Source organism: Stenella coeruleoalba (assembly GCF_951394435.1).
Source record: "Stenella coeruleoalba genome assembly, chromosome: 7".
NCBI classification, from domain to species: Eukaryota; Metazoa; Chordata; class Mammalia; order Artiodactyla; family Delphinidae; genus Stenella; species Stenella coeruleoalba.
The window spans coordinates 39866768-40002646 of record NC_137153.1 but is presented as its reverse complement, the minus strand read 5'-3'; the positions used below and the strand labels follow the sequence as shown (position 1 = coordinate 40002646).

Sequence of the window (135879 nt, the reverse complement as noted above, 5' to 3'; positions counted from 1 at the left end):
AGGGTCCAAGTAAGTACCGTAAACGGGTGCAACAGTGAGCGGAGATCACAGGTGAGTCTTACACAGGGACAGATGCTGCTGATCTCCAGTTGTGTTGCTGCTGAGGATTTGGCCCCAGCTTATCCAGATCTTCTCATTTTTCAAGAAAAGACAGATCTGTATTTTATATTAAACCTGATTTATTTTCTGGCAACCAGTATTTTTTTATTATATGAAAGTTACATTTACAGATCAAAAACAGTCAAATAATAATTTCATAGGGTGCGGTAGGCTGAATACAACCCCCAAGATATCCCTCGGATCTGTGAATACTACCTTATATGGAAAAGGGGTCTTTGCAAATGTGATTAAGTTAAGGATCTTGGGATGGGAGATTATCCTGAATTATGTAGGTGGGCCCTAAATGCCACCATGAGTGTCTTTATGAGAGGTAGGAGAGGGTGATTTCACATAGAAGAGGAGAAGGCAATGTGAGTGCTGAGATTAGATGATGAAGCCACAGGTCAAGGAATGCTGGCAGCCACCAGAAACTGGAAGATTCAAGGAACATATCTTCAGCTAACGCCTCTAGAGGGCGCATGGTCCTGCCTACATCTTGATTTCAGCCCAGCGAAATTGATTTTGGACTTTCAGCCTCCAGAACTGTAAGAACCAAGTTTGTGGCAATAATACACATGGGTAAAATTTTAAATATACATATATGTGTATATATATATATATATGTGTGTGTGTGTGTGTGTGTGTGTGTGTGTGTGTGTATGAAAGCAATATGTAGGTCAAATAAAGCACATCTGCAATGTAGATCCGTTCCTCAGACAACAGATTTTGGTCTGTTTTAAACTGTTTTATTTTAAGCTCTGCTTCTTATTCACCCTTTCCTTATCTATGGCAACTGGCATTATGATCTACGCCTTCATCAAAAACTTTTTTATATCACTGCCGATGGAAAGAAAAGGCTTTTTCAAATACATTGCTTAAGCCCCAGTATTTTCTAGAAACCGCAGAGGCTTAATAACTCCAGTTTCCTTTACCTTTAATGGAATTCACTGAGAGAAGAGTGACCTCAAATTGAATTAGATTCATTAAGTGCTAGATACTAAGAGATACCCAGTCAGGAGGGAGTGGAAACTGTAAGTAAAAACAAAGGAGTGAAATGTCTCCAAAACCTGTTAATTGAACAGCATAAGTATGTGGGTCCACACTTTTGCTGCTGCTCCTGTTAGAGAACTTTTGTTCTGGAGCTGGCCTCTGGCACTAGCTTCTGGGAGTTTCAACTCTGTGATCTCAGATCTTGGATTTCCATGAGGTTCCATGTTTGTATCCCTAAAATAAGTCCTTTTCTTGGGCTGGCTTGAGTGTATTGCTGTTACTTGCAACCAGAACTAGTTCAGTGGCTTCTTCAGGAGTCAGTTCAGGAGTTTTCCTTACACCATGGACAACCCAGTGCTACCCAAAGTGTCAGTCCAACAGAGACAAGTTTACCCCAGAATGTGAATCAAGACACTGCTTCCTTCATCAAGAAAGTCACCTTGTGAATTTCAGCGGGACCCAAAAGTCTGCTTAATGATGGAATGGATTTACATTCCCTTGCAAGTTATCTGTCTTGTTAACAGCAACCAACAGTGTGAGGACTGGCAGCCAGTCCTCACTTAAAGTAGCACTGGCCCAGAGCTTTCCCAGGGAGTGGACCTCACTTAAAGTAGCACTAGCCCAAAGCTTTCCCAGGGAGAGGAAATTCTAAGGGTATGATTAGTTTCTCTCTCTCTTCTGCTGCTTCCTCACAGAAGGCACAAACAGAACAGGAGAGAGGAGAGGAAAGTTTTTGCATCAGAATGATGCTTCCAGTCTGCACAAAATATACCATTTTCTTTTTAATCATAAGGGAGTAATTTTTCTCCACTTAACCATTAGTTTTGCCCTTTGAAGTCAGATCTTGTACTAAGTCCAATTTGCATGGAATGGTCCTCTAGGAAACTTTCTAATCACTCACAGGATTGGCCTGTTTCTAATGCAGAACTGCCTTGGTCCCTGAAGTGAATCACATGCACTTATTTGGTACATTTACCAGAGGAAAACTTTTAAAAAAATTGAAAATCAGATTAGCAAGAATTTAAGCAGAAACATGATATGGCTTCGCTGTGCTCCCTCTTCCCCTGGGGTAGGGGGCATGTATTTCTGGAAGTAGTTTTAAAATTGGGATATTTCTTTAAGGTTAAAGGAAGGCGCCTTCAGTCTGCTTGGCAAATTTGCTGAAGTCTTTCACAACAGTGCGCTGTCAGGTGCCTCAAGGCATCTGCTAGAGACAGGAGGACATTTTTTTTTTTTTGGTCCAAATGAAACCAGGGATGGAAGTGGTAGTGAGTTAATTAAAAAGTACTTAGTTGAGATCTTCCAGGGTTCATAACATTGTCTTGGGCATATACATGTGAAGGAGGAGATTAAATTCATTACAGGGATTAGAAATAAGGAGAAAAAATAAATACCAGGAAAAAAAAGTAAACCACCAAATGAGACAGAACTATATAAACGCCAAAAATATGTTTTCTTCAAACCCTGAAAATAGACGTGCCGACTTCTCTAGGAAACAAACATTTTAAACTGTTGGAAAACATAAAAGCAAACCTAAAGGTAATAAGTGGGCATGCATTAGAAATGAAGCCTTCTAATAGCAAGTGTTTTTGTGTTATTATTAAATATCTCTGTGCTTTCAAGTGTTTCATGAAAGTCTCCATTATTAATTAAAACTAAGTGTGTACCGTGAAGTAGGCCAAAGGGAAACATCCAAATTCTCAATATGCACCTGAAAAGATGGGAGGCCTCTGTGCTCCTTGCCAGTTCTTATTCATGCCACACCAGGGTTTTCTTGCTCCCAGCTTACCTATGTACATTTTTTTACATGGTATCTGCCTTCTTCATAAGATGATAAGTGATGAGCCTTATAGATCCATTTCTTCATTTGTTCAGTAAGTTTTTACAGAGGACTTGTTTATGCCACACCATATTTTAGATGCCACAGATACTTCAGTGAACAGATAAAGCAGGTCCCAGGTCCTGTGGAGCGTATATTGTGGTGTGATTCTGCACGTGCCAAAGGGACAAGAGGACAGGCCATTTTAAGGATGGCTGCTCACCTTCCACCTGCTCTGGGTTTTTCAGACTCTTGATTGCATTGTAATTGGGGACCACCTGGTTCAGATTTATCTACAAATGTCACTTACCATTATTGTATTTTTATTTTCAGACATAATGCCATCATTCACAATGAGGCAGACCAGGCAGCAGAGTATCTGCCCACATTGTGCTTAAAGTGTTCTGTCAAGAGCCTGATGTCACTCTGATACTCATTCCTTTGTCGGCAATTTGTTTTTCCACTGTTTTTTTCCCTCTATATGCCTTTATCCTTGTTGTTCTGAATTTTCACAATGATGTTCCTGAGTTTGAATCTTTTATCATTCATTGGGCCTTTCTAAGAAGGAGACATGTATCTTTGAGGTCATAGAATTTTTCTGGTATGACTTAGTTAATAAATACCTCCTGTGTGCGTGTGTGTGAATGTGTGTGTGTGTTTTAACTTCTATAATTCCTAATAGTCTGATGTTAGATTTTTTTCAGGTCTGATTCTCTAAATTTACATTTTCTTCTCTCATATTTTTAGTCATTGTCTTTGGATTTATCTCCCTGAAGATTGTCCAGACTTTATATTTCAAGCCTTTCACTAAATTTTTAATTTAATTTAATTTCATTTTGGAAATCACCTTGTTCTTTGTTCCATTCATTCTGCTAGTAAACTGTCTTGTTTTATTAGCAAACATGAGGGCAAGCTAGTTTGCCGGAATAAATGGACAACAGGCCAGGATTAAGGTCAAGTGATTGAGGCAGGGTACTCTCTCCTCCGGTGCCCAATTTAAGTTGACACCAAAAACTCAGGAATCAAAACAAATAATGTCCTAGTATAATATTTTATCAAAATCAGTATAAAAATGTAGGACTAACAAAATATCAACTTTTTAAATATAGTGCCAATAACAGTGATGTGCCAGGCCACATCGCAGCCAAAGTCAAAAGGAAACATCAGTAATACTGATCCTGTCTTTATTTAAAATGTTGAGATTTTGTTTATCATGTACTTTTTGCATTCATTTTGATTTTTAAAATATTGCCTTACTATTTTATCATGACTACTAAGTTTTTCAGCATCTTTTCCAATTTAGGGCTCAAAATAATTACCTCACTTCTTTCATTTACTTCACCCTAGCCACAGCCCTGAATGAACACACATGTATAATGACTTGATACTGTAGAAGCTTCCCATTCATATACCCGTTGATCTGGAATATAATTCAGCCATGAGAATGAATGGTGTACTGACACATCTTACTACATGAATGAACTTTGATAACATTATGATGAGTGAAAGAAACCAGATATAAAGGCCACGTGTTATGATTCCACTTATATAAAACATCTAGAACAAGCAAATCCATAGAAACGGAAAGTAGATTAGTGGTTGCCTGGGACTAGGGAGAGGAGGAATGGAGAGTAATTACTTATGGGTCCATGGTTTCCTTCGAAGATGATTAGAATGTGCAATATTACAACTAGACAGTGGTTATGGTTGCACAATATTGTGAATGTACTAAATATCACCAATGGCAAATTTTATGTTATTTGTATTTTGTAACGAGAGAGAGAGAGAAAGAAAGAGAGTAAAGAGAAGTAAATGGATACAAGGTTTCTATATTTCACTTGAAGTGGTTAAATGTCTGTAAGGTACATGTGTATATTGTAGCACATAGATAAACTACTAAGAAAACTGTATAAAATAATATACTCAAAAACAGTATAAATAATGTTCAGTATAAAGAAAATTTTAAAACAAATACTTCAGTATAAAGAAATGTTCAAATAACCGCACTGTGTTTTAATTACTCCATATCCCATTTGATAACCTGAAATAAATTCTAAATGTATCAAAAATGAAATGGAATAAATGTTTTGTCTTTGAGAGCTCAGTACACACCTTCTAGGCTGCTTTTCCCTTCCTGAGATTCTGGGATTCATGGTTTCATAACCAGGTCCCTCTATAAAACTGTGGGCCTTTTGGTTTATGCTGAAGAAGATAAATCTAAATGAAACCTATATCCATAAGTTCAATCATACCTTTGATTCTCTAGCACTATTGTGTGGACAGTTTCCTTTTTGCAATTAAACAAGTCCCACGTCACCCTTACATGGCTTTGATGGGACTAACTCCCGCGAATGTCCCTTAGAACCTTACCACTCTAAGTGCAGTCTGTGGATCAGCAAAATCACCATCCCCTGGGAGCTTGGTGGAAATGCAAAGTCTTGGGTCCCACCCCAGATTTAATGAATGAGAATCTGCATTTTAACAAGATCCCCAGGCCATTTGCATGTGTGTTACAGATTGAGAAGTCTGCCCTAAGGAGATAATTTGTATACAGAAGAGATACCATTGAGGGGAAAAGCAAGGTGGCTGGGGAAGGGAAGCCCATTCATGGATCTATTTCCATGAAATTCTTTTTACTTCTCAAAAACATGGGATGCCTTGACGCGCTTATGATAAAAGGTGAGCAGGCCGTGGGAAATCATCCACAGTAGTCCATATGGCTCATTCAAGAGAAAGCGTGACTCTGAGCTGATCCAAGGGAGACGGGCAGGAATTCAGCTTGTGAAAGCTCCAGACCAAATGGAGAGGGGGGCTGCCCATGAGGGCACAGCTGGAAGAAAACGTGTTTCCTTTAAGAAAGGAAACTTCCAGGTATCCAGGTAAATCCACAGGAGATGGAGACTCTGGGTTGCATAATGCTGTACCCACGAAAAGGACAAATTAGAAAAAATGTTCAGCATCCTTCCCCTAACAACCCCCTGGAGGAGGGTGAAGTTGATGGGCGTTTCTGGGAATAAGACACTATCAGGGCTGAAACTTATTCCTAGTGTTTGGGAGTAGACACAGAGAATCTGAACCAGAAATCTCTGTCAGAATGTATTAAAGTACAGGAATGGAAGGAAACAGAAGCCGCCCTCTAATGATAAGAGTGATTGAAAGAATGGCAAAGAAAATCATAGTGGTTCAAATACAGTGGTTTGTCATATCCCTTTTCTATGTGTTTAGAAAGGAAGGAGTAAAATGTATCACGCTGAAAAAATTTTTGTTTGTTTGTTTGTTTCTGTCCGTTTACAAAACAGTATATACTCATGGTAAAAATTTGGAAACAACAGCTCAAAAAAACTAAAAACTATCCATTACCCAGATTATATTTGAATATGTATCTATTTAGTCCTCTTATCTTTATTTTTCTCATTATTTTAAAGGTTTTTTGAGGTAATTCATTGCACAATAGAGGGGTGCAAACATGAAAAAGTTCAAACCAATGTAAAATGATATAGGATAAAAAAATAAGAGCCCTTCTTTACTCTGCTTCTCGACATCCCCATCTCCATCCCACTCCCCTAACCAGAGAGGGCTATTTTTAAAAAGTTCTTTCCCTATGTATTTGCATTCTTATAGACACATACACAAAAACATATTGTCTGCAGTAGTTTGTTACATATGTGGACTCATACTCTTTTCATATTGTTCTGCATCTTAGTTTCATCCTTTGAACCATATGTTTTGAAGAGTATTTCCATGCTGGCACACAGAGAGCTATCAAGCTCATTAAACTGCGGCACAGGCTGCCGTTGTATGAATACATCCATATAGTGAGTATTTAATCATTCCCTTATTGATGCATAGTTTAATTATTCCTTTTTCAATATTATCACTAATACGACGATTCCATGCATATGCATGCCTCTGCACACATGTGCCGATATTTGTGTAGGATAAGTCCCTAAAAGAAGAATTCCTGGTATAGCCTCTGCATTTAAATTTTGGATAATTCTTTGTAACTTGCCTTCAGTCTAGGACAATTAATAATCCCATCAACAGTGATTAAGAGTATTCATTTCCCACACTCTTTCCTACTCTTCCTAAAATACTGCCAATCTAGTTGGCCAAAGCCACTATTTTATTGGTTATATAATTTGCTTGTTCTCTGTTATGAATGAGATCGCCCGGACTTTTCTCATATGTGTGTGGTCATTTTTTAGTTCTCTGAATTGCTCGTTTGATCCAATGCCATTTTTCTGAGTTGTTGATCTTTTTTGTATGGATTTGTATCACCTTTTTATATATTATAAATCATCTTGTCCAGGTTTTTTTTACCTTAATATATAACATTTCTACAACCCGGAATAGTAGAACTTGATGGAATCACAGGCTATTGCAGGTTGGAAGGAAGCAGACTTGAAAGGCCATTTCTTTCACTGGAACTCAGTAAAGTGAGCTCCACATGAGGGTAACAGATGCAAAGAGGCATCTAGACTGGCCACAAGAACTCATTCTCCTGATGACCGCTGATGTTCCTGTGAGGTGTTTGTCACTTTGCTGCTGGGTACAGATTTCTCTCGATGAGATCAAATGCTTTTCCTGTCTAGCACACAGATTCCACCACAGGCTGTATTTTAAGGGCAGGAAGATAATGCCTTTTTACGAAAAATGCATTTGTTTTTACCCTATCTCCTTTTTCAAAGATTATCAAAAAGAGTTTACCAAAATGTTATAAGTAAAATAGAATTTAAAAAGAGACAAGGGGAAGAAATTAAAAGCCACTTTAACACTCTGAAATGAGTGTCCAGAGGTTCTGTACAAATGCTAGAAGTTGATTGCAAATTGACTCTAAAAGACCTCGAGCTAAAGTAAAGGGAAACACCATCAGAGCAAGATTCACATTATTTGCCCAATAAAAGGATACCATTTCCTCAAGTAAAGCATAGTTTCTCCTAACACCAAAGGCTCATAAGAAAATACTATGTGACAGGAAGTATACTGTCTTTAAAGTAAATTCTGAAGAAAGCTTTGTATTTCCCCTCCACACCAGATAAAGCTGAAACAACAGAAAAGTCGGGGAAAACATTTTTTTAAAGCAAAGAATATTCTTTTAAGAAATTGAAAAAAACAAAGGCATGTTTGAAATTTTCCACAATAAAACGTTAACAACAAAATAAGCAACAGGCAGATAAGTGCAAATTTACGTCTCACAGCAGACTGTACCCTTGAGGGTAGAAATATATAAAATGGATGATTTAAGGAGAAAAGACATAATTTACAAAAATGCTCCTTATAGGATTACTCTTAAGGATATTTTCTACAAACACATTTAGAATTGGAGTCTGTTTTCAAACATAATTGTGCGCTCTGCTGTTGAGACAGAGGCACACATGCAAAGAATATCCCTCGAACCAGTGGGCAAGAGATACACAGGAGTTATCGCTGTCTGGGGTTTATCAGAGGAAACTTACTAGTGGAGGAAAACATGGGGATACAATTTCTTTTTCTAAAACTAGTGTGGGCCCTTCTCTGCATGCCCTCCTTGATGTTGGATGTGCAAGGAGGGGGACTGAGGTGACTGGTCAGTTCCCGTCATACAGATGAGTGGGCCATGTTTGAAGGGCAGAGTTTCTCAATGTTGATGGGGAACAGTGGATGAGGGAGTGGCACTGTCTTCTTTCTTCTCTTCCACCCATGGGGCCCAGTAGTGAGTCTCTCTCATCCATCAGGCAGGCCTGGAGCTACTAAAATGCAATGCAATGCCCAGGGTACTGGGCTGGGGCCAGTTCAGTGCCAGGAACTCGGGGGGTTTTCCTGACATCACAGGGTAAGATCAAAAACGTGGGTGTGGACTTGAAGGGGCTATAGGCCAGTCGGACCCTGTGTTTTGCTTTATCTTGAGGTGATGAAAACCTAACTCAGTGGGTCTCAAAGTGAGAAATGCAAATTCTCAGGCCCCACCGCAGACTTACTACATCAGAAACTCTGGGGATGGGATCCAGTGATCTGCATTTTAACCAGGCTTCTAGGAGATTCTGATGCATGCTCAAATTTGAGCAACTTGGGTTTAACTTGTAGAAGGAAAATTTCCTTTCCTGTAATCCAGTATACCTCACTCAAGTTTTTCATGAGGATGGGGGTGAGCTAAAAATAATGCTACTTTATTTTGCATTTGCAGTTTATCACCTGTGGTTACATCTGCTTCTCAGGCATAATCCATGGAAGGGCGTGTACTCAAGAAGCATGATTTGGGGGCTTGTGTTCCCTTGGCCATAATATTATCTAATAGTGATCTTACCCTGGTTTTCCACGAAATTCATAAATCATCTGTCTCTAACATAGTCAAGCTGGAGTATTTATAGCCTAAAGAAGCTAGCCACAGCATAGTTCTAAAAAAATATCTGCAATTTGCATCAGTAAATGGTGTAAAAGCTCATATGTTGCTAAGAAAAAAAAGAAAAAGACAGAAAGAAAAGGGCAGAGAACTTTCAAAATGAGATGTTCGATTTATTCAAGCTTGTGAAATAGAGAAATCCAGACTGCTGGCTAAGCTCAAAATAGTAACGCTGCTCCTATCTAGCAAGGATTGAAGAAAGCATTTCAATCCATGTTTTACCTATGTAGATGAATCATGAGAACAGGTGTTTCCCCAGTACCTGAAATTAGAGAGAGTTGTGGCCAAGTTCTCAGTAGACCAGGGTCAATCAAACAATCAAAGACAAAACACTTGTCTTTGATGTTCAAGGGTTTGGCTCCATGGATAAATCTGCAATGTTAAAGCAAATGCTTCAGAAAGCAGCTACAAAAAGCTCCATCTTAGCGCTCCTACCAACGGAAAAAGTGACTGGTTGCCTAAGCATTTTTTAAAAAATTTCTTTATTTATTTTTGGCTGTGTTGGGTCTTCGTTGATGCACATGAGCTTTCTCTAGCTGCGGCGAGCAGGGGCTACTCTTCATTGCGGTGCACAGGCTTCTCATTGCGGTGGCTTCTCTTGTTGCAGAGCACGGACTTTAGGCGTGTGGACTTCAGTAGTTGTGGCACACAGGCTCAGTAGTTGTGGCGCATGGGCTCAGTAGTTGTGGCACACAGGCTCAGTAGTTGTGGTGCACGGGCTCTAGAGCGCAGGCTCAGTAGTTATGGCGCACAGGCTTCGTTGCTCCATGGCATGTGGGATCTTCCTGGACCAGGGCTCGAACCTGTGTCCCCTGCATTGGCAGGCGGATTCTTAACCACTGCGTCACCAGGGAAGTCTTGCCTAAGGATTTTTATAGCTAAAGACAAAGTGAGTGGTGGATTGAGTCAGGAAGTCACATGAAAGAAAATTCAGGCTGTGATTTATTTGTATCTATCATGCAGTTGCCAGTGCTATTAAAATAATGTCAAGGACATAATGATGAATTTAATAAGATATTGATGGTGGATCTGACAATGGTTTAGTGCCCGAAGTAATGAAACATCAGGGTAAAGTGCATTACGTGCTCCCTTGCATCGTTAACGTGACTCCAGGCGAACGGGGAAGCCACACTGCGACTTCCTTCAGATGCACTAAATGGCTACGCTTCAACTAAAAGCTCTCCAGCTCTTATCTTGGGATGATGAATCAGGACTGAAACGTGTGTATCTAAGGGAGAAAAGAGAGAGTACCCCAAGAGATCTAAACAAGATCAAGCTTGTTACCTCCAATGCTCACACATTTTTAACAAAGCCAGGCTAGCTATTAAACTGTGAAATATGCAACATGTGGATATTTCATGAAGGGCAGTCAAAGCTCCAAATTTACTTAATTCCTAACTAAATCTCCAAGTGAACTGGTTTCTCCATTTATTTCCAGGCTTTGCTCAATGCAGTCAACAGCTAATTCGATTTTTAAAAGTCACTTTTGTGATCTAAGTTACCTAGAAATACAGTTCAACTCTAAGGGATTTCTTTAAAATGTATTTCTATTATTTTTCATTCCTTTGCCCTGAGCTATGAGAAAAACAAATTGGGGTTTTAAAAGTTATCTCAAAACGCAGCTTCTTTCAAGTTGCCTTTTGATCTTTGCATTTTGAGAGTTCTCAGAGTGGATTTGATAGGCTGGTTCTCTGTAGTCATAAAATTAAATGAGTAATTATCAGGTCTCTGTTTTGCTTTGTGCTCTGTACACAAGAAAAGTGTAACAACATCAGAAAAGAGAAATGAGGGAGAGAAGGAGAAAGAGGGGGGCGTAAGAAAGGTAAAAGGGATGAAAATCCAGAGGAAAAAAGAGAGAAGAAAGAAAGGGAAAGAATGAAGGCAAGGAGAGAAGAAAGGCAAAAAGACGATTTACATAACTATTTCAAAAGGAAATAAGGAATCTAAATGTTCCATAATTTATTGTCCCATTAACCTAACCTACCAATCATTCAGCTTTTAGCTTACTTTGATTATGAAGTCAAAATGAATGAAATACATTTAGTTCTGACTTTAGAACCTAAGTCTTGAATTTAGGACGATGCCACAGCTCACATGGAGCCAGAAGTGATCGTGGCTGGGCCATATATTTCCAAAATTAGCTGATAATGTCAGTGGCATGTCAAGAATGCCCACCAAAACACAGAACTTTTCATTGGTTCCATCATTATACTTGAAGGGGGCTTGAAATGAAAGCAATCTTGTTAAAACTTCTGAATTATGATGAAGGGTTTGTACTTGGCAATGTACAGTTGATTTGTATTATTCACAGTTATTACTTTCTATGAAGTCACCTAAAACATACAAATTAGCTAATACTGAACGATTGCTTCTAAGGGAAACATAGAGTTAAGTTCCTGCAAGCCTATGGTCACAACATTTTGATCAAATGATCAATACATGATCTTGTTTTACGTTTTTCTATCTATTTAAAGCAACTTATAATGTGTGTGTGTGTGTGTGTATACACTATATATATATACCATATATATGTGTGTGTGTATACATACTGTGTGTGTGTGTGTGTGTGTGATTCATTAACATTGAACTTATGGTCAGCAGCAACATAACTCATGCCTGAATGAAATTATCTAACACACGTTCTTTCTCCATAAGGCACATCACACACATCTTGTGCTAGACAACATTGTTTGGGAGCCATTTTAGAGAGTGGAAACATCAACAAGAAGCACAAAAAGGGGGAAAAAATTGCAAAAAGACACATGTTTACAGTATGAAACCTGAAACAAGAAGGCAGTGTCACCTTTTTCAAACTCAGCTAGGAATGCGCGTTGTTGGGTGATTCATGTTTTTCACTGCTCTGCTCGTGTCTGCAAATGACTACAAAAGCTCCAGGAGTATTGATTCTAGAATTACAGATAAATGTTCACCAGTAGGCAAATTTGCAAATATAGAATCTTCAAATAACGAGAATCAGCTGTATTTGGTCTTTCATTCAATTTTGCCACAAACTTTCAACTTTTATTCTGCCTTGGCTGTTTGATAAGCCTACTTGTTGGTCAGTTTCTTTGACTGTAAAAGGAGAACATTTTTCTTGTCTCTTCTAGATATCTAGAGCTGTGCTTCAGCTCTTGCCTTCTTTTTCTTAAGTAAAATAAAATAAAGTAAAATGTAGAGGAGAATGCATCATGGAAAATTTAAAAGAAATGGAAAACAACGAAACTTAAAAGATAACTGGATTGGAAACTGAATTGGTGCTCTTGGTGTTGCAGTTTACAATGCCTTCACAAACTTTACCTCACTTAGTCCTCATGTCCACATTTTTTTGTTTTGTTTTGTTTTTTGTTTTTGGCTGTGCTGTGCGGCTTTCGGGATCTCAGTTCCCTGACCAGGGGTTGAACCTGGGTCATGGCAGTGAAAGCGTCAAGTCCTAACCACTGGACTGCCAGGGAATTCCCATGACCACCTTTGTACTGAATGTTTTATGAGGGTTCCAAGAGGCTAACAGATGCATCTATGGTCAGACAGCTAACAAGTCATAGGATCAACACTTCAACCTAGGTCTTTAGGTTGCTAATTCTATACACCTTCCATGAATAGAATTAAAAGAGGAGGCATGGCCATTCATAAAATTTTCATTAAAATGTACAGAATAATATTTCTTATATATACTTGCTGACAAAGCCCACACTAGATGTTTCCCACAATCTTTGAGTGACAAAATATCAACCCACAGGAATACAAGAAGGTTGTTCTCACAGGCAAAGTGTGAGGAAGTGTAGAGAGTCACTGAGGAAAATGTAAGGCAATGCATTTAGGGAGAAATGATTCTAGCTCTGGTTATAAAATGGATTGCCTTGGCGTGTCATGAGCAACTTAGAGCAAGCCTTCTGAAATCATTCAAAACTGTATTCTGACACTATTGGGCCCCAAAGGTGAGATGTTAAATGGTAAATAAGACACATTGGAAACCAATTTCTCTGACTAAAGGGGGCAGTTGAGGAGCTCCTGTGGATCTTGCCCAGTAGAGTTGAGCTGAGTTTGCTACATCTGATTTTCCAAGAAAAGTTGGAAGTTCTAGTTTTTATGTGAAATCTCTATAGCAGAGACAACCGATGCTCATCTCAAATCCACGAGCTCTGCTATACTTTCCAGCCTCCATTGCAGTCCAATTAGAGTCATGTGACCAGTTCTATCCAGTGGTCTGTGAATCGCTGGTGTCTTTACAGATATCTTTCTTCCTTTCCCGCTTGTCTCTCCCTCCAGGAATATGGCTTGCTTGTACCTCAGATTCCTATTATCCTTGATCAGTTCCCTCCAGGAAGTCCCAGATGCCTTTATACTAGAGGTATCACATTTTTTTTTCCTTCTGAAATTTAGATTGGCCATTAAAATATACAGCAAAGATGGAGAGGTGTGCCCCAATGTCCATTCTTGCCCTCTTCTTTGCTTCTTTGGTACTAGACTTTAGTCATCCATATAAATGTTCCCAAAAAGGCTAATTTTCATGCTATCCTTATTGCTATGTGTGAGTATATGACCAAGCCATTTTGGGGGTGTGCCTTGTCTTGCCCCACTTTTCTTCATCCTTCCAGTTGGAAGAAGACATCATGAAGAACCACACTGGACCATGTGGGTGAGCAGGGGCTGTAGTGCCTTCCTGGCATTGTGGAGCTACCACAACAGTCTTGGATTGCTTTTGTTCAGGCTGAGAAAAATTAAATTTCTAATCTGTATAAGCTACTCTTATCTTGGGTTTTCATTACAGCAGTCACACAGTATCCTAGATAATCTGGGCAGTTAGATGCTACGACTACAGATGTAAGCCTTATCAAAGCTCTTGGGAAGCAAGGTGGAAAGTGGCATGACAAAGCCATGAGGCATAATGGACTTTGAAGTCAGAGAGAAACAACACAGAATCTCATTTGGCCACTTCCTAGCTGTGTCTCCAAGGCCAAGATATTTAAACTCTCTGAGTCTCGTTTCCTTTGCTTCAAAGTTGAGTAAGAATCATACATCATTGGGTTCTTGCAAAGGTTAAGTGAGCCTATGTATGTACAATTCTTGGCACATAATAAATATTCAACAAATGGCTGTTGCTGTCGTTCAAGAGTCAGACACACTAAGGAAGTATGACGGTGGGAGAGAGGGTGGGCATGGCTTCCTCTGCCTGCCTTGCTTTGTAGCCTGGGTGAACTGTGCGTGCCACGAAGAGGCCACAGGCTGCCAGTCTGTTCTGTGAATCCCTAATCACATCCTGTCGTTCACTGCTGTCCTCTGGATGGAAAACACCGTCCCATGGCTGACAGACTTCCGGACCTGCTGCAATGTGCTCGTTCATCCAACTTAAACGTGACCTCATTCTCTTTGCCTGAGTGGAGGAGAGTCTCCTTCTCCGCCTTGGGCCGCAGGTGTTGATGAACAAGATGCTCCTTCTGAGGAAAGATGGGCTGTAACCCCTCCAAGCTCAGTCAGTGCTAACAGTCCCAAAACTCTGCCAAGTGCCAGAGTCCACTGCAAAGTTCTGAATCCAGCTGCACGTCCCAGATGTGCACACTGACTGGATGCCAAGCCATTCCAAGCTGAATGCTCAGCTCCAATGCCTGGTAGCCTGGGGTCAAGGCTTGGGATGCCATTCCAGGGAGCAAGCAGCTGGGGAAATGGGACATGCATTCCCATTGTAAAAAGAAACGCTCCTCCTCAGGGTTTCCCTCCTGGCCAATGGCATCTCCACCTTGCTAGTACAGCACCTGTCCTCCAGAGTATCTGACTTACCTCGGGCTAGTGTGGGCAGCCAGGTTGGCCTTCACGTATACAGCCAGCATCTACCTTGATGATGAGAGTCAGTGTACCCTGGGAAGGGCTCTCACTTCATAAGCTTCCCTTAGTTGCCACATTGCCTGAAACTGACCGGCAGAGGCTTATGCCTTCTTGTTTGAAGATCCCCCCACCGCTCCAAACATACACCTTTCCACTCACCTCCCTGGTAGGATATTCCCCATCTCTCTATAAAACCTCAACCATCGTCCTGCCTTAGCAAGTTGGAATTGGAGTGTTGGTTCACATACCAACACTCTCAGCCTCGGGGGTCAGGTTCTGTTATGACCACAGTGAACCTCAGACTCTGGGTGGAGGTTGGGACCCAACCTCCAAACACAACCATTCTAGGTTCTAACACAAACCAGAAAGGGACCTTAGGAACAGGGTCATGGCATGTGGGAGGCTGTCTGCTGGTGAAAATAGACAAACCTCTGAGTCAGGGTAGGAAAATACAGAGAGACGCACATAGAGGCAGAAGTGGGGAGAAGTTACCCATGTAAGGGACAGAGTCAGACTTCATTTTAAGTTTATTTCATCCCCAAAACAGTTCCTCCTCTGTCGAGTAAGGAAGGAAGATCTCAGCAGGGGGAGTGAAGGAAAGAGAAGCAGCTCAGAGCAGAGGAATTTTACCGACGTGTTCCTTCAGGAGCAAAGCTGATGTGTGCCTTTCCCAGACTCTGCCGTGCCCATGAAACCAGAGACAAGCCCATTTCATTATGAAAAAGAGAAGCAGGCGGTCGGCCTGGGTTACACAACCCATTTCATGTGGCCATTCAGTATTAAGGGACGAAAATCTAATTTTAAGTAAAAGCGATGTTTATTGTGTTTTCGATTAACAACCAACGAGGTCTCAAGTCCAGCTCTCTCCAAAGAAAAGCGCAAGGAAAATAAAATCTTCAGAGGAAAGAACTTGACAGAAACTACGGGCACAAGAGTCCCACGGTCAGTTCCTGTTTTCACAAGGCACATGTGGGCTCTCTGAGCTCACAGCATTTGGCCATCCATGGGTGTCCAGAATGGCTCTCTTTCTGACGTCTCCACTGCATGTAGGCAGATACACTCGTGCTTTCCCTGTTTCCTGACGCTCTTTTTGGGTAATGTCAAGGGTCTTGTGAAATCTCAGGGGGAGCTCTTTATACACAGGTGTGGTGTAAATAAATAGTGAAGTGAGCAAATGTTCCTACCAAGCTCTCAACCAGCACAGACCACTTTGGAGTAAGCTGGGGGTGAGGAAAGGTTAGGAGGGGACCTCACGGTCCCCGAGGAGTGAGGGGGTCCCTGCCGAGGTGGGGTCGTCTTGTTTACCGCTGGCCCCTCCCCTGTAAATTTCCAACCTCACAGCCACCCACATGAGCAGTACTTTGGCTGTGTGGAGCCCACAGGGTGCCTCATTCCTATCATTTCCAGCAGCCCTTCCCAGTTCGGCTTTCCCTAAATATATATGTAAGATGTATCCCCAAGATCACCAGCTGCCTATAATGCTGTGAACAGGAGGGAGGGAGGCTGGCTCACTGGAGTGATCACAAAGCCCAGCGAGCAAGAACTTCCGTCCAGCTGGTTCCACATCTGGAGTTAGCAAAGGGGCCAGACTGCACACATATGCTTCGTTTATAGGGTGTCATGTGCAAAAGCAAATACATTCACGATCGCACAGCGTGATGTGTGCATTTCTAAAATGTCCTTTCTGAGGACATCCATTAATAACTGAGATTTGATTGACATGCTGTTGACTGAGCTACCTGCCACGAACAAGACAAGAAAGCAGAGAGAAAGACCATTGCCTTCAAATGTTACTCTCTGAGAGATGATCTCAGTTTGGGCAGGGATCGACCTGCATATACTAGAGCCATCAGCCCCTGGAGAGCTCTTAAGTGCCCTTTATAAATAAAAGGGTTTAATATTCAAAGCCAAGTTTCAAAATAAACAATTGTTCTCCCAGGCTCCAGATGCCCGTCACAAATAAGGAAGTGGACCCTATAGAAAAGCAAGAGAGAGATGGTACATTTCTTGCTGTACTGAATGAAATGTCCATGACTGTCAGGTAATCTGGAGGAAATTTCAAGGCCAAGGCCACTGTGAAGTTCTGGAACAGTCAATCAAAAGACTTAAAATTGGAGTATTAGACTGAAATGTTTTTGAATCTTAATGCTTCCACTTATAAATGGCGTCACTCACTCAAGTCTCCTTTTCCTCATCTGTAAAGTGAGGCTAATAATACGCCTCTAACAGATATTATGGAAAAGATGCATTTTTGTAATGTTCTTAGTTCGGTGACTGTCAAGAGTTTGTGCTCAATGCATCTTAGTTCTCTGTCCTCTTTTGTCCCCATTCCTCCATCAACCACGGCCACTTAGTGTCCAGTTGTAGGTAGTCTCAGTGACAACCCATCACCTCTTGTTACAGAGACACTGTGTGACAGAATTTGAAAATTTTAAAAGTAGATTCTGCCCCTAATGTTTAAGAGCTTGTAATTTTATAAGGAAGATGAAGTACATACACTGACATACACTGATACAGAACACAGTTAGGTGATTTGTATTATGGGAAGTTAGTTCAGTTGAGTTCTGATCCCTTGGACATGTAGGCAGAGGCTTGCTGGTACATTAACATCAATAATGGAAGTTGAAATGTTTACTCAAAACACATGCAGATATAGTTGGTCACTTCTATGCAACATCCTCCTGTGAAACCTGATGCCTGAGAGAACAGATTTTGCTTTTCTTGTACAAGAACCGACACTCAGTTTTGGCACTTAAGAGAGAAAAAGAGAGGATTAAATTCAGGTACCTCAGCATGCAGTTAAATGGTAAGGCATAAATGAAGCATTGAAATGCTCACTGAGGGGTCTGTTGTTGTTGTTATTGTATATCATGACTTTCCAACAATTAGGGACAGTTACACATAGGCAGGCAGGAAGTGCTCAGTTTAAGAGAGTATCAAGAATCTCTCTCTCTCTCTCTCTCTCTCTCTCTCTCTCACACACACACACACACACACACACACACACACACATATGCTTTAGCTTTGGAACTATCCTACTTGTTTTGAACCACTGTCGACAACATTGGATTCATCCATTTGGAACAAGAACTTGCTGCTGCTTCAAGTCTACCTGTCCCAGAACTGATAAAGAGCAAAGCCTTCTGGTTCTGAGTTACTTCTCAGTGGATTGTGATGGGTGAAAAAACATTTAAGCTGGGGCAAAAGATAGCTCTGGAAGCAATTTAAATTACATTAAGATTTGTGATTCTAGTGGCTACTCTCCTCAAATAAACTTCTGATCCTGTAGCTTACATCCCCAAAAGGAGAGTTTGGCTATCCGTTGGCATTGCTTAAGTGCTGAAAGAAAGCCCAAGTAGAGGAAATGCAAACTTTAAACTTGTGTTGTCAGCTGTGTTCAGAATCTCAAAATATGATCTTGGAAAATAAAAATAACTTATAAATTATGCCTCTCTATACTTTGTTTTCTTATTATTATTATTTGCTTTGTCTTAAAATTTCAAATTAAAGAAATAATGTTAGTTATCAATACATATTTATTTTAGAATATTTGAAAAGTATAGAAATGAACAAATACTAGGTGGGAAAAACCATAAGTTAACTACACAAAGGAAACCACAGCTGACATTTTGCATACTTCCATTCTTTTTGCTATACATGTTTTTATGTAATGAAGACAATACTTTAGATTTACTTTTACATGCAGCTTTGAACACTTAGTAAGACAGCATAAGCATTTCTCCATGTTATTAAAACACTGTTACATATTTGAAAGCACAAAAGACTCTTGGTTAGAATAAAAGGGTGGACTTAGGAGGGGTTAATGACCCTTCCTGGTTTCAGTAGCAGAGATTTCCACAGGAAGTTTAAAGTGAACCTCTGGACAGGTCTGAAGCCCCAACTTCAATCATGGGAGTTGAAGAGAGAAGACTATTGACCCAAGCTGCCCTTTCTCAGAAAAAGAGTTGGACAGTATGAGTCGAAAGAAACCACACTGTACCTCATAAAACTGGACTTTTACAACCAGCTTCTAGAAGGAGAAGGACTTCAAATTAGCAAATCCAAGTTCAACTTCTTTATTTTATAAACAAAGATAAACTGAATCCATAAATGATAAAGTGTCTCATGCAAGCCCCATAGAATGGAAGTTTGTGGAAGACCAAAGTGTAGAAGACATTGGATCCAGTGTCCTTTACTCTGCATCTCCCTGCCTTTTACCTACCTTCTCCCATATCCCACATTAGTACAGAAGAGGCACTTGCCACGTATCCTACCTGCTTCCCAGGGTGGTGAGGCTCAGGTGGTTAACGGTTACAAAAATTCTTTGTAATCTGTCAAATGGCTGAAAAAAAGAGTAAGCCTTTATTAATGATGGTGATATGATGATGATGATGAATGTTTCCTACCTACTTAGGATGGGAATGGATGCAACCACTTTGCCTCACTGATTTGTTCATTCAACAATAGTACTGAGTATGTCAGGCACTGATTCTAGGAACCAGGGATACGGCAGAGAACAAACAGATAACACACTTAAGGAGTTTACATTCTAGGGGAGGGACTAGCAATGAACAGTAAAGAAGTAAATTATGGAGGATGATGGTTAATGATAAGCGATAAGGAGGGAAAAATAGACAAGAATAAGATATGTGATGTGCTGGGAGTGGGGTTAAACGTCAGATGGTGTGGCCAAGGAAGGAAACCGTGTGCACATCTGAGGCAAGGGCACTCTGGGCAGAGGAAACAAATGCCCTGAGGTAGGAATGTGCCTGTGGTTTTGAGAAACAGGGAGGACGCCAGTCTTGCTGGAGTCCAGAGAGCAAAGGAGGAGGAAATGGGGTGAGTGAAGGCATGATAGGGAACCAGATGACGTGGAGTCATAAGGTCGTGTTACCAAGGGAAGAGAGTGGAGAGTTCTGAGCAGAGTTTTAAACAGCACCTCTCTGACTTTAAACAGTCATCTCTGCAGAGAATAGACTCAAGGGAAGTGAGGGTTAACTCAGCAGACCTGGGATGCTCAAACTCTGCACATTCAACAGAAAAGGCCTAGCTTCAGGAGAGGCCTTTGTTGGGCTCCTGGGAGATAACTTTTGTGCTCTTGGAATCCTCTGCTTGAAAAGAGTTCTGTTGAACATGAGACCTTAGGCCAGGCTGTACCAGTTTTACCAGATAAGAGGGCTGCAGTCTGGGTAGCCAGGGTCGGTCAGGTAGATGCTGCATGCCTACACGACTGACCCACAATAGAAACCCTGGACACAAGCCTTCCCTGGCTGAAACAATTCACAAGCGTTGTCACACTTGAAAGAAATATGTGTGTCCTGTGCAACTCCACCAGGAGGGCACACCTGGAAGCTTGTGCCTGGTTTCTCCTGGACTCCACCCTATGTGCCTTTTCCCTGGGCTGACTTCCATCTGCATGCCTTTGCTATGATAAACTATACCATGAATATAACAACTTTTCTGAGTCCTGTCTGTCCTTCTAGCAAGTCACTGAGCCTGAGAGTGGTCTTGGGGCCCCCCAGCACACAGTGGGAACAGTTGAGAGCAGCTAGGAAGGGGAGACATTAATCCATGTGAGAGATGATGGTGGCTTGTCCACCATGATTTTGTCTCAGCATTGCCCTGGGGATTTCTGTTGAACATTTGGAAGCTTATTGGCAGGGAAAACATATCTTTCATTAATGGCAATTGATGTAATCCAGGATCACTTTATGAAAAAGCCAATTCTGGTCTAATCTGTCAGTGAATCCTTTCTTCCTTCCCTCCAGTGAAGAAGATCTTGAGAAACGTGGTAACTCTAAGTGCCAAGAAAAAATACCAAAATTTCTTTTTTCTCTCTGAGTTAGCAGGTCTGCATCTGTCAGCAGATACAATTGTAATTGGAAGATCTCAGGAACAAGGAGAGGCCTGTGCCATCAGAAACATCCCTGACCTCCACCTTCCCAACATGGCCATTAGTCACCCCGTCATTATCCCAAACGAGTGGACGAGACAATGACCTTGGGAGGGTCACTGTAGGAGATGGGAGAACATGAGAAAAGAGATTCTTAAACTTCCACTTGGGGGGGAAAATAAGAACATTTCTATATTCTAGGTCATTTTGTTTATTGTAATTCCTCACCTAGAATATTTATAACAACAATGTTAATAAATTGTGCCAGTAGGTGTTTGGGATAAAATACAGCAGGTGTTTGTGAATAAAATCTTAGCCTTTCTGCAAAGTAAATGTTCTGTAGCAGGGCTTTTGGGTGGGAGCGGGTGGGGAAGGGCATAGTGTTCTTCACACAGCTGTGAAGCTTTGGAGAACTTAAGGGTTTTTACAGGCAGGAGAGTGAACTTTTTCTCTAAGGAGTTCAGTGTATGTTTAGGAGACAGAAGGCAGGAGCTGAAGCTATTGGGAGTCATCTGCTTCCTACGTTCTTCAACTGCCTGAATGATGATCTTTGTCTACCCAAAAGGCAAGGGAGTAGGACCAGAGAAGCTATTCTAGGGAACTCACTCTTACGTGTGCAGGGAGAGGCAAGGACTGAGACATCAGCCAAGCCTTGGATCAAATCCCATCTCCACGACTTACCAGGAGTGTGACCTCGGGCAAGTTATTTAGCATCTTAGAGGCTCTGAGCCTCCCATTCTTTCCTTATTAAATGTGGACTATGTTACCTGCCTCCAAGCATCAGTGTATGAGATTTCAGTTATATACGTCTGGCACCCAGTCCACAGCAAGCACCTGATGAATGTTCATTTTCTCTGTCTAGATATTTCATGTACTAATAAATAATATCAATAATATCAGTGCCGTTGGAAGGAAAATTAAAAAACAAAGGACTTGCCCTGGCCAGTGAGAGCGTACATCTTTTTTTTTTTTTTTTAAGATTTTTTCCTTGTGAAGAGAATTTTTTTTTTTAATAAATTTATTTATTTATTTTTGGCTGTGTTGGGTCTTCGTTTCTGCACGAGGGCTTTCTCTAGTTGTGGCGAGCAGGGGTCACTCTTCATCGCGGTGCGCGGGCCTTTCACTGTCGCGACCTCTCTTGTTGCAGAGCACAGGCTCCAGACGCGCAGGCTCAGTAGTTGTGGCTCACGGGCCTAGTTGCTCCGCGGCATGTGGGATCTTCCCAGACCAGGACTCGAACCCGTGACCCCTGCATTGGCAGGCAGATTCTCAAGCACTGCACCACCAGGGAAGCCCGAGAACATACATCTTTAAACTACTCCACTTGTGCTTGCAGAGTTTGGTAAGGAGGGAACTTCTACCTAGGAAAACCATAATTTCATAGTTTCTGTTCATGCTTTTTGCCCCACAGTTGAATATTAATGGTGCACATGGTCTGGCCATGTGGCGCTTTATGGCTGGCACTCTGATTAATAAGGTCCATGCTATACCAGTTGTTAAATATTTTAATATGCCCCTGGATTTGTGCCAATAACATGTGGATAGCTGGATGGAGTAGATCATCCTTTGTTTTTCAGAAGACCTCAGTAAGTTTTTGCCTATGCAGATGTAGCCCTATAAATTAATGTGAGGTAGGAAGTCAAGAGCTTGTCTGACATGTAAGGAGTTTATGTTTTGAGACAGGAAGCAGGGAGGAAGAGGGGCCATCAAGGGAGGATGAGGCCCCAAAAGATGGTGACAAGATGGTACCCAAGAGAGCCTGGCTGCTGATAAACTGCCTATGGTGAGAACTGGCTGATGGAATCTCTGGACAGGGATTTCCAGTATCCAAGGTGAAGTTTTTGCTTGCAGTGATCTCCTTCTGTTAATTCAAACTCTCCATAAATTTCACTGGACACAAAAGACTTAGTAGTACTCTCAGGAAGGAAAGGTTTCGGAATGACTTCCTGTGTGGGGTGAAGGAAACCAGCAAGACAGAACCTAAAGCCTGTTGCCAAACTGGATGCTTGTGTGGACTTACCAGGAGACCAAGAGCTCCCCAGAAATCTCCTGGGATATTGGGAGGAGTCCCTCCTGGAGGGTGGGATGGGGGCTTGGGTTGTCTTATTGAGTCATACTAAGATCAAGGGCCACCCCAGGAGTTTGAGACATTTGGATGGTGAATTCTGGGGTCTTTTGAATAGAGTATTTTGTTTTCTTAAGCACACTTGGTAAAAATAATAAAATCACTTGCAAATGCTTTTACCTTGCATCTGCCTTTGTGAGTGAAACAGCTATACCGCTCCCAACTCTGAAGGGTATATTGTGATAACCCAGGGGTTTTACAGGTCAGAAGGCAGCCTGGATTAGTGCCCTGGGGTCCCTTTGGGGGTTCTGAAAATTGAAGTAAGGAAAGCATGTGTTTCAAGAACAGGCAAAAGGGCAGGTCTTCCCTGCTTATTTACGAACAGCTTGATGCGAGGTTTAAAAAGCAGTGATGGCAGAGTCCATTAGCAGGGTCTGCAGACTCTTGAAGCCCTCCCATGCCCAAGCCACTGAATTCTATTTCTGGATTTGCCTTCAACTCCAAGTAAAAATTTTTAACCCAGGTGTTTATATCCTGCCCCTGAGTCTCCCACAACAGAATCCAGGCAAGTGTTTCAAATAGAAACATCAATTAATCAGCGGGAAAGCATTCAAGGCAGAGAGTAAGGTTTGGTTGTTTTAGAATAAGTGAAAGAGACATTTTAAAGAACTTCCAGAGCTGATGCCGAGGCAGAATAGAGCTTCGCCCATGGCAGATTCCAAGTATAGGTGCTTTGTCTTCAGGAGTTTCATAAGATATACGCTGCTCAAATGAAGGAAGGCATGCACTCCTTAAAGGTGAAATAGGAAAAGATTCTTTACTTCGTGAATTCCCATTTGAAACTTTGCTGGCACATGTATGAGACATAGGTGTCAGGAATATTTCTGAATTTTACTTTGGCTTATTCTCATCACTAACATACAAATTGCTGTGAAGGAAGTACCATATTTTGCTCAAACGCCATAGCCTTCTGTTACAGGGAAAAAATTCAGGAGGATATAAACCAAGCAACAGTTTCTATTTGGGCCTTTTTGGCAGGGAAATAAAGGGGAAAGGAGCTGGGAAATATATTCGCTAGCCTGGACTGGGGCAGAGGAAGGATTCCTTAATAAAATGTATGTGCTACTAAATCCTGCCTGGAAACAAAGAACGGTGTAAACAAGTCATGACTTACAGTTTCAAAATCCTGTAAATTATATTTATCGTTGTGCATTTGTCAAGATAAGCAGCTAATGGTAATCCAATAAGCAGATAAGGGTAATAAAATGCACTGATGCAGGGCAGAAGTCAGTCTTAGTGCTGGGGATGCCCTTTCACATGTGAGGTCCTAAAAGACCTGATCAAATGTTTTTGGACAGAGATGACGGCCTGGTTGGGGGCAGGTGGCTGGCAGACAGTGGGGTAGAAGGGTCATTTTTGTTTGTAGCCTTTTAATAATGACAGAGCACTTAGCCAATTTTCTAGTTTTATCATAGATGAAGTGATACATTTTATAAGAAATAATCTACAGCAATACAAATAAGAGAAATGTTTCTGCCTTGAAAAGACTTTTAGAAAAGAAAAACTAGGGCAAGGACCAGCATTCTTTAGGAGAATTATGTACCTAGGTAGCAGAATAAGCACTAAAGACATTTTCAGACTCTAGACTAAAATAGAAATCCTAGCAATTGTCAACCTCCTAAAATTTGCCCGGGACTGATTCTAACAGACTCCTTTAGATCTACATCTGTTGTGTTGTGGCTGAGTAACAGGAATAGATTCAGCTCCAAACCCTGTTTCTGAGGTGCTCTGTTCTCCAGGTGGCCTCCTAATCTTTCTCTGGCAGACTCTTATGGATATAACAAGATGCTGGGGGAAGGGTCACTGTGAAATCAACTCTCAACAGTCAAGTCTTTTAGTCACTGAACAGATATGAACAAACAATCCCACTGTAGGTAATAAAGAACCTTCCATCAAGTTAAGTCTGATCTTTGTGCCGATGGGTAAGGAACATATTCATGTCTTCACACCTGGGCCTCAGGCTGAAACATGCAGTCCCATTGGGGAAAGAATCACAGCCCATATTTGACGTGAAGAGGCTGGCTTCACAGCAAGGCCAAGGCAGGGCTGACCACACTCCCTGCCTGAGCCCTTGTTGCCCGTCTGTGCGTGAGGGCTTAGAGCCTCAGGTTCTCAATGACCCAAACACACAGCTCAGATGAAGGGAGCATGTGCACGCGGGACACTTTCTCAAAGACCACCCAAAGTAACCAGTGAAATTCTCTAGTTTCTCAATTTTCTTTGGCATAGACTGAGTTATTCTTACAGAAAATTCTAAAAATATACAGGCTAAAAGTTTTCATTTGAGCTGATTTAGTTTAGTTGTCAGAGACCATTCCAGACAAGTAGAAACATGTAGGGTTTGCTGTCAACCTGACCTGTGTTCAAATTCTTGCTCAGTCACTGTGATCTTGCACAAGTTATCTAAGTTCTTTGAGCTGCAGGTTTTTCATCTGTGAAAAATGATACTTACAGTGCAAGGTGGTTGCAATGATTAGAAGTCATGTGTGACAAACACTTGGCATATAGAACACACTCACTTAACAGGAGCTATCCTTAAGCTTTATTGTAACCAGACTGCAATTGTTGAAGTAGACGACAATTATCCTACACCTAAAATTTTCCTGAAATAGTTCTTTAAAGCCCAGTTTCCTGGACTTTATCATAAGTAATATCTTAGAAATAGTTCACTAAGTTCACAAAGTGTTTTCAGTTATTATCTCATATAACTCTCACCTGTCAGAAGGTTTGGTTTTAGGATTATCTTCACTTTAGAGATAAGGAAACTGAGACGTAGAATAAATAAATTACTTATGGTCATTAAATGAGTAAATTGGCAAATCCAGGTATCAATGATACCAGGTTGACTAGAGTAGTGGTCAGGTTCATGAACACACTCATTCTTTTATTAAACAAACACTTATTGAATCCCTGAAGGCCCTGAGCTAGGTGCTGCGAATACAGCGGTAAGAAAAAAGTCACAGCCCTGGCCTTTAAGGGCTTTATGTTACTACCGGGAACACAGGCATTAAACAACTACATTGGAAAATGAATAACCTGATTTAAAGATGGGCAAAGAGCTGAAGAGACAGCTCACCAAAGAAGACAAACAGATGGAAAACAAGTATATGAAAAGATGTTAAAAATCATATGTCGGGCTTCCCTGGTGGCACAATGGTTGAGAGTCCGCCTGCCAACGCAGGGGACACGGGTTCGTGACCCGGTCCAGGAAGATCCCACATGCCGTGGAGTGGCTGGGCCCGTGAGCCATGGCCGCTGAGCCTCGGCGTCCGGAGCCTGTGCTCCGCAACGGGAGAGGCCACAGCAGGGAGAGGCCCGTGTACAAAAAAAAAAAAAAAAAAAATCATATGTCATCAGGGAATTACAAAACAATGAGACACTACTACACACCCATTAGAATGACCAAATCCAAAACACACACAACACCAATCACTGGCAAGGATGTGGAGCAACAGGAACTCCCATTCACTGCTGGTGGGAATGCAAAATAGTGCAGCCACTTTGGAAGACAGTGTGACAGTTTCCAAATAAATAAATAAACATATTCTTGCCATATGATCAAGAAATTGTGCTCCTTTGTCTTTACCCAAAATAACTGAAAACTTATGTCTACACAAAATCCTGCACACAGTTGTTTATAGTAGATTTATTCGTAATTGACAGAACTTGGAAGCAACCAAGATGCCCTTCAATAGGTGAATGGTTAAATAAACTGTGATACATACAGACAATGAAAAGTTAGTAAGTGCTTAAAACAATGAACTATCAAGCCATGAAAAGACATGGAGGAGCCTTAAATGCATATTAGTAAGTGAAATAAGCCAATATGAAAAGGTGTATTATTTCAACTATATGTCATTCTGGAAAAGGCAAAACTCTGGAGACAGTAAAAAGATCAGTACTTGTCATTAGGGACAAGGGAGGGATGAGTAGGCAGAACACAGAGGATTTTTAGGGCAGTGAAAGTACTCAATGATACTATAATGGTGGCTACATGTCATTATAAATTTATCACAACCCATTGAATGTACAACACCAAGAGTGAACCCTAATGTAAACTATGGACTTGGGGTAATAATGATGTGTTGATGTAGGTTCATCAATTGTAACGAATCTTCACTCTGGCACAGGATGTGTTAGTGGAGAGGTTGTGCATGTGTAGAGGTAGGGCGTGTCTGGAAACCCTCTATACCGCCTGCTCAATTTTTCTGTGAACCTGAAACTGCTCTAAAGCCTAGTTTTTGAAAAGGAAAACGTCACTGATTGTGGAAAGTGCAATGAAAGGGATAATGCAGGGACCTTAGCAGTCTAGTGTAGTCTTGCAGAGTCAAGAAAGACTTGAGGATATGGTGAGGGGTAAGGGTGAGCTGTGACAAAGCGCGAGAGAGGCATGGACATATATACACTACCAAACGTAAGGTAGATACATAGTGGGAAGCAGCCGCAGAGCACTGGGAGATCAGCTCAGTGCTTTGTGACCGCCTGGTGGGGTGGGATAGGGAGGGTGGGAGGGAGGGAGACGCAAGAGGAAAGAGATATGGGAACATATGTATATGTATAACTGATTCACTTTGTTATAAAGCAGAAACTAACACACCATTTGTAAAGCAATTATACTCCAATAAAGATGTAAAAAAAAGAAAGCAGTTCTTAGCAAGTGATCTTTGAGCTGAAATCTGAAACATAAATAATGAAAAAATCAATTGTGCTAAAAGTTATAACTTGACAAACTGAAGTCATCTTATGAACAGCATGATCCTGATAAAGGACAGTGAATGAAATCCACTTAAGATTATCATCATAGGCAGCAAATAATACTTGTTGTAACTTTTCCTGTGAAGTGAGGCACTGTGAAGTGTGCCTCAGATCTGGAAAAAGAAAACATGGGAAGGGACCAAATATTGTCATGGTAACCGAAACACAAAGAACCCATGCTAAAGGTTTTCCAATAAGCAAGAACAGACTGCATTCAGTGAGTAGCCTTCCATGAAAGTTGACATCTCTTATTCATTTGTTGATCCTAGGTTTGGAGAAAAGCAGAGTAATTGGAAATACTTCTACATTCTGGGAAAGTATTGAGTGGAAGAGCTCTTAGTGCTTCTTAGATATTGGTCCATTACTTTTAACATTTAGTACAAACTTGCTCTCTCCACTTACAGAATGGACAAGAGAGTTGGGCAATATCTAGATTCAATCATTTCAAAGCTATGGAAGATCAAAGACAGTGTCTTGCTTACGCTAAGAGAAAGGAGCTCTCCCATCATTGAAAGGACATCTTTTGGGTGCTTGGGAAGAAATAAGAGAAAATGTGTATTAAGGAGGAGGTGAAAGGTGAAGAATATTCAGGAGATAATTGTAACCATATAGCTTTGGGGAAAATAGCAAGGAAAAAATACCCATGAAGCTACCTATATAGCTATAGAGGATAATGGTCCAGAGCAAGGATATTGGTATCAAACAGTACTGGATTTGAGTCCCAGTTCTACCCGTTGACTACCACTAAGCTTTAAGCAAGTTTCTGAGTCACTCTACAACCCAGTCTCCTCATCTGTAAAATGGGAACATTACCAGACCTACATCATGGGTTTTTGGATGAATTAAATACTTCAGTGTACACACAGTTATTATCACAGTCTAGCACATAATAACCACTCAATGAATATTAGTTGTATTATTATTTTTTAATGGGCTGAGTAGCTCCACCTGCATAAATGTTTTGCTATACATCAATCCTGTTAATCTTTAAGTCCCATTGGACTGCAAAAGTTTTAAGAAAGTTCTAGAGGAAAGTAAGAATCCCTCGGTGAGTTGCCAGAGAGCTGATAGCACAAAGGCAAGTGTCAGACAGTGGTCGCTTCCTGTCTCTGAGGAGCTTCAGCTTTGCCTCTAGATGATCTTGGTATCTAGATGACCCTATAATTCTAAGATGTGCTGATGCCTTCACTCCCCTGTTTAATATCTCTTTGCAGCAGAACTGGTGACTGACCCACGGGAAGCATCAGAATTGCTGGCCAGCACACCGCCCTCCTCACCTGTTTTCATACACTCACCTGAGTTGTCATCCACCCCCTTTGAGAAAACGCGAGTCATAGCTGTGTATCCTGCAATATCTAATGATACTTGCTTTGTGTTCCTGAAGGATGGAGCACAATTTCACCAACTCCTCTTAATATGACCTCGGCCAAGGCCAAGTTACTTATGCAATCTGAATTTCCAGACCCTCATCTCTACATACAGGGCCCAGCAGGGAATGAGATGGCCCACTCAACCTGAGGTGTTGGGGAGATTTCAATAAAAGGATTATCTACAGGGTGTGTGCAGGGTTTGAAGAAATCTGTCCCACGCTCAATATTTCTATATATATATATATATATATATATATATATATATATATATATATATATATATATATATATATATATATATACTCACCTATGCACGTAATGTTAACTGTAATGTCAGGCTTTCTATTTTTGTTTTTGATTTTTAGGTTTTGGATTAAGTGTTTATTTACTCCACATTCCTTAGCAGAGTTTTTAGCAACCAAACTTCCATCTGCTCTTTCCCAAACTTTACCTAGTCCATGGGATATCGTCTACAGCTAATTACGTTGTTGGCTTAGAGGGGTACATGTGTCAGCATCAACTTTTCCACAATTACCAAAAGGGTGAAATATCCTTATAGAAAAAAAGAAGGGAAGGCTCAGGGGCCATAGTCTTCACAAGGATTTGAGCACCACATATAACGGAGCAAATTTCCAGAGAGCACCAATAGCTTGATCTTTGGAAGGAGGGCTTTCTGAGTTCACAAACAGGCAGACATTTGTTAGCTAGCCCAGCAACAAACCTCTGCTCTGGTCAGCGAGTTTCACTAAATTAGTCTTAAAAACAACCAGTAAAAGGTACCAATCATTCTACTTAACTATGTGGCTAAGCATCTATTATTAATCAGAGCACATACTTCTAGAAGAGTAAATGGGGTCTCAAAGAGCTGAGCTCGATAAGTCCCATACTGCAGTCAGTCACTCCTGTGCTTGGTACCACGAGATAAATGGAATGATTGATCGGAACCGCACACAAAAGATAGATGGTCTCTCTGCGCTCTCTCAGACCTCTTTTCCTTCTCCCATGGTAGCATGTCTGAAAATGCTAAGTGGAAATATATTTTTATATAAGAAGCAAATATACCTTTGTTTTAAGTGCTCATTTGTGAGAGGTTAAACCCTGGTAGCTTGCAAAAATCAAGAGAAGAAAACTTGCTGAGCATTTCTGCTGTCACTTTTCAGCTATATTTTCTTTAATAGGAAGAGATTTCTGGTAGGGCTAAGTGCTGCAATTAGATTGGAAATTTAGGGTGTCTTTACAATTATGTTCTGATGTGATTGGAAAAGCATCTTATGTGCCATGAGATGTTTTGGTCATAAATATATTTCAGAATGCAGGTAAAAAGGCAAAGTTCTGTTCTCCCAGCATTAGCTAAGTCTCTGCATATACATGATGAGACACATGGCAAGCTGAAGTAACAGCAGGGTGTGATCTGAGTGAACCCTTTAAGGAAACACTGTCTTGTCCTCATTTCTGCTCAATAGTAAACTCCAAATGCCACAGCTCTGTTAACATAATCTCTCGGTCACTTGATCCAGGAACCTCAACGTGCTTTACCAACGTTAGCCTGTTGATCCCAACAAGAGCCCGAGGAAGTCACCAGACTGCCCCTTCATGTCATTTTAGGTGAATTCACAGATAAATGCCAATTTAGTCACTGCTCAGGGCCTGAGAAAGTGAGTTCTCATTCCTCTTCCAACAGGGCGTAGGTATCAAGGTATTATCACTAGGGCATTGGTAATGCTCCTGGCAGGCATTCAGGGCCTCGACAAAATAGGTGGCTGAATGCCCAGTTGTCTCTGATCCCTGAGAAGGAAGAAGCAAGAGCTGGCATAGGGACAGGCACCCACGTGGCCCATTAGACCAGGGGTCACTGTCTCGACTGCACATTGGAGTCACTCGGAGGACTTCAGGAGTCAGTGGTGCCTGGATCTCACCTTCAGAAGTTTTGATTCAATTGGACTGAGGTGTGGCTTGGGTCTGGGGAGTTTTTAGAGCACAGGTGATTCTAATATGGATACAAAGTTGGGAACCACTACTGAGGTCAGGAGTTCCACCAACAACCATGCTTTTCAGGGGTTTTTGCTTTGGAAAGACCCTGTTTTGCTAGTGAACAGCAGACTCTGATGGAATTTTAAAGAAGTTATTTGATTCCAACTTTATGGTGGTCGCGCATATGCCTGATGACCGCGGGCCTTGCACTAAGGGTTGTGTGCTGGTGTTTTCCAGACTGTGGGCAGTGGCTTCCTAGTAGGTGATGAAACAGATTTAAATGGTTGCAACTGGCACTTTTTATTTAAAAATAAATGAAATAGAGTCAAAAACATCAGTCCACCACAAATAACAAGAGTATCATTTTGTAAAACGTTTTGTTTCTGTGCATGTGCATGTATGTAAAGTTGTATTGGGTCCCTGTGTAAAATGTTAAAAGTTTATCTTAATGAAGATCATGGTCAAAAAAGTGTATAGAACTTTAATGCTAATACTTTAATGCTAATACCCCAAATGTGAAATGTATCTCTTCTCTTTTACATGAGAAATCTGGGGCTCTGAAAGAGTTCATAACTTTCTCCAAGTTTACCCAGATACACCGAGGAATGGCGATTCAGAGTTCAAGTTCAGGCATGCGTGTCTGCAAGGCCTGAGTTCCCTCTGTTACGCTAGGATGCCTTACTACCATCCACCACCCAAGCTTACACCAATGTCATTGGCCTATCTTTAAGTTTCCTCTTGCCTTGATGCACAAATTAGACAGAGAGACAGCTAACAGAGGAAAGTAAAGTGAAACAATCTGAAGTCCTTTCCTTTTAAACTTCTACCAAGGGAAGGAGGCTCACCTGCTCTTATTCCAGGGCTTCTCAGCCTTGGACCAGGAGTGCTTTCTCTGCTCCAGCCTGGTTTCTCCTCCTCGCATCAACAGGGAGTTGAAGAGCACCTTATATTGTCCTGCCTGTGATAACCCCATATGCTCTTGCAGATGACACTTGGGGGGGTCCTCAAGAACAGATTCACAACATACTAAAATGGTAACAGCTCATTCCCTCTGAAGAAGCACAAGTTCCCTTAAAACCGATTCAAACCCAACTGGTTGTGAGCTCTGAGTGTACTAAGCAGTGCTGAAAATTTTTTTTTAAAGTAAACTCGTTACTGAAGCATAACATACATATAGAAAAAGGACTTAAACCATAAGGGCACAATGCAACGACTTATACACTGAACACGCCATGTAACCATCACCCACATCAAGAAAGAATGCAGTAGAGCACCCAGAAGCCCTTCAATGCCCCCTTCCTGTCACTAACCGCCACATGAGTAACCACAGCCCTGAATTTTTTTTTTTTTTTTTTTGCGGTACGCGGGCCTCTCACTGTCGTGGCCTCTCCCATTGCGGAGCACAGGCTCCGGACGCGCAGACTCAGCGGCCATGGCTCACGGGCCTAGCCGCTCGACAGCATGTGGGATCTTCCTGGACCTGGGCACGAACCCGTGTCCCCTGCATCGGCAGGCGGACTCTCAACCACTGCGCCACCAGGGAAGTCCAACCCTGACTTTTAATCATAACTTGTTGCCTATTTTGAATTTTTTAATAAATGGAATAATCATACTCTTCCATGCCTGTTTGCCTTCTTACATTCAACATGGTATTCATAAGCTTCACCCACATTGTGTGGTTATAGTTTGTCTATTCCCATTGCCATTTAATATTCCATTATATTAATATACAACAGCGGGTTAACCCATTCATCTATTATGGCCATTTGGATATTTTCCAATTTGAAGTTCTGAACATTTCAGTGCTGCTATGAATATTCTGCTACACATCTTTTGGTGAGCATATGTTTGCATTTCTGTTATTTATTAGGAATGGAATTGTTGGACAAAGGTATGCATATGTTCAGGTTCAGTAGTTCCTTCAAAAGGTTTTCCAACACTGTACGTTTTTCTTTCCCACCAACAGTGTTAGGAAAGTTCCAGTTGCTTCACATCTTCACCAAACTTGGTATTTTCTGTCTTTCTCATTTTAGCCATCCTGAGCTTGGGTTGAGTGTGTGTGTGGTGGGTGGTGTGCAAGCACGCACTTGTGTCTGTTTAGAGTTTACCATATTTTTTAAAAATCGATTTCACTGAGGTACAATTTATATACAAGGAATTACATCCATTTAGAATATAAAATTCAATGAGCTTTGACAGATGTTTACACCCATAAAACCACTGCCTCAATCAACACAGAATATTTCCGTTACCCCAAGTTTCTTCATGCCCCTTCTTCATTTTCTAGGAGAGAGACTGGAGCAAGGAAGAGCTTCTGTTCCTGGTTGTGGGGTAGCCTGCTCCCCAGTCCCCGGGAGAGCAGGCTCTTTTCTTCACTGCTGGAAGAATGCAGTTTCTACGGTGCTGGGTTCCTGCAGGGCACAACTTTCCCCAGCTCTTGACTCAGGCAGTATTGGCCAGAGACCCCAGAGAGTAGAGCATTAATTGCATTAATTGTATTTAATTTCAGTTGGAATAAACTTAAATGTAAATATTTGCATAGAATTAATGGCTACCATATTGTACAATGCAGGTTTTGATTTTACTAGAAGTTTATTTCAGAATTATTGCATGTTATACAAATATCTCTTTTGTACAAATGAGTTTCATGGACTATGAGTGTCTTAGGGACAGATTCTTGACTTATTCAGGACATTTCACTATTTTCTTTACTTAGGAAAGCAAAAACCAAACTCTGCATTCAAATAATCTTCTCCCTACCAATTTTTAGTAATAATACACCTGTGGCAAGTCCTTGACTCTCTCTGTGATTTGTGTTAAAACTTCAAGCTCTGGGAATCAAGCAGATCCTTTTTTAATTGAAGTATAGTTGACTTACAGTGTTGTGTTAGTTTCCAGTGTAAAGTGATTCAATTATACATATATAAGTATATATATATATATATATATATTCTTTTTCAGAGTCTTTTCTGTTAGTTGATTACAAGATAATGAATACAGTTCCTTGCGCTATATAGTAAGACCTCGTTGTTTATCTATTTTTTATATGGTAGTTTGTATCTGCTAATCCCAAACTCCTAATTTATCCTTCTCCCCTCTTTCCCCTTTGGTAACCATAAGTTTGTTTTCTGTGCAAACAGGCCCATTGTTGATTTTCATCTCTGGATCTTCCCATCTGTGTTATGGTGAGCAAGCCCATTGGTCTTCCTGCGTTTCATATTCGTCATCTGCATAACTGGGATATGAGATCTATTTCATGAGTGTCTGACACATCCTAGCCCCTCCATAAATGTGAGTTCTTGCCCACACTCCCTTGATCTGTTGAACCATGCTGATAAATACCCCTATTCCATAGGATTTTATTGTCATATGAACCCTCTGGAAAGTGCAAAGCATTACAAAAAGAAAAATGTGAAGTGTTATTCCCTGTGTTAGTACGAGTAGGAGAAGAAATAGTCATTCCATGAGCTGAGGTCCCTGAAATAAGGTATAATTCATATAGGGGAGAAGGGGTCTGAGAGCTGTGGCTACCGCGACAAGCAAGTCCTAACTGGGTGCAGGGGGAGGAGGCTGCTGGCAGGTCCCAAGGGGTGGGTGCGGAAAGAGAGGAAGGAGGTAGAAAACAGGTGCACTGAGCATCACCTATGGGCTGGGTGTTGGCTGTGTGTTTTATTGACAACACGGTTCACTGCTGTTTATTGATTGCTCAGTGGAACTCAGGCCAGAAACTGCTAAAACATTTAATGCTCACAAAAATAAATAGCACTGCTATCCCCATTTTACAAATAAATCTAAGGTCTAGAAAGGAAAAATAACTTCCCCAGGGCCACATAGCTAGCTGACGTATGTGCCCAGCTTAGTGTGGTTCCATATCGTACGCCCTTGACCACTATGTAATTTATCCCTGCTTCCATGTGCTTTCCTACATAATCCTCTCGAACTCCATAAAGTAGACTCTACCCCCTTTTATAGATGGGAAGCAGACTTCAGAGTTGAAATAACATTTCCCTCCCAAACTCGTAGATCTGGAATTCCACTAGGAGAACAAGGGTTTGGACCCAGCGATTTTGACTCCACATCCAGGACACTTTCCATCATAGTATGTAGTAATAATGAAGATATTAAGAACTCACATTATTAAGACCTACTATGTGCCAGGCACTATTTTACACATTCTACGTGTAGAATTTATTTTGTCCTCATAAAAAATTTAAATATTTTTGCAATATCATCCCCATTTACAGACAATGAAACAGAAGCACAGAATGGTTAAAAACTTTGCAGGGTGCATAGTAGATACAGAAGTTGGGATCTGAACTTGAGCAATGTGCCTCCAGAGTCTCTTTTCAATCACTGTGTTAGAAGCAACCCCAGTGTCAGGGTGTCTCTGCCACAGGTAGTCTAGTCTCTGGGACTACACAAAGGCATCTGGGCAGGGTTGAAAGCCATGCGGTGAAATGAATATCTGAAGAAAGGAATAATAAAATGGACAATTGCAGGTGACAGAGCTTCGAGAAATCAGCAAGCCCTTTAACTGAGAAGGACTGTCATGGTTTTTTATGGTCCACAGAATTGCTTTGCTTTAATTCTAACACACAAAACTGGCCTTGCTCTATCAACAGTGGAAATCACTCACATCTAGAACTGACGTGAGAAGCTGATTTATTTTCATTGTTCATTACAGCAATTCAGTGCAATTTATTTAGGACCACTGTCTCTCACTCAGAGGGAAACTCATAATGCAAACACATTAATCTTGGGAGACAGTATCTTGGATACCAGCAGTTTGGATAATTAGATTGTTACTCTCAGCATGCATGGTCTGTTATAAGCAAGAAAGAAGCTTATCAGATTCTAATAACCCTTAGTGAATATTATACAAACTACTATACACAAAGACATTCACAATTTGCAAAGAAAATTCCATAACTTAGACTCTTCTTTGCCTCCCTTCTTTGCCAAGTGGAGGGCCAATAGATATTTTTCTCTTATAACTGAAAGGCCATATTCTGTCATCAGCAGCCTGGCTGGAACATTTTTTATTGATTCTCTAAAGGTTCTTCATGAAAGAAAATTTGAAATTAAAACCAGGAGCAGTGTGACCTTGAAATCACTAGGGCTTAGGTTCAGAGACAAAATCCATCAAATATATTGGTAACGCTCTATTGATTTGTGTAAGCTGAACCCTCAGACACCTACTGACTTTCAGCCAATAGAGTCCCCCAACGAGGGTCTCAGAAAACAATGGTTCAGATGATGAAGAGGTCTTGGCACAAAACCTCAAGCTTAAACCACCCTCCTAGTTGGATATGAAGAAGCACGTGGGATTGATAACCCTCCTGCTATTTCCCCTGGCCAACCACAAGATGTGACTCTGTCTTCGATATGGACAGTACAATACATATTTGGATACAGATGATCAGAGAAAGTGACTAGGCCAGACGGTCAAGCTCTCAGGAGTATAAAAGTCACCAGAAGTCCACAAACAGCTGTTTTACCTCAAAGATACTGGAAGTTGTGCCTCCCTCTTACGTGCTTCCGCTCTCTGATCTACATTTTACACTACTGAGTTCCAGTCTACTACCATGATTTTGTGGATCTGACCCAGATTTTTTATTCTTGTGAGTTACCTCACTCCTCCCCACTGGCCTGAATCATTGCCCTCACCACTATTGACATCACCTACCTCTGACCTCAGACAGCTGCCCATTGGGTGTAGAATTCCACATTGCTTAGGTGGACTGTCACTTCTATCCAGCTCAGTTTTTCTGCACAGTGTTCCATGAACCAGGGAGCTATGGAAAATGTTGTGGCCCCAAAGATTTTCCTCAAGTTCTGTCTTTCGGCAAATGGGAGTAGAGAAGGCCAAGTGGGCAAGACTCTAAGCCCCCAACTAGCCTCAGTCTCAATCAGAGGTCCATTTTTAACTGAGTTATTTTAGGTTGTGTTTGAACAAAAGGATCCTGATGCTACAATGAAATGCTTGACAACACTGATCTAAGGGAAATGGCAAGGCTTGAAGGAGTTAAATCTATTCTACATGCTCCTGCTGAGAGCACCACTCTCAGCCTTCTTTCCTTCTCCTTGTGTGTTTTCTTCCAAACATAAAGATATTATTAGTCTTTCCTCTTGTCTTGTCATTGCTGCATGTGTTATTGTCATTGTTTATAGAACCTATCTCTCATTTCCCATTTCCCGTTTGCCTTTGTGTCTCCATCTAAGCTTTCCCAACCTGGAAGGCTCTCCCCCTGCCAAAACATTTCTCTTGATAGGGAAGGACTCCCCTTATGTGTTCTATCAGCACAATGCACGTATATTCCTGCTCTGAGCACAGGGCATATATATGGCAAACACTGATTCTCAACCCAAGATGAACCAGGATTTTAATCAACTCTGTGGGCCCCCTTTCCTAACCTTTAAGAAGGGTGTGATGATATTTAACTCACAAGTTTATTGTAAGAATTAGAGGAAATGATGTATATAAAAGTGTCAGGGAGGGCTTTCACTTTATAGGCATTTTAAGAAATCGGCTCCCCTTCCCTGTACACAGCTATCTTGCCTCCTGACTTTGTGCTATTACAGGGCAAGAAATGGAACTCAGTAACAGTTTAATGGACATAAGTATTATTTATTGTGAGTTTACTATATGCAACATGCTGCTTCCAGCACTTTCCCTTTCTTAGCTCACTTAATCCTCACGAGAAATTCATGGGATAGGTTTTATTTATTAGTCCCATTTTGAAAAAGAGAAAACTGAGGTGCGGAAGGGTTATGTAGCTTGCCCGACTTACTTTACACAGAGAGTAAAGTTGAGATTAGGTCCGGGTTGAGTGTCATCTGAACACACGCACTTATCTCAGTATATTACCTTTCGTGATTGATCATTAACTATTTGTTGTGTGTTGAAGGTTCAGCTCAAAATGCCACTTCCTTTCTCAGGTTGTTTCAACCCGCAGTGATTTCTCCTTCCTCTGGACTCCCTTTTGTGCTGTCAGTGTTTCTCATCCATATTCAGGTGTTTTTTGTTCCGCCCATCCAGCCCACCCCAACTAAATTGTAAGTTCCTGACCTGGCACCGGGTAGCTTCTAAATAAATACGTGTCAACTGGATAATGACTGACATGACTGACATTTATTATGGAATATATAAGTCTGAATACTCCTGACTAAAACAAAATACATTTTAAAAAACAATAGTATTCATTCATTCTTCCATTCAACCATCAAAGTACCTACAATATCTTAAACAAGCCAAGAAAAATTATGAACTTTAAAATGAGCAAAAAGTTTTGTTTACTATATCTCCTCTCTAGCACATCTTTCTGGGGGTTTTCCTCTGCCTTTTATTGATTTTGAGCTATTTCAAAACTTTGTAAATTGAAGAATACCGATAGTAATGCAAATGAGTCTTGCCCATAGAAATGCAAATACATTATGTCCTGTGGAACACAATTGATTATTGCCCTGTGGGTAGGCTAGTTTTATATTTATTTTAAGGTTTATTTCATTATCCCTTACTGCTCATCTATTTCTCATTCTTTGAATACTCCTTGAACCTGCTGTTATATCTTACTAATTTCCTCATTAATTAATAATTAAAGCCTCTGATATGGGTTCATTTTATATTTGCTTTATTTATATTTATTGATATTTGAAATTCATGATTTTACCTTTTCAAAAAAAGTATCTTTTTATAGACATTATAAAGTGCTCAAAATGAAACATGTCTATGCAAGGTCCCAAGTAAGCATGCGAACCTCCAAACACAAATCTAGATTCTGTCTCTTAGCTATAAGTTTCTAGAGTGTCTTTTCACTTTGGAGACTTTTTTTAATTCAGATATTTTTACATACCATGAAATTCACCTTTTAAACTACACAGCTCATTGGGTTTTAGTATATTTACGTTGTGCAACCATCACCACTATCTAATTCCAGATCAATTTTATCACCCCAAAAAGAAACCCCATATGCATTAGCAGTCACTCCCTATGGCCCCCACCCCAGTCCCAGGCAACCACTAATCTACTTTCTGTCTCTATCTGAACATTTCATTTAAATGGAACCATAATTTGCATCCAACTTCTCTATCACTTAGGATAATGTTTTCAAATTTCATCCATGTTGTAGAATATATCAGTACTGCGTTCCTTTTCACGGCTGAATAATATTCCATTATGTGGATATACCACATTTTGTTTATGCATTCATCTGTTGATGGACACGTGGGTTGTTTTCATTTTTTGGCTATTATGAATGATGGTGTTATGAGCCTTTGAATATAAGTTTTTTGTGGACATATGTTTTCAGTTCTCTTGTGTATATACCTAGGAGTGAAATTGCTGGGTCATAATGTAACTCTACGTTTAACTTTTTGAGGAACTGCCAGGCTTTTTTCCAAAGTGGCTGCCCTGCCTGCAACACTAGGAAGTTTCCAGTTTCTCCACATCCTCATGGAGGAGGTTTCTTTTTGCAAATAGTGAAAGAAAAACATCTGAGAAAGCAAAGCCCTGAAAAGTAGCTAAGGTAACTCCTGAGTAGTTACCATCATGCACATCTCACAGGCACCTAGGAAAATGCCATCCTGCACCAAAGATGCTGGGCTCCACTGGCTCTTTCTCAAGGGGAGCACTCTTTCCCCTACACTCTGCAGCCCCAACTGTGACAATTTCCAGATGAATATCAGCATTTGCTTTTCCTCATTGATATTTTTTCTTGGCTCATGGGACGAGGCTGGGTGATTTTATAACTGTACCAAGTCCAATTTAACATATCCACACCTGGAGACTCCTGAGAGCCACTGGGAGCTCTGAGATGTGGCAGAGGTCCTGTCCTTAAAGCCATAATCCTCCTGTGGCTGACCCGATTGGCTACCGTTATCCTCATTTTAACTCTTGGGAACCTTATGACTAAATTTTGCTTAAATAACATAGCTCTTTAAGCCAGCACAATAACATAGCTCTTTAAGCTAAAGCCCAGGCTGGGTACTGAGAAAATTGCTCTGAGAGCAAATATGAGTCCTAATAGAATAATAAATTCTCCAACCTATGTCCAGACCTTTCTCCGGGCAGTTTGCCAGTGCCTGTGCCGTGGCTGACAATGGTAAGTGTGGGAAGTGGAGAGAGAGAAATGTGCTGTAGGCTGGCCAGAACTTGTGTGAGCTCAGAGATTTTAGTTTTTGGCTTCCTCTTCCAAGGCTTATGCAGCGAGTGACATGAGTAACAGGGCATCCCAGGCTCCTCACATCCACCTTGTGGATCTTCCAGCTAAGAATGTGTTTCAGCCAGCCTATCTGGGACGGCAATCGAGTTTGCCGCTGGAAGCCTGGGCTTTGGTGTGGTTTCACACCAGGCCTCTCAGCTGTGCCCTTTAAAGTTTCATCACTCCCAACCAGCTGTTATTTCACGGCCTGTGGTTTTCTGTCTAACAGTCTCTAAGAAGATTAATAGTTCCACGGCTAATGGGATGGTGATTTGAACACAAATTGCAGCCAACTCCAAGCGAACGCCGACAGAATTCTCTTGCAGGCTGAGGGGTCCTTAGGATCTTGGAAAACTGAAACTGGCTTCCTCAGAATGAGAGTTCTATGTCTTTCTGAGTTGATAATAATAAGCATAGCCAGGTCCTCTGTGTAGATCTCCTGAGAACAACAATGACTTCACACTAGTTATGGCAGATCAGTTCCCCTCAAGCCTTTTGAGTCTGTGTCTTTTGAGCTGAAGAAATAAAAGAATTCATTTAGAGCAGTGGTTTTTCTGCATGGAGAGCAAAGGACAGCTGTTTGCATATTGGTCTTTTTAGCTACAGATATTCCAAAGTTATTCCGTGATTCTCAAACACACCAGCCCCTTTGCAGATGGGTCTAATAGGTCCAATAGTCACCACTATTGACTTCCCATCTCTGGGTGATGAATCCTCTGAGGCCAGAGGCTGTCCTCTCTTCCTGAGTTCTGTCCTGACATCCTCTCCACAGGACTCTACTGTCATTCCTGTGGACCTCCTTTCTGTCCTCGGAACTGCTATTTGGGGTCATCAGTTTCCTCGTTGTGTGTGTCCAGGCGCCTCAATTAACTTATAAAGAAAGGTGATAAAGTAATGAATATTCGTTGGACATCTACCTTTGTGTATTTGATTTCACTTAATCTTCAGAAATGAGCATTATAATTCCCATTTTACAGATGACAAACCTGAGACCCCACACAACTTAGGTCATTTGCCCAAAGTCACACAGCTCATGGTCAAGCTTAGATTCAAACCCCAGGTTGGGTGATTCCAAATCTCAGGCTTGATCCACCAACCTATATCTGGGGATAAACACTATAGACATGATCTGTCATGTGTCTTAGACCTCTCACACTATAGTGCAGTATCTTGTTCTGCTAAACACTCAAGGTTTCCGTTACTGATGTGGGCTGTCTGACAGATATATGGACATATCCTTGGACCCTAGAAGCCACGCATAATATATATCAGGTCATGTCAGGTCAATATGAGATCAGTACTACAAGATCATAAACAAAGACATATTTTTAAAGCCTAAACTAGCTTGTCATGAACACATCTTTCCATTTCCAACTGGATTCTAACCAAACCATATTAGGTTACATTAAGCCCTACATATATGGGAAAACCCATTTTCCGCTAAACCAATTAACGGGGTCATGTTTCACAATTATTGCTGTAATCAAGCTAATGTGTTATTAAGAAAACTGAAATAATTGGTTATGATCTGGTTACTTTGGTCAATAAATAATTGAACTGAGTGAACATTAAGGAAAATCTAATCCATTATTCTGCACTGAGTCAGTCCACAATATGGAACATGAAGTTGTATGTACTGAATTTTAGGGCTAATAGGAGTGTTCTGACATCATTTCCTTCAACTTTGCAAATAAGACTAAACCATGTGCTAACCCTCTCCACTTTCCTTTATGGCTTCCAATATGCTTTATCTTTGATGGCCTTTTTCCTTTCCCGGGGTGCCCCATGCTCCCTCCCAACTTTGCACATGCTAGTCCTTGTTAGCCCAGTTATGTCCTACTCATCCTTTGAATCTACACTCTTTTTTTTTTTTGGCTGCACCACACAGCTTGCAGGATCTCAGTTCCCTGACCAGGGATTGAATCCGGGCCCCGACAGTGAAAGCTCGGAATCCTAGAAACCAGGCCACCATGGGGCTTCCCTGGTGGCGCAGTGGTTGAGAGTCCGCCTGCCGATGCAGCGGACACGGGTTCGTGCCCCGGTCTGGGAAGATCCCACGTGCCACGGAGCGGCTGGGCCCGTGAGCCATGGCCGCTGAGCCTGCGCGTCCGGAGCCTGTGCTCCGCAACGGGAGAGGCCACAACAGTGAGAGGCCCGCTTACCGCAAAAACAAACAAGCAAACAAACAAAAAACCCCACCATGGAACTCCCAGATCTTTACTCAATTTTAATTTTCTCAGGGAAACCTTACCTAAAGCCCCATAATGTGTATTCTTAATAGCACCAAAATCTCCCCTTCGTATCAAGCATCCCAGTTATAGTCTGATGTCTAATGTCTTATTAATGTCTGTCTCCTCTACCAGTGTAATAGCCATAAAGGGTCAGAATCATGGGCTTTGGGCTTTTTTGGAGGGAGGGAGTTTTGTCCTCGTTATATCTCTAACACCCGCCAGAGTACAATCACACAGTAGGTGCTCAATAAATATCTGTAGATTGAATGACTCTACAGAGGCATGAATAAATGAAGGGGAAAGACAAATAACAGTTACTGAGTGCCTGTTGTGTGTGTTCCTCACAACAATTTTGTGAGAAAGTCATCCCACCCATATGTTTTTTCAAAAGAGGAAACACAGTGCAAGGGACTGACTTTTTTCTGGCAAAACCTTGAACTCGGACCTATCACTATATAAATCTATAAGAGTGTGAATCCACTGCTCTTTCCACCAAAGCCTTCCTTTTATTTTTAAATACTAGTGCATCCTGAATTCCACTTTCACTTTTTAAGGCTGACCTCAGGTTGGTGAGTTGCCTCTCGGGCATGTCCTGGATGCCTAGCTAGTGCCCCTGTGCATCTTCCCTCAGTCACCATCCCATTGTTAAAGAATCTCTGTTACCCGAAGTGCTGTCTTATTTTTCTGTGAATCCCACCTGCTGGCTCTTCTGCTTTTCCTCATCACCTCTTCTAACAGTAACCTGCAAGCAATAGAATGGCATGAGGATTTTGCTAAACCCTACACTCAAACCAGGAGAGAGCAACATGCTTCTTGGTGTAAAATTGAAACAAGGACAGAAAATGTAATGTTTTGAGAGGCCATTAGGAGAAGCATTATAGAAAGAAAGGAAAACCCTAGAGAACATTTCTATGAATGAAGTTTACCTTCTAACCAGGGAATATGTTAATGGAAGTGCTGCTGCTACTTAAGAAACACTAAAAATGCAACCCAGAGACTCCCAGATGCCCCCAGGGATGGGCAAGCCTCAGGTAGACAGATTACGCACTCCTCTGTGCTCAAACTCCTTCAAGGGAAGCATCTTCCGGGGCTCAACATTAGCTTTGTCTACAGTCAGCAAGAGCCACGAGTTACTTTTATGTAAACTGTGACTTTTAAAAAGTCTACAAAGTAATGAAAAAATTATACAAGTGTGTCGGCTGTCTACTTGCATCTTTCCTGCTGTTAGGCTATTGAGGCAGAGCTGAATGTCCATCTTTAGTGATCGGATTTCTTCTCCTGTTGGACCAGACAATTGCCAGAGTTCTACGTCTACCCGAAGACCATATAATTATCATGGATATTTTTCCTCTTTCTTTCATGATCTGTTTGTGTCAAAGATTGGTTCCTAAGTAAATTAGATCGCTTAGGAGAGCCCCGAGACATGCTCCATTTGACCAGGGCTGTCGGATTAAGCAAATAAAGATATGCAATACTCAGGTAAATGTTAATTATTTCAAATTGCCCATGCATTGTAGATTGATACAAAAGAAAAATACTGCATGACATATATGATACTAAAAAGATTACTCGTTGTCTCTCTGAAATAGCCGAAAAGTATCTAAATTACATACCTCTTTCTTTAATGATACTTCTCTGCTGATTTGGCTTTCCTGACAAGTTACTTATTTTGCAGAATTTGCTTATGAAATTTCTTACAGTTACAGTCTAGTTTCCCATCACATTGTAACATAGTTTATACATCCAACTTATTTTGGTTGGTCACATCCAACTTATTTTGTTCTGTTGTCCATTGAACATTCATTAATGAGACGCTACGGTCAAATTAGCATTATGAGCCATTTCACTGAACGTGTACTTGCATAAAATTAACAACTCTAAGACTTGCTCTTCAAATTTGATTTTTTGCAGCACATAATGCTATCTTTCATGGCATAGCTTCAGGATTACATTCTTCCGTTCTTCAGGATTACATTGAATCTCTTGATCAACAATTTTTTAAATGTTGTCCACTGACAAAAAAGAAAGAGCATGGGGCTTCCCTGGTGGCGCAGTGGTTGAGAGTCCGCCTGCAGATGCAGGGGACACGGGTTCGTGCCCCGGTCTGGGAAGATCCCACATGCTGCGGAGCGGCTGGGCCCGTGAGCCATGGCCGCTGAGCCTGCGTGTCCAGAGCCTGTGCTCCCCAACGGGAGAGGCCACAACAGTGAGAGGCCCGCGTACCGCAAAAACAAAAACAAAACAAAAAAGAAAGAGCATGATCATCAAATTTCAATCCCTTCTTCAACACTACACATACTACAAGAGTATTTAGTAACATCCATATAACATAATTGAATTCTTTAAGCGATGAAATCCATTTCAAAAGATAGTCGTGGCAAGTACTGTAATAATTATCCACTTCAAGTCAGATTTTCTTTTTCTGCTCATAAGTAAGTTTGTCCTTTTTTTTTTTTTTTTTTTGTGGTACGCGGGCCTCTCACCGCTGCGGCCCCTCCCGTTGCGGAGCACAGGCTCCAGACGCGCAGGCCCAGCGGCCATGGCTCACAGGCCCAGCCGCTCCGCGGCACGTGGGATCCTCCCGGACCGGGGCACGAACCCATGCCCCCCGCATCAGCAGGCGGACTCCCAACCACTGCGCCACCAGGGAAGCCCAAGTTTGTCCTTTTAAGAACAGCCTTGACACTTAAAAGGATAAATTTTTCTGTCATTTTTCTTTAACACACTTGATGAGTTTCTTTAAGCAATGGAGTCTTTAATAACACTGTTTGCTTTTATTTTAATTTGCATTATCCTATTGCTAAAGAGATATTGAAAACTGTGAGTGATAAGAAATTAGTAGACTTCCCTCAATAGATTACTTTAAAAGTCAGTAAGAATTTGGGAAGGGGGCTTCCCTTCAGAATAAAAATATGATTTCAATGCTTCAAATAAACTGAGGATTCTCTCAGTTGCATTTGTCAAAGAGAGACAATGGGTTTTTGGAATGTGAGAAGACTGAAAAATATTAAATACCAACAAAATCACAAAAATCCTTTAATTGCTCAATTCCGACAATACAAATGCCAAAGTACGAGAATTTCATGACAATTACCTCAATGCCAATAGAAAGGACATCAAATGCTGCTTGAGCAGCATGACACAGAGTATGGGCAGGTCAGCCAGCACTTCCCATAGAATCATCTATGCTTTGCTTCAACTCTGACTATATATTTTCTGTGCTTTTCTGCAAATATTTACTAAAATTTGTGTTTGTATTATCTCCCCAAAGGCAGTAAAAATTTTCTAAATTCTAACTCAACTTGAGAGTCTTCACAAAAATTTGGTATTATTTTGAACTCTCATTTAGAAGGGATTTTATTCACAATAGCCTTACAAGCAAGTCTTTTTAGGATAATACATGTATTATCCTATATGCATATATATTATATAATATATATACTATATATATATATATATACACACACACACAGTATTGCACAAAGGAAAATTTTCTGCGCTGTGATTACTTGCATCCATGGCTACGCCTTAAAAAAGATCTCTGATAATCTCTATAATTATAAATGGAGCTAGAACATTTTTAATAAATATTACTGTAGGTTTCTTCTTGGCACTTGAAAATTTGCTTGCAATTTTGGAATCTGAAACTATTCTGGCAGCAGTCTTTTCAAACACTCCTTTGAGCTGAAGGACTAATGATGATATATAGTGTGAAAGGAGCTGCTACAAGGCCATCTCTCACTTGCCTCCCTGTCTTCCTGGGAGGCTGTCACCAGATGGTTCTTCAGTGCCTCCTGGATTCTGACAAGGTCGGAGGCTTTCTGTCTCACTCCCACTTAGGGTAGATCTGCAGGCTGTAAAATGGCTTACCTGCAGCAAGGCATGGGCTTTTCAAGGCCAGGATGTTCCATTATTCATGCTGTAGTATCTATAACCCCTTTTGTTCTGGCGTTGTCCTGTGGAACAAGGAACACAGAAAACTAGCACATTTGCTACTCTTGATTTTGCTGTCTATATGAGTAATAAGCTAGTTGACTAAAATAAGAGATCATTGTTTCTTTACTAACCGAATCTGTCAGCCTTGCCTGACACAATTCACATGCTAAGTCTCTTTCCAACACAGAGTGCACATCCGGTCTATAGGAGACACTCAAGCATGTCTTTGGATGCACTGAGAGTGGGGGCTGATTCTAACGCAGCAAGCAGCAGATCTCTTTTTCTCTACCATCAAAGCAGTAAGACAAGATAGCAATCAGCTATGACTACAGGATGCTGCATAGCAAACAACTTCAAATCTCAGTGGCTTCAAGTAACAGTTGATTCTTGGATTGGTTGGACTGGTTGGAGCAGCAGGCCTGTTCCACGAATCTTTCATTCTCCTTCGACCAGGGGCTAGCCAGGCATGTTCTTCTCATGACAAAGGCAGAGGCACCAAGAGCCATGCCCAACCATGCAAGCATATTCTAAGCCCCTGCCTGAATCAGCTGTTAACATCCCATTGACAGATCAAGCCACATAGTACAGGGATGAGTCAAGGGGCAGGTGAGGTACCCTTTACTCATGGAGATGGAGAGGGAGAAACCATGTTTTAAAGATAAACTCATCTTCCACAACCAAGAACCACTGTGTCTTCCAAGTTCAAGGGACATAAGACAAGCTCTCAGAGTAGCTCTGTTGCCATCTCTCTCTAAAGACAAAGTACCCCTTGCCCCTTATCTTAGGGAAAAGGTGGTGGATGGGACTCAGCCTAGCTCTCTTCAAAGAAATCCTTGCCACAACTCCTCCCTTCATCTCCACCTATCTAGACATTTTTTTATAATCCTCATGAATGTTAGGGGAGTAATTGACTTCTGATTTCCTTCTTGGAGATCCTAGAGGGTGATGATTTGCAACTCACTTTAATGTCTAATATTAGTGCATAAAGGTCTCTACCACATACCTTCCATTTTAACATCCTCTTCTACAACCAAAACCTGGGAATACACACAGCAGTGACCAACTTGGGAACTTGAAAAAGAAATTTTAACTTCAGTGAAACAGGGAGTTTGCCATCTCTCTTCATAATCAATCACCTATTGGTTAGGTTTTTGAAAAAACAGAAAGCTGCCTACTCAGGAAACATGGAAAGAGTCCTAGAGAGAATGAATTTCCAGTATCTTTCCCGGTTTTCCCACCAATGAGAAATCATGTCCCCTCTCTCTTCAGACATCATCTACCCAGAGATTAACTTTCATTGTGCAGCAAGTATACAGTTCAACCAATAGACATTTCACTCTATTTTCTACTCAAAACTTTCCTTCTAAATGCTCTTGTACATGTATTAGAACAAAATTTCCCTCTCCTTTTATCGGTGGCTTTTTCCCACATTAAGTAAAAAAGGGTGAAGCATTGACAGGAGTCAAAGGGAAGAAGAGACAGAAATATTTTAAACAGAAGAAATATCAGTGTCTTCATTAACCATACTTCAGAACATTCAGCAGTTCTAGTGGAATAAGCCACAAACTATAAAAATTGGGATGCAGCCTAAGCATATCCTTCTACTGCTGACTGATACATTTTGACTGGTATCAAAGATATATTAACTAATTAATAATGGACCCACTAAGATGATAAATTTGATTTAAAAATATTTTGAGAAACTGGATATTTATAGGCATTTAAGAAAAAAAGGAACAATAAGATTGCTAGGTGAATGCCTTACAGGGTTTATCTCTTCAACTGGAAAAAATTATTTGCATCTCTGCTGGACAAGACCTACATGAAGTTAACATGTAACTTCACAGAATCTGAGTCTTTAATTATCAATAGATTTTTTAAGGAACCTCCACACTGTTGTCCATAGTGGTTGTATCAACTTACATTCCCACCAACAGTGCAGGAGGGTTCCCTTTTCTCCACACCCTTTCCAGCATTTATTGTTCCTAGATTTTTTGACAACGGCCATTCTGACCGGCGTGAGGTGATATCTCATTGTACTTTTGATTTGCATTTCTCTAATAATTAGTGATGTTGAGCATCTTTTCATGTGCCTCTTGCCCATCTGTATGTCTTCCTTGGTGAAATGTCTATTTAGGTCTTCCACCTTTTTTTTTTTTTTTTTTTTTTTTTGCGGTACACGGGCCTCTCACTGTTGTGGCCTCTCCCGTTGCAGAGCACAGGCTCTGGACGTGCAGGCTCAGCGGCCATGGCTCACGGGCCCAGCCGCTCCGCAGCATGTGGGATCTTCCCGGACCGGGGCACGAACCCGTGTCCCCTGCACTGGCAGGTGGACTCTCAACCGCTGCGCCACCAGGGAAGCCCCCATTTTTTAACTGAATTGTTTGTTTTTTTGATATTGAGTTCCATGAGCTATTTGTATATTTTGGAGATTAATCCTTTGTCTGTTGTTTCATTTGCAAATATTTTCTCCCATTCTGAGGGTTGTCTTTTCATCTTGTTTATGGTTTCCTTTGCTGTGCAAAAGCTTTTAAGTTTAATTAAGTCCCATTTGTTTATTTTTGTTTTTATTTCCTTTACTCTAGGAGGTGGGTCAAAAAAGATCTTGCTGTGGTTTATGTCAAAGTGTGTTTTTCCTACGCTTTCCTCTAAGAGTTTTATAGTGTCTGGTCTTACATTTAGGTCTTTAATCCATTTGGACTTTATTTTTGAGTATGATGTTAGGTAGTGTTCTAACTTCATTCTTTCACATGTAGCTGTCCAGGACACGGGGTGGGAGGGGGACGCTGAGGCGAAGTGAGAGTGGCATCGACATATATACACTACCCAGTGTAAAACAGTTAGCTAGTGGGAAGCAGCAGCATAGCACAGGGAGATCAGCTCGGTGCTTTGTGACGACTTAGAGGGGTGGGATAGGGAGGGTGGGAGGAAGGCTCAAAAGGGAGGGGACATGAGGACATATGTATGCATACGGCTGATTCACTTTGGTGTACAACAGAAACTAACACAGTATTGTGAAGAAATTATACTCCAATAAAGATCTATTAAAAAAATAATAAAGTGAATACCCATTTCCAAAAAAACAATAGATAGCAGAGCCATAAAATGTATTGCATTTCCACAGACAAATGGTCCTTGTTGGGCTCGTTAAACCATACCCCCGTACGTTTTTTAGAAGGTCATTTTGTACTGTCTTGGCCCTATTCAAGTTTTGAATAATTTTTTTTAAAGAGCATATCTGGGCATGTGTACGCATTCGTGGATGAGGTCTGGTGAAATTCTATTTGCATAGGGATTGAGGAACCTCCTGGGAAATCATTTATGCCATTCCCACTGGTGAACTGAGCTATGTCTGGCCAGGTCCGGCAGTGGCGTGTCAAGGGCAGGGCAGTGGGAGCAATCCTCCCTGGGTGCCGGCAATAAAGGGATGCATTGTCTGTAGAGAATTTAACAACAATAATAAAACCAACTAAAAGTTCATCTGCTTTTGATTATCACCTTGCACCAACAATTCTGAACAACATGAGTGATAAAATACTCATCTCCACTGGGGTGGACCACTCCTGCCTCTCTCCTCCTTGGTATGGCACTTATGTCTGGGCACCAATGGGAAGGTGTCATGGAAGTGTACTGGCAGTGGGCTAGAGGAAAGAGAACATATCCCAAGGGAAGATAAGTTAGATTAACGCAGAAACAAACCTTTGCCTCTCACTAATCTGATCTGGCAAGGTATTCTGGGTACACAATTGTCTCCCCAAAATTCATATGCTGATGTCCTATCCCCCAGTATCTCACAGTGTAAACTTATTTGGAAATAAAGTCATTGCAGATGTAATTAGTTAAATTCAGATGAGGTCATAAGGATGAGTCCTAGGCCATTATGTCTGGTGTCCTTATAAAAAGGGGAAATTTGGACACAAAGACACACGCACAGGGAGAACATCATGTGAAGATAAAGGAAGAGATCGAGGGGATGCTTCTAAAGCCAAGGAATGCCAAAAGTTGCCAGAAAAACCCCAGAAACTAGGAGAGAGGCATGGATCACATTGTCTCTCACAGCTCTTAGAAGGAACCAAAACCTTGATCTCAGACTTTAGCTTCCAAAACTATGAGACAATAAATTTCTGTTGTTTAAGCTGCCCAGTTTGTGGTACTTTGTTATAGCAGCCCTTGAAAACTAATTCAGTAGCCCAAGGCTTGTTGTAGCACTTATCACATCCACAATCATTGTCTTAGTACACGATAGCTAGCTGCTAAGACCACAGCACTTGGTAAATCTCACTTAAATATATAAAGCTCTTTGTAGCTTATGAAGCCATTTTCCATATAGGAAGTCATTTGATTCTTAGATCATCCTTGTGTGATAAGTTGGCCAAATATTATTCCCATTTCCAGAGGAGAAAACTGAGTTTCAGAAAAATTAAACAATTTGCTCAAGAACACAGAGCTTGTATTTGAAACTAGATTGATCCTAGAACCAATTTCCCATCTACTCCATGGCTCTTGGGAAATGCCTCCTGTTTCCTTAATCTCTCCTGGCATGATGACTGAGTAATTTCCTAGCTCTTCAGGGTCTGGAATAGAATTATGATAACTTGAACATGCTTTCTCTTATCTAGTCAGAAAGCTAATGTATTTATCTCAAGGGCTGGGCAGATCTATGTTAACTGGTCAGTCCATGCATTTGGAATGACTTCTACAGGATTCAGGTACCAGCCGAAATTGAGTTGTCCAGTTCATATGCCCCCATACCTTCCACAGGAGGCTCTAGAGGTACCAACACGAGGTGAGTTTGTATGTACTATTTACAAAAACTATTAGGTTAAAGACGTTAAATAGAGATTACCTTCACCAAAGCACAAATTATCTTTCTTAACCATAGGAAATCAGTCACATGGCTTCTCTTGTTCAATTACTTCTCATTAATCAGGATCTGTCTTAAGGGAGTCAGAGAAGGGATATAGTAGTGTCAGTTGTACTGACTGAACAAACCTTTTGGGGAACAGTTGAGAGTTGGGACTGGGAATTGAAGTCTAACTTGATTTAGATATTCCAGGCGGGAAGAAAAAAATGGACAAATGCAGGTAGATAGTCTGTAAGCTCTAATTAGGATATAACATCATACACTGTTATCTTTGTAACTCTTAGAATTTTATTCAACCATTCATTCTTCAAGTATTTATTGAATACTCATTAGGTGCTAGGCACTATTCTATAAACTGGGACTCAGCAGTGAATAAGGCAAAGTCGCTGCCCTCCTGAGTCATACTGGGATGAGAAAGATGGAAAATACACCAAGAGGTAAGTACAGTTGTCCCTCAGTATCCACAGGGAATTAGTTCTAGCACACCCCGCAGATACCAAAATCTGTGGATGCTCAAGTCCCTTATATAAAATGGCAATATATTTGTATATAATCTATGCACATCTCTTGTATACTTAAAATCATCTCTGGATTACTTGTAATACCTAATACAATGTAGTTGCATGTCAACAGTTGTAAACACAATGTAAATGCTATGTAAATATTTGCTGGTGCATGGCAAATTCAAGTTTTGCTTTTTGGAATTTTTTTATAACTCAATCCACAGTCGGTTGAATCCATGGATGCAGAACTCGCAGATATGGAGGGCTGTGTGTACCTACATACCAGATAGGAATAAGGGCTATAAAGAAAAGTAAAGCCAGGTAAGGAGACGATCTCTGTGAAATGTTGTATTTGCATAGTAGTCTGAACAAAGTGAAACACGGAGACATGTAAATATCTGAGAGAAGAGCTTTTGAAGCAGAGAAAACAGGAAGCGCAAAGGCACTAAAGCAGAAGCATAGTTGACATAGGAAGGAGGCCAAGATGGAAATGCTCAATACATAATTATTGATTGAGTGATCAGGCCAAGTGTAAGGGACTCAGAAAGGACTAGCATATTTCAAGTACAAGAATTACATTTTGTAATAAAGGGGAAAAGATTATCCATAGCATATGTTTTCTTTAGCTTTAGTTTTGACTCTTTTTTAGCTTTGTATGTCTTTTAGGAAATCATAATGCCTTGGGAAAAAACACAAAAACTTTCATTAGTTGAGTTCTGTACCAGTGTGCAACCCTACACTAAGGGCCTTACAAACATGATCTCACTAAACTTTTACAACAACACTTAAAGGTAGGTATTGTTATTCCCATTAGATGAGGAAACTGAGGCTACCAAAGTTTAAATGACTTTCTAACTTTGTAAAACTAGAAAAGGAGCATGAGGATGCAGTGAGACCTGTCTGATTGCAAAGCATTTGGCTGTTAAACACAAAACTTACACTTACAGGTCAAGTTTTTACTTAGAGGTTCAGTTTTATCTGAAGTGAATTTTTAAATATGCAGCTTCCTATATTATTCCCAAGTTACATAATATTGGAGATGGAATATATTACTTCTCTGGTTCATACGAAATATACTTTGTTGAATGGGTTTTCTCTCACACGCTTGCTCCTTATTAATGCTTTAATTCCACTTCCTCTGAGTGTGTTTGTTCACGTGTTTTTTAAACTTGTATTGCCTACTTACTGTGGGCTGGATGCTCTGCTGGGGCCACAAATGAAAATAAGGTGGCCCTGCCCTCGATAAGGCTGTACCCTCACCTAACGGCAAAAGGGAAACATTGTGGGTTTGGGGAAGATCTCCAAGGACCCTACCAGCAAGAAAGAAATGATACTCTCAAATTAAGCAATTCAAGGAGAGATTAATAAAGTACCTATGGAGGTCCTTTATTATTATTTAGGTGTAGGCAGGATATAGGGAAATCGCAAGGGGTAGTGCAGGACTCTGGTATACTAGCGAGGAATAATCTTCTTAATAGCAAGTACAGGAGTTTCTCATTTCTGCTAGGATGTTCAAACTGGGTTTGCATAAGCTTTTCTATTTTGAAAATATTCACTGCCAAATCTAGTGTGTGAATGTCCCTAAGATTCCATTTTTGGTAAATGAAAATGTGTCTCATTTTTCCCTTGCTCCCTCTTCTATGAACATCAAAAACCTCTTGTTAACAGTAGCCTTCAGTGATTTCAGTTACCTTTACTGGAAAATTCTTCAATGCTTTTTATACTATTTGCAGCTTTCCCAAAGGCTCCACTTTTATGCCAACTATTCTCTTCTTAAAATGATCAAATCATCTATTGCTTGCAGTGAACATCTCTCTTCCATTTTATCAATAGAACCTGCATGAATCTTCAACTCAATTCAACTTCAATGTGTCTCCATTTCAGAGACATGCAGAAAATATTGCTTTCAGGGGTGTATAATTTATCTCTTGCGGCATAACAAATTACCCTCAAAACTTAGAGATTCTTAATGATTATTATCTCACTGTTTCTATGAGTTAGGAATTCAAGAAATATTTAGTTGAATAGTTCTGGCTCTGAATCTCTTATGATGCTATAGTTAACATGTCAGCTCAGGCTGCAATAATCTGAAGGTTTGACTGGAGCTGGAGGATCTGCATCCAAGATGACCCACTCACATGGCTGTTGACAGGAAGCCTCAATTCTTTGCAGTGGAGGCCTCTCTGTGGGCTGCTTGATGTGCCCTTATGTCATCATGCTGTCTTCCTTCAGGTGAATAACCCGAGAGAGAAAGGCTGAAGTTCTAGTGCCTTTTCCAAAGTTCTATACTGTCACATAATTATATGCTAGTCACTAAGTTCTCACACTCATGAAGAGGAGACTTAAACTCCACTTCTTGAAGGGAGAAGTGTCATAGAATTTGCAGACACAGTTTAAAGCCATCGTCATATGTGCATGGGTTCACTATTCATGCACCATTAAATCAAAAGACTTACTGTCTTATAAGTCAGCCCATTATATTGTCCTATCTCTTAATTTCAGCTGCTTGCACTGGCCTTGGGCCAGTCTCCTCACCACCAGCCTAGGTGGTCTTTGGTCATTACTAGAGGAATATGATTCATACTGAGAAAGTACATAAAAGCAACCGAATAAAAATAGAGCCATAGAGAGAGCTTCAAAATGGCGGAAGAGTAAGACGTGGAGATCACCTTCCTCTCCACAAATACATCAGAAATACATCTACATCTGGAACAACTCTTACAGAACACCTACTGAACCCTGGCAGAAGACCTCAGACCTTCCAAAAGGCAAGAAACCACCCCACATACCTGGGTAGGGCAAAAGAAAAAACAAAGACAAAAGGATAGGGACGGGACCTGCCCCAGTGGGAGGGAGCCATGAAGAAGGAAAGGTTTCCACACACTAGGAAGCCCCTTCGCGGGCGGAGACTGTGGATGGCGGAGGGGGGTAGATTCGGAGTCATGGAGGAGAGCACAGCAACACGGGTGCGTAGGGCAAAGCGGAGAGATTCCCCCACAGAGGATCGGGGCCGACCAGCACTCACCAGCCCGAGAGGCTTGTCTGCTCACCCGCCGGGGCGGGCGGGGCTGGGAGCTGAGGCTCGGGCTTCGGTCATATCGCAGGGAGAGGACTGGGGTTGGCGGCGTGAACACAGCCTGAAGGGGGCTAGTGCGCCACAGCTAGCCGGGAGGGAGTCCGGGGAAAAGTCTGGACCTGCCGAAGAGGCAAGAGACTTTTTTTTGCCTCTTTGTTTCCTGGTGCGTGAGGAGAGGGGATTAAAAGCGCTGCTTAAAGGAGCTCCAGAGACGGGCACGAGCCGCGGCTATCAGCACGGACCCCAGAGATGGGCATGAGATGACAAGGCTGCTGCTGCCGCCACCAAGAAGCCTGTGTGCGAGCACAGGTCAATATCCACACTGCCCCTCCCGGGAGCCTGTGCAGCCCGCCACTGCCAGGGTCCCGGGATCCAGGCACAACTTCCCTGGGAGAACGCATGGCACGCCTCAAGCTGGTGCAACGTCACACTGACCTCTGCCGCCGCAGGCTCGCCTTGCATCCGCACCCCTCCCTCCCCCCAGCCTGAGTGAGCCAGACCCCCGAATCAGTGGCTTCTTTAACCCTGTCCTGTCTGAGCAAAGAACAGATGCCCTCAGGCGACCTACACGCAGAGGTGGGGGCAAACCCAAAGCTGAACCCCGGGAGCTGTGCGAGCAAAGAAGAGAAAGGGAAATCTCTCCCAGCAGCCTCAGAAGCAGCGGATTAAATCTCCGCAACCAATTTGATGTACCCTGCATCTGTGGAATACATGAATAGACACCGAATCATCACAAACTAAGGAGGTGGACTTTGGGAACAACAATATATTTTCCCCCCTTTTTCTCTCTTTGTGGGTGTGTATGTGTATGCTTCTTTGTGTGATTTTGTCTGTATAGTTTTGCTTTTACCATTTGTCCTAGGGTTCTCTCCATTTTTTTTTTTGTCTTTTAATTACTTAAAATTTTTTTCTTCTTAATGATTGTTTTTTTATTTTAATAACTTTATTTTATTTTACTTTATTTTATTTTATCTTACCTTCTTCTTTCTTTGTTTCTTTCTTTTTCTCCTCCCTTTTATTCTGAGCCATGTGGAGGACAGGCTCCTGGTGATCCAGCCAGGCATCAGGGCTGTGCCACTGAGCTGGGACAGCCAAGTTCAGGACACTGGACCACAAGAAACCTCCCAGGTCCATGTAATAACAAATAGTGAAAATCTCCTAGAGTTCTCCATCTCAATGTCAAGACCCAGCTCCACTCAACAACCAGCAAGCTACAGTGTTGGACACCCTACGCCAAACAACTAGCAAGACAGGAACACAACCCCATCCATTAGCACAGAGGCTGCCTAAAATCATAAAAAGGCCACAGACTCCCCAAAACACATCATCAGACGTGGACCTGCCCAACAGAAAGACAAGATCCAGCCTCATCCACCAGAACACAGGCACTAGTCCCCTCCACCAGGAAGCCTACAAAACCCACTGAACCAACATTAGCCACTGGTGGCAGACACCAAAAACAATGGGAACTATGAACCCGCAGCCTGCGAAAAGGAGACCCCAAACACAGTAAGTTAAGCAAAATAAGAAGACAGAGAAACACACAGCAGATGAATGAGCAAGGCAAAAACCCACCAGACCAAACAAATGAAGAGGAAATAGGCAGTCTACCTGAAAAAGAATTCAGAATAATGATAGTAAAGATGATCCAAACTCTTGGAAATAGAATGGAGAAAACATAAGAAACGTTTAACAAGGATCTAGAAGAACTAAAGAGCAAACAAACAGTGATGAACAACACAATAAATGAAATTAAAAATTCTCTAGAAAAGATCAAAAGGAGAATAACTGAGGCAGAAGAACACATAAGTGACCTGGAAGATAAAATAGTGGAAAGAACTGCTTGCAGAACAGAATAAAGAAAAAAGAATGAAAAGAATTGAGGATAGTCTCAGAGACCTCAGGGACAATATTAAATGCACCAACATTCGAATTATAGGGGTCCCAGAAGAAGAAGAGAAAAACAAAGGGCTTGAGAAAATATTTGAAGAGATTATAGTTGAAAACTTCCCTAATATGGGAAAGGAAATAGTCAAGTCCAGGAAGCACAGAGAGTCACATACAGGAAAAATCCAAGGAGAAACACACCAAGACACATATTAATCAAACTATCAAAAATTAACTACAAAGAACAAATATTAAAATCAGCAAGGGAAAAACAACAAATAACACATAAGGGAATCCACATAAGGTTAACAGCTGATCTTTCAGCAGAAACTCTGCAAGCCAGAAGGGACTGGCAGGACATATTTAAAGTTATGAAGGAGAAAAACCTACAACCAAGATTACTCTACCCAGCAAGGATCTCATTCAGATTTGATGGAGAAATTAAAACCTCTATAGACAAGCAAAAGCTAAGAGAATTCAGCACCACCAAACCAGATTTACAACAAATGCTAAAGGAACTTCTCTAGGCAGGAAACACAAAAGAAGGAAAAGACCTACAGTAACAAACCCAAAACAATTAAGAAAATGGGACTAGGAACATACATATTGATAATTACCTTAAATGTAAATGGATTAAATGCTCCAACCAAAAGACACAGATTGGCTGAATGGATACAAAAGCAAGACCCGTATACGTGCTGTCTACAAGAGACCCACTTCAGACCTAGAGACACATACAGACTGAAAGTGAGGGGATGGAAAAAGATATTACATGCAAATGGAAACCAAAAGAAAGCTGGAGTAGCAATTCTCATATCAGACGAAATAGACTGTAAAACAAAGGCTATTACAAGAGACAAGGAAGGACACTACATAATGATCAAGGGATCAATCCAAGAATAAGATATACCAATTGTAAATATTTATGCACCCAACATAGGAGCACCTCAATACATAAGGCAAATGCTAACAGCCATAGAAAGGGAAATCGGCAGTACTACAATCATAGTACGGGATTTTAACACCCCACTTTCACCAATGGACAGATCATCCACAATGAAAATAAATAAGGAAACACAAGCTTTAAATGACACATTAAACAAAATGGACTTAATTGATATTTATAGGACATTCCATCCAAAAACAACAGAATACACCTTCTTCTCAAGTGCTCAGGGAACATTCTCCAGGATAGATCATATCTTGGGTCACAAATCAAGCCTTGGTAAATTTAAGAAAATTGAAATTGTATCAAGTATCTTTTCCGACCACAGTGGTATGAGACTAGATATCAATTACAGGAAAAAATCTGTAAGAAATACAAACACATGGAAGCTAAATACACACTACTTAATAACCAAGAGATCACTCAAGAAATCAAAGAGGAAATAAAAAACACCCAGAAACAAATGACAATTAAAACATGATGACCCAAAGCCTATGGATGCAGCAAAAGCAGTTCCAAGAGGGAAGAGTATAGCAATACAATCCTACCTTAAGAAACAAGAGACACTCAAAGAAACAACCTAACCTTACACCTAAAGCAATTAGAGAAAGAAGAAGAAGAAAAAAAAAAAACCCCAACGTTAGCAGAAGGAAAGAAATCATTAAGACCAGGTCAGAAATAAATGAAAAAGAAATGAAGGAAAAAATGGCAGAGATCAATAAAAGTAAAAGCTGGTTCTTTGAGAAGATAAACAAAATTGATAAACCATTATCCAGACTTAGCAAGAAAGAAAGGGAGAATTCTCAAATCAATAGAATTAGAAATGAAAAAGGAGAAGTAACAACTGACAATGCAGAAATACACAGTATCATGAAAGATTGCTACAAGAAACTATATGCCAATAAAATGGACAACCTGGAAGAAACAGACAAATTCTGATACCAAAACCAGACTAAGATGTCACAAAGAAAGAAAACTACAGGCCAATATCACTGATGAACATAGATGCAAAAATCCTCAACAAAATACTAGCAAACAGAATTCAACAGCACATTAAAAGGATCATACACTATGATCAAGTGGCGTTTATCCCAGGAATGCAAGGATTCTTCAATATACGCAAATCAATCAATGTGATACATCATATTAACAAATTGAAGGAGAAAAACCATATGATCATCTCAATAGATGCAGAGAAAGCTTTTGACAAAATTCAACACCCATTTATGATAAAAGCCCTCCAGAAAGTAGGCATAGAGGGAATTTTCCTCAACATAATAAAGGCCATGTATAACAAACCCACAGCCAACATCGTCCTCAATGGTGAAAAACTGAAACCATTTCCACTAAGATCAGTAACAAGACAAGGTTGCCCACTCTCACCACTATTATTCAACATAGTTTTGGAAGTTTTAGCCACAGCAATTAGAGAAGAAAATGAAATAAAAGGAATCAAAATCAGAAAAGAATTAAAGCTGTCACTGTTTGCAGATGACATGATAATATACATAGAGAATCCTAAAGATGCTACCAGAAAACTACTCAAGATGCTATCAGAAAGCCCAAGGTCTCCTCCTTGACATTTTGATTTAGTGAACTGAGATTGTTTCCATTACTTAAAGTTATTGTAAGGATGTCTATTACCTAAGACTGACTGAAAAAGTCCAGGGACCTGAAAAGTTTTCATCCAGAGGCACTATAGAAGATTCCTCCACAAAATACACTTTCAAGGTAAAGAAGAAGGGCTTCCCTGGTGGCGCAGTGGTTGAGGGTCCGCCTGCCAATGCAGGTGACACGGGTTCGTGCCCCGGTCTGGGAGGATCCCACATGCTGCGGAGCGGCTGGGCCCATGAGCCATGGCCACTGAGCCTGCTCGTCCGGAGCCTGTGCTCGGCAGCAGGAGAGGCACAGCAGTGAGAGGCCCATGTACCGCAAAAAAAAAAAAGGTGAAGAAGAAAAATATAAAACTTTTTTCATTACATGCTTGTTTAGCATTTCATTTATATATACAATGAGATCAGTGACTTTCCCCGACAAAACTGGACCATCTCCATCTGACTGGAGATGCCAGTTTTCATATTGTCAAGCCAGAGTAGAGAACATCCAAAAGACTAAACTCCTAGAATTGGAGATGTTCATTATGATGTCTGTAGTTGGGGCTATCAGAGTTGGGCAAGGTTAAGCATGAATAGATGATCACGAAGGTAGAATGATTCTGGGGTTTTAAAAAGTTCCTACCAACTCACTAATGTCTTCATTTCTGCAGTTAGACATTTACTTCTTCCATTTATGAGCTTATTTTCTTTTAAATGTGAACTACTGTGGGTACTTCCTCCTGTCATGCTTTCTTATCTTTTATCTTAACTGATTATGAGAATGAACACATTAAATAAGTCTCATCTGCCCTACATAACTCAATGTAAATGAGTTTGTTAGATCTATTATGGAAAGGAGATTTTTAAAGGGAGAATGAAAATGAGGATGCCAGGCTGAGAGAAAAGGAAAGGAGATAAGAGATCCCTTAAGGGAAAAAAAGAAAAGGCCAATAGACAGAATATAAACTTTATTTGCTGAACAATATCATCTGGACCTGAGAATGGGATCCAGTGAGGGTTACTATGATCCATCTCATGGGCCACTAGACAATCACTCATATGTGCCCCATTTAAATAAAACCAGGGCTACTGATGCCATTAATGCCTTCCACAGTATTTGATGTCAATGCAACTCTAGGATCTTTCCCAATAAAATGCCTTGTGGAAGGACTTGCTGGGTAGATAGAAACTCCTCTGAGAAGTTTGAAAGGAAAATAATTGTAAGCTGAGCACGTAAATGGAAGGAATCAAGATGTCTGTCTCCAAAATGACAGTAGACATGATGACATGAGGCACTGTCTCTTCTCATGGATCAAAAGCTGGAGAAGATCTCTCAGTATTTAGCATCCAAACATAAGTCCCCCTTCCTTTTGACACTTACCCCAATCCATGATAGCTGTCAAAGGAGTCAAGTGGCTCTTAAAGAACCCCCTAAAAGGCTAGTGGTATTGATTCTCAGCCCAGAGATGAGAAAGATTAGGCTTCTCGGTGAGTATGTGGAAATCCTCATTTATTGCCTCTCAGGACAATGGATGGATCCCATAAAACACAGTTTGAGAGACCTACATTGGACACCAAAAAGCTGACATTCTTCCATTGTTATTTCCTAGAAATCAGAGTCATTAATCAATGAAAAAAAATGACTATAGAACGCCTGGAAACGAATCACCAATATTATCTAATGCCATATTCTGTAGTTCTCTTCTTTGTCATCCCCTTGGCAATAATTTCAGTCTCTAACATAGCACTTGCTGTGGCTCCAGTGGAAGGCTCATGTCATCTCACTGAAGCTTGTTGTCCATTGATTAGGGCCCCAGAACCAACTGTTTCAGCCTTTTTGGCTCAAGATTCTGGCACTGTTCCCTAAGTATAAGAACTAAGCCAATTTGGCACAGAGGTGAACCAAGTTCTAAAAGGAATACATGCTTGAAACTGGAGTGGGCTTACCCTGAGTGTATCGTTGGTTTCACCAACATTAAAATACAATACTTCTTTTACTTCAATGCTCAAGGTTGAGGGTGTGCTCCACATTTCCATATAAACTATGTCTCAGATACCAGCTGTGTATGTTTGTGATGTAGGTGATGACAGTTCCTTACCCACACCCATTCACCTCAATTTGCACTTGGGCATCTGTTACACGTTTGGTCTATTCCTTTTATTATTGTTATTATTGCTCCATGTCAAGAAGAGTATGCAGACTGAATATTGACTTGCCAGTGATAATAGCTAAAAGGTGCAGCTTCACATTCTTCACACTAAGAACGTTGTTTAGCACAAAACTCAGGGTTGGAGAATAGTTTAGGAGTTCATTGAGCCAAGACGTGAGGCAAGGCCATCCTTAAGCTGCCTTATAAAGAAAGGGGTAATTTTGTCTAGGATAGTTAAATTATCCTTCCTTGAGCAAATCGGTCTAGCCAAGAGATAATTAAGCTACAAGGAAGTTGCTCTCAGACAGGAAAGCAATGTCTGTAAGAGAGAATTTTCTAAAGTTATTAAGAGGTATAAAGAGATCCACTAAATATAGAATTGGAAGATCTAGTGGAATGCTGACATGAAATTTGGGGTGAGGTTGAAATGATTAAACCACAGAATCATAAAATGTTACGGTAGAAGAAACCCTGGATGTGATGGAGTTCAACGCCTCATTTTGCAGATAAATAAATGGAGACCCACAGAGGTGAAGTGGTTGACCTAAGGTCAAACTGTGAAATAGTGGCTGAGCTGCAACCAGAATCCATTCCTCTCCCCAAAACATCTTTACACAATAGCTGCTTCACATAGAGAGTTCAAGTTCAGTTGAGATCAAAACATATATTTTAGCTTTTTTTTATTGGTCAAGGTCCAATTAGAAATGCAGAAACCATGCTAGTTGTTTGAAAGAGTGGACTTGATACAAAAACTGGGTTATGAAATTATTGGAAGAGTGAAAGAACAAAAAGAGGTTGCTGGGGTAACCAGATACTAGAAATTTCAGGAAGCAGTTACCACCCGTAGGATTGAGAGAAGAAAAGAGAGGAGATGGGACATTCAAAACTGAGGAGATTGGAAGAGGGAACCCTCTGTCTCCCCATCTCAGGATTACAGAGCAGAGTATAAATGTCTGGGCATGTATCGATCCACTAAGTGCTTTATTCTGGAAATGCAAAAATGAATAAGAAAGAGAAGATTTCACAGGTACTTTGGGAACCCAAAGGAGGATCTTCTCAGAATCAATGTTAAGACCTGATTTAGAACAATGACTTACAGGCCCACCAACCCAACGAAGATCCCAAACCTTGGACACGACCTCAACACCGATGAACAGGTAGTCCAACCCTTGAAAATGCCACTGCTGTGTGGGATAAAAAGGAAATAAATGACGTGATTCCTGCTCATAGGACTTATGCTCTGATTAGAGGGCATGTGCTGCTTTTTCTTACCCGTGCAATGACACCATTACTCAGGGGGGTTTAGCCATGCAATGCAGGCCAGAGGAAATGAAACAGAGTACTTAAATGGAGGCAGCCAGCTGCCTGCAGAGACTGGCCTGCTTTCTAGGAGATCTTGCGTACATGTCTGAGATGAGCTGGGGCAGGCAAGTGGCATGGGGCCTAGTCTTCATGGTGAGCATCCCAGGATGCTAGCAATCAGAGACCATGGTGCTAGGTTCTGGGGACTTGTAGCTTGACTCTGGCTGGGTGAGTAGGGTCCATCAAGCAGATTGGAAATTCCTCTGAAAGTCCTTTAATCTAGTCTAATTTAAATCCCTTTCTTAAGGCACTCTGTGCTTTTCTATTGCTATTGTACTGTCAGAACTATAATTAATTAATTATAAGTAATTTCTTGCACATTTTCTTCAACACACTCTAAAATTCTTGGGTCAAGTACCATAATCTTTCTAGTTTCTGTATGCATGGCACTTAACACACTGTCTAGCACATAGTAAGAACTCAACAAATGCAGAAATTTTTCTTATAGCATGGGATTTACTACCCTGATTTGTTTTAATGGAATTCATTAATTAAGAAATATGATTTGAATAGACAATCTGAGTAGGCCTATACAGGCCAATTGTGATTTGCTTTATTGCACTTCATAGATTGTAGGGGTTTGTTTTTTTTTTTACCAAATTGAAAGCTTGTGGCAACCTATCACCACCACCTTTCCAACAGCATTTGCTTGCTTCATGTCTCTGTATCACTGTTGGGTAATTCTCACAATATTTCAAAATTTTCATGTTATTATATTTGTTATGATGATCTGCGATCAGTGATCTTTGATGTTATTACTACAACTCACTGAAGACTCAAATGATGGTTAGCATTTTTAGCAATAAAGTTTTTTAAATTCAGATATGTGTATTTTTTTTAGACATAATGCTATTGCACACTTAATAGACTATAGTGTAAACTTTTATACGCACTGGGAAACCAAACAATTTGTTTGACTCCCTTTATTGTGATATTCACTTTATTGCAGTTGTCTAGAACAGAACTGCCAGTATCTCTGCAGTATGCCTATATCTATTAAGAAATTGAATCAATAATTAATAATCATCCAAAACAGAAAGCACCAGATCTAGATAGGTTCACTGGTGAATTGTACCAAACATTTAATGAAGAAATTATACCAACTCTCTACAATCTTTTTCAGAGGACAGAGGCAGAGAGAATACATCCTAACTCATTCTATGAGGCCAGTATTACCTTAATACCAAAACCAAACAAACATATTACAAATAAAATAAAACTATATACCAATATCTCTCATGAATATAGATACAAAAATCCTCAACAAAATATTAGCAAAATGAATCCAACAATGTATAAAGTGAATTACACACCATGGGCAAGTGGGATTTATTCCAGGTATGCAAGGCCACTTCAACATTCAAAAATAAATTAATATAATCTATCACATCAATAGGCTAAAAAAGAAAAATCACATGATTATAGCAATAGATACAAAAAAAATCATTTGACAAAATCCAACACCCATTCACTATAAAAACTCTCAGTAACCTAGGAATAGAAGGGAATTTCCTAAACTTAGTAACAAATATCTATAAGCAATCTACATCTAATATCATACTTAATGGTAAGAAGCTTGAAGTTTTCCCACTAAAATCAGGAAGAACACAAGGGTGTCCCCTCTCACCACTCCTTTCCAAACTCATACTAGAAGTTCTGGCTAATGCAATAAGACAAGAAATAAAAGGTGTACAGATTTGGAAAAAAGATATGAACTTGTCTTTGCTCCGCAGATGACATGACTGTCTACATAGAAAATCCAAAAGAATTGGCAAAACCTTCTGAAATTCATAAACAATATAGCAAGCTTGCAGGATACAAAGTTAATATACAAAAGTTGATCACTTTCCTAAATACCAGCAATGAACAAGTGGAATTTAAAATTTTTAAAAATATAATACTATTTTCATTAGCAACCAAAAAACAAAATATGATTTGAAATACATGGACTCCAAGCAACTAAATGCAGTTGCTCAGTTTGGGCACAGCGCAAAGGCATCCAGGAGTGGAGGGTAAGGACAGCTGAAATCCAGTTTATGCTCCATGTGCCAAGCTGTGTGTCCTTGTACAAGGCAATTTTAACCAGAGGAAGGGACACTTTTGTTTTAGCTCAGAGACATGATCAGCTTACTATGTCATCCATCCTATAGCTGTGCCTGCCAAGAGGTGGTACTTTTTCTAATTCACACATAGACACTATATTGTGTCTATTTTATAAAGCTATTTTGCATGTAAACCAAGACCCCTAGCTTAGCTGTCTTTCGAGCATCATAGAGTACACAGCTTCTTGGTTTGAGGGTCTGATGCTCAACTGTCATCATGCTCTTCTGCTTAACTCTGGTGGTTGTGGATTGAGCTATAAGCAGAAATGGCCCACAAAGTGAAGTTTGAAAGAAGTAACAGAGATAGAAGTATCTGAGTGTACAAAATAAAGAACAGGGAAGGAAGAATTTAAGCTTGATTTTGTCAGTTTTGAGCAACTATTTTTAGCAGTCATTTGTTTATTCAACAAATATTTACTGCTACAAGCTTTCTAAGGACCAGGAGATATACTAGCACTGGGAGTATAGTATGAACAAGACTGTATTCAGAGAGCTTACATTTTTGTGTGTATTTCAGCAGCCAGGAGATGGGGTGAGGAGAGGGTTGGGGCAGGGGAAGACAGGAAATTAAAAGGTAATTTTAGACATGGCAAGTGCTAAGATAAAAATATAAAAGTGTTATTTAAGAGAAAGTAATGCTGACAGGGGAGGCTAGTCAGGGAAGTTCTCTCTGAACAGGTAGCATTTGAAGTAAGTCCTGGCTGGAAAAAAGGAACAAGCATTTTAAAAAGGCAAAGGGAAAATAAGTGCAAAGGCCTTGAGGCAGGAATGAGTTTAGTGAGTTCAGAAAACAGAAAAAAGCCAGAATTGCTGGAGTGTAGTCAGAAGGCAGAAGGGTATTATAGTATATTAGATTGTATTTAGAAAATATTGATTTCCCCTACCCCATCTCCATGGGAGGAGTATATTTTGCTGTCACTTGATTTACATCTTGGTCATATGACTTGCTTTTGACCAATGGTATTTAGCTGACATGACAGAACCAAAGATTTGAAATTTTCTCATGCAGTTGTTCTTGTCCTTTTATACTCGAGCATTTCACCGTAAGAATAAAATGCTTAGGATGGCTGCTGGTCTAAGGAGGATGCGAGACATTGAGTAGATCTAGACACAATCTACAGCTTGGAGCTAAGTTCACCCAAGCCCAGCCTAGATCAGCAAGCTCCAGCCAACCTACAGGTGTTGAATGAATGCTTATTATTGTATGTCACTGAAATGTGGTGGATATTATACAGCAGTAACTAACACGCTAGTACAAAATAAAATTAGAAAGATACTCAGAGGCCTTGAAAGTCAAGGCCTCTTGACTTTCAAGGAGTTCTTATTTTTGAGAATTTGAGGGTTTTTAAACACAATTATGGGGCTCTAAAGCAAAATTGATTGTGTTTGTTAAATGAATGAGTTCTGTGTAGCAGCGGGATGTTGACATTAGCTCCCAGAGGTAGAAAGCTATGTGGGGGCAACTATGGGGACAAAAGTGGCAGCCACCATGATCTTGATAAATTACACCTCAATTCAATCAACAGTGCAGAAAACTAGTTCAATTCCAGGCAGATGTTGAAATATAAGGAGAACCAAACTGCTCAAGCAGGACAGATGACACTGTTTTTAGAAGCAAAGCATGGAATAGGTGGAGAGCCAAACAGAGCAAGCATTGTGTCCAGGAAAACAACGAAGTGAAACCCAATACCTGGGAGATGCCTGGAGAGAATAAGGCAGGACATAGGTCCCAGGCATATGATCTAGCAACGTCATGCAGGTGGGGACAGAGGAATCCCAGGTTCCCAGCTAGGCTTCTGGTCGCAGAGGGGACCAGACTGGCAGGCTGAACCACACAGAGGTTCAGCATTTGGAAGGGTTAATTCTAAGATTTCTACAGAAGTCCTCAGTTACTTCAGCCATCTTGCCAGGAGCTATAAGAGAAGAGTAACTAACTGCACCAAGGGGTGCTTGCAGCATCTTGTTCTGGCGGCAATTCTCTGCCAGCAGCTAGCCTTTACATCTTTGGGCATTTTTCTTTTCCTTATTTCCAAATATCTTTCAACCCTTTGTCTGCTAAGAGCATCTTGTTTTCTTTGGTGAACTACCTATCTCTTTCCATTGCACACACTCTCAGTTCACCTCAGTTCCAGTGTTAAGAACAAGAATTAGGTACAGCCAATCACAGCCAGAGAAGTTGCTTCAGAGATGAGCACATGACCTACTCTGGATCAACGCATACTCCCTGGAACTTTACCTAGAACGGTGAGGGATGAAACATTCTCTCTGCTGAGGTTGTAACTTGGAGCTGTTGCAAAGCAAATTTGTTACCACTTAGGAAGAAGATACCCAGGAATAAGGTCAACAGAGAACAGAAAGATAAAACAAGATATTTTGGCAATATCATGCGAACACCTGAATCCAGCTGCTCCTAAAGATGATGTTATACCAGGGTTTTCCAGTTACAAAAGCCAACACATTTCCTTCTCTGACTCATGTCTGTTTAAGATTTTCTGTCATTTACTGCCAAAAGAGTCAGGGAAGTCACTTCAGCTCTCTGAAGCCCTCTCTACCTCATCTGTAAACTGATGGCTCCTAAGACTTACTTCAACTTAAAGCAGTCTTCAGACTTTGACAGTGAGGCAGGACAAAACAATTAACACAGCTTGTCCACAGCCTCCGCATCTACCAGAACTCCAAAGACAGTCCTGAAAACACCAGCACATATCCTATCTCCCCTCCTTTCATTCTCCTTTGAAAGAGGAAGGATTCCTCCTTGCTAGAGAAAGGCTTAGTTAACCTATATGATAAGTAAATGGAGAAAGTAGAAGAGGAAAGTGGGAACGAAAGCAGGGCTGGCCTGGAAATTGAGAGAGTTTCTGTGAAAGACTGTGGGGACACTTACACAAGAATCTGTGCAGAGTGTGGTGGACATAAACAGAAGTCAGAGGCTTCCTACGCGGGTTGCCATGGATCCGCATTTGGCTTTCGAAAAGTGCAAGTCAAGGGTTTGGCTGATTGCCACAACACTGTGCTTCTTTGACCATTAGTGCTCTCTAAGGCTGAGCCCTAGGGGCGTGAGTTCTGAAGCGTCCCTGTGGACCACCACTCTCCCTTGGAGTCTGTGACCACTACCTCCTCCAGGAGTGTCGCGATGGATCCTGAGCAGTGCTGCAGATGGCACCAGGGAGAAAAGGAAGTCACTCTTACCTAAGCAGCTGCGTCTGTGGAATGCCAGTGAATGAACTGTCAGGAGATTATTCTTAGGTTTCCCAGCTGTCATATGGGCTAAAAAAATCAATTGATGGATGAGTGGTTTAGCCAGCTCTGTGGTTAAGCATTTGTAGTGGCACTTGCCTGGTTGTTCCAGGCATTTTAACAAATAAATTGGATTGAATCCTTGGCAGTTGATCAATGGCTCAGTGCTCAGCCATCACCGTGAATGCAGCACCTGAGATACGACGGTCACCAATGCTTTCGATGCAGGCTCTGCAGGAGCTTCTTCTACTATTGACTCACCTTCACAAAGTTAGTAAGCAGAAAAATTGCATTACTAAGGAATTACATGAAAAGTGCATTGTTAGCAGGTATTTAAAAGTAAAAGTTGTACATTTGTAAAACCTAATTAAGGGACCATCAAGAAGAGATTATTTGACTTTTCAAGAAATAGTTTGATAAGTCTTCCAAGAGCACATCTCCAATTGCATTATTTTGGTGCTGCAAACCCTCCAGTTATCTGCCTTTAGCTATCAATTTCAGTAGAAAGTCTTGTTATTCATGATCCTCTACAATATACAATATAGTCCAAACATATCTTTCTAGTCTGGTACCCTTCTAGACTTGCAGTTCACTTATCTCCTCAAATTGTAGACTAAATTGGGTTTACATATGGATGTGCTTTTTTTTTTTTCCCCCCCAGAAGGGGGCATGTGGAAAGACCTACAACTTGTGTCAAATTCTAGAAGGAATGAAGAAACCCAGAGAGCTTAAAAACCATTGCTCGTGGCCAGGGGTCTGTGCATCTGGATGGAAAAAAGTAAATCTTCATTTTTACTGATCTCTAACAGAAATTTGGCATCTCTTTTTTTATTAATTAATTTTTATTTTTGGCTGTGTTGGGTCTTCATTTCTGTGCGAGGGCTTTCTCTAGTCACGGCAAGCGGGGGCCACTCTTCATTGCGGTGTGCTGGCCTCTCACTATCGCAGCCTCTCTTGTTGCGGAGCACAGGCTCCAGACGCACAGGCTCAGTAGTTGTGGCTCACGGGCCCAGTTGCTCCACGGCATGTGGGATCTTCCCAGACCAGAGCTCGAACCTGCGTCCCCTGCATTGGCAGGCAAACTCTCAACCACTGCACCACCAGGGAAGCCCTGGCATCTCTTTTGATTGTGAATGTAGGCAAAAAAGCACAGTAAGTGCTTACAGTACCTAAGATTTTGTTATCAGTAGAAATTACAGATCTTTTCCTATCACACTGCCAGTATGACAGACATCTCAAAATATCACACATGCTCACGATTACTTCAAAATTATGGTAGTTCTTAGACTTGCCACTAGATCCAGTCATTGAATGCATTAATCCAGAAGCACAGGTATTTTTATCATATATCCTAACTTTTTAATATTTATTTTGATAACTATTTTTAAACACAATTTTTGGTATTTTTTGATGCAATTAAAAACAGTAATCTGCAAAGGGAATCCATAGACTTGGCCATATTGCCAAAGTACAAGGTACCAAAAAAAGATTAAGAACAACTTGATCTTAACTTATTGTCCCCAGCACTCCACGAGGCCAGAGCAGCTCCTGGTTTGACAAGTGTACCCCAAGCTTTCTGACTACAGCAGTCTTGGTCCATCTGTTTGTGCCACTTAAGACGCCTTCTCCCAGCTGTCACAATCTGTCCAAATCCTGCCCACCTTCAAGGACCACCTCAAGTACCTCTTCATATAGGTGCATTCTTTTTTCAGCCATCGGAGAGATGATTGCTCCATCCTTTGAATCTCTACTGCCATGTGCTTACACCTCGCCTATGTTGTTCTTAAATTAAAAGCTTGGCAACATCGCCAAGCTCTGCATGGTAAAGAGTGTGTATACTTACACCAGCCAGTCTGGGTCTGAATCCTGTCTACGTTCATTTCCTAGGGCTGCCATAAAAGTTACCATAGTCTGGGTGGCTTAAACAATAAAAATGTATCTCCTTGTGGTTCTAGGGGCCAGAAACCTGAGATCAAGCTGTCAGCAGCATTGATTTCTTCTCTCTCCTTGACTTGTAGATGGCCATCTTCTCCCTGTGTCCTCACATGGTCTTCCCTTTCTTACCTGCCTGTGTCCAAACTTCCTCTTTTTATAAGGACACCAGTCATATCAGATTAGGGCCCACCTAATAACCTCATTTTAACTTAACTATCTTTTAAAAGGCCCTATCTCCAACTACAGTCACATTATGAGGTACTGGGGGTCAGGACTTCAACACATGAGTTTTGGAGAGATACAGTTCAGCCCACAGCACTGCCTATACCATAACCCAAGTGTTTTACCTTAGAAAAATTTCTTAACATCTATATTAGCTTTGGTTACCTCACCCATAAAATGAGGACGATAGTGGAATTTACTTCATATAAGTTGTAGGAATTACAACTGTTGCAGAGATGAACTGAGTCATTTCCCACAAAGCACCAGGAACAGTGCCTGGGACAAAAATGTGTCAGCAAAGTTATTGATGGTCACATCTGGCACACTTGCTGGAAAGTTCCTAGAAGGCAAACATGGCTTCATATTCATCTCCTTATTCTGTTGTTTCTAGAACACTGCCTCTAACACAGTAAATATATTTTGAATTGAATGCTTAAGTAATTTTTAAAAAACTGCTAAGTTGACTCGGGGCTAAAAGAGAGAGATACTGAGATACTGACAAAACATGATAAGCTGCATACAACTCGGAGAAAAACGAGTCCTATTTTTTCTTCTTGCCTTTCAAGAACCAAAGCCCCTTTCAAAACTGCTAATGCTAGCGTGCTCAGCCTAACCATCTATACACTTAACCCCCCAAAATGTCTTCTTTCTATAGGAATTGCAGGGGGTTAGAAGAGAAGTCTTCAATAAGCCTTGTTTCTGCAATAAGTTTAAACAAGGGATGTTATCCAAATTTTGTAACCTAAGTAAAAGGAAAATTCTCAGATCGCTGGGGATATCTTCATATTGAACCTGGTTCCAATTTTATCTTATTAAACTTAAATGAATAGACTACTTTGGGGATACAGATGATGTTATACTATGTAGAAAATACTCTGAGAACTCAATGTAAAAAACACTTAGTTCAATTCTTTCTACTCTATTTTTTAAAATCTAATACATATATGCCTACATGGCCAGCCCATGCTTAAAGGAAACTTTGGAAAGACATTTTGTTTTGCGAGAATTTAAGCTGATAGGCTGCTATGGAATTAGCTTTATTTCTGTGAGATTGCCTTATAGTTATTAGGACTGGGCTCTACATGGCTGCCTCAAATGAAGCTGAGTTCTGTGAAAATAATTTTCCTAATGTTTGCATAACATAGTTTTATAAAACCAACAAAAACAAAATGACCTTAAGATGGTTAAATGTATTTTATTTCATATTCTTATTTTAATGGTGCTTTTGGCTCAAAGCCCTTCATTATTACCATTTTCTTTCCCTTTATATTTGAGCCCATTTTCCCCTACCATAAAATGCTCCGAACATGATACGATTTAGAATTGAGCTGGTCTCTGGTGCAATAACATCCGTGACTCCTCTCTCTGTGAGCAGGGAGGGGTCAGGCAGAATGGAAGGAACGGAATCTCTTCTCTCTCTGTGGGAATGAGCTCGGGAATGCCCTTTAAAAGAAGAATCCTTTCTGGATGATTTTTCTAGAATACCTCCTCCTCCCCATCCATGATCCTACTTTTTCAACTCTCTAAAGATACTTTGTTTGTAAAATGCTAAATAAAGTACTATTGGGACATTTCTCTTTCAATTCTAGCATGTAATTTTAGCAAGACTGAGAAAACCAGGAAGTCTATATAGAAATCTGAGTGAAACTCAACAGAAACTCCTAGAGGTGAAGCCAGGGGCTGAGCTGCTAGGCAGCAGACCCCTGGGCAGGCACCTCCAGATCTCACAGGACCCTCCTGACAGCATTAAGCTGAACTGCTGAATCCATTTTCCTAGTCGTCTTTGCATCATCTCCAAGATCAGGTTACAAGAGGACTGGCTTCCCTACTGGATGTACTCTCTCTTGTTCTTTCATGGATGGCTCACCCAGTACTAGACCAGTTGCCATGTCATGAGGAGGCCCTGTGGAGTCTTTTCCTGCCTTTAGACTTGAACTAAAACATTGACTGTTCTTGGGTCAGCCTGCCAGCTTCACTTGGTGAAGTCCCAAAGATTACAACCAAACAACCACGTGAGAGTTCTTAGAAGCACTTAGAGTGGATTGTTCAGAGGTCTCCAGCAAAAGAGAAATAGAGAGAGAGAGAGAGAGAGAGAGAGAGTGTGTGTGTGTGTGTGTGTGTGTGTGTGTGTGTGGAGAGAGAGAGAGAGAGATTTATTGAACAAATCAGCTCATGTGATTATGGAGGCTGAGAAGTCCCAAAATCTGCCATCAGCAAGCTGGAGACCCAGAGGAATGGATCCTGTACTTCCAGTCCTGAGAACCAATGATGTTAAGTTCTAGTCCAAAAGCTAGTAGGCTGACCCAAGAAAAGCCAGTATTTTAGTTCAAGTCTAAAGTCAGGAAAAGACTGCTGTAGCAGCTCAAGGCAGTCAGGCAGAAGGAGTCCCCCTCACTCATGGGAGGGTCAGCCTTTTCAGGACTTCAACTGTTTGGATGAGGCCCACCCACATTAGACTTTAATCACATTCAAAAACACCCTCAGAGGCACACCCAGAATAATGATTGACCAAGTATCTGCCCAGTCAAGTTGACACATAAAATTAACCACCCCACTGATTGCTGCAATACTTCTGGGTGACAACAGTCATGGTCAAGAGATTGACAGTAACCTCCCGCAAGACCTAGACAGACTTGCCACTAAAAAAATGACTTTTTAAAATTTTATGTATGTCTCAAATGTTGAATGGGACTGGAACTAAAAGATTATCCATTGTTCATCTAACATTCAAATTTAGCTGGGCATCCTGTACTTTTATGTGCTAAATCTAGCAACCCTAGACCTTGACTGAGAGGCACAAGCCAGCTACTCTCTACTAGCATTTCCTGACCCTCAGAAACTGTGAGATAACAAATGCTTGCTGTTTGCATGCACTATGTTTTGCAGTAATTTGGTATGCAGTGATGATAACTGATACAAAGGGGCATTTGTAACAGAAGTAACAGCACACAAGGCAGCGGTAAAGTCACACAAGTGCTGGTTGTGGTACCAGCAGAGCCAAATGTGGGTCCAAGTCATCTTTTTTTCATGTTCTGGATTTGGTTGAAAAATTACCCATTCACAGGAAGTGCTGTGTATGATTGGGGTATGAGCTGTACCAAGAATTCCTGGGGTCCCCCAAATGCCTGGGAGGTAAGAAACATCCTCAGGTCTAGACGTAGTACAGGGGGCAGTTTCTCAAATTTTAACATTCATTTGAATCTCCTGGTAATCTTGCCAAAATGCAAGTTCTGATTTAGTAGATTTAAGATGGGGTAACTGTGGGGTCCTGGAAACAATCCCCATCAGATACCCAGGGATGACCATATATGCTTTCCTCAGCTGCTGACCTGGCAATCAGACATTTGAATACAGAAAACTGTATCTGGATTGGCGAGTTGGATGTGAAGCAAGGTACCAAGAGTTAGGGATAAGTATAAAAGAAGAGAAAATTATTAACCCAAATGCTCTTAACTTTGAGAGGGAGGCAGGCAGCCACAGCCTGAATGGGCAGACTTGACACTGTCACAATCACATAGCATAGCTTTTGGTCAATGATGCAGCAGGGCCAAAATATCCTCTATGTCCTAAATTCTGCTGCAGTTGCCATGGCAACACTCTCCTGCATTTAGCCTAGGAAAAGATGACAGTGAGATGCAGAGTGTGTTTTTATTTCTTGGAAACTAATGAAGGCTAGGGCCCGAGGGGAGCATACCTCTGGTCCTTCCACAGGCAGGAATCACAAAGAAAAGTTGTTTGCAATCTTAGAAAGGCAGAGTTAGTTACTCTCTCACTGAAAAATAAACCAGATATGGATTTGACTTTTTCATTCTGGGGGGGCAGGGAATGTTAGTTTAAGAGGCAAGGCAAGATTTCATAACGATTAGAGAGCTAGGTATTTCTGGAAGCATTACAGAGGAGGCTCAGGCAGGTGGTCCAATCAACGCCCAGCACGTGCCTTATCTTGAGAAGGTCCCTCTCTGCCCCACTGGGCACTCTCCTGGGTCTCAGTAAGAGTGTGGAAAGTAGGGTAAGTGTGTAAGCCTGGAGCCCTGGGGGTGGTGAGGGACCCTTTCTACAAGGGATCCCTCATCTCAGGTTCAAGTTGCCATGATGGATGCAACAGAGATCTCCTCACCCACTTGCCTCAGCCAGGCACTAGCCGTCTGACCTTGGGAAGGTCACTCACTTCTTTTTGCATCAATTCCCACATTTATTCTCCCCCCCCATGATTAATGGCCCCCATTTGTTAAGTGGGGATATTAATGACTACATACAGCATTCTTTCGGTGAAGATGAAAGCAGATGCTCCACAAAAACATCTAGCATAGTTCCTGGAACGCAGTGGGAATCAGGAAATAATAGTTTCCTTTTTTTGCTTCCCTGGAGAGGGTCCTGGGGCTCAGCCAGCTTTTCTTGCCCCTGAGAAGCTGCCGCCATCCACTGAGTCTTCTCAGGTTCTTCTTCCGAGTTGGAGTACAGTTCCCTCAGACCCCAGATAAGCTCCCAGGACTACTATTTCAGGGATTTTCTAATAATCACAATAAGGGGACAGATAAAGACTTTCAAAATAGGAAATGTTAAGGCATTTTGACCTGAATTACAAAGCTGGCTCCTGAGTCCTAACTCCCCTTTGAAAGGGCAAAGAAAACATCGTTGTACCTTCACCCCGCGGGCAGACTCACCACAAATACCCCCTCACTCACTCCCTTCATGACCTACTGCACCCAAGACAGGTCTGGACTGAAGGCACAAACAAGGTAGAAACAGTAGGTGTCACTGGCCCCCGATGTGCAATGTTTCATCCTAGACCTTCATCTTTTTTCAGGGATCTATCTATGGGATTCGGGGCTCCAATCATTTATCACTTCCTGCCTCTGTACCCTTGCTGTGGCCCCATTACAGATAAAGTGTACATCTCTGCCCCTTGACGTCGGACTCAGACATGTGACTTGCTCTGGCCAAGGGCACGTGGACAGAAGTGACGATGTACCAGTTTCAAGCCTCTGCTGTCACCATGAGAAGAATACAGCCCGGCCAGCTCTCTGGTCCCAGGAGGAGGATGAGAAATAGAGCAGAGCTGCTCCAGCTCCTTCCCAGACCTGAAGAGCAGAGCCAGCCAGCAGAGCCCAGCTGGGATGAACAGACCCCTCACCAACCCACAGATGGGGGGGCCAGCCCAGTGCAGGTGAGGGAGCTGCCCACAAGCCTAGGCTAGACCCATGGACCCCAGCTGACCCCAGTTGCAAGAGGGATAACAAAAGACTGTTGTCTCATGTCACTGAGTTTGTCTTGCCCCAGTAATTACCTGATCTTTTGCCTCATTCAAGAGTGGTTGCTTTGGGCCATTTCCTCACAAAAGGGAAGACCACTCTGATAATAAAAGCTTAAGCTAGGCTTTAGACAGTAGCTTCGCCACTCCGGGGTGGGTGGACTCTAATTTCACGTATATGTTTCTATAATGTTGTGATTGATATAATATTTTGGCAAGGTTTATTATATTTATTATAAATTGTGGAATTATTTCACTCTTTGTAGCAGAGTTACATTTAGGTACATAAGTTATGGCCTTCTCATAATTAAAAATAAACATCTTAATGTTTATTTAAGGTTCAGGTTTGTTTTTGAATAACTAATGAAACGTGTATGTTGAAAGAGTACCACCTGCCTTGTCAAATCACAGGTGACTGTTTTCCCACTGGCGGATTAAACTTGCCCCATGGCTAGCTCTTCCCCTGCCCTGGAACTAATCTCCAGTAGGGCACAGAGGTTTATCTGCCCATCCCCAGGTAATAAAACCACTGTCGTTCAGTTCAATCTCTAAATTTATCTCATTTCAGTATTTAGTGTGTCCATTAATAATCAGACTCTAAATTTCATTTATAAGCTGTTTCCCTCTTTGCCAGTCCAGACCTGCTTCAGGCAGGAACCTCCTGGAGAGGAAGAGAGCTGTGATTAGCTTCTTTAATTTCCTCACTTTCAGTTTCTCCTGACCTTCCACCCACCGAGCTTCCTCTACCCTTTTGGGGACTAGCCGCCAGGTGGTGGGGGGAAGAGAATGGGGGAGGTAAAGAGCAGAAAACATTTATTTCACTGACATTGATCTTGCAGTGGTGTTTTCTGGCTGTGGGAGAGGTCTTATCAGGGTAAGCTTAGCTGGAGTTTTGGGGGATACACTTCCATGGGGCCCCCAACCTGCGGGTCCCTGGCACAGTGCTGTCACATCTTCCTTACTCTGCTCAGCACATCCATGCTCTCTCTCGCTGTGCAGGTCCCCGCGCCTCACTGCAACCTTCCTTTGGCTCTGCAATACAGACCACATCAGCCAGCCCAAAGCCCTTTAGATTCTCTAATGAGGGTCAGACACCATCCCCGGGACTTTAGGGGTCACATATCAAGGGCTCCAGAGGCCTCTTAGGTTGCTTCCATGTCTTAGCTATTGTAAGCAGTGCTGCGGTGAATATTGGGGTGATTTTAATTTTTCATTTTTTCTTCTTTAATATTTTTACATATTATCCAATAAAAAATCTACACGTTTATCAGATAATTAAAATATGTAAATTGTTATGAAAATAGGATAATTCAGGAGAGAGAGAATCTTTCACTGAGAAGCTGCACCTACATACCAGATGCCAGGTGTGTTCTATGCAGACTGTCAGCCCTGCCGCCAGAGCTGGGCGCTCACACACACACCAGAGGACCAGTGAGACCCGCAAGGCAAGAGGGCCTCTTACTCCAAGGGAGGGAGAAGTGGGGAAAAGGTTTTCCTATCACTTTTTTTGCTGCTTGCCTGAGTAGTACAGCAGAAGGGAAGTCTGAGGAAGGAAAGATTCCACATCTTTGAACTCCTGCTTATGCCATTTTTTATATACGTTATATATTATACTAGGCTATCATTTATAATAACACAGCAGTGCAGTTTTTATTGAAGTAGAGTTGATTTACAATGTTGTGTTAGTTTCTGGTGTACAGCAAAGTGATTCAGTTATACATATATATTTTTTTCATATTCTTTTCCATTACGGTTTATTACAGGATATTGAAAATAGCTCCCTGTGCTATACAGGATCTTACTGTTTATCTATTTTGTATTTAGTAGTGTGTATCTGCTAACCCTAAACTTCTAATTTATCCCTCCTACCCTTTGCCCTTTGGTAACCATAAGTTTGTTTTCTATGTCTGTGAGTCTGTTTCTGTTTCGTAAATAATTTCATTTGTGTCATATTTTAGATTCCACACATAAGTGATATCATATGGTATCTGTCCTTTTCTTTCTGACTTACTTCACTTAGTATGATAATCTCTATGTCCATCCATGTTGCTGCAAATGGCATTATTTCATTCTTTTTTATGGCTGAGTAGTATTCCATTTTGTATACATACCACATCTTCTTTATCTATTCATCTGTTGATGGACACTTAGGTTATTTCCATGTCTTGGCTATTGTAAATAGGGCTGCTATTAACGTTGTGGTGCGTGTATCTTTTTGAGTTTGAACTTTCTCTGGATATATGCCCAGGAGTGGGATTGCTGGATCACGGGACAACTCTATTTTTATTTTTAGTTTTTAAAGCAGAGTAGTGCAATTTTGAGGGGCACTGGGATGTCATAGAAAGAGTGGTTGTCTAACATACAGGAGTGGTGGATCCTGGTCACAACTCTGCCATTAAATTTGTTGGACCTCAGGCAATTTCATTTCAAGTCAATAAACATTTATCAAGCATTTATTATATGTCAGGCACACAGCTCAACACTAACACACAACATTGAATATAATACTATTCCTACATTTGAATAACCCAAAGCCTAGCCAGGGAGATAAGCAAACAAATAAAGGGTATCAAACAATTTGGTACCCATTAGAGATATGAATAAAATACTATCAGATCACACTGGCAGGGGAAGCTGTATCATCTATCAAGGTAGACAGGGTTTGAGCATTAGAAAGAATATAACTTTTGAGGTGGGCCTCTAAAGATAAGGCAGAAAAGGGCGCATCAGGCAAAGTCATTTTGCCTCTCTGGGTCTCAGTTTCTTCACATTGAAATGAGGGCTCGACTGGAAAAATCCCCAGCCTCTGCATGGCTCAGGGTGGATTGACTGCCTGCCATTCTGACAAAAGCCCCAGCCTTGGTCATATGGCTGATGCAACCCTGAACTCCTAATCAGTCTGTGCGCAAGAGAGGTATTGAGTTGCTGAAATAGTTTCCCTACACTGCGTATTTGAATTAAAGCAATCACTTGTGTTAGAAAATGTACCCAAAGTGGGAAACAAGGCCAAGAGGATGACTGCAAACTCAATGCCATACTGAAACCTTGTTCCTCTGGCCCAGTACGGGTTATTTAATTCTCTAGGAGAATGTACCTCTGTTGACATTTCTATTTACTATTGACTAGAGCCCAGACACTGTGAAGTTATGTGTAAAGGTGTAGATTTTTGTCTGGTAGAAATGCAAATTACTTCTGTTCAATAGAAGAGATGCTCCAAAGGTTACCATTGTATTGTCCTGTAGGATATTCACCAGATTCATCTCTCACTTACACACACGCACACACACACACACACACACAGCACATGCACACATGCGCATTTCTGTGTGTGTCCTCCCTACTGGACTACGTAAACTCTAATTTCTTAAATGTTCTTCACAGCTTTATCATCTTACTGGTTCCCTTAGTAAAGACAATATATTTTGATACTTGTTCATTCTATATTTGAATAAGTCATGGCTTTAAATTTTTTTAAATGATGCTTTGGCATATGAAAAAAAGATTTTCTCCATTTTCTAACTGAGAATCAATTGCAGAGATTTTGCTGTTTCCAATATTTGCTGCAGTGGGCTGTTTTATTATGTGGACTTTTTTAGTTGCCTGCACTTACTTCTTCCTGAACCAACAGAGCATGTAGGGTTTATTCTTGTAACATCTAACCTTGTGACAGTGATCAAGGTGAGTCAGCAGCCCACGCATACATACATGTGCATGCACACGCACATATACGCATGCGTGCACACACATACACACAGGCTAGTTTGTTGATTTACTGGATATTTATTAAAAGAAAGGGAGATTCCTGAGACATCTTTATTCCTAAAAAGATTCTCACACTTGGAGGTTATAAATTTTGACATACAACATTCAGATTGCTTTCAAATGGCAGCATTAATCGTATAGTGTCTTATGTTTCAAACAAAGATTCCCTCTTGCGAGAGCACCAGAATAACAACTAACTGCTGAACAATCATCGACAGGAAGACACTGGACACCAAAAAAGATACCCTATTTCCAAAGACAAAGGAGAAGCCGCAATGAGATGGTAGGAGGGGCACAATCACAATAAACTCAAATCCCATAACCATTAGGTGGGTGACTCACAAACTGGAGAACAATTATACCACAGAGGTCCATCCACTGGAGTGACAGTTCTGAGCCCTACGTCAGGCTTCCCAACCAGGTGGTCCAGCAATGGGAGGAGGAATTCCCAGAGAATCAGACTTTGAAGGATGGCAGAATTTGAATGCAGGACTTTGATAGGTCTGGGGAAAACAGAGACTGCACTCTTGGAGGGCACACACAAAGTAGTGCGTGCATCAGAAGCTGGGGGAAGGAGCAGTGAGACTGAACCAGACCTACGTGATAGTGTTAGAGGGTCTCCTGAAGAGGCTGGGGGGTGGCTGTGGCTCACTGTGGGGACAAGGACACTGGCAGCAGAAGTTCTTGGAAGTACTCCTTGGTGTAAGCCCTCCCAGTCTGCCTTTAGCCCCACCAAAAGGCCTGTAGGCTCCAGTGCTGGGTCACCTCAGGCCAAACAGCCAACTGGGAGGGAACTCAGCCCCACCCATCAGCAGACAAGTGGATTAAAGTTTTACTGAGCTCTGCCCACCAGAGCAACACCCAGCTCTACCCACCACCAGTCCCTCCCATCTGGAAGCTTGCACAAGCCTCTTAGACAGCCTCATCCACCAGAGGTCAGAAAGCAGAAGCAAGAAGAACTAGAATCCTGCAGGCTGTGGAATGAAAACCACATTCACAGAAAGACAGACAAAATGAAAAGGCAGAAGACTATGTACCAGGTGAATGAACAAGGCAAAACCCGTAAAAAACAACTAAATGAAGTGGAGATAGGCAACCTTCCAGAAAAAGAATTCAGAATAATTAGAGTGAAGATGATCCAGGACCTCGGAAAAAGAATGGAGGCAAAGATCAAGAAGATGCAAGAAATGTTTAACGAAGACCTAGAAGAATTAAAGAACAAACAAACAGAGATGAACTATTCAATAACTGAAATGAAAAATACACTAGAAGGAATCAATAGCAGAATAACTGAGGCAGAAGAACAGATAAGTGACCTGGAAGACAGAATGGTTGGAATTCACTGCCGCAAAACAGAATAAAGAAAAAAGAATGAAAAGAAATGAAGACAGCCTAAGAGACCTCTGGGACAACATTAAATACACCAACATTTACATTATAGGGGTCCCAGAAGGAGAAGAGAGAAAGAAAGGACCCGAGAAAATATTTGAAGAGATTAGAGTTGAAAACGTCCCTAACATGGGAAAGGAAATAGCCACCCAAGTCCTGGAAGCCCAGAGAGTCCCAGGCAGGAGAAAACCAAGTAGAAACCCGCCAAGACACATAATAATCAAGTTGACAAAAACTAAAGACAAAGCAAAATTATTAAAAGCAACAAGGGAAAAATGACAAATAACATAAAAGGGAACTCCTATCAGGTTACAAGCTGATTTATCAGCAGAAACTCTACAAGCCAGAAGGGAATGGCATGATATATTTAAAGTGATGAAAGGGAAGAACCTACAACCAAGATTACTGTACCCAGCGAGGATCTCATTCAGACTCGACAGAGAAATCAAAAGCCTTACAGACAAGCAAAAGCTAAGAGAATTCAGCACAATGAAACAAGCTCTACAACAAATGCTAAACGAACTTCTTTAAGTGGGAAACACAAAAGAAGAAAAGGACCTTCAAAAACAAACCCAAAACAATTAAGAAAATGGTAATAGGAACATACATATCGATAATTACCTTAAATGTGAATGGATTAAATACTTCAATCGAAAGACACATGCTCACTGGAATAAAAAAGATATTCCATGCAAATGGAAATCAAAGAAAGCTGAAGTAGCAATACTCATATCAGATAAAATTGACTTTAAAATAAAGAATGTTACAAGAGATAAGACAGGACACTACACAACACTCAAGGGATCAATCCAAGAAGATATAAAAGTTATAAATATATATGCATGCAACATAGGAGCACCCTAATATATAAGGCAAATGCTATCAGCTATAAAAGAGGAAATCAACAGTAACACAATAGTGGGGGACTTTAACACCTTACTTACACCAATGGACACATCGTCCAGACAGAAAATTTAAATGACACAATAGACCAGATAGATTTAATTGATATTTATAGGGCATTCCATCCAAAACCAGCAAATTACACCTCCTTCTCAACTGCACATGGAATATTCTCTAGGATAGGTCACATCTTAGGTCATATATCAAGCCTCAGTAAATTTAAGAAAATTAAAATCATATCAAGCATCTTTTCTGAGCACAGTGCTATGAGATTACAAATAAATTACAGGGAAAGAAACATAAAAAACACAAATATATGGAGGCTAAACAATACATTACTAAATAACCAAGAGATCATTGAATAAATCAAAGAGGAAATCAAAAAATACCTAGAAACAAATGAAATTGAAAACACGATGACCCAAAACCTATGGGATGCAGCAAAAGCAGTTCTAAGAGGGAAGTTTATAGCAATACAATCCTACCTCAAGAAACAAGAAAAATCTCAAATAAAAAATCTAAACAGGGGCTTCCTCGTGGCGCAGTGGTTGAGAGTCCGCCTACCAATGCAGGGAACATGGGTTCGTGCCGCGGTCCAGGAAGATCCCACATGCCACAGAGCAGCTAGGCCCGTAAGCCATGGCCACTGAGCCTGTGCGTCTGGAGCCTGTGCTCCGCAATGGGAGAGGCCACAACAGTGAGAGGCCCGTGTACCTCAAAAGAAAAAAAAAAATCTAACCTTACACCTAAAGGAACTAGACAAAGAAGTACAAACAAAATCCAAAGTTAGTAAAAGGAAAGAAATCATAAAGATCAGAGCAGAAATAAATGAATAGAAACAAAGAAAATAATAGAAAAGATGAATAAAAATAAAAGCTGGTTCTTTGAGAAGATAAAGAAAATTGATAAATCTTTAGGCAGACTCATCAAGAAAAAGAGGGAAAGGACTCAAATCACTAAAATTAGAAATGAGAAAGGAGAAGTTACAACAGACACCACAAAAATACAAACTATCATAAGAGACTACTACAAGCAACTCTATGCCAATAAAACGGACAACCTGGAAGAAATGGACAAATTCTTAGAAAGGTATAACCTTCCAAGACTGAACCAGGAAGAAATAGAAAATGTGAACTGACCAATCACAAGTACAGATATTGAAACTGTGATTAAAAATTTTCCAAGAAACACCAACCCAGGACTAGATGGCTTCACCAGTGAATTCTATCAAACATTTAGAGAAGAGCTAACACCATCCTTCTCAAACTCTTCCAAAAAATTTCAGAGGGAGGAACATTCCCAAACTCATTGTACGAGGCCACCATCACCCTGATATGAAAACCAGACAAAGATACTACAAAAAAAGAAAATTACAGACCAATAGCACTGATGAATATAGATGTAAAAGTTCTCAACAAAATACTAACAAACAGAATCTAACAACACATTAAAAGGATCATTCACCATGATCAGGTGGGATTTATCCCAGGGATGCAAGGATTCCTCAATATACACAAATAAATCAATGTGATACAGCATATTAACAAATTGAAGAATAAAAACAATATGAGCATCTCAATAGATGCAGAAAAAGCTTTTGAAAAAATTTAACACCCAGTTATGATAAAAACTCTTCAGAAAATCGGCATAGAGGGAACTTACCTCAACATAATAAAGGCCATATATGACAAACCCACAGCAAACACCATGCTCAAAAGTGAAAAACTGAAAGCATTTCCTCTAAGATCAGGAACAAGACAAGGATGTCCACTCTCACCACAATTATTCAACATAGTTTTGGAAGTCCTAGCCACAACAATCAGAGAAGAAAAAGAAATAAAAACAACGAAATTGGAAAAAAAGACATAAAACTGTCACTGCTTGCAGATGACATGGTACTATACATAGAGAATCCTAAAGATGCCACCAGAAAACTACTAGAGCTTATCAATGTTTTGGTAAAGTTGCAGGGTACAAAATTAATGCGCAGAAATCTCTTGCATTCCTATACAATAACAACACAAGATCAGAAAGAGAAATTAAGGAAACAATCCCATTCACCATTGCAACAAAAAGAATAAAATATCTAGGAATAAACCTACCTAAGTTTTCTGTACTCAGAAAACTATAAGACACGAATTAAAGAAATCAATGATGACAAAAACAGATGGAGAGATATACCATGTTCTTGGATTGGAAGAATCAATATTGTGAAAATGACTATACTACCCAAAGCAATCTACAGATTCAATGCAATCCCTATCAAATTACCAATGGCATTTTTCACAGAACTAGAACAAGAAGTTTTACAGTTTGTATGGAAACACAAAAGACCTCAAATAGCTAAAGCAATCTTGAGGGGAAAAAAAAAATGGAGCTGGAAGAATCAGGCTACCTGACTTCAGACTATACTACAAAGCTACAGTAATCAAGACAGTATGGTACAGGCACAGAAACAGAAATATAGATCAATGGAACAGGATAGAAAGCCCAGAGATAAACCCATGCACCTATGGTCAACTAATCTATGATGAAAGAGGGAAGGATAAACAATGGAGAAAAGACAGCCTCTTCAATAAGTGGTGCTGGGAAAACTGGACAGTTACATGTAAAAGAATGAAATTAGAATACTCCCTTATACCATACACAAAAATAAACTCAAAATGAATTAAAGACCTAAATGTAAGGCCAGACACTATAAAACTCTTAGAGGAAAACATAGGCAGAGCACTCTATGACATAAATCACAGCAAGACCTTTTTTGACCCACCTCCTAGAGTAATGGAAAGAAACAAATGGGACCTAATAAAACTTGAAAGCTTTTGCACAGCAAAGGAAACTATGAACAAGACGAAAAGACAACCCTCAGAATGGGAGAAAATATTTGCAAATGAATCAACGGACAAAGGATTAATCTCCAAAATATATAAACAGCTCATGCAACTCAATATTCAAAAAACAAACAACCCAATCAAAAAATGGGCAGAAGACCTAAATAGACATTTCTCCAAATAAGATATACAGATGGCCAAGAGGCACATGAAAAGCTGCTCAACATCACTAATTATTAGAGAAATGCAAATCAAACTACAATGAGGTATCATCTCACACTGGTTAGAATGGGCATCATCAGAAAATCTACCAACAATAAATGCTGGAGAGGGTGTGGAGAACAGGGAACTCTCTTGCACTTTGGTGTGAATGTAAATTGGTGCGGCCATATTGAGAACAGTAAGGAGGTTCCTTAAAAAACTAAAAATAGAATTACCATATGACCCAGCAATCGCACTCCTGGTCATATACCCAGACAAAACTATAATTCAAAAAGACACAGCACCCCAATGTTCATTGCAGCACTATTTACAATAGCCAGGTCACGGAAGCAACCTAAACGCCCATCAACAGAGAAATGGATAAAGGAGATGTGGTATATATATATATACAATGGGATATTACTCGGCCGTAAAAAGAACAAAATTGCATCATTTGTAGAGATGTGGGTGGACCTAAAGACTGTCATACAGAGTGAAGTAAGTCAGAAAGAGAAAAACAAATATATATTAACGCATATATGTGGAATCTAGAAAAATGGTACAGAGGAACCGGTTTTCAAGGCAGAAATAGACACAGAAGTAGAGCTCAAACGTAGGAACACCAAGGGGGAAAGCGTGAGAGGGGGGTGGTGGGATGAATTGGGAGATTGGGATTTGCATATATGCACTAATATGTATAAAATAGATAACTAATAAGAACCTGGTGTATAAATAATAAATAAAGTAAAATAAAAAAAAAAAGAAAACCTTTCATGTTTGTTATCTTACTTATTCCTTAAAGCATTCCTGTATGAAATCAGGAAGTGTGCTGCTACCAGCTTTGTTTTTCTTATTCAGAGATGTGCATTATATTATAAAAAGAGAGCAATAAACCCAAAGGCATACCCTTTATGGGATTTTAACATAAGTTAGAAAGTATGAATAATAAAAATAATAGAAGACAGAGTTAAAGAAAGACTGCCTGACTTCCCTTGTGGTGCAGTGGTTAAGAATCCGCCTGCCAATGCAGGGGACATGGGTTCGGGCCCTGGTCCGGGAAGATCCCACATGCTGTGGAGCAACCAAGCCCATGCACCACAACTACTGAGCCTGTGCTCTAGAGCCTGTGAGCCACAAATACTGAGCCCACGTGCCACAACTACTGAAGCCCACATGCCTAGATCCTGTGCTCTGCAACAAGAGAGACCAACACAATGAGAGGCCCACGCACCGAAATGAAGAGTAGCCCTCAGTCACCGCAACTAGAGAAAGTCCACACACAGCAATGAAGACCCAACGCAGCCAAAAATAAATTAATTAATTAATTTTAAAAATGTTTTTTAAAAAAAGAAAGACTGCAGAGGAAAGACAGACAAGGGAAGTTTAGAGTAGAATCAACCAATGGTCTTAGGCCTTAGGTCTTAGGTCTTAGACTAAGAATTCTTAGAAAATAGCAAATGAGCAAGAACTAGATCGCTGCCTGCTTTGACAGAGTGGAGTTAATTATTCTGGGAAAGCATCGTAAATCAGGAAGGAAATCCGAGTTATTAATTAATTCATTCACAAAAATGTATTGAGCAGCTTCTAGCACCAGGATCTGTGTTAAAAATACTAACACAAAACTTCTGATATTTTGGAATTTGTATTTATTTTGATTTTGAATATAGATAGATTAGATAGACAAATAGATGAATGAATGATTCTTGACATAATGGTAATACTTACAATCTAGTATGAGATGAATATGAATGAAGTAATCATAGAAATACTTACAAAATCATAATTAGGTGAAGGAGGGGGTGGGTGGATAAGACCATGCAATGGGGGGACCTGATCTGGTTTTGGGGGGCAAGGAAGCTACAAGTGGTTGACCTGGGACCTGAAGGGTTCATAGGATGTGGCAAAGATGGAGAAAGAAATTATAGGCAGAGACAAGAACATCTGCAAAGGCTGGGAGGAAATATGTTGGGTGTGAGGGCCTGAAAAAGCCAGTGTGGCTAAAGATCAGGGGGAAAGGAGTGAGGGGTGAGTTGAGGTTAGAGCAGGAGGTAAGCGCACCATGGTGCAAGCCCTTAGAGGCTTTCTTCCAAAGATTTGTTGTTTAATCTAAAAGTGATAGGAAGCCACTGAAGTGCTTTAAATGGAGAGGGCAGGGGAGATGTCCACAGAGTACCATTTGATACATGTGGTCCTTCTGGCTGAGGTGCAGGGAACAGATTCGAGGTGGAATGTGAGGGAGACCATAGCAGGCTGCTGCAGAAGTCCACACAAGAGGTGATGTGGCTTGGGCTAGGACAGTGATGGCAATGGAACAAAGAGATAAGTGTATCTGAGAGATATTTCGAGGGTAGAATCAGTTAATCTTTCCATTGGCTGTTGGAGGTGAAGTTTAGTGAGGTATCAAAGACAACACTTAACTTTTGGTCTTGCACTGCCAAATGGATGTTGGTTCCATTCACCAAGAAGAGATATACTTGAAAATAAGGATATCAATTTTCCTCATATCAATAAGGAAAATAGATGATTATCAATTATAGACATCTTGAGTTAGGAGATTAAACCAAGAGAAAAGTATTGGTCAACTCAAAAGTAAGTCCAGGGACCCTGGCAGTCCAGTGGTTAAGACTTCGCCTTCCAATGCAGGGGGTGCGGGTTCAATCCCTAGTCAGGGAGCTGGGATCCTACTTGCCTCATGGCCAAAACACCAAAACTTTAAACAGAAGCAATATTGTAACAAATTCAATAAAGACTTTAAAAAATGGTTCAAATCAAAAAAAATCTTTAAAAAAAAGTAAGTCCACTGGGCTAATTTGAAAAAATTACTCTTAGATAAATCAGTTCTTGGTACTCCCAATGGCCGGGCAGTTTGATTGTTTTTCCAAATACACATTCATGCACCAACTTCCAGTTTCCATTGTAACATGCCATGACATCTTCTGCCTCCAATTTCTCACTTTTCCTTCCTGAGACTGCATTATACATTGTATAATGAGAATAATATTAACAGGTTAAACTAGCTATTGGAGCTACAATTCAGTTGTCTGGACATTGTTTCTCAACTTCTCAAGTTTCGAGATATATTTGAGAGATGTAGCATACATCCCCATTCTGGTGAGAAGACTGTAGGTGTTCCAAAATTACAGATGATGCAAAGGTAGGCAGACCAAACATTGTATAGGGAAACAGAAAAAGTAATACCATATTAGATAAAAATACACAAGCAGTTCTTTTAAAAATCACATTTTCCTATAAAATAAAGGGAAAAAGAAATAAAACAAAAATCCTCAATCTAGTATCTCTGATTATTAACTTGTGGGATGGAAGATAAATCTGCATATTAGAGGACATAATTGTCAGCATTTCTCAACATTGGAAACAAGGAGCAAGATTGGGGTAATAAAGGCTGGAGAAGAAACAGATGGAAAACAACTATCTTTGAGTCCAAATTTAAAGTGCAAATTTAATCATTAATTGCCCAGATCTGCTTTTCCATCATCCCATTTCTCCCTTTCCATTCAGTGCTTTTAGTCACATTGGGAATCTGTGTTACATAATGTAGTTATTTCATACTTCTTGGGAATTTTTTTAAATAGCAGCATATATCATCTATCAATGAAGAATTCAGCAAAGTCTTGTGGGATCACTCATGAAGTTAGTGGGTGACAGAGTTTATGAGGAGGTGGATAATAGAATTTAAGTACACTTCCCCTCTGTGCTTACCCCACATGTTAATATCAAGGGGACAAAACCAACTACAACCCCCCTGGGAAGCATGCCATACAATCTAACTGCTGTAAACTTAGAGTTTTCTAATATCTCTCAAGCTAACAACATTCTCTGATCAAACTAACCTAAGTTGCCATGAAGTCTCTCACCTTTACCCTCTAATTAATTAATTTTGGGAGCTAATGAAATACATGAATTCAGGGGAATTAGGCTAAGGAAAGGATATTTATTAATAAACAATTGATAACCGACTTTTAACAATTATTTTCCCTAAGAACTGAGTGACATTTAATCAAATACAGTAACTTGTAAAATAGATAACTGCTTTTTCTGATATCTTTGTTGAATAAGTCAGTATTGCTATCTTAATTTTCCAGATGAAAGAAGAACAGAAAAGTAACTTATTCTGCTCACTCAGTGAATCAAGACATTATTGTCAGGGCTGTATTCTGACCTCATGCATAAGGCCTCAGTCTGTTCTGAGGTGCAACAAATATGATCAAAGTCTTCTTTTGCCTTTCCAGGCAGAAAAATATTCCATGTTTGTTTTCCCCTAAAATTTAGAAAACATCTCATTTGAAACACTTGTCACATTGCATTTTAATTAGTTATTTGCATTATCAATCGCACCAGTTCGGCGTTTCCCAAATTTATATCTAATAATTTAGAAAAAGTGAATAAAAAGTACAATGATCAAATAAATTTGGAGAAAATATGGGTTAAGTCTATTTAAAGACTACTGCAAGATTTCTCAGAGGCTTTAAAATGTAACGATGCATTGTGAATCCAAAGAGTGAGATACACTATTTCTCATTTTTTGACCCTAAGCCTTTTTTACTCGGAACACTCATGAACCTGTCTGGAGTGTTGCTCAGAGAACCCCATTTGGGAACTGATGCACTAGACCTTGAGTCCATCCTATTCACTGTGTATTCCCAGCACCTAGCATGGTGCCTGGCACATAGTGGGTGCTCTCTATGTCAGCAGTTTCCCAATTTCTATTTTCAGCTAAAATCTTTCTTTGAAACTCCAAACTCACATATCTAACAGCCTATTCGACAACTTCACTTGGTAACTTCATGGGCATATTGAACTCAGCAGTTCCAAAACTGAACTTCAGATCTTCCCCACAAAACCAGCTCCACCTGCAGCCTTCCCGTCTCAGTAGATGCCAACTCCATCCTTCCACTGGCTCAGGCCAAAAACCTGGGAGTCATTCTTGACTCTTTTTCTCTCATCAATCTACCATAAAGCAGTATTTTCTCTTCAAGATATATCCCAAATCTGACCACTTCTCCCACCAGCATGGCCCCTAACCTGATCCAAGCCACTACCATCTCTCACCTGGATTTCTGGGATAGGTTTCTCCCACCTGGCCTCCGTGTGTGTGCCCTTGCCCTCCACTCTGGACATAATGGCAGCCAGCTCGATCATTTTAAAACAAAGTCATATCATGTCCCTCCCCTCACAAGCCTGCTCCCTTTTCATTCAGAGTAAAAGCCCAAGTCTTAACAATTACATGGAAGGCTCCATGTAATCTGGGTCCTTGTTACTTCTTGTCTCTATCTCTGTCTCTCTGTCTCTCTCGCTTTCCTCCAAATTCACTGGCCCCCAAACTAATGGTCAAATATACCAGGTACTCTCCACCTTAGGCCTTTGCAATGCTGTTCCCTCCAATCGAAACATTCAGACCCACAGCCAACTTTCTCACCTCTCAACTATTTTCTCAAATCTCACCTTCACAATGAGACCTACCCTGACCCCTGTACTTAAAGTTGCAACCCAGCCCCACCTCACACAACCCAATTTTCCCTTACCCTACTTTTTAAAAAAATTTCCTCCATAGCTTCGCCTCTTCTGACACTCTACATAATTTACAAATCTACATATATATTTTTTATCTCCCTTAACTAGAATATATGCTCCATGTTTAGTTCACTGATACTGCCCAAGGGAACAGGATAGTGCAAGGTACACAATACATTCTCAACAAGTGTTTGTTGAATGAATAAGCTATGAATGAAATTCAATGTATACTGGATGTTAAATAGTCTCAGACTGGTTCACTGTGAATCATTTTTTTTTAACATCTTTATTGGAGCACAGGCTCCGGACAGGCAGGTTCAGCGGCCATGGCTCACGGGCCCAGCTGCTCTGCGGCACATGGGATCCTCCTGGACCGGGCCATGAACCCGTGTCCCCTGCATCGGCAGGCGGACTCTCAACCACTGTGCCACCAGGGAAGCCCTGTTGGAAGATTTTTAATCACAGTTTCATTTTCAGTGCTTGTGATTGGTCTGTTCATATTTTCTATTTCTTCCTGGTTCAGTCTCGGCAGGTTGTGCATTTCTAAGAATTTGTCCATTTCTTCCAGGTTGTCCACTTTATTGGCATAGAGTTGCTTGTAGTAATCGCTCATGATTTTTTGTATTTCTGCAGTGTCAGTTGTTACTTCTCCTTTTTCATTTCTAATTCTACTGATTTGAGTCTTCTCCCTTTTTTTCTTGATGAGTCTGGCTAATGGTTTATCAATTTTGTTTATCTTCTCAAAGAACCAGCTTTTAGTTTTATTGATCTTTGCTATTGTTTCCTTCATTTCTTTTTCATTTATTTCTGATCTGATCTTTATGATTTCTTTCCTTCTGCTAACTTTGGGGGTTTTTATTCTTCTTTCTCTAATTGCTTTAGGTGCAAGGTTAGCTTGTTTATTTGAGATGTTTCCTTTTGCTTAAGGTAGGACTGTATTGCTATAAAGTTCCCTCTTAGAACTGCTGTTGCTGCATCCCATAGGTTTTGGGTCATTGTGTTTTCATTGTCATTTGTTTCTAGGTATTTTTTGATTTCCTCTTTGATTTCTTCAGTGACCTCTTGGTTATTAAGTAGTGTGGTGTTTAGCCTCCATGTGTTTGTATTTTTTACAGATCTTCTCCTGTAATTGATATCTAGTCTCATAGAGTTGTGGTCAGAAAAGATACTCGATACGATTTCAATTTTCTTAAATTTACCAAGGTTTGATTTGTGACCCAAGATATGATCCATCCTGGAGAATGTTCCATGAGCAGTTGAGAAGAAAGTGTATTCTGTTGTTTTTGGATGGAATGTCCCATAAATATCAATTAAGTCCATCTTATTCAATGTGTCATTTAAAGCTTGTATTTCCTCAATTATTTTAATTTTGGATGACCTGTCCATTGTTGAAAGTGGGGTGTTAAAGTCCCCTACTATTATTGTGTTATTGTCTCTTTCCCCTTTTATGTCTGTTAGCATTTTCCTTTTGTCTTGAGGTGCTCCTATGTTGGGTACATAAATATTTACAATTGTTATATCTTCTTCTTGGATTGATCCCTTTATCATTATGTAGTGTCCTTCTTTGTCTCTTGTAATTGTCTTTACTTTAAAGTCTATTTTGTCTGATTTGAGAATTGGTACGCCAGCTTTCTTTTGATTTCCATTTGCATGGATTATCTTTTTCCATCCCCCTCACTTTCATTGTGTATGTGTCCCTAGATCTAAAGTGGGTCTCTTGTAGACAGCATATGTACAGGTCTTGTTTTTGTATCCATTCAGCCAGTCTATGTCTTTTGGTTGGAGCATTTAATCCATTTACATTTAATGTAATTATTTATATGTATGTTCCTATTACCATTTTCTTAATTGTTTTGGGTTTGTTATTGTACGTCTTTTCTTTCTCTTGTGTTTCCTGCCTAGAGAAGTTCCTTTAGCCTTTGTTTTAAAACTGGTTTGGTGGTGCTGAATTCTCTTAGCTTTTGCTTGACTGTAAAGGTTTTAATTTCTCTGTCAAATCTGAATGATATCATTGCTGGGTAGAGTAATCTTGGTATTAGGTATTTCCCTTTCATCACTTTCAATATGTCCTGCCAGTCCCTTCTGGCTTGCAGAGTTTCTGCTGAAAGATCAGCTGTTAACCTTATGGGGATTCCCTTGTATGTTATTTTTTGCTTTTCCCTTACTGCTTTTAATATGTTTTCTTTGTATTTAGTTTTTGATAGTTTGATTAATATGTGTCTTGGTGTGTTTCTCCTTGGATTTATTATGTATGGGACTCTCTGTGCTTCCTGGACTTGATTAACTATTTCCTTTCCCATATTAGGGAAGTTTTCAACTATAATCTCTTCAAATATTTTCTCAGTCCCTTTCTTTTTCTCCTCTTCTTCTGTGCCACCTATAATTCAAATGTTGGTGCATGTAATGTTGTCCCAGAGGTCTCTGAGACTGTCCTCAATTCTTTTCTTTCTTTTTTCTTTATTCCGCTCTGTGGTAATTATTTCCACTATTTTATCTTCCAGGTCACATATCCATTCTTCTGCCTCAGTTATTCTGTTATTGATTCCTTCTAGAATATTTTTAATTTTAGTAATTGTACTGTTCATCACTGTTGTTTGCTCTTCAGTTCTTCTAGATCCTTGTTAAATGTTTCTTGTATTTTCTCCATTCTGTTTCTGAGATTTTGGATCCTCTTAACATCATTACTCTGAATTCTTTTTCAGGGAGGTTGCCTATTTCATCTTCATTTATTTGGTCTTGTAGGTTTTTACCTTGCTCCTTCATCATCATATTTTTTTTTCATTTCATTCTTTTTTTGTTTTGATGGGTGGTGCTATATTCCTGTCTTACTGGTTGTTTGTCCTGAGACGTCCCATACTGGAGTTTGCAGGCAGTTAGACAGAGCTGGGCCTTGGTGCTGAAATGAGGACCTCTGGGAGGCCTCACTCTGATTGATATTCCCTGGGGTCTGATGTTCTCTGTTAGTCCAGTGGTTTGGACTTGGAGCTCCCACCACAGGAGCTCAGGCCCGACCTCTGGCCTGGGAAACAAGATCCCACATGCCGGTCACTGGGGTTTCCTCCCATCCCCTTAGGTGTCCATGATCCCCAACTGGTGCCTGGTAGGTGCCGTAGTTGTGAGGAGACGTGAATTCTGCGTCCTCCTAGTGTGTCATCTTGACTCTGCTCCCTTCACTGTGAATCTTTATGTGGCTGAGCTCTATGGGCAGAAAGCCAAACAAACACTATGGGTTGCTTTTTTTTTTTCTTTCATATGAAATGAAGGTTATATTTTTGGATGAATCAGACAAAGCCAGTGTGCTTTAAATCTGTGTTTATTTCACCTGACCAAGACAGACACTGCCCAAAAAACCTGGTAAGCTAACAGAATGTTGGTCTTCATGAACTTATTGAAATGTGGTTACATGGAAGAGTAATGTGCAAGAGAGTTATGGAAAGAAATATTAAAACCTCTGGTGATATATATTCTTCTCCTAAAAAATAAGAAAAAAAATCAGCTTTCCTAGTATTTCATTTACTCAATGACACTAGTGTCCTCACTCAGGCTATATACCTCATAGAGTGTGTAGAATGACAAGCATCTAAGGGAAGAAGGGGGTTCGAAGCCAGTGGATTCTTCCCTCATTTGTTCATTTTCAACCTATTGTGACATATAGTAGTTAAGTTTGTCAGTAAAAAAAATTATAATTTCGATTATTTACCCAGTATTACATAAACTAGCTATCAAAAATTAGACCAAAGCTATGGACTAAATTTTGTCCCCCCAAAATCCATGTGTGATGAATTTGAACTCCCAATGTGATGGTATTTGTAGACGGGGCTGTTAGGAGGTAATTATGGTTAGATGCTGTCATGAGGGTGGGGATCCTGTCCAATGGGAATAGTGCCCTTATAAAAAGGGACACCAGAGAGCTCATTCTCTCAGAGGGAAGGCCATGTGAGCACAAGCAAGAAGGTGGCCATCTGCAAGCCAGGAAGAGATCTCTCACCAGAAATCAATTCTGTTGGCACCTTGATCTCAGACTTCGTACCTCCAGGACTGTGAGAAAATAATTTTCTGTTGTTGAAGCCACACACTCTGTCATATTTTGTTAAGCAAGCCTAAGCAGACTAATACAACGAGTATCTTGCATACAGTCATCTCTTTGTATCCATGGGGGATTGGTTTCAGGATCCCCAGCCGTTACCAAAATCTGAGGATGCTCAAGTCCCTTAGTTGGCCCTCAGTATCCCTGGTTCCAAATCCGTGGATTCAACCAACCTCAGATCATAAACACAGTACTCAACCTACAGCTGGCTGAATCCTCAGATGCAGAAACCTGCAGATTCAGAGAGCCTACTGTACTTATATATTTCTCCCAGGAAATCATGGATTAAAGATAATACTAAAAATGCAAGCACAATAAACAAAAAGAAAATGGCAGAATTGAGACCTTGCCTCTACTATGAACTCTTCATTAGCCATATTACCAGGTAAAAATGATGATAATCCAAAATGTTGCTAATTATTGAAAGCGAGTGATGAAAGTGTGGGGTTTCATCATACTATTCTCCCTACTATTATGTATTTTAAATTTTTTTCATAATGAAAAGTTTTTGTCAGATAAAATTGGCTAAAAAGGGCTTCCCTGGTGGCGCAGTGGGTGAGAATCTGCCTGCTAATGCAGGGGACACGGGTTCGAGCCTTGGTCTGGGAGGATCCCACATGCCGCGGAGAAGCTAGGCCCGTGAGCCACAACTACTAAGCCTGCACATCTGGAGCCCGTGCTCCACAACAAGAGAGGCCGCGATAGTGAGAGGCCCGCACACCGCGATGAAGAGTGGCCTCTGCCTGCCACAGCTAGAGAAAGCCCTCGCACAGAAACAAAGACCCAATACAGCAAAAATAAATAAATTAATAAACTCCTAGCCCCAACATCTTCTTTAAAAAAAAAAAATGGCTAAAAAAAAATCATCAAGAGCATTATTTGAAATGTAGACTTACATCCAGGACCATTAACACTAAATTTCTCTCTAGGTATTTATTGTGTCTTGAGAGATTAGCTAATGAAGGTGTAAAGCCTCAGAAGTAGCAACACTTTTCAAACTTTTGTGTATTTCATTTTTATGTCATCATCTTTAGTTTCTATATTTCTAGGTATGTTTTATAACACACACATCAGCACTGCGGTATGGGAGAATGATTTATAGGTAACAACATACTCTTGTAGTGGGGGTACAAGCTCCAACACATTTATTGATGGAATACACAACCAAAAATTTTGGGTTCTCACTGCTTGAATGATAAGAGGAGAAGATGTATAATATATAAATATGGAGAATACCAAAAAAGATATAAGGCTCAAATTAGGGGGGAGAGAGCTAATAATATCAGGAATTATCTACAAGTTTAACGCATGCCTGCATTAATTGTATACACACACATTATTTGTAAAGTTGGTAAAGCTCTTTGAAATCCTTTGGGATGAAATGAACATAAAACAATATATTATTAATATGACTATTATACTGCATGCTCATGTTTCCATATAAACCTGCCAGAGTAGTCTTTTAATAGTCTCATTTTTTTTATGTAACTTATACTAGTATCCATTGAAGAGACTTACATTAATCTAAATTATTGAGATGACTTTTAATTTGATTGGACAATACTAAAGCTTGGAGTGACTAAAGAAAGAAAAAGAAATCAACTCAGCACTCTGAAAAATAAACGTGAAATGACCTGGGACAATGGAGAACATATTTTTGTACCCCTATGCATTCATTCTACAAATCAGTGGTGTGCAGATGTCCTACAGCAAGGCCCTCAAAGTGCGGTGGAAGGGGTTGCGTGGGGCTGAAAGAATCCTTTATTTTTATCTTTATGTGACAATCGTTATTTATTTTTTTTCAAGCATGATTGAATACTTATACTTTGTAGTCTTGAGTAAAAGCCAACAAAATACCTCATTGCTTTCTCATCAAGAGCAGCATGATTTTTTTTTTTTTTTTTTTTTTTTGCTGATTTCAGCGTGGAGATTCAATTTTTTTTAATTAGCAGGCCGAGTGGAAACAGATGGATTAAGGGGTTGCCATGTCCTGTGGAAGGTCTGTAGCCCAGAAAAGTAGGAGAATCATGGCTTTGGGAACTACGCTTTTATGTTACATTTCTGCTTTTATTCCACATTCGTTAGTTTTTAACAAACTGCATGGACTCTTACAATGTCAAGTCATACTCTTGGCTCCAGAAGATAAAGACATCATACTTATTAAAAGAGGTCATAGAGACCACAGTCTATTCACAGCTGGGTGCCTAAGACTTCTGTCTTGACATCCCATGCCTTCTCCTCTTCCGATCCCACCCTGCTTCCCAGTCCCACCCATTCTATAATATGCAGCTGGGAAGTTGTCTCTGTCCAGGCTGGGGGATGTTTGTCTTTCTCAACAAGGCCAGTGATTTACTAACGAGCCCAACCCTGGGGACAACATTCCCAGAGGGAGTTGCTGTGGCTTTAGCACCATCTCATCAGGAGATGCAGGGCTTAAAATGTCACAACCACAAAATAGTCTTACTTACCTACACGGCAAAGCAAGGCAGCACAGAAGTCAGGAGAACCTGACCTGCTTTTGAAATCCGCCTGTGCTACTCACAATTCCACTGAGAACAAGTTGTGAGAACTTGGGCACATTACCTGACTGCTCAGTCTGAGTTTCTCTCTGGAAAACAAGGATGCTAATGTACTCACATCATAGATTCTACATACAGGTTAAATAAATTAATTTCTGCAAAGCATCTAGAGCAGTGCCTATGTCTGCAGTGAGGACTCAGTGAACCATAACCATTACCAAGTAGCAACAACAAAATTATAGTACAAATTGTCTGTATCCCAGGAACCCCACATAAAATTTGAAATAAAACAATTGTATTAGGGGGCTCCCCTCGTGGCACAGTGGTTAAGAATCTGCCTGCCAATGCAGGGGACATGGTTTCAAGCCCTGCTCTGGGAAGATTCCACATGCTGTGGAGCAACGAAGCCAGTGAGCCACAACTACTGAGCCTGCATGCCACAACTACTGAAGCCTGCGCACCTAGAGCCCGTGCTCTGCCACAAGAGAAGCCACCGCAATGATAAGCCTGTGCACCTCAACGAAGAGTAGCCCCCACTCACCGCAACTAGAGAAAGCCTGCACGCGGTGACAAAGACCCAACATAGCCAAAACTAAATAAATTTTTAAAAATTGTATTAGTGTTCTAATGTTGCTATAACAAATTACCACAAAATTAGTGGCCTGAATCTTCACAGATTTATTATCTTACAGTTTTATAGGGTTAGAAATCTAACTTGGGTCTCACTGGTAAAATCCAGGTTTTGGCTGTATTCTTTGCTAAATTCTTTAAGAAGAATCCGTGCCTTTTCCCGCTTCTGGAAGCGGCCAACGTTCATCGGCTTCCTCTATCTGCAAAGTCATCAGCGGACTCTTAAGACCTTCTCACACAGCATCACTCTGACCTCCTCTCTTGCCTCCCTCTCCCACTTTTAAGGACCCTTGCAATTACATTGGGCTCACCCAAGCAGTCCAGGACAGTCTCCCTATTTTAAGGTCACCTGATTGGCAACCTTAACTTCCCTTTGCCATGTAACTTAACATATTCACAAGCTCCAGCAATTGTGGACATTTGTGGAAGCGGACATTATTTTACCTACCACAATTAAACAGAACCTCTCTGTCCCCAGAGTGAAACAAATAGATTTATTTATTTTTATTGCCATTGAGCTGCCAGAAGGGATGATAGGATAAACAGGAAACTTCCAGAAAGTAGACAGCTTCTCCTCAGTAAGGGCTGGAAGTCCTCAGGACCCACTTAGCACAAAAGTTATTATCTTTTCTCAAAGAGTCCGTGAGCGCTGTAAAACTTTACCACAACAGCATTCACAGAAGGAATTTGCAGAAAATATTAGATCTGAGAAGAGTCACCCTTCGAGCACTTTATGGATTTATGGATAGAAAAATTAGGAACCAAAATAGCTGGCATGAAAGAACCATGAAAGACGAATACCCATTTTAAGTTTGAAGATTGAGTCGTTGCAGATTCATGACCAAGAATGCTTTAGGATTTACCGAAGCAGGAGGAAGCAACCAGGGTTACAATTCTGCTATGGGATTTAGACTGCTTTGGTCTACAGGACCAACCAGGAGACCAAAGTGGGGGATCACACCATACCAGGACCAGCTGGGAGTTTCTCCAAGGCTTTTGAGGGGGGGCCAGTGGTTAATACCAGAACCCCATCACACACTCCTTCTAAACCTCTGCATGTTCCACAAAGGCCAACTGTGCCACCAAATACTTCCCAAGTCTGTCTCCAATAACAATAATAATGCTTCTCATTTGTACAGTGATTTTTCAGTTTTACAAGCATTTCACAAATATGACTTCCAAAGTAAACATTTTCATGGTATATTGGTACGTTAAAAAAATAAAACTTTCCTTGGATCATTCCCTTTATGCCAAAAATAACAAATGTAGAAGTAATTAAGGTTTTGGTTTAGACATCACCAGGGATTATGTCATTGGTAAGGAGTGGAAGGTTTCTGAGCATGAAGTCAATTTAGCAGGCTGCCAACAATTAACTTAGGCATCTTCTATACTGTCTCATCTTTTGTTTCTAACTTCAAGAAAGGTAACTCAAAGCCCAGTCTGGAAAAGCTCTTTCTCATAACCCCTCCCATGACCATCATAAATCCAAGGAATAAGAAAACTCCCAGATTATTCTTTTTGCAATAAGCCTTGCTTTCTTTTTTCTGCAAATGAACAACAGTAGTAATCACCTTTAGCAAGACAAGTAAGATTTCTGATATTAATGTTACAGTTTAAGAGAATTTTCTTCAGAATACAAAAATGCCTCTCCAAGGAGAATTAAGGCAAGGTTTCTCTGAGAAGCAGGAAAACAAGAGTTTGTTGTCCCCCTTTGCAACGCCATAAATTAAGGAGGAGATCAATTCTGCCATTTCAATTTGTATCAGCCTGAAGGTCAAGCAGAAGCATGTAGTAAATTCTGTTTTTGACTCGGCGGGTTGCAAATCCAACAGACTCCTTCCATTATGAAAATCTTAGTTTCAATTCCTACCACCCAAGAATGTCTTCCCTGCTATTAGCAGATTATTCTCCTGGGCGGAAGGTTTGCCTCTGTTCATTAGGATCCCAACGGGAGGAAATAAACTCTAGTGGTTATTCATTCCATCCAAAATTCTGGATCTATCCATACATCCTCAACTAGTTAATACTGAAAAGGTTGTTCAGATTCTCCATGTGGCACCTCATGAAAAGCAGCATCACCCACTTGGGAACATATCATGGAACCCTCTGAGGATGAGGCAGACATCTTTATTTCATTACAACACGTTAGGGCAGAGGAAATGCCATGAGGCACAACAGCGTGTTAGTCCCTCCCATACACAACACAGCCACCTGAAATATTTCTGACTTGCATGCTTCCTTAATGAAAAGCGTGTTAAGGGAAAGGGAGAGGATGGAAAATAACAACACTTCATCATTGTCAGATGTCTCCAACATCACATTAGATGTCTTCATTATGCTAAACCACAATCACAGAAAATTTTTAAACAGCTATTAAGCACTACAACTGTGATGGGAAGAGAAATGTCACGGATGCTGTTCCTTCCCACCTTGCTCCCTTTTAGCTGCCAGTGCACCCATCTCCCAGCTACTGCTAACTCCCTGCAGCCCCCTTCTCAGGAAATTGATGACACCCCTCTCCCTGAAACCCCAGGCAATGACTGAATGGGGAGTCATTACAAAATGCTGACGCCATGCCTCAAGGTGAAACCACCTATCCGGTGTGGTTTTCTTTTTTTTTTTTAATTAAAAACAAATTTTTTCAAGTAATTAATTTTTTTTTTTTGGCCGAGCGGCATGTGGGATCTTAGCTCCCTGACAAGGGATCAAACCCACGCCCCTTGCGTTGGAAGCGCATAGTCTTAACCACTGGACCGCCAGGGAAGCCCCTGGTGTTTTTCACTGTATATGTCCTTAGCCTATTTTCACAAATTCCTGTTCTAAATGCAGTGGTCTTCTCTGGGAGGGATTAAATTCATGCATGTGTGTATTTTTGTTTCCTTTTTGATAAGAAAAATTGCCAGCCACTCTACAGAAGAGGAGGGGGCAGTGCATCACCTGGAGACACTGGGTGAGGTCTGCCTTAGAAGGAGTGGTGGGCACTCTCCAAATCACTCCCATATCTCCTCAGCCCTTCCGGAATCCTCCTGCACACTTTTGCCTCACAAGGGCTTCCTGCATCTCTGCTTGAGGGTGTCTTCCCACAAAGGTGGGTGCTCTGCCACAGGCAGGACTGGGCAGAGGGCCAGGGCGTTGGCCTGACCCTTAACAAATAAGGGAGGTTGCTGGTGGGTATCGCAACTATCGTGCCCCAGCACAACAGTCGAGATGTGGCTCTTCATGGTCTCTCAGAGGGTCCTCAGGCAGGTTGAGTCCCGTGGCCCTTATTGGTTACCTGCTCATAACAAAACTTTCATTATCTTTCTTCTCTTCTCTGCCTCACTTCCCAGCTGTGCTTCTTAGAATTCCCTCCCACCTAAGCCACTCCCACCCACATTCTTATCTCGTGGTCTTGCAGGGAATCCAGATTAGGACAGAGGGTAGGTGCAGAGGCTATGGTCTAAGGACCCGGGAGAAGGGAAGGGCCCTCCAGAGAGGTAGTGTTTGCTGTGGCTGAGGTGGGACATAGCACTGGTCCCAATAACTGGATCCTGGAACTCAGTACTCCTCATGACCACTGGTCCCTGGGAAGTGTCTCCACATAAGAGCTGAAAGAGGTGATGGCTAAGCGAGCTTTGGTTTCAGATGCGGGTGTGCAATGAATGTGCAGTTACCCCCAGCCCTGCTTCACCTACCTGGGGAGCCTGATGTCTCCACCCTTGGAGAGACCACTGCCATCGTGTTACTGAGAAGCTTCTGGTCTACCTCTAGGGATAGGCTGTCCACTGTGATATTCCTCAGACATCTCCTATCTTCCTAGGCTCTTAGGTTCCTTGGAGGTGCTGGCCCTTCAGCCTGGATCTCCACAGCCTCATACCAGCAAGAAATAGAGGTTTGGAAGGTCTGAATCCAAAGACTCCTGGCAATTCAGCCAGGAATCCTTCCACAGAAGAACTGTGGAGAGATGGGAGATGATCAGTGAGGACTGGTTACCATGAAGGTGAGGCCTCCTGAGCACCTGGACCATTTGGGAAGTCAAGGACTTTGCCTGCATTGCTGGGCACAGCTGACGGAGGCTCCTGCCATCTGAGCAGCTGCAGCCCTACACTGTAGTTTACACAGCAATATAGGACCAAGGCTCCCCCGCCCCAGACCCTCATAAATCCCCAGCTTTAGTGCAGCAAACAAGGATGCAGCAGGAGCCTGCAGGGAATCAGTGTTCCTATACTTCCTACTGGGGGTAGGTGTTCAGGCAACGCACTCTGGGAAGGACTGGGGTTGGCGCCATTTGTACCATAACCTGGGAAGGGCCTGCCTGCTATATTATTTTTTTTCCTTATCCCCTTGGTATTTGAATCTACTCAACCAAGTTTGAAACTTCTGACTAAGAAGCAAAGTAAATATATGGAGGCAGGTAAGCAATGACTTAACCTGACTGAGAAAACATTCATATTTTAAAAGAAACTACAGTCTAAATTTTAAATATTAGAAATTGTGATTCTTTCCACAACATATTTTCAAAACACTCATCTGAAACTCAAACCACAGAGGAAATAAGATAGGACCAAAGGGCTTCCCTGGTGGTGCAGCGGTTGAGAGTCCGTCTGCCAATGCAGGGGACACGGGTTCGTGACCCGGTCCGGGAGGATCCCACATGCTGCGGAACGGCTAGGCCCGTGAGCCATGGCCGCTGAGCCTGCGCGTCCGGAGCCTATGGTCCGCAACAGGAGAGGCCGCAACAGTGAGAGGCCCGCATACCGCAAAAAAAAAAAAAAAAAAAAAAAAAAAATATGACCAAAGCTTCCAGAAAGAGAAAGGATGAAGCACAGAGAGCAGCTGAGAGTAGATACCGTCATCTCTGTCAAGTCATTTAAGAACCTTTAACTACACACACGGCAAAGTGCTTTGAGCAATACCCACTGAGCCTTCCATATTACAACCGAAAACAGTAAACAAGGCTGTAAACAACCACTGTCAAATGGCTCCACGGAGGCCACACAGCCATCTTCAGAAACCTGGGACGATCTTTTTCATTTTCCAGCTAGTCACTAAGTTACTACCTTCTATAGAACATGAAAGGTGCATTGACTGACACACAACTTCCTTACATTGCCATCCTAGGCCAATACAGAATTCCCTTTGAATTGTACCAGAAAGCCACTGCACCACAGGGAGGGTGCCATGTTTAGTCCTGAGCCTTTGTCTCTAAAGGAAAGTCAAGTCCTAATTCCAGTGTTTATCCATGAAAATTTCTACTACTGAGCAAAGCCTTGAAATTCTTGACACCGGTTGTGGAAGGACTGAGACAGACTGGAGAGCACAGCTGGGGACCGCAGGGAGGGGCGTGGAGAGCACAGCTGGGGGCTGCAGGGAGGGGCGTGGCTCTAAATTGGCTTTATTGATTGCAGCTTAAGAGCTTTTTATTCCGTTTCTCCTCCTATGGCTTCTCCCTTAGTTACCACCAAGTGCTGGGCTCACATCATCTTGTTCATCCTTCTCTCCACCGTATCTATCACTCCTGCATCCTAATAACATCAACATCCTTGCCTCTCATGACCTGGAGCTGTGTGGGATCTGGAGGACCCTTGGCAGGGTGTGGGTGGGATTAACACTAAAATGAAAAGTTGCCAAGACCAACAGTCCAATAATCCAATAATCATTTTCTCCACATAACTGTAGTCTCCTGTGTCATAGTTTAGAAGGCAAATAATCCCCCAGCTTGAGAACACCTCCTGCCTGAATTTTTCAAGTGGTCTAATCCTCAAGAGAATAGCCCTTCTCCATCATTGTTAGATCGAAGATCGGGTGGTGTCCAAAGGGCCAGTGCTGGTTGCTTTACCCTCATGACTGAAGCCAGAGCTCAGACCTGCTCCCATGGAAGGAGCTCCATTGCAGTGTCTGGAGTACAGACACCCACACTGCCATTTTCCCCTCTGGATGGCTGAGTGGGAAAGGGCTCCCACACTCAGCCAGATGTTGGGTCCCCATCCATCCTCCCCTGAGTCTAGGTGTATCCATTATCTATTGCAATGTTACAAATTCCCTACAACTAAATGGCTTAAAATAACAACCATTTGTTTTTGCCTATAAGTGCATGAGTCAGCTGTGCGGTCTGTGGATCTGGACCACACTCTGCCCCTCTTAGCCAGGCTCGTTCATGAGTCTGAAGTCACCTGGCAGTTGTCTGGGAGCTGACTGACCTAGGGTGGCCTCACCACGTGTCTGGGGCTTGACTGTCTGAGAGTTGGAGTGACAGCAGTGACTGAGTCACATGCCCCGTGTCACTCAACAGGCTAGCCCAAGATGGTTCATATGGCAGTGGAAAGATTCCAAATGACCAAATGAAAGTCCAGGGGTAGTTTGTTGTGTAGCAGTCAAAACATGGAGATCTATACTTATATTTTCAACCATATTAAAGAAAATAAACCGAATCTTTCCTCATCAATACATTTCTTTTCTGCTGCCATCTTTTGGGTTTAGCATGTTCAATGGTAAGGTAAGGAATAGATGCTCTTTGCACATCTGCCCTCCCCTCTCCATTTCAGGCAACAAAGCCATAGAAGATCGCTTTCTCTTGCAAGTCTCCTGAGGCCTAGGCTTGCAGCTGGTGCAGAACTCAAGGGGAAATGAACTGTGCCCCTTGTTGGGAAGAGCGGCAAAGCCACACAGAAAAGGACAGGCATACCGTGTCGGTGGAGAATCGGGCTCAATTTTGCACACAGTCTGTCCCACTAGGCATTCAGGATTTCTCAGTACAGGGGAAAACTTCTCTCTCCTGAGACCTGACCCCATTTGTTGTCCCAGGAGTGAAATTTCTTTCAGGAAATCTTCATCTTCTAATACCTAAGTTTTAAAGCAAATTCCAGTCACCTTCAGAAAAAATGGTGAACCTGTCTGAACAGGTAATTCAGACCTGTTGCCCTGTGGCGCAGAGGAGCTCGGGGCGGGAGAAAGAGGGCCACACTAGCAGTGAAGAGAGAAAGAGCCGTGGACAAGTGTGCCCTTTCCTAATGCTGGCCACGTCTCTGCAGTGTCCTCACCTGGACCCTGGGGCACTGTGCTACATTCGGTTCCCAAACCTGGCTGAGGTCACTATGACTTGTGAAAGGAGAGGTGATTGTCACCCTACACCCCTCTCCACTTCCAGCTCAGATACTCTCTAGGAAAAGAGAATGGCATGATAGTATTGGAAGGAGAGAGGGGTGGGAACAGGAGATACCTACTTCCTATACTCTCTAACTCCAATCTTCATCAACCCATGTTTGGTAAGATAATTGTACCCTGACTCTTCTCAGATTCTGAACAGTCAGCCTCCACCACCCTCCCCATTACTCAGTCCTGGGAACTAGAGCTTCCACATATGTGGCCCTGCTCCCACATGCATGATGCATGTTCCCATAGACTGACATAAGGATAACAAGCTACACTTCACACATGAAGGCCAGCTTGTCAGCTGGGTATGCATTTGAGTTTCTAGTATTAGGATACTCTGGTCCCCTAAGCCGTCTTCATTTCTTGTCCTGTCTCTTCTGTAACCAAGACATTTCTTCTAAATGCCTGAGTATTGTTCCAAGTGTGATTATTTTTAGAACAACTTTTTTTCTGTTTTAAGTCAAAAGATCCAATACATTTGTCTCATTAGTTTATTCATTCATTCCACAATATTTTTTGAGCACCTACTATGTGTCAGGCACTGTTCTAGGTGTCAGGGATACAATGCTTAGGGGGATCAAAAGTCTCTGCCTTATAAGAACTTTTGTTTCGGGACTTCCCTGGTGACACAGTGGTTAAGAATCCACCTGCCAATGCAGGGGACACGGGTTCAATCCCTAGTCTGGGAAAACCCCACATGCCACAGAACAACTAAGCCTGTGCACCACAACTACTGAGCCTGTGCTCTAGAGCCCGCGAGCCACAACTACTGAGCCCACATGCCACAACGACTGAAGCCTGTGTACCCTAGATCCCGCACTCTGCAACAAGAGAAGCTTTTGCAATGAGAAGCCCACCCACTGCAACGAAGCCCCCGCTTGCCACAACCAGAGAAAACCCTGCACGCAGCAACACAGACCCAATGAAGCCAAAATAAATTAATAAGTTAATTAATTAAATTTAAAAGTTCACAATGACCTTTAAAAAAGAGTCTACACCAATCTCTTTAAGAAAAAAGGAACTTTTGTTTTGACTGGTGAAAGAGATTATAAAAATAAGTTAATAGCAATAGTATCAGACAACCACTTTAAAGAAAAATAAAGCAGATACGAGAATTGAATGTGAGGGAGGACAGGCTCATAGCTAGGATGGTTGGAGAGGCCTTCTCTGAGGAACTGGTACTTGAACAAAGGCCTAAAGGAAGTGAGGGAACAAGTCATGTGACTATCCAGGGGAAGAGGAGGCCAGGGAGAGGAAATGTCTCCATTGCTTAGGACCTGCAAAATCACTCAGGAGGAAAACACTGATTTCTTATAGCCCCTATTTCTGCTGCTCTTCAAACATTCCATGATGGCTAAAATTATTTTAAAATTTCTTGAAGTTTACACTTTTGCTAATTAAACATTGACAAAAATATGGTAAGCCTAGAAAATGTGTGAAGTCTTAGGGGAGGAACTGCCACCCCTGCACACTCTCTTTCTAAATGTTTCCCAGCCAATGTAGACAAGGTCCTACTTGTAGTCCTGCATGAATAAATGTCTTTGAAACTTAATTCAAAAAAAAAAAATCAAAACCATATTTGTGCACTCTCTCTCCACAGCTGTGATCCCCAGAGATCTAAGATAATGGGAGGGCACACCCAGAGACCAACCTTAACAGTGAAGGCCTCTCCCAAACACCTGCCCAAGGAGAGGCCAAAGGCAAGGGCATGAGAGGAGGGAGGAAGCCCCCGGATACACAGCCGGCCCTCCTAACAATCCCACCTCCGTGCCCAGCTGGCCAAGAGCAAGGCCATTAGCACCACCTGCAGATAGAAGCCGTGAAGAAAGTCAGGAGGCCCTGGTGGAATGAGTCTTTATGAAAAACACAGAACCTAAGGAGGTGCCCAGAGCTGAGGAGATGGAGTGGAAATTTCCAGACCAGACCCTCCCAGAAACTCTCAGGCTTTTGGGACAGATTAGGCGACAGCATCCAGAAACAAAAGGGTTCCAACAGGCGTCTTCACTCTTTATCGACAATCGTACATCTGTACCATGTTTCCCCCTTTACTCATCTTCCCATCATAGCTCTTCATGGCTTCCTCTCCTTTTCTTCTCATTCTCCTTTTTCTTGCCCCGTCACCTATCAATTGCTTTTCTTTATGACCCACTTCAGCCTCCTCTCTTTCCTTAGTATTTAGAAAGTAAACGTAAAAGAAACAAAAGTCATAGTTACAGAGAAATCCAATGAATGAAATGGTAGTTTGCCATCCACAACAGTGTTTTTCTTCCTGCTCGAACTTTGAGGTGACAATGGCACCCTCATTTCCTGCTGGTGGCATCTTCCATCGGTAAGGGCCTTCAAAGTGTAGCCTTATATTACATAGAAAATGCCACAATGTGTTCCTAGCCTATGAACTAGTAGTTACCCTCCCAGGAACATGTGCTTAAGAAGTAGTGACTCAATAGGAGCCAAAAAAAAGTCACCTGCATGCCAGTGTCCTTTGTAGTGTCATGTATAGTGACAGAGAGTAGAAAACAATGCAAGCATCCAACAATAGTCTAATGCATTAGCAAACTGTTAAAGTGACTCAATGGGAGACTATGTGTCTATTAAAAATCGTAATTATAAACACTACATGGACACATGGAAAGCTAGGTGTTATGTGAAAAGATCAGAACACAAAATTCTGTCACCATCTAAGTACAATTATGGGAAGCCAAATTGGAAAAGAATATACAAAAATAAGGCTAGTTTTTCTCTTACATCAGAGTGGTGGAAATACAGACTTCTCTTTAAAAAAATCTTTTAATGTCATTATACTGTTTTTAATAATAAACATGTAAATAATACCAATAAGAGATATTATGGAAACTTTGTTAGGAAGTCCAACACGAATCAATCAAAATTCTCCACTAGTAACTGCCCAAGACAGTTCTTTCATTGTATTTGCCATAATTTTATGTTTCCCTATCCTTCCCACATCACCTCCCTCTCACATCAAGTTAAGGGCATGAAACATTCTTTATTTAACTCCAGCTATTCTGTTTTACATTGGGCAGACCTGTTACCTGTCTTCCCTATCATGGTCCCACATTATCCAGACAAGTTTATCCCTCATCACATCCTAAATGACATCTGCTACAGCAGTCACCTTGCTCATCAGCTAGCCCCCATCTCCATCTGTTTCCATAAGCACTGGGGACACCATCTCTCTTCCCCTCCGCCTTCAACTCCTGCCCACCTTCTGAACACATAACACCTCTCCTGACCTCCTCAGCCTTCCACGATCTCTTCAAACTTCAAATTCCTCCAACACTTATCATCTTTACCATATAATTCATATTTCATGCTTGTTTCACAACTTATTCTTATCTGTCCAACATTACTGCAAAACCCTTGAAGGTAGGAACTGTGTCTACACTTGATATTCAAGCAAAGCTCGATGCTTAAGCCCAGAGTTACTGAATGATACTGTTTATTGAGTGATTAATAATGGAACAGGGATAATGGAGCATCTGGGAACTGAGGAATAGATTTCCATACCTGTTCTGCATCTCATCATGTGACAAACACATTCAAGTGCCCCAAACCAAGCCTCATTAACTATTGAGAAATGCGTGCAGACATCCATAAACATGAAGCCCTCTGTAGCTCATTTCCAAAACTATTAAGAAGCACAGATGAATATGTATTACTGATGGGATCAGTACTGATTTGTATGATGTTCTAAAGTAGATTAAAAGCTATAGACAATATTATTAATAACCTAATTTATCTGTGGAGTAAATTTGTAGATTTAATGTTGTGATTATAAAGAGCAGCATGAAGAGTTTTTTGAAAATAGATGCTTTGAGTAATTTTATCTGACATCTTAAACCATGAAAATATCTGAGTTGGAATTTCTTAATAGAACACTTAAGCATGAATATTAAATTAATCATTTGTGACTCTTCAAAAAACAGAGCGTTATGTATTTCTAAATGGGAAATTTATTCTGTAGAATTAATAGTATATGTTGCAGATTCATAAATCACTGACTATATTAAAGCAAAATGATCTGGTTAAGAGAAATTGAGCTGTAGAGTTAGGAAGGCTGGGGTTCAAATTTCAGTCTTCTATGTGGTCTTGAGGAAGTTACTTAACCTGGCTGTGCTTAAAATGCCTCAACTGAAAATAGCCTGAGATTGCCACCTTCACAATATTACTCTGAAGATTAAATAGTATTGTATATACAAAGCACTTAGCACAGGTCCTAGTACATGAAAAGCAGTCAATAAAAGATATGTATTATTATTGTTTTTATTATTTTTAAATTATCATTTTATCATAAAAGAATGCCATCACAAAATTATTCTTCTTAGCATGTCAGACTTGCACTCAAGTTAACATGAGGTTTATGACCATTTTCAGCTGGACATCACAAAGACAATTTTCATAACCCTCTTGATATAATGAAATGTGGCTAATGTTGCCCACTGAGGCCAGCACAACTCTATTAATAGCAAAGAGCCTTAATGGAGCAACGCTGCAGCAAGGAACGCTCTTTTCAAGAAATCATAAGTATTATTGATCTATTTTTCTTTCTCTTCCTCGAGAAAGCAAACTGGAAGCATGTTCGATCCTAATGGACCAGCGGTGAAGGAGAGGGAGTTGTTTTCTCTGAATCAGTTGGGGAAGGCTTATCTCTACACATCACCCGTAAATAGAGCTCTACCTCCCTGCCCAGAGAATCCCTTAAATGGCTGGTCTCTGTCCCTGAGCACAGTCTATTACATTGGTCCTTAATACACCACCTGGAAAAATATTCAGCTTTAATTAAGTTTGACAGTCTCCAAACACAATGTTGTTTAAGTGGCAAAGATTGAGTTTGTTTTCAATATGAGAGAAAACGGCAATTAGATGGAAAAGGAAACTTCAAGAATGCAGTCTCCTGTGTGTGATGTTTTTGGAGGCAACTAATGAGAAAGAGAGACAGAGAAGAAAGCAGAGAAAATGTTTATCTAAAATCCCCTTGGAAGCAGAGAAATCCTCTTTGAACCAAAGAAATCATGAGGGTAGAAGAAAATGATGTAGAGCATTCTCTATAGCTATAATAACCATGATGATGACTTTATAACTGCACGCCACAGAGCAATTTTTAATCATTTAATTTTCAGAGTACTGCTATGTATCCCTTTTTTATCACAAACACACAAGATAAATATCTTGAAAGCCTTGTGTGACCCCACAGTGACAAAACCTAATGGCTACTTCTCTGACCCTCTGGACCTCTCAGGATCTGCTGATGCTGCTGTTCTCACTGGTGCTCATTTCCTCCTTGGGTTGCAGACTTTCCTCATCTCTTCAGACCTTCCTTATCCTGCTCCTGCCTCCTAAAGTGCAAATCCTCTCAAAGCGCGAATCTCTCTACTCGATTCTTTGAAGAATGCATCCAGCCCTCCCTGCACCATCTATCAGCTCTATAGAGAAGATCCCCAGAGACACATTCCAAGCCCCATTCTCTTTCTAAGCATCAGTTCTGCATTTGGGGTGGCTTCATTGAGAAGGTAGGGTTTGAACTGGTTTTGAAGGCTGAGCAGATTCAAATAGTCAAAGAAGTGGAATTTAGAAAAGAGTATTACAGGTGGAATGATGACCATGGGCAGAGTGCAGAGATGCAAAACAAGGGATGTTTGGATGACAGTGAAGGTCTGCAAGGAATTCTTATCCTTTTTAAAAGACATTCAGGAAGAGGACTTTTCCATCTTCTAGGACCTTCTGCTTTTCTAAATGCCTGGGGGCACTTTCTAGTGCTTACTCTCCAAAGTTTAAAAATGAGTCAAAGGGCAAACACTTCCTTCACCCTTAACTCTAATGGCATCAAAAAACATGTCCCAGATCCCCAGAGGCCCCATTTCCAGAAGTCTCATCTCCCCCAGACATCAACCCCCAACACCTTGCCCAACTTCACCAGAAATACCCCTGGGCACAGGGATCTGATGAGATTTGCTCCGCACTTCAATTCTGAAGCAGTTGTTTGACTCCTGCTGAGTTCAACTGCTGGTCTTCAAACTTTTTCTTCAAAGTAAATCACCTCACATTCTCAGAATTTTGATTCCTTGGCTTCCTCTTTTCACAGAAAAGGCAAAGGCAGTTAATGGAAGTTTGAGTGAGCTGTCCAAAATACCATTGTTATCTCCTGACACCTGTCCCACGACTTATTACACAACCTTTGATACAGGGTCTGCAGAAGACAGAGTGATTTTCAGTATGTTAGTGAAAGAAAGGAAAAACACATTATGCATTTGGATAAATCCTTGTTCCGTTACATGGTCTAAAGCATGAAACAGAAAATAACAATTGGATGAATTCTCCCACTGAGCCATCCCAAGTTCAAAACTAGAAATAATCTAATCTTCCTAACCCAGGTCTTTTGCAAAAGTAACTTATCTCCAAGGAGAGACGTCATTTAATACATGTTTTGCAGCACATGAGAAGTATAACACTATGTCACATGCCCATGTGCAAAATTACAAAAGTCATCACTCTTGGCAGCTCAGAGCTATTGAATATATTTCAAGGTTCAATGGCTTAAGTCAGAAATTTTGCTCTTCATCTCTTTATAAGTTTATCTCTGAATATATGAGCTTATGCTAAACATAGTTTAATCTACCCCTTGCTCCAGCCCTATCTATTTCACTCCACAAAATAAATTTTAAAGGTATTTATAGATTCCATGGTCAAAGGATAGAACACAAGCACTGTTTGTCTACTCAAGATGCTACTTCCCTATTTTGTTTTGGATTATATATAGTGCACACCTCATAAACCTTTTTAAAAAGCTCATTTTTCCACCTGCCTTTATGACTATCTTAGCATCTTTCTTTACCAAAAATTGTCTTAATGCCCACAGTAAAAAATCCATATGCTAGTTACATACTTAAAAAAAAATAAAGCTATGGACATCTGCTTTAGATTATGACGGTAATAATTCCAAAACTAACTAGGAAATCAGATAAAACCCTAAAATATTTACTTGAAGTTATTGGAGAGCTGCCAAGGTAACCAGGATTTGAGAGTGCAAGAGTCTACAGAGAAGAGAAACGTAGGGAGGTGAGTTGACTTTCTGTGGGTTGCTTTTCCCCCCGGACATTTGCTGAGTCTTGTCTTTATGATGAATTAGAATCTGACAAACTGGGAGGAGAGTTATTGCTAAGAGACAAGAAAGCCACGAGGAGGCTTCCGGGAAGATGGCGGAAGAGTAAGACGTGGAGATCACCTTCCTCCCCACAGATACACCAGAAATACATCTACACATGGAACAACTCCTACAGAACACCTACTGAATGCTGGCAGAAGACCTCAGACATCCCAAAAGGAAAGACACCCCTCACGTACCTGGGTAGGGCAAAAGAAAAAAGAATAAACAGAGACAAAAGAATAGGGACGGGACCTGCACCAGTGGGAGGGAGCTGCGAAGGAGGAAAAGTTTCCACACACTAGGAAGCCCCTTCGCGGGCGGAGACTGCGGGTGGTGGAGGGGAAAAGCTTCGGAGCCGCGGAGCAGAGCACAGCAACAGGGGTGCGCAGGGCAAAGCGGAGAGATTCCCGCACAGAGGATCAGGGCCAACCGGCACTCACCAGCCCGAGAGGCTTGTCTGCTCACCCGCCGGGGCGGGCGGGGCTGGGAGCTGAGGCTCGGGCTTTGGTCGGAGCGCCGGGAGAGGACTGGAGTTGGCGGCGTGAACACAGCCTGCAGGAGGTTAGTGCACGGCGGCTAGCCAGGAGGGAGTCCAGGGAAAAGTCTGGACCTGCCGAAGAGGCAAGAGACTTTTTCTTACCTCTTTGTTTCCTGGTGCGCGAGGAGAGGGGATTAAGAGTGCTGCTTAAAGGAGCTCCAGAGACGGGCGCGAGCCGCGGCTAAAAGCGTGGACCCCAGAGACGGGCATGAGACGCTAAGGCTGCTGTTGCCGCCACCAAGAAGCCTGTGTGCGAGCACAGGTCACTCTCCACACCCCTCTGCCGCGGAGCCTGTGCAGCCCGCCACTGCCAGGGTCCCGGCATCCAGGGACAACTTCCGCCGGAAGAACGCACGGCGGCCTCAGGTTGGTACAACGTCATGCCGGCCTCTGCCACCGCAGGCTCGCCCCGCACTCCGTGCCCCTCCCTCCCCCCGGCCTGAGTGAGCCAGAGCCCCGAATCAGCAGCTCCTTTAACCCCGTCCTGTCTGAGTGAAGAACAGATGCCCTCTGGCGACCTACATGCAGAGGCGGGGCCAAATCGAAAGCTGAGGCCCTGGGAGCTGTGAGAACAAAGAAGAGAAAGGGAAATCTCTCCCAGCAGCCTCAGAAGCAGCAGATTAAAGCTCCACAATCAACTTGATGTACCCTGCATCTGTGGAATACATGAATCGACAACCAATCATCCCAAATTAAGGAGGTGGACTTTGAGGGCAAGATTTATTGTTTTTTCCCCTTTTCCTCTTTTTGTGAGTGTGTATGTGTATGCTTCTGTGTGAGATTTTGTCTGCATAGCTTTGCTTCCACCATTTGTCCTAGGGTTCTATCCGTCCATTTTATTTTTGTTTTTTTAATTTTTTTCTTTTTTTTCTCTTAATAATTATTTTTTTATTTTAATAACTTTATTATATTTTATCTTACTTTATTTTATTTTACTTTATCTCCTTTCTTTTTTCCTTCCTTCTCTCCTTCCGTCCTTCCTCCCTCCCTCCCTCCTTTCTTTCTTCTTTCTTTCTTTCTCCTTCTACTAATTCTTTCTTTCTACTTTTTCTCCCTTTTATTCTGAGCCGTGTGGATGAAAGGCTCTTGGTGCAGCAGCCAGGAGTCAGTGCTGTGCCTCTGAGGAGGGAGAGCCAACTTCAGGACACTGGTCCACAAGAGACCTCCCAGCTCCACATAATATCAAATGGCGAAAATCTCCCAGAGATCTCCGTCACAACACCAGTACCCAGCTCCACTCAACGACCAGCAAGCTACAGTGCTAGACATCCTATGCCAAACAACTAGCAAGACAGGAACACAACCCTACCCATTAGCAGACAGGCTGCCTAAAATCATAATAAGTCGACAGACACCCTAAAACACACCACCAGACGTGGACCTGCCCACCAGAAAGACAAGATCCAGCCTCATCCACCAGAACACAGGCACTAGTCCCCTCCACCAGGAAGCCTACACAACCCACTGAACCAACCTTAGCCACTGGGGACAGACACCAAAAACAACGGGAACTATGAACCTGCAGCCTGAAAAAAGGAGACCCCAAACACAGTAAGATAAGCAAAATGAGAAGACAGAAAAACACACAGCAGATGAAGGAGCAAGATAAAAACGCACCAGACCTAACAAATGAAGAGGAAATAAGCAGTCTACCTGAAAAAGAATTCAGAATAATGATAGTAAAGATGATCCAAAATCTTGGAAAGAGAATAAACAAAATGCATGAAACATTTAACAAGGACCTAGAAGAACCAAAGATGAAACAAGCAACAATGAACAACACAATAAATGAAATGAAAAATACTCTAGATGGGATCAATAGCAGAATAACTGAGGCAGAAGAACGGATAAGTGATCTGGAAGATAAAATAGTGGAAATAACTACTGCAGAGCAGAATAAAGAAAAAAGAATGAAAAGAACTGAGGACAGTCTCAGAGACCTCTGGGACAACATCAAACGCACCAACATTCAAATTATAGGGCTTCCAGAAGAAGAAGAGAAAAAGGAAAGGACTGAGACAATATTTGAAGAGATTATAGTTGAAAACTTCCCTAATATGGGAAAGGAAATAGTTAATCAAGTCCAGGAATCACAGAGAGTACCATACAGGATAAATCCAAGGAGAAATATGCCAAGACACATATTAATCAAACTGTCAAAAATTAAATACAAAGAAAACATATTAAAAGCAGCAAGGGAAAAACACCAAATAACACACAAGGGAATCCCCATAAGGTTAACAGCTGATCTTTCAGCAGAAACTCTGCAAGCCAGAAGGGACTGGCAGGACATGTTTAAAGTGATGAAGGAGAAAAACCTACAACCAAGATTACTCTACCCAGCAAGGATCTCATTCAGATTTGATGGAGAAATTAAAACCTTTACATGCTGGGGACCAGCCCCAGCTGAACAGGATTCACCCAAAGGAGAAGACGGAGTCGGCGTGGACAGAACTCAGTACACCTCAGAGGATGCAAGGATCTGACAAATTTATTTTCAAGATTCCATAAGCTTTTATACTATAAAATGATCTCATTTTCAAATTTAACATTTTCATTTCCACGCCGAAAACTCCCCCACATAGGCCACAAAACAAAGGTGATTTACATCAGCAGATTGATCAAAACAGGTTAGGTAATTTTCCCATCGCCCAGAGTCTCTTTCTTCTCCTGTGGTTAGTCACATGTTGGTCACATCTAGGTCAGGAACTCTGTTTGTTCTTCTCAGGAGATTAAAGTGTTCTTGTACTTGCACATTCTGCTTGATCAAGCCATAAACTTAAACATATAATTCTATTAGTGATTAACAATATTCAAATAACATTTCATCTACAAATTTTCCAACCCTACCATAATAATCAAAACAATACACATTATTTTTATACTTCTAAAAAACTATGGGAGCGGACATTGTACCGTAAACTCATTGATTAAACCCACTGTTGCATAAAACCTTGCCACCATACCCAGGTAATTCCCAGCATGTTTATAACTCCACTGGGAGGCCATAACTCTTGCAATTTTTCTTTTAAAGTACAAAGCTGCTGCAGAAATGTTCCCACCATTATGTTTCCCCAACAAATATAATCATTAAAGGAGCCAAAGTAGCTATAATCCTTCTCTTGATTTTTACCCTAAATTGGGGTCTTTCCTAAACCCCTGCATTAAAACTATACATTTTTCCCAATACCAATAGCAATCCTATAAAAATCACCTTAGGCAAAGGCAGGGGAAGACAAGGGGAGCCACACAGAGGAAAGCTTTGCTTCCACACAGAGAAAAGCTATGGTTCACGGAGGAAATGGGAAACAAAGCCCTGCTGCGGTGGAAGAGCAGTTGCCATTGGCCAGGTCTCTGGTCTGCTACCTGGGTTCCCATCTGAGCTGGGCGTGGGAAGCGAAGCAGCCATGGGGACAAGAGACCTCTCTCAAAGGGGGTGAGGGTTCAGGCACCTGCAAAGTTGGGGGGGTGAGGGTCTATGCCCCACCTCTGTTGGCCCCCAAGTTCTCTCCTGATGGCCCCTCTGCGACTGTGCCTGTCTTAGGTTGTTCCTTCCCTGAGGAATCTTACCCGTCTCTGGCTAACCAGCCATCCTCCGGGGCCAAGCAGGGAGATGTGAGGTGTGCGAGTGAGCGAGGTGCAGCGCCCCCAGAGAAGGTCAGTTTTCTGTCACCTTGGTAGCCTATGCCCCCGTGGCCTCCACGCCCAGCACCTGCCCTGGGATTCCCTCGCCAACTGGCGGGGCCCCGGCTCTGATCACATGTCTTCGGGAACCCAGGTTTCTCCTCCAGAGAGGGCCCAGCTTACAGCACTGGGCAAGAGAGGCCAATTGCACGGCACCAGCCACCAGGAGGCAGGAAGCTTTGCAAACAAGAACTTTACTTTTCCATATTTACACCTGACAGCACCAGCTTTGCAGAGGAGAGCTTTGCTTCTCCATATTTATACCCGATAGCATCAACTTTGCTTGATACTATGGGTCTCGTCTGTGCTGTGACTCAAAGGCACTTCCTATATGGCTCCCAACATCTCCCCCTTTTTTATTTTTTAAAAAGGCAGTATGCAATTCCACTTTGGTTTTATATACACTCTGGAGGGCAACTTGAATTAATCGGATGATGACTGGAAAAGAAATAAGGAGCAAAATTATAACCACTCCGGCAGCCCCATAATTTATTAAAATATGCATAAAGGAATTACCCTTAAAATAACTTTGTAAATTTTGTAAAAATTCTGCAGCAGCCTTAGAGGGATTTATATCATATTGAGAGGCTGTAATATCATGAATTTGTTTATGTAAATGTTCCAAATCAATTCCTATATCACTAGAATTCCATATATTTAAAATATGCATTTGAATTTTTTCCCAGGAATATTCAGAATAATTTACTTTTAAGGGAGTAACACATATCCAAGAATATTTTTTATGGCATGTTAAAAATAGGCGAATTTTTAAAGCAGTAAGTTCTTGACCAATATGTAAAACTGCTTCTTCAAGGGCATCAACTTTAGCTTCTAACTTTCTATCTATTGCTTCCTGAGTCGCTAAAGCCAAGGATATATTTTTTGATAAATCATTAGCATATTGTGCTGTTTGTACTTCTTTTACTAAAGTATATGTTGCAACAGTAAAAGAACTCAGTATTCCTATCAAAGCGGAAATTCCCAAAATCAAAGTAGCCACAAATCTTTTTGGCCGTATGAGCTCTCCAACCTGTCTTACAATTTCCGCCCCTATATCTGTATACCAAGATTCATTAAGCGCTACTGGCAACATAATATAAGCTGGTCTTTTTAACACCATTATGGTTGACACATTCATTTCAGGAACAATACAAGTGGTCAGTATGCATTGCTGACAGGTAATATAAAATCTCATATTATACTGCATAATCTGCAACTTTTTACTATCATTAGAAAGCAATAAGGAATACGGAGATGACACACAGGTTTGAACATGGTATTCTTCCATATGGGTAGTAGCTCTAATTAACGTTATTTTACGAGTGGTTAAGGGTAATCTCCATAACTGAGGTTGATAATAGGTTTTATTTTCATATACAAAAGTATAAATAGGAGCCACCCATCCATGACTATTCCATCTATTTACCTTCAATGGACGGGGAATATAGGAATTATTCCATGGATATAATATGCCTTTCTCTAAATATGTTCTATAATCTCCCTCAGGAAAATTAGTACTCCAATCTGAAATATAATATCTAGTTCCAGGAATGGTTATTTTATTCTCTTTATTATACATACAATATATCCATAAAGGATATCCAGTTTTAATATTTATCCGAATCCATTCATCTGTAGCTTCCCCTGCAGCCTCATCACAATCATCATATCTAGAAGGATGAACAACTTTAGCTGGATATTTATTAACATAAACTTGATTTTGTCCTACAACTTTCCCTAACAATGACCATAAATATCTTGTGGTTTTATCTCTTCCTACTGGCTCTTTAGGGGGCCTTTTAGGGGAATCTGTCAAAAATCCTGCATCAACTACTGACAAACATCCATTTTTTGTTCGACTATTTTCTATTGACCCTGAGCCAAGAAAAAAGCATATTGGAGGAAAGTCAGTCTGACCTGTAAATGAGTAGTTAAAATTAATAACAAATTGTTTATAGCCCTGTATTCCTCGAATGCCATCGGTCAAGTCAGGGAATGAAGAAGTCACTGGAATAATGGAATCTGTCCAAGTACACGTATGTAAAATAGGAGGATCTGGAAAAAAAAAGTCCAATACGTATCATTGGCGTTCACCTGAACTGAAAGCAAAGTAAGCATAGTCACAAAAAAATTAGGAGTCGTCAACGGCAATTCTTGTGTAATCATAGTATTTTTAGCAGTCAGGCAAAGTTTTTTAATTGCCCCCCAAGTCATTGGAGCCGCTTCAGTGGTGGAAACAGCATACCTCCTTTTTCGTGAACGAGAAGGCAGTGTAGGTTTTTTCTCCAATAATTCAGGAGAAGTTTGTACCTCTTTATCGCAGGCCGTAGGGTTAATTGGTTTTTCTTCCCGGGGATGTAATTCCGCCATCTCAGCAGTGCGATTTCTTTTCTGAAAAATGCTTCGATAAATTTCCCACCTCAGGGTGTCTAATTAATCGATCAGGAATCCAAATTGGTGAATCAAAATTCTGAGGAAAAATACAAGCATATCCTCTACCACTAGTTAGTAATATATCTGGTCCATTCCATTTTCCTATTAAAACATCCTTCCATAATACCTTTGGTTTTATACTTTCTTCATTTATCTCCCAATGTCTCATCATAGGAGTTTTCTCTTTATCATTCATATTTAAATAATTTAATACAAACATAGAATGGTTAAGTAAATGATGAGGAGAAAAATATTTTAAATCTCCATTTTGCAATTTATAAATCATATTTTTTAATATCTGGTTAGTTCTTTCAATTATAGCTTATCCTTGTGGATTATAAGGAATTCCTGTACTATGGGCTATGCCAAACTGTTGGCATAATTGCTGAAAAGATTTAGAAACATAAGCAGGGCCATTGTCAGTTTTTAACTTTCGGGGAATTCCCAAATAACTAAAGCAAAACATCAAGTGCTGGCACACATCCTTAAAGGCCTCTCCGGTCCTAGCTGAGGCTACAATTACATGTGAAAAGGTATCTACACAAACATGTACATATGACAGCTTTCCAAAACTGGGTACATGAGTCACATCCATTTGCCACAAATCATTAGCTCGCAAACCTCGGGGATTTACTCCTTGTTGAGGTACATTAGTTTGTGTAGGACACACAGAGCAATTTTTTACTATTTCCCTTGCTGCTTCTCTAGTTAGACTAAACTGATATCTTAAGGCATTAGCATTTTGATGATGCAGCTGATGAGATTCTATTGCTTCTTGTACTTTATTCTCATCTACTATAAAAATTTTAGTCAGGGCATCAGCAGAGGCATTGCCTTCTGCTAAAGGCCCTGGCAATCCAGAATGAGCTCTAATGTGGCCTATATAATAAGGTTGTGTTCTTTTCCATATACTCTTTTGTAGTCTCTTAAGCAACTTAATAATTGTATTCTTATTCTCAGGAAAGGCTGCTGTTTCTATTGCTGGAAATAATTTAACTATATATAATGAATCCGTATATAAATTAATTTTACAATTTCGTGTTTTCTTCAATACTTCAATTACTGCCATTATTTCAGATTGCTGTGCAGAACATCCTTCTGTTTTTAAACTATATTTTTCTTTTCCAATAATATAAGCTGCCTTACCTGTTGAAGAGCCATCAGTAAACACTAATACAGCCTCCTCCAAAGGTTCTTTTCTATACCATACTGGAAATATAACAGCATTATCTTTAAAAAACTGTAATAAATTATTCTTTGGCAAATGATACAATATTTGTCCTGTATAAGCCATTAAAGCAATTCCCAAATAATCTTCAAACATTAACAAGGCTTCTAATTGTTCTTTATTATAGGGAACAATAATATTATCCATATCTTTCCCGAACAATTCTCTACTCCTTTTCCTTCCTTTTATGATAATTAAACTTACCATAAATGGGTATGAAGCAACAATTTTTTTTAGGATTAGCTGCTAAGTGTACCCACTCCAAGGGACCATCCTGCCATAATATTCCCGTAGGTATTACAGGAGTGGACAATATTACCAATTCCCATGGCTTTTTATAATCTATTTTTTGTAAAAAGGTATTCTGTAAAGCTTCCTCTACTTTTTGTATAACTAATTTTCCCTCTTCAGTTAATTCTCTGGGAGACAAAGGATCAGAATCCCCTTGTAAAATTTGAAACAAGGGTTTTAATTCCATGGTTGATTTTTTTAACAGGGGTCTGATCCAATTAATATCTCCCAAAAATTTTTGAAAATCATTCAAGGTCTTTAAATTATCAATTCTTAACTGGAAAGGTATATGATGAATAGTAAACTCCTGTATTATTCTCCCTAAATAATTATAAGGAGGTTCAGTTTGAATTTTTTCAGGGGCTACCTTTAATCCATATTTTTCTAAAGCTTTTATCAATTCTTGCAATATATCATGTAAAACAGCTCTATCCTCTCCAGCTAATGAAATATCATCCATATAATGTATAATATATATCTCTTTATATTTTTGTCTAATTGAACATATAGCTTGGTCAACATATTTCTGACATAAGGTAGGGCTATTTTTCATGCCCTGTGGTAAAACTTTCCATTGATACCGCTGGTATGGTCTGGTAAAATTAGGAGAGGGCACACTAAACGCAAATCGTTTTCTATCATTTTCATTTAAAGGTATAATAAAAAAGCAATCTTGTAAATCAATTACTATAATGGAATAATATTTGGGAATAGCAACTGGAGAAGGCAGGCCGGGCTGTAAGGCACCCATTGTTTCCATAGTTTTATTAATAGCTCTTAAATCTTGTAATAATCTCCATTTTCCAGATTTCTTTTTAATAACAAATATGGGAGTATTCCAAGGACTTGTAGAAGGCTCAATATGTCCTGCTAATAATTGTTGTTCCACCAATAATTTTGCAGCTGTTAATTTTTCAGCTGTTAGGGGCCATTGTTCCACCCATATTGGCTCGTCAGACAGCCATACTATGGGATCAGCTGCTTTTAGAACAATGGCCCCCTTTATAAATTTGGATATCCTATTCCACATTTATCAATTTTTGGTTTTGCAACTATTGGAAATAATTGTCCCTCCTGATTTTTTCCTAAGCCCTTATCCGGATCATATCCCATCTTTATCATTTCTGATGACACCCAATCATCAGGACTATATAATCAAAGGCTGCAGCATCTAAATCATCTTCATCTGCCCTAGGTAATTCATCATCAAAAGGCGGATCGGCAAAAACATTCGATTTCTCAGGTTTTGAGTCATCCTCAACCTCTGAATCATTGTCCTTAGTAACACAATTTTTAAAAGCTGCAGCTAAAACTTCACCCTCATCGGGTGGAGGTTTCGGAGGAAGTAATGGAGTACTTTCATCAACATTAGGAGGGTATTTATAAGGATTTTTTTGACCCTCGGGCAGGGGAGCAATACTTTCCCTAATTAAATTCCACAAAGCAAAAGTATCTACAGGAACTTTTTCAGGCCCAAAATGGGTGTAATATACCTGCAAAGTTTGCCCCACCTTTTGCCAGGTTTCTATATTAACTGTTCCCTCTTCTGGAAACCAAGGACATTGTTCCTGTACGAACTGAAAAAACTGAGTTAATTGCTTATTAGTTACCTTAATTCCTCTTCCATTTATCATATGTTTAACTATATCAATAAATAAGAGCCTCTCTCTGGACTCAGCGTGTCCCATCTTGACACCGCCTTACTCACCTTCCTAACCAGTTCTCCTTTAACTGGGGGTCTGCAGCACCCTACGGTGAGACTCCTATCCGTCCGAAAATTATACTTACCCCTTCAGGTCCCTGTTCGGGCGCCACTTGCTGGGGACCAGCCCCAGCTGAACAGGATTCACCCAAAGGAGAAGACGGAGTCGGCGTGGACAGAACTCAGTACACCTCAGAGGATGCAAGGATCTGACAAATTTATTTTCAAGATTCCATAAGCTTTTATACTATAAAATGATCTCATTTTCAAATTTAACATTTTCATTTCCACGCCGAAAACTCCCCCACATAGGCCACAAAACAAAGGTGATTTACATCAGCAGATTGATCAAAACAGGTTAGGTAATTTTCCCATCGCCCAGAGTCTCTTTCTTCTCCTGTGGTTAGTCACATGTTGGTCACATCTAGGTCAGGAACTCTGTTTGTTCTTCTCAGGAGATTAAAGTGTTCTTGTACTTGCACATTCTGCTTGATCAAGCCATAAACTTAAACATATAATTCTATTAGTGATTAACAATATTCAAATAACATTTCATCTACAAATTTTCCAACCCTACCATAATAATCAAAACAATACACATTATTTTTATACTTCTAAAAAACTATGGGAGCGGACATTGTACCGTAAACTCATTGATTAAACCCACTGTTGCATAAAACCTTGCCACCATACCCAGGTAATTCCCAGCATGTTTATAACTCCACTGGGAGGCCATAACTCTTGCAATTTTTCTTTTAAAGTACAAAGCTGCTGCAGAAATGTTCCCACCATTATGTTTCCCCAACAAATATAATCATTAAAGGAGCCAAAGTAGCTATAATCCTTCTCTTGATTTTTACCCTAAATTGGGGTCTTTCCTAAACCCCTGCATTAAAACTATACATTTTTCCCAATACCAATAGCAATCCTATAAAAATCACCTTAGGCAAAGGCAGGGGAAGACAAGGGGAGCCACACAGAGGAAAGCTTTGCTTCCACACAGAGAAAAGCTATGGTTCACGGAGGAAATGGGAAACAAAGCCCTGCTGCGGTGGAAGAGCAGTTGCCATTGGCCAGGTCTCTGGTCTGCTACCTGGGTTCCCATCTGAGCTGGGCGTGGGAAGCGAAGCAGCCATGGGGACAAGAGACCTCTCTCAAAGGGGGTGAGGGTTCAGGCACCTGCAAAGTTGGGGGGGTGAGGGTCTATGCCCCACCTCTGTTGGCCCCCAAGTTCTCTCCTGATGGCCCCTCTGCGACTGTGCCTGTCTTAGGTTGTTCCTTCCCTGAGGAATCTTACCCGTCTCTGGCTAACCAGCCATCCTCCGGGGCCAAGCAGGGAGATGTGAGGTGTGCGAGTGAGCGAGGTGCAGCGCCCCCAGAGAAGGTCAGTTTTCTGTCACCTTGGTAGCCTATGCCCCCGTGGCCTCCACGCCCAGCACCTGCCCTGGGATTCCCTCGCCAACTGGCGGGGCCCCGGCTCTGATCACATGTCTTCGGGAACCCAGGTTTCTCCTCCAGAGAGGGCCCAGCTTACAGCACTGGGCAAGAGAGGCCAATTGCACGGCACCAGCCACCAGGAGGCAGGAAGCTTTGCAAACAAGAACTTTACTTTTCCATATTTACACCTGACAGCACCAGCTTTGCAGAGGAGAGCTTTGCTTCTCCATATTTATACCCGATAGCATCAACTTTGCTTGATACTATGGGTCTCGTCTGTGCTGTGACTCAAAGGCACTTCCTATATGGCTCCCAACATTTACAGACAAGCAAAAGCTGAGAGAGTTCAGCACCACCAAACCAGCTTTACAACAAATGCTAAAGGAACTTCTCTAGGCAAGAAACACAAGAGAAGGAAAAGACCTACAATAACGAGCCCAAAACAAATAAGAAAATGGGAATAGGAACATACATATTGATAATTACCTTAAATGTCAATAGACTAAATGCTCCCACCAAAAGACACAGATTGGCTGAATGGATACAAAAACAAAACTCATATATTTGCTGTCTACAAGAGATCCACTTCAGGCCTAGAAACACATACAGACTGAAAGTGAGGGGATGGAAAAAGATATTTCATGCAAATGGAAACCAAAAGAAAGCTGGAGTAGCAATTCTCATATCAGACAAAATAGACTTTAAAATAAAGACTATTACAAGAGACAAAGAAGGACACTACATAATGATCAAGGGATCGATCCAAGAAGAAGATATAACAATTGTAAATATGTATGCACCCAACATAGGAGCACCTCAATACATAAGGCAAATACTAACAGCCATAAAAGGGGAAATCAGGGGCTTCCCTGGTGGCGCAGTGGTTGGGTGTCCGCCTGCCGATGCAGGGGACACGGGTTCGTGCCCCGGTCCGGGAAGATCCCACATGCCGTGGAGCGGCTGGGCCCGTGAGCCATGGCCGCTGAGCCTGCGCGTCTGGATCCTGTGCTCTGCAACGGGAGAGGCCACAATGGTGAGAGGCCTGCGTACCACAAAAAAAAAAAAAAAAAAAAGGGGGGGAAATCAACGGTAACACATTCATAGTAGGGGACTTTAACACCCCACTTTCACCAGTGGACAGATCATCCAAAATGAAAATAAATAAGGAAACACAAGCTTTCAATGATACATTAAACAAGATGGACTTAATTGATATTTATAGGACATTCCATCCAAAAACAACAGAATACACATTTTTCTCAAGTGCTCATGGAACATTCTCCAGGATAGATCATATCTTGGGTCACAAATCAAGCCTTGGTGAATTTAAGAAAATTGAAATTGTATCAAGTATCTTTTCCGACCACAACGCTATGAGACTAGATATCAATTACAGGAAAAGTTCTGTAAAAAATACAAACACATGGAGGCTAAAAAATACACTACTTAATAAAGAAGTGATCACTGAAGAAATCAAAGAGGAAATAAAAAAATACCTAGAAACAAATGACAATGGAGACACGATGACCCAAAATCTATGGGATGCAGCAAAAGCAGTTCTAAGAGGGAAGCTTATAGCAATACAACCCTACCTTACAAAACAGGAAACATCTCGCATAAACAACCTAACCTTGCACCTAAAGCAATTAGAGAAAGAAGAACAAAAAAACCCCAAAGGTAGCAGAAGGAAAGAAATCATAAAGATCAGATTAGAAATAAATGAAAAAGAAGTGAAGGAAATGATAGCAAAGATCAATAAAACTAAAAGCTGGTTCTTTGAGGAGATAAACAAAATTGATAAACCATTAGCCAGACTCATCAAGAAAAACAGGGAGAAGACTCAAATCAATAGAATTAAAAATGAAAAAGGAGAAGTAACAACTGACACTGCAGAAATACAAAAGATCATGAGAGATTACTACAAGCAACTCTATGCCAATAAGATGGAAAACCTGGAAGAAATGGACAAATTCTTAGAAATGCACAACCTGCCAAGACTGAATCAAGAAGAAATAGAAAATATGAACAGTCCTATCATAAGCACTGAAATTGAAGCTGTGATTAAAAATCTTCCAACAAACAAAAGCCCGGGACCAGATGGCTTCACAGGCGAATTCTATCCAACATTTAGAGAAGAGCTAACACCTATCCTTCTCAAACTCTTCCAAAATATAGCAGAGGGAGGAACACTCCCAAACGCATTCTATGAGGCCACCATCACCCTGATACCAAAACCAGACAAGGATGTCACAAAGAAAGAAAACTACAGGCCAATATCACTGATGAACATAGATGCAAAAATCCTCAACAAAATACTAGCAAACAGAATCCAACAGCACATTAAACGGATCATACACCATGATCAAGTGGGGTTTATCCCAGGAATGCAAGGATTCTTCAATATCCGCAAATCAATCAACGTGATACACCATATTAACAAATTGAAGGAGAAAAACCATATGATCATCTCAATAGATGCAGAGAAAGCTTTCGACAAAATTCAACACCCATTTATGATAAAAACTCTGCAGAAAGTAGGCATAGAGGGAACTCTCCTCAACATAATAAAGGCCATATATGACAAACCCACAGCCAACATTGTCCTCAATGGTGAAAAACTGAAAGCATTTCCACTAAGATCAGGAACAAGACAAGGTTGTCCACTCTCACCACTCTTATTCAATATAGTTTTGGGAGTTTTACCCACAGCAATCAGAGAAGAAAAGGAAATAAAAGGAATCCAAATCGGAAAAGAAGACGTAAAGCTGTCACTGTTTGCAGATGACATGATACTATACATAGAGAATCCTAAAGATGCTACCAGAAAACTACTAGAGCTAATCAATGAATTTGGTAAAGTAGCAGGATACAAAATTAATGCACAGAGATCCCTGGCATTCCTATACACTAATGATGAAAAATCTGAAAGTGAAATCAAGAAAACACTCCCATTTACCATTGCAACAAAAAAGAAATATCTAGGAATAAACCTACCTACAAAGAGAAACAACCTGTATGCAGAAAATTATAAGACACTGATGAAAGAAATTAAAGATGATACAAATAGATGGAGAGATATACCATGATCTTGGATTGGAAGAATCAACATTGTGAAAATGACTCCACTACCCAAAGCAATATACAGATTCAATGCAATCCCTATCAAACTACCACTGGCATTTTTTACAGAACTAGAACAAGAACTTTCACAATTTGTATGGAAACACAAAAGACCCCGAATAGCCAAAGCAATCTTGAGAACGAAAAACGGAGCTGGAGGAATCAGACTCCCTGACTTCAGACTATACTACAAAGCTACAGTAATCAAAACAGTATGGTACTGCCACAAAAAACAGAAATATAGATCAATGGAACAGGATAGAAAGTCCCAGAGATAAACCCACGCACATATGGTCACCTTATCTTTGATAAAGGAGGCAGGAATGTACAGTGGAGAAAGGACAGCCTCTTCAATAAGTGGTGCTGGGAAAACTGGACAGGTACATGTAAAAGTATGAGATTACATCACTCTCTAACACCATACACAAAAATAATCACCAATAGACCTGCAGGGAATTCTTAGGCAGAAAAAAAAAAAAAAAAGAATCCAGATGGAAACAAGGACATAATGCAGGAAGGAATAAAAAAACATCAGAAAAGGTAAAAATTTAAGAAAGTAAAAATGAGCATTAACATAAAATTAACATTAATAATGTCTTGTGGAGTTTAAATATGTATAATATATATTTTAAATATAACATATATTTTACACACAATATAAATACTGCTTATAATATTTAAAATATGTATTATTTATACATATATACATGTTTATATGTATACATTTTACAATATTTATAAAATATTACATATATAATAGTATATATTTTGTATAATATGTATATTTAAATGTACATAATAATACATATATTGTTTTTAAATGTATCAATTTTATGTATATATAATATAAATATTATCATATTATTATGACAATAATAATACAAAAGAGGGAAGTAAATGAAGTTAAAGGGCTAGAAGATTCAAACATTGCTTGGAAAAAGGTAACACGATAATAAATCATGGATGGATTTTGTAATCTCTAGGGTAAACACTAAATAACAGTAAAAGAACATATAGCTAAAAATCTAACAAATGAGAAAAAATAGTAAAAAAAAATACAAAATAGAAGTCAGCTTAAAGTTGGTACATGATAAGATTATTATAAGAAAGGAAAATTATGATCAGTCTTTCCCATGAACATAGATGCAATTGTACTTAACAAAATAATAGCATATCCAGTTACTCATAAAAAGGTAATACATCATGCCTTAGTGGGTTTTATTCCAAGAATGCAAAGGTAGTTAATATTCAAAAATCGCTAATTGCAATTCCCACATTAACAGAAAAAAAAGAAAGAAGAGTCAGCCGTAGAAAGTACATTTGAACAAATTTAACATCTAATCATGATTTAAAACAAACTACTGGAAACCAGGAATAAAATGAAACTATTAATCTGAACAAAACTATCTACAAAAAACCCACAATGCACACCATACTTTGTGGTGAAATATTAAAAGCTTTCCTTCTGCAATTGGTAATGAGACAAGAATGTCAGCTATCACCACTTCCATTTAACATTGTACTGGGGGTCCTAGCGAGAAAAATAAATAAAGGCATGTGGTGTTGAAAGGAAGAAGTAAAACCGTCATTAGTTTCTGATGATATAATTGTGTAAGTAAAACAAAAAAAAAGAATCTACAAACTATTAGAATTAATAAATTAATTAAGTTTATTGGATACCTGGTCACTGTACAAAAGTCAATTGTGGAACACAAATTAAAGTCACAATGAAATACCACTACATATCCATCAGAATTGCTAAAACTGAACAAAATGACTATTTGAAATGTTGGCAATGACATAAAGCAGAAGTAATTCTGGGGCTGTAAATTTGTACAACTACCTTGCAAAACTGATTAGTAGTATCTAAGGATGCTGAATATATCCACACCCAATGAATCAGCAATTCTATTCCTAAATGTATACACAATAGAAATGCACATGTATGTTGTATCCTCCTCCCAGAAAAAGAAAAGATGTATACAAATGCTTATAACAGCATCATTGCAATAACCAAAAACTGGAAACAGCCTATTTGTCTACCAACAGTAGAACAGATAAATAAATTATGGTGCATTGATACAATGAAATATTATGCAAACATGCAAATATACCACCCAGTTCTACATGGATGAATGCCACAAATAAAATGCTGGATGAGGCAAGCCACACACAAAAAGGAAATATTCCATAATTCCACTTGTATAAAGCTTTAAAAAGGCAAAACAAACCTAGGGTGATGAAAGTCAGAATAGTGATTATGTTTGGGGATAGTGATTTCTGGGAGACATCATGAGGAAACCTTCTCAGGTGGTGGCAATGTTCTATGTCTTGAATTGGGTGGTTGTTAAGTGGGTTTGGCCTCCTTGCAAAAATGTATTGAGCTGTATGCTTATGATCTGTGCATTTTTATGTATCCTTCAATATCCTTCATTAAAAATGTATCAACTACATCTATAAAGATAACCATTCCTTTGTAAATTGACGTAACCACTCTACAAAACAGTATGGATATTCCTCAAAAAATTGAAAATAGAACTGCCACATGATCCAGGAATCCCACTCCTGGGTATATATCCAAAGGAAATGAAAACACTAATTTGAAAAGATACATGCACCTCAATGTTCATAGCAGCATTATTTACAATTGCCGAGATATGGAAGCAGCCTAAGTGTCCATCAACAGATGAATGGATAAAGAAGATGTGGTATTATATATATATAGTTGTAGTTGTAAATCAACCATTCTTCAATAATATATCCACCCCTTTAGTGAATGTCTTCTATGTACAAGAGCTTTTGCTAAGATTTATGGAAAATGCAAGATACGTTGAGTGGAAGAGATTAATAAGTTGATTGGGAAAGGATAGACATGTGAAAATGTGAGTTAGAACACAGAAACAAGGGAGAAGTGAGTGGATGTCTGCATTTAGAGCTGTAACTGTGTGGAGGCTGTGGAAATCCCAGGACACGTGTGAATTCCAATTCTCCATCCTTTCTGTAAGATGTCTAGAAGCTGTGCAGGGAGAGTTATCATATAGTCCACCCTCAAGTTCCTGAAAGTGGATTTTGTCCCTCAGTCAGTTACAGCCTTCCTTTCCCCATGTTTGTTGGGACACAGTTTACCACCCTCTATGGAAAGGCAATGATGATAAAGAGCCTGGGATCAGAAACCAAACCAACTGGATTCAAATCCTGACTCCCCATCCCACAGGGTGTAAGGCTTTGGGCAAATTAGTTAGTTACCTCTCCAAGATGGTAGAACAGGGGTAACAGTAGTCCCTAACCTTTAGCCTAGCTGTGGGCATAAAATGATTTCATGCAGGTAAATTCCTTACCAAAGTATGGCACATAGGATATTCTTAAGAAGTATTAGTTACCATTCATCAACCCCTGGGTTGTTACTTGGGAAGAAGTGAGTAATATGTGAGGCCTTCCTCAAGTAGCTCACATACAAGGGATGATAGACAAGGAAACAATTAGCTACACGCAACCTGATAAAGCTGAGCTATGAGCATGGAGTAGAGAGCAATTCATTCAATTATGGCAATAAGAGGATGCGACATTTGAGTGTCAAAGATGTCTACAAATTTGATCCAGAATGGATCAAGGTCAACTAGCATACTAACAGTTAGATCTAGTATATTTCAAGGCAAAGCAACAGATATTTTTAAACATCTCTTGGTTTAACCATTCTAATCTTGTCATCATTATCCATCCATTAGCTTCCAAAAAGACAATGGGTTATTTCTCTATCAGCTAAAAAGGACAACACCAATGGATTGTCCATAGCCTTATGCTGGTGACGCGTGAGCTCCAAGACAGAAAAGAACCCTCGTGGTCAATTTTAAGGGCCCAGTGTAGGTCTCTAATTATTTTGACCTACTGGACAGGTCTAGATTTAGAAGCAAATTGTGAATTACATGAAATGTGGCCGACTAGACACTACCTTCGTGCTGCAAAGATTGGGGAGACGCTCAGAAATCAAGGGAGGAACCAGACATAAGCTGTTAATCATTAAAGAAGAGGGCCTCTCTGCAGCCACATGCAGAAGCAGCATTCTGTCTGGCATTTCTTAGTCACCACTAACTCCCAGGCCCATCAAATGTTAACATCTGGATTAATGATTTTTATGCACAAGCATCCTTCCTGCCCTCAGGACATTGACCTGGAGCCATGGATAGCAAACACACACACAATCATGTGATTTAGTTAGCATTGATGGTGTGCTCCAAATGGGAAACCTAGTCCCCTATGTTGTCTCTCAGAGAGTATCAAGTACCATTGTGGAACCTGAGGGGCTGAGCGTGGAGCTGGAGTGGAGTGAAGGTGAGGGATGGAAGGAAGGCCAGGCAGGGAGATGGAGGGGCGAGCAGAGAGCTGAGAATCTGGGGTCCTTTGTCCAGCACCCAAAGACTTTCTATTGTGCTCTTATAACTTTTCTAGCTCTGCATAAGATCCTGAGGTTGAATTAGGGAACACAACGTGATTCCTGCTCTTTAGGTTCAAATTCTAGATGGAGAGAAAGAAACATGAACAACTGCAATAGGATGCAATAAAGATTATTGCAATGTGCAACGAAAAGAAGGAAAAGGGATGATCAAATATTCCTAGGTTGTGGGCTAAGAGAGAAGAAGTGCCATTGAAGTTGGTGCCAAAAGGATGAACGGGAATTTAGCCGAGGAAGCACAACTTGCACAAAATCCAGAAGTACACAAGTGAGCTCTCTCTAAATTGGCCCTGGGATCATCATCAGCATTATATATGCAAGTTTCTTCTAAGGTGGGGAAAGTTACCTGTTGGAAAATACCTCAATGATCCTAGGACGAGGATCAGCAACTAACTTGGGATAATAAGGTTATAGGATGCAGTGGGCAGAGCTATGGGTCGGAAATCCAAAGAAGCCCTTTGTTCTTTTCTTGGTCGTCAACTCCCTCCCAGTCTCCCCCTCACAAGCCTGCTCATTCTCCTTGACACACACCAGTGGGGAACCCCAACACGGTGATTGGTGGAGTTTGCTTCACTCCTGGAATTTGAGACTTGAAGGTCACAAGTCATTTGCATTGGTCAATTTTGCAATAAGATAGATTGACTATCTAAATATTGACTCTTTGGAAACTCAATGTAAAAGTCTGATATGTGGAAGTGTTATCACTTGACTTGAAAATTAAGTTGATTATTTACTTTGAAGTGCATAAGCCTCATTATCTGTCAGTGGAAAGAAAAGCAAAGAGTAAGAACAAGGTACCACCCTTCTTATTCTAAGGAGATCCAGTGTTCTTATGGGAAATTTAAGAGTGGAATGAGGTGAAGTGAGTAGATCTCAGACTCCCTGAAATATAAGAGGTGTCCCCTAAACACTGGAAGTCACTGACTTGAGCTGAATTTTTCCTGCCATGGAGTTTTAAATGATATAAATTTTTACTGTAGTCCTTGTAAATGATTTCTGCCTTGTAAATGAGTGCCAAAAATGCACCAGTCCATAAAATGACTTTTCAGAAGTCTACCAGCTTTAAAACATTAGGCATCAATTCAAAATTGCTCTGAGTTAAGAGGTACTGCTGTATTTCAAAAAATGAAATAATTTGTCTCCAGAATTTAAAGGAGAAATTCTAAGAAATATTTTCATGACCTTTTAACACAAAATATTAAGACCTATTACATTCTGTCATCAGCAATGCCAGTGACCTTGCAAAACGGAAAAGGCATCAGATAAACCGCAACAGTGAGTTCCTCCTGTAGGATCATCTCCAAGTAATTTAGACTCCAGGAAGCTTCAAAGAAAAGCACTGAAATCTTGGTTTACACTGCACCAAGCAAAATTTGGAGGATGTGAGAAGGACAAATGCTTAACTCTTATTCGGAAGAGACAAAGCCTATGATTGGTTTGCCCCTTCCACCCCATTATTTCAGGAATTTCTCTTGTAAAAGTTTGACTGTAGCTCTCGTGACTTTCGCAGAATTGAAGATGACAAAAATAGCCTTTAATTAACCAGCTGCAAACTATGATAATGGTTTTTCTTCACCTCTGGGCAATTGCCTTATGATGGTCTGACATGTGTACCTCCAAGGTCATTCCACAATCTTTTGAAACAGTAATTTGTTTACTGCCAGTTTAAAAAAATTTTTGCGTACAAGTGAAAGAGTCCTGGGTGTGAGAGGTAAGGGAACTGACTCCTGAGAGCCAGTAGATTCACTCAAAGGTCCTGACCCATGTGAAGCATGTCTTGGCCTGTAAACATGTCAGAATGACATTAGCCGTGTATTTACAAAGCACGACCCTGAGCGGGTCCATTATGCCTGGTCTAATGGAACTGCATTCCTCTAAGTGCTTTTAAAGTTGTGTAGGCTGCACAGCCAATATCCCTTCTGGGTACCTGAAAGCTTGATGGTCATAAATAGCAAGTGGGGCCCCCCAGGGTGATTCTTAGCTGCACTGAGGTACACTGAGACAGGAGGCACAGGTCTATCTTCTGTCACAGTCTTGTCTATTTGTCTGAGCCTCTGTTATTCTTATTTATTCAACTTTCCTAAATAGGAGAGCAGAGAACAAACTAATGTCACCATTCTTCCGTCAGTTGACTATCCATCATCTGCTATTACTCTCATCAGTTGACTATGTCCCATCCACTCACACTGTGCTAAGCAGCTCCCTGGGCTAACTTAAACCACTCCCACTCCTAACCCAATGAGTTAAGTACTATTACTACCACGATTTTACATTGAGAAAACCAAGAATTAAGGAGATGAAATAACATGCCCCAGGTTACAAAGGTAGTATGTGTTGCACTGTCATTAACCCCAAAGTCAGCTTTGAGAAGTTCAGTAGCTTGCCTAAGTTTACAGAGCTAGTAAGTGGTACAACTTGAAGTTCAAGCCAGACTCTTTCTTTCCTCTGTAGCCCAGTGCAGATTGGTTTTGTAGATTTTAATGCCTGCTAAAACAAGTAGCGTTTTTAACTAGCTAAGGTTAAATAGCTAATGGTCAGCAGTGTATAACCCAATTCAGGACTGTCACACCATTGTTCTCCCTACAGCACTGAATGAACTCTCACCTGATTTCACTTAAGTGAAAAAAGATCTAAGGACTGAAGAAGGTCAGCTGGAGTGTGGTATAAGCATAAATCAACAGCAATCAAAATGTGATTATAGGATAAACCTAACTCAATTGAAAAATAAAAATATCTTTATCATCTATTTGTTTTCCCTGTTAATATTTTACAAAGTCACTCATTTTTGACATTTTTCTTTTATTTGACAAGTTAATTATCTAAGATCTTCTACCTTCATTAAAATCAGCAGGGTTTTTGCAGTAAGTGATAATAGACTTGATTTTTTCTAACTATAAATTTGTATTCGTGTGTGTATATATGTGTTTATATATGCATATGTATCCATATGCATATATCTATAGTATTTTTTACATTTGGAATACAGGGTCAATACTCTCAAGTACAAATGCCTTTAAAGTAGACACAGAGATATCTTACACTAATAATAGAAGTAACATTTAATCCAAGTGTTTGACCTGTAGATATTTTCAATCAGTATTTGTTGAATAAATAAACTATTTGCTGATCATCCCCTCTGATTAAAAATAGAATTCTAATATGTAAAATATTAACTTTCATTTAGCCACTGAGCTTCTAGTTGTGTTTAATGATACATTAATCATGTGTAAAATAGCCTGAAGCTTTACTATGTACCAGTAAAACTATGTCCTAAAACACTGGAAGGAGAGAAATATTTCTAGAATAAAAGACATTTAGGTAGTCTTGAGAACTACTCTGAAGTTTAAAAAATATACAGCATACTCAGAAAGAAAAAGAAGAAAGTAATTCATTTTACCAATATAAAGTAAAATAGACCAATGGATTTCATTCCACTATATTAGTAGTGAAATATGAGGACACAGAAATCATGTCATTTACCTCTCAGGAACCTTCCAGTGAACACATACTTAAAACCTTACACTATTTCAAGAAGTCCAATTGATCAATCCTTTCAGCCTGTGGGAGTGTATGTATGCATATGTATATATATATATGTGTCTCCCATGTTTTCTCATTGTCTTTCTTTTAAACTTTGCACAGAAAAACAATTTCAGTGTATTGAAAAGTTCTATGAGAACCCAAATCTCACAGTCTCCAGATAAACCCAACATGGAGCTCTAAATCCTAGGTTAATATTGACATATGCTGTTACTGAGCTCCAACAGAAAAGATAAAGATGGTTTATATCCAAGTCTGACAACACAGAAAACCACATATGTTTTCCTAGTGACGATTCATAAAACAAGAACCACCATGATGCAATCAGAGAGCCCTATTTACTAATGAATGCTTTTATCAATGTTTTATCGTGTAGCAGGTCAATAAAAAAGGCAGCATAAAAATAAATTAGCTGAGGATATGAAGTCTTCCCTTCAGAAGTACTGTTCCACAAAAGCTTTCATGTCTCCCACTCAGACCAGGGCTGCTGGATCACTGGGGTCTCTCCCACAGTGAGTGAGCAGGTTCAATCTGGCAGAGAAGCTGGCTCCTGCAGTGACGGAAGGCTTCCTGTACCCTGCAGTTACAGGACCAGCTTGGGGAACGTGCTTGGTGGGATCACAGATCATGTGCTTAGGCAAGGCTTGAAACAAATAGCAGACCAAAACCTGAAATGGAACTTGCCCCATCAACGTGAAGAAAAATCTTGTCAACTAGGCACTTTGGGGCTCAGTAAATGGCACTGCACTTGGAGGTATTTACAGGAGGCAAATTTCTCTACTGCACTTTCAAGACGGCAAGTTGTTGGACAATGGCTATGTCATTGGCTTGTTGTCCACAAAGCCCATTCATTCTTTCACACATACTGAGCTGCCCAGAAAGTGTCTAGGCAGAGAAGATGCCCCAAAATTGTCCTGCAAGGCCCTTACCAAGCGTATCTTTATCCTTTGGTGTGTATCTTCGTGACTCCAATCACATTAACCTCTCGTTCCCCTGAACCTTCAAATCATTTCCAACCTGAGTCATTTGCATGACATTCGCCATTTACTGCTTCATACTGTGGTCATTAGTAGTTTTCTGGTCACCCACATCCATTCACAGCCCCCAGTTCTCTTTGGGCAAGTAATGCTGATCAGCATTATCAGAGTTCATCTTAGGGCTTTGGCTTGAGAGATGGGAAAGAGGTGCTCACTTATTCCACAAGGCTTGAGCCTTGGGCCTGAGAATGAAGCCAGTACAGGAAGAAAGCAGAGCCCAGCTGAGAGACAGAAATATGGGGACCTTGTAGCTTAGTTTAAGTCTTAAATCCAATAATGCCCAAAGTCAACCTGAAACTTGAACTTTCCAATTATATGAGACCATAAATTCCTATTTTTTACCTTAGCCAATTTGAGTTGAGTTTTCTTTACTTGGAAATTGTGATGGTTATTTTTATGTGTCAACTTGACTAGGCTAAGGGATCCCCAGATAACTGGTAAAACTATTACTTCTGGTTGTGTCTGTGAGGGTGTTTCCAAAAGAGATTAGCGTTTGAATCAGTAGACTGAGTAAGGTTGCCCTCACCAATGCAGGTGGGCATCATCCTATCCAC

General features: G+C 40.7%; 1 long non-coding RNA gene across 1 annotated transcript; it reads right to left on the bottom strand.

The window, feature by feature from the left end:
• Positions 1 to 20779: 20779 nt before the first annotated feature.
• On the bottom strand, positions 20780 to 112888 carry LOC307188408. The gene is made up of 3 exons (XR_013828927.1): positions 112506 to 112888; positions 46523 to 46608; positions 20780 to 20904 (listed from the first exon to the last, which is right to left on the bottom strand). It is a non-coding gene; the product is annotated as an uncharacterized lncRNA (long non-coding RNA).
• Positions 112889 to 135879: the final 22991 nt, after the last annotated feature.